The 141,543-nt window shown below is 40.1% G+C and overlaps 9 protein-coding genes across 9 annotated transcripts in view; 6 read left to right on the forward strand and 3 right to left on the reverse strand.

The window, feature by feature from the left end:
* LOC128744224 (uncharacterized) overlaps window positions 1-146 on the forward strand; it is a 956-nt gene extending 810 nt beyond the window's left edge. The window contains exon 4 of the mRNA XM_053841064.1: window positions 1-146. This exon is cut by the window's left edge and continues 150 nt beyond it. Coding sequence (XP_053697039.1) covers window positions 1-146 — 146 coding nt within the window.
* Window positions 147-13,880: 13,734 nt separating this feature from the next.
* LOC128742363 (clavesin-1-like) lies at window positions 13,881-24,880 on the forward strand. The gene is made up of 3 exons (XM_053838700.1): window positions 13,881-14,444; window positions 22,182-22,643; window positions 24,481-24,880. Exons 1-3 carry the CDS (start codon window positions 14,223-14,225, stop codon window positions 24,670-24,672), a joined length of 876 nt encoding a protein of 291 aa, XP_053694675.1. The 5' UTR covers window positions 13,881-14,222; the 3' UTR covers window positions 24,673-24,880.
* An 8,207-nt stretch (window positions 24,881-33,087) lies between these two features.
* Window positions 33,088-43,156, forward strand: LOC128742747 (clavesin-1-like). The gene is made up of 3 exons (XM_053839199.1): window positions 33,088-33,390; window positions 42,130-42,591; window positions 42,654-43,156. The coding sequence occupies exons 1-3, from the start codon at window positions 33,166-33,168 to the stop codon at window positions 42,837-42,839; spliced, it is 873 nt and encodes a 290-aa protein (XP_053695174.1). The 5' UTR covers window positions 33,088-33,165; the 3' UTR covers window positions 42,840-43,156.
* A 10,105-nt stretch (window positions 43,157-53,261) lies between these two features.
* On the reverse strand, window positions 53,262-66,833 carry LOC128743475 (alpha-tocopherol transfer protein-like). Its single transcript, XM_053840067.1, has 4 exons — window positions 66,335-66,833; window positions 53,914-54,218; window positions 53,701-53,851; window positions 53,262-53,563 (listed from the first exon to the last, which is right to left on the reverse strand). Exons 1-4 carry the CDS (start codon window positions 66,765-66,767, stop codon window positions 53,514-53,516), a joined length of 939 nt encoding a protein of 312 aa, XP_053696042.1. The 5' UTR covers window positions 66,768-66,833; the 3' UTR covers window positions 53,262-53,513.
* An 8,039-nt stretch (window positions 66,834-74,872) lies between these two features.
* LOC128741011 (alpha-tocopherol transfer protein-like) lies at window positions 74,873-75,861 on the reverse strand. Its single transcript, XM_053836586.1, has 3 exons — window positions 75,646-75,861; window positions 75,120-75,581; window positions 74,873-75,049 (listed from the first exon to the last, which is right to left on the reverse strand). Exons 1-3 carry the CDS (start codon window positions 75,859-75,861, stop codon window positions 74,873-74,875), a joined length of 855 nt encoding a protein of 284 aa, XP_053692561.1.
* Window positions 75,862-76,431: 570 nt separating this feature from the next.
* Window positions 76,432-77,412, reverse strand: LOC128744018 (retinaldehyde-binding protein 1-like). The gene is made up of 3 exons (XM_053840758.1): window positions 77,191-77,412; window positions 76,671-77,132; window positions 76,432-76,608 (listed from the first exon to the last, which is right to left on the reverse strand). Exons 1-3 carry the CDS (start codon window positions 77,410-77,412, stop codon window positions 76,432-76,434), a joined length of 861 nt encoding a protein of 286 aa, XP_053696733.1.
* Window positions 77,413-86,327: 8,915 nt separating this feature from the next.
* On the forward strand, window positions 86,328-87,603 carry LOC128741012 (retinaldehyde-binding protein 1-like). The gene is made up of 5 exons (XM_053836587.1): window positions 86,328-86,508; window positions 86,687-86,781; window positions 86,840-86,993; window positions 87,052-87,356; window positions 87,442-87,603. Exons 1-5 carry the CDS (start codon window positions 86,328-86,330, stop codon window positions 87,601-87,603), a joined length of 897 nt encoding a protein of 298 aa, XP_053692562.1.
* A 10,653-nt stretch (window positions 87,604-98,256) lies between these two features.
* LOC128744329 (alpha-tocopherol transfer protein-like) lies at window positions 98,257-135,964 on the forward strand. Its single transcript, XM_053841235.1, has 6 exons — window positions 98,257-98,857; window positions 108,127-108,221; window positions 108,407-108,560; window positions 135,011-135,315; window positions 135,377-135,527; window positions 135,590-135,964. The coding sequence occupies exons 1-6, from the start codon at window positions 98,674-98,676 to the stop codon at window positions 135,622-135,624; spliced, it is 924 nt and encodes a 307-aa protein (XP_053697210.1). The 5' UTR covers window positions 98,257-98,673; the 3' UTR covers window positions 135,625-135,964.
* Window positions 129,890-131,720, forward strand: LOC128744328 (cytochrome P450 9e2-like). The gene is made up of 2 exons (XM_053841233.1): window positions 129,890-130,484; window positions 130,545-131,720. Exons 1-2 carry the CDS (start codon window positions 129,934-129,936, stop codon window positions 131,608-131,610), a joined length of 1,617 nt encoding a protein of 538 aa, XP_053697208.1. The 5' UTR covers window positions 129,890-129,933; the 3' UTR covers window positions 131,611-131,720.
* Window positions 135,965-141,543: the final 5,579 nt, after the last annotated feature.

Here is a 141,543-nt window from a genome sequence, read left to right on the forward strand (position 1 = left end):
TGAATCGGCACTTCAACGACATTCCACGACCGGAATTCGTGAAACTGATCGAAAAAGACCTACGGATGCAGCTCAGTTCCCGATTGCAGCACATCGCCAACGAAGTGTTAGCATTAGCGCCATATGAAAAGCTGTTCCCTGTATGAAAATGAAAAAAAAAACTCTCCTAATAATAAAACTCAAAGATCTTCACTCACACAAGCACATTAGATATAAACTTTAAAATTCGTTCAGTCGGCAAGCGATCAATTGCCAATAAAAACAATGTATCACAAGCTCCTTTCGTCCACTTTGACCGTCATTCGCGCGCGGCAGATAGAGCACCGCCATCCAGCGTCCAGCTGCGAGATGCAATTCTCTGTCTCTTTCTTCCACTGCGAGGTCTGATTGGTTCAATCAAAATGGCATTGATGCAGTTCAAAAGCCTTCGCGCGCGCAGCAATGGAAATGCATCGGCCCCGTGCGGACATCGAATATTACGCCTCGACCTATCCGTTCGTTTGTAGGTAGGTACCAGATTCGATTTTGTCTCCTGGTCACCATGGCGATGGATGCCGGCGACGTGCACGTCGCATCGGGGGTCCAACGACCCTCGATGGGCCGCTGCGAGCGACTCAGGCTGGCTCGGAGTGCAATTAATTAATTGCGAGCTGCGACGTGCTCTTTTGCTGGCCAGATGAATTTTCGGCGCATCACTTGATTTTCTGGGTCGGCTGTTGAACCTTCCGATTAACCCCACCAGACGGAGGTGGAAAGAAAAGAACACAAAAAAAAACAACACCGAAATGTTGATCAAGGCGATAGCGCATAATTAGGTTGTTTGGGTGCGACAAATTATGATGATGATGTTCGACCTGTGCGACGGATAGAACATAGTTTCTTGGGTCGAGGAAAAACTAGAAATTTGCTATGAAAGGAGTATTTTCATTAAAATTTGAGGAAGCAAATCTTAAATACGTGGTTTGGAAACCAAGCAATTGTTTTACTATTTGATTTACGTGCTACGAGCATTTAGAAACTATTCATAGCACCTCAACAACCTCTAATTAACCGTAAAAAAATTGTTTTTGATATCAGTTGTACGCTTGAAAAATGGTCCTCCAGACTATTTCGATAGTCAAACAACTTACATCTAATGATATCAAAGTTTTAAAAGCAGTCGATTCTATAGCGGATGCCAGACTTGGAAATGTTTCTTATGGAGCATTGACTCTGTCAGACAAGTCAAGCAAAACGGAACGTCCGGGGAATCGAAAGTGACGTTCCAGAATACATTTTCCTAAATGAACCCGGATCGATTATCGATAACGAAGAAACTGCTTCCTTTGGTATCTGACAGGGACCTTCCACTACAGAGACTATTAGAGACTTATTAGAGCTTTTTTTTGTATTGTTTATGCAGGGAGAAAATCTTCATAGACAGCACCTTCGCGGTGCCGAATAGGATTCACATGGTGCCAACATGCGCCTACCTACTAAAAACTCTCCTGCTGCCCGTTCCTGAACCCCTCCCGGAACTACCGTTAGGTTTTACTTCAGGAGGGAGGACGTGCCGAAGCACTCCGACTTGTCCGTTGCGTGTGTGGGTCCACACAACACCCTTGCCATTTCATACCGCCACTACCCTTCACCTAGGGCCTGGGCTGCCCAATCAGCCCGTTACTGACCCTAGCAAGCTATGTCGGCCCTGTCGTTGCAAACGTTCTAGCCGTTGCAACTCCGTTATCACCGCGGTTGCCGCCCTATCGACGGCACCCCATGCACGCTGCTCAGCGCACATTCTCTGCACGATGTTGTCGGCGTTGGTGTCTTCTCCAACGACCGCAAGCATCACCTGCCGAGTGGACGTAAACCGCGGGCAGTGAAAAATCACATACTCCGCCGTTTCCTCGGCTACCGTGCAAACGGGGCAAAAGGGTGAATCTGCCCGCCCGCGCGTATGTAGATACTTCTTAAAGCATCCATGACCAGACAGAAACTGGGTAAGGAAAAAGTTTACCTCACCATGACCTCTGCCGATCCAGGACGATATGTTCTGGATCAGCCTATGGGTCCACCTACCATGGTCGGTGCGATCCCATTCCGCCTGCCAACGCCTAATAGAGTCCAGCCTAACTCTGTCCCTAGCGCCCCTGACGTTCCTCTGCCTATGGCACTCGATATCCTCCCCTAGGAGTATGCATATTGGAATCATGGCTGCAATAACCCCAATCGCATCCAACGATATGGTACGGTAGCCGCACGCAACGCGCAATGCTAACAGCCTGAACACCTTGTTCAGGCATGCCTGATTGCGCTTACTCTCCAAAGCCGGGGCCCACGCCGGTGCACCGTATCGTAGCACCGACATGGCAACGCTGGCCATCAGGCGTCTCTTACTGCTGCTAGGACCGTAGCCGTTCGGCATGATCTTAGACAGAGCAGTGACCGCCGTTGACGCTTTGCCACAAGCATAATCCACATGACTGGTGAAGTTCAGCCTGTTGTCTGTCATGACACCCAGGTACTTCACACTTCGTTTGGAGACAATCACCTGTCCCCGCACGATTATTTTTGCCTCTATGGCCGACTTTCGGTTGCTGACCATCACAGCTTCCGTCTTATGGTGGGCCAATCGCAGATTGACGCCCGCCATCCAACCCTCTATTATGCTTATGGCGTCTGATGCCAGCATTTCCACTTCCTCCAGAAACTCGCCTACCACTGTAAGGACGATATCATCGGCGAAGCCAGTGATATCGACCCCAGTGGGTAGTTCGAGCCTCAGCACCCCATCGTACATGGCATTCCAAAGCGTGGGGCCGAGAATCGAACCCTGTGGAACACCCGCTGTCACTTTGTACCTCTTCGCCCCGTCCGCCGTGTCGTACACTAGCGTCCGGTTCTCGAAGTAACTCTTAAGCAACCTGCATAGATGATCCGGTACCCTCATCCTATGCAGCGCTACCGCAATTGCACCCCAGTTAGCGCTGTTAAAGGCGTTTTTGACATCGATTGTGACTATGGCACAATACCTGTCGCCTCGCCTTTTCCGTTTCATAGGCTTCTCGGCCCTCTCCACTACGGACTTTATGGCATCTACAGTGGACTTCCCCTTACGGAAGCCAAACTGCGTGTTTGCCAGTCCGACATCACTTTCCACTACAGGCGTCAGCCTGTTTAGGATTACCCGCTCTAGCAATTTGCCTAGCGTGTCCAATAGGCAAATTGGCCTGTACGACGAGGGATCACCAGGCGTTGGCAGCAGTACCAATCTTTGGACTTTCCATTTGTCTGGAAATTCGCATACCTCTAGGCAACTCTGAAGCGTCTCTCTAAACATATCGGGATACGCTTGGATCGCCGCTTTGAGTGCCTCGTTCGGAATCCCGTCAGGACCGGGCGCTTTCTTCGATTTCAAACCCCTGGCAATTACGATGAGTTCCTCATTCGTGACCGGAGTGAGGACATCATTCGATTGACCGTACGGGGTCGGAGGCCACCAAACTGGATCGTGTTGCGGAAAGAGCCCTTCCACGATGACTTTCAGCTTTTGGGGGCAGGTTTCTTGCGGCGCAGATGTACCCTTCATCTTTTTCATTACCACCTGGTATGCACCACCCCAGGGGTTTGAATCCGCATCGCGACATAGCTCCTGGAAACAGGATTTCTTGCTACGCCTAACCTCCTTCTTAAGCGCCGACCTTGCCGCTCTAAGATCAACTCCCCGAGCTTCAGCATCTGCATCGGTCCGGGCCCTCTGCGCTAGCCTTCTCGCTCTATGGCACCTGGAACGGAGCTGGGCAATGGTATCACTCCACCAGTATACCGAGCGACGACCGTTCATTGGCTGCCCCGTCCTAGGCATAGTGGTATCACATGCCCGTACTAGGACGTTGGTCAGCTCACGAGCACTCAGGTTCGAGCGGGTTCTCTCTGCACTGAGTGCTTCAACGAACAGGTCTTTGTCGAAGGCCTTCACTTTCCACCTCCTCCCTGTCGACTTCGCCCCGCGTGGCCGTAGCGCCCGTCGTTCAATCGTGTACCGTATAGCTTGGTGGTCACTATGCGTGTACTCATCTGACACCCTCCAGCCCATGTTGGCAAGCAACGTTGGGCTGCAGAAGGTGATGTCGATGATCGATTGTTGTACCCCCCTACAAAAGGTACTGACGGATCCCACGTTAGCCAGACTTACATCTAGCTTGGACAGAGCTTCCAACAAGCTTTGTCCCCTCGGAGTAGTGCACCTGCTACCCCATTCGACAGCCCAAGCATTGAAGTCTCCTCCAATGACAACGGGCTTGCGGCCCGTGAGTTCGTCGGTGAGCACGTCTAGCATCCGGTCAAACTGCTCCGGCGACCACCTAGGTGGAGCGTAGCAGCTACAGATGCAGACGCCATCGACCACCGCGATCACGAACCCCTCTTGGTCGGACGACACCACCTCCTGGATCGGGTATCTACCCATCACGGCGATCGCTGCCATCCGACCCTTATCGATAACCCAGTTAGCGCCTCCACGGGGGACCCGGTAGGGATCCGCGATAATGGCAATATCGCACCCCGTCTCGGCTGCCGTTTGCCAAAGCAACTCCTGTGCCGTTTCACAGTGGTTTAGGTTAATCTGTATAACCTGCACCCTTATCGTTGCAATGCCCGCCTATAAGCCGCACACAGTGGGCCACCTGTGGCATGCTTATTTCCCGCATCGACTGTGCAGAGCATGCACCTGGGGGGTTTGCTACATCCCCTGGCGAAGTGGCCATCTTCGCCGCACCGCCTGCACAGCGTGGACCGATCGGGGGCCTTACACTTGGCCGCCCGATGGCCAAAGCCCATACACCTGAAACAGCGTTCGATACGCCGTTTCGACACCAGTGTACACACTGACCATCCTACCTTAATTTTGCCAGACGCCAACATCTTGTTGGCGATTGCCTCTGGCACGTTTAAGGTCGCAGTCTGCATATCACCGTATGCCTTCCTCAACCGGATGTCTGCGGGTGCCACACCAACCTTAAGCTGATCCCGCAGAGCATCACTCAGGTCCACTGTCGACGTAATCTCGTCGAGGTTTTTGCACTCGACCAGAACACGCTGCGACAGCGCCTTTACCTGGCCCGCTTCGCCCAGGGACTGCTCTACCAGTTTCTGGTAATTCGAACTCTGGACCGTTGGGTCCTTTTTGAGTTCGAAAAGCATATCCCCTGCCTGGGTTCGGCGGGTCTTTACTACGTTGGCCCCAAGCTCCTGCAACTTGGGGTCCACTCGAACCTTACGCAGTAGATCGGCGTACGACAGCTCACCTGTCAGCTTCACTACTAAGGCGTCGCCCTTATGGACGCGCCTTGGCTTTGGCTTTGCAGCCGCAGCCTCGCTCGGTTTCGGCCTCGGCGGTTTAGGCGGTTTACGCCTAACCACCTGCCATTCCTCATCCCCGGTCCCGGAAGCACCATCCGGGACCGCCTCCGCACGTTCGCTGGTAGAGGCGCGAGCCGAAGTCCGCTGCCTCTTGGCTACCAGCGTTGGTCCATGGTCGGGCGTAGCCGCCTTGCGCTTGGCAAGCGGCGTACGCGCCTGACTAGGCATGGCCACAGCCTTAGCGGCTATGACCTGAGCTTCGGCGATTTTGCATCGCTGCAGAAGCTCTTGCCTCTCCACCTCGGCAGCTATGACGGTAGAGCGGAGGCTCACCGCCAGCTTTTTAATGTCGAGGTGGACATTTGACCTTGAGTTGATGAACGAGTACAACTCGTCCACCAACTTTTTGGCTTCCTCCAGCTTGCTACTAGCTGGAAGATGCCCACCCTCAGGAGGGTGCACCCCGCCTTCCGTTGACATTTGCCTACCGCTGTCGCTCGCCTTCTTGGCTGAGCTGGCAGCGATGGCCACCGGCGTTCTAACTGGGGTGTTAGTCCTAGGTGGTGTCAACTTCCTCTTCGGTATCGCCCCCGTTTTCGGGGGGCTTCCCTGAATGGGCTGTGGCCCCGATTTCGGCGGGCTTCCCTTCTTGGGTCGCGCCCCCGATAACGGGGGGCTACCTGTCTTTGCTGTTGGTGACCTTGCCAACTTACTACTTTTGGCAAAGATATCATCTTTGCCACTAGTAGCACCCGTATTCGATCCCTCTTTTGAATTCAAATTTAGAAATTTGTCCATTCGAAAGGGTCCCAACTCTAGACCGCTATCTCCACTCGTAATTGTGTAGTCGCCTTAACGATCCCATGGTGATCTATGCAAGCAGGGAGGCCATGGCTAGGGACACTCCCCCCTACCCTTCATGGGGGCAGGGATGTCAGCATCCGATCGGCGTTAGTCAGGAATGTATCATCTGAGCCTACACCACCGCACTTTGACGTGAGTGACGAGCTTTGAACGTACCTAGAGACCAGCCACGGTTTTAACGGGACGGAAGGCAGCTGTACCATTAGCCTACTCGCCGTTTCAGGAAGGTACCACCCTTCCTTACATAAGGTAGTAGAATAGCACAGCCGTCAGCCCTGTAGCGCCAAATCCAAATGTTTATTCCCGCCCGTCCAGTACACCGTAATTAGGATCTTCCTGGAACCGATCCTAATGTGCCCATGGCACTCCTGACCCGGCTTTTTTGCTTAAAGTCCTGAGCTCTAACAGGACGTTACGGCGTCCGCAGCTGGCTTATAGGAATTGAGCCCCGCTCGCCTCTTTACACCACTACGCCACGCTACCCTCAGGCACGACGTGCCCCCCTTTCCCTGTTAGCACACAACTGAGGGTGCAACCAAAGACTGGTATTTGGTCGACCCTAGGCCCAGTTGCGTCCCGGCCGGTACCGCGTGGAGGTAGGGATAAGAGTTCCCGCTCCCATCGTAGTGGCTATTCGGAGTCGCGCAAAGTCGAATGCAACTTTGTTCGGCGCCTTAACCTCGCTGAGTTAGGGCCTTAACCGGCCAGACTTATTAGAGCTGGCAAGACTGATGATGGTGTGGGTAGCTGTAACTAAAGACGGCCAGCCTCCCACCTTGAATGTACTGGAGATCAACATCAGTGGCAAATGCTATTAGAGCATCGACGCCCTAAGGCCGCCGAAAATGGCAAAAACTATTAAAGGGAAACAGCAGGGCCTTCCAAGAGGTCACAAAGCTATAAATGACATGGATGAAATTATATACCCAGTAAAAGTATTAATTCAAAAGCTTATTTTATGTTCAATAGCATTCCGATGAATGAAATCTGGTCGGGTTAAAAAAGCTGACTGTTAATAATACGATGTTATTACGATATCAATTATCAATGCTAAACTTTGTATAGAGAAAACGACTCCTCGTTTTAGGATAGGTTCTATAAACAAACCAAAGGGACGTCTATGGGAAACCTCCTTTTACCCGTTGATGAATAAACATTGTGCACAAAAGAGTACCCACAAATGTCCCATGGATGCCTCTTTGGTTTAGTTACAAAAATTACCCAATGTACAGGGTTACACATAGCTCGAGCACGTTTCGATTCAAGGTTGTCACGTTTCAATCGAGTAGACAGAGTTACAGACGTGCGATCCTTCCGGGGACAAAAAGACAATCTCATGAGATCCGCGCCAGGGCTGTCATTCGCTCACACTATGCGCCCAATGTTCCAATATTATGCCTTGTCGCACAGAGCGATTCGGCAACACACCTCTACAGCTAATATGCACACAGCGTACGAGCGAAAGCGGAGTGGGAGCGAACAACAGCACTCGGTGAAAATCGCCCAGTGAGTGACAAACAGCACTTGGTGCTGCCCTTTGCCACACTCCGTGCGGAATTGCGCAAAAAAATTGTTTTGTATTTACAAATTTTCTGCCCTTTTAAAAGTGAAAATACACGCTGCACTGAACAACTAATATGGTCTATGTTAAGTTAGTACGGATCAGGCACCGCAACAGTAAAAATGCTTTTTTTTTTAATCACACCACTTCAACTGACCCAGCGCAGGGTGTACAATCCAGCCGCGCAGAGTGCGGCTCTTGGTGTGGTAAAGCACGCAGCAAATTTATCACTCTGCGTTTGCGGCTGCCTTTTCTTGGTGCGCGTAAAACACGAAAAAGCGTGTTTAGCAAAAGAGACACTGAAGGGAATTTGTGGGCGAACACACACCGCATGGCGAATGTTGCGTTGTTTAAGAATGTGTGTCTTTTGGTCTGCGCTGCGGTTTATGCCACCTCTGATCCGCGCCAAACTAATCAACGTACTAAACTAGATGTTAATCAAGGTCTTTTACTATTGAACTACGGAGTATTCGCGGAAAGATGATAAACGGATCGATGAGTAAAATGAAAGTCCGAAAAACCGGAACAAAGCTCGCGCTCTACGTGACGCTAATTCTTCCAAAGCGGCACTCTAAGGCCAGGGCGGACCGCTGGACCGGGGAGTTGTGTAATTTTGCAATATTCTCATGACAGCAAATGTCTAACAAATTTAGTCTGTTCAGTCTCCGCCACAGATATTCTGCCGACAATATCTATGTCATCGGCAGACGAGTAGATTAGATTGGTTTAAAATTATGTTCACGAGCTGATATCCGCTTGGCACCCTGTAGCATTAACTATGCTAAATATCATGATAAGAGATCAGTGATTGCCAAAGCCCTCTTTGAGATTGGAATGAACACGGCAATTCACTCGAAATCTACACACAGTACTGCTCACCATTCAACGCAGCTCTAATCAATTTGATCAGCTTGACGGAAAGCCAGTTCTCGATAGCTCAATAGCTTTCGGAGCGGTCGATGGTTTCATACGCAGCTTTAAAATCAACGTAAAATTGTGCGTGTAAACACTGCACTCACTGACTTTTCGGACGACAGCCACAGCGTGAATATTTAGTCCGCCACTGATCATCCTTCACAAAGCCGATAAATTTCCACACATCTGTTCACTATTGGTGAAAGTCGGCGAAAAATGATCGCATCGAACGATCAATAACCCAACGCCCCTGTATGGAGCACAAAATACAACAAATATATTGTACTAGCTGGCCCGACAAACTTCATATTGCTACAAATTAAAATGTGATGTACATAAATCGTAAATCTGTCACAATCTCGAGTTTAGCAAGTTTCTGAGGAGCTCAACCTTAGATAACTCATTTTGCCAGTTACGTCACTATGAAAGCATGGGTAGTTTAGTTTACAAATTTTACAAATTTTTCCTCGCAGTAAAGTAGAAAACAATCCCCCCGTTACTAAGCCAAATAAAATAAAACGGATAGGATTTAAACATTCGTCGTGATTGTATAACATTTCGCCGAATACCATTTCGCGAAAAACCTTAAGCGGAATCTACCATTTCACGGAAAACTTTTTCGTGGAAAGTACAATTTCGATCCTCGGGGTGATTCTCTGCTTACTCGTTGTCGCTCGTTCGGACCCAACTGAAAGAAAGTAATAGAGGTCAGTAAACCTATTGGAAAACAAATAAACCTAGACAGAGGTGATTTCTGGGTGGGGGGTACGTGAATGTCCACGCAAGTCCACGGAAGTGGGGAGGGGGTATAGAAAATGTCCACGTGAACAAGCAACATTTTTTGCAATAAATAGAACTTTCATTTGTGCCTGTTGATTTAATTAATCATATCAGCATAAACCATTGTTCAGTGTTTGTTTATAAGTTCAAACAAAGCTTATTCATCTTTTCATTTCATTTTTATCTTCTGAGATATATGTTGATTTCTCGTAAGAAGGACTAAGCCTGCGTTAGTACTCAATGATGTTGATTATCCAGCCTAAATGTTGCAGTAATGCAATTTATTACTATATTACAACTCTTTGCATCCTTTTGTAAATGACAAAGCTAACGAAAGTATACCACAAACATTCAATCTCACTCTAAGAGGCGTCGCATAGCATAAATATTTTCACGGAGAATCAAACCAACGAACTTTCATCATTCACGTGGCTCATTTATCTTTTAGATCATTTGAAAACCTTTCAAATATAGAAATAATAATAATCATTTAGGTCACGATTGCACAGAATGTGCATTGTATTTTGCCTTACAATCCAAAGGAGCTCGCCACGAAAAAGAAAATCCATAGACAAAGTTTTTGTAAAATATCTTGCCTTCTTAAAACTTTTCGAACCACAAGCTAAGCCAAGCTAAGATACTCTGGTTGGACAGGGGTTGAAGCAGATGAATCTTCGCGAAGTCCTTCATCTTTTTTTACAGTGGACAAGATTAGCTTGAATAGAAGGACTAGAACTAGATATTAACATGTCTAGTTTAGCTTTCTTTTACGTAAGCTTTTTTCTTATTTTTTTTTAATTACAGAATAACGTAAATTGAAAAACAGAATTGAGGTTAGAATTTCACATAAGAAAAAAAATGTCCACGTGGACAAACAAGGGAAGGGGTGGGGGTTCAGTCGATGTCCACGCTTGTCCACGGAGGGGGAGGGGGGTGTTGAAAATTGGCATTTTTGCGTCCGCGTGGTATCTGAATCTGAATATCCTTTGGGTTTGTTTATATGGGACATTTATTGTCAACGTTTTTTCCCAGTATTTTTAACCTCAAAGTTTGGAAACCTTTTTAACGACAAAGTCGTCAGAGTCCATTTATGGCAGTCAGCATGGCACAGAATATCACCCTTCCCTTCCCTTCTTCAGTGTACCAACATGCTCTCATAGACTCGGGAAACCATCACAAAAATATAAAATTAGTTCAACTAACCTGCTAGCCGTATTAAGATCTTGCAACTCGAAGCACTAAACATTGCATTCTATAAGTTCTATTACTTTTTCGGTCATTAATTACACTAAATACTGAGTTTAGTGACCAATTAATATTAATCACTATATTTTCATTTTTTTCGCCGTCGTTTTTTCATTAATTTTTTTCGGCCGTTCCATTCGTCACATCACTCGCGAAACTTAACTTGAGGCACCGAAAACTTCAATTTACCACCCGAACAGTTATTTAGTAAGATATTATAATGATTTCGCCCAAACATTCACTTGAATTGATAGGAAAAACTTCACTTCGTTTCGATTGCAATTCCGTGTCCGCGACCGTCGTTGTTGTACGTTGCCAAGGGAACAGACGTTTATATGGAGTGATGCCAACGTAAACGTTTGAGCATGAAATTGACCAATTATTTTCGCTATTAAATTTAAGGTCGTAGCACTCTACGATAATATACTTGAAAACTTATTTACTGTCGGATCTATTTTAACAGCAAAAATAGATACGCGATTCTACGTTTCATAATTGTTCATAACAGATTATTACCTACTACTAGCAACTCTATTCTCAACAAAACGATAGTGGCAACAGTTGTCAAAGAAAGTAACCTTCTAGTTACCATAATTGTGAAGATAAAAAACAACTTCTGTGGAAATTCCACAATATTCAACTTTTTGAACACAGTTCTTTCGATACTGTTTCAACAAAGCTGACATGTTTGACAATGATTTTCAAACAGTCAAATTACATACTTTTTTAGAATAACTTGTAACTTGCTATCGTGAATATTTGAGAAGAAAATGAAAATTTTCTCGTAAAAATTATGCAACTTTCAATAGCAATAACTCTCAAACATACAAAAACGTGCAAACCATTTATTACCCATGTGAGTGTACAACAAAAATATTACAAAATGCTAAACAAATTTGCCTGACGCTGCATGACCCTCTACCGAAACACTTGCATTGAAAGTTGTTACTCGGTGGACTTTAATATAGCGTAGTCCAAAAACAGTGTTATCCAGATTAAGTAAATGTCTTAAATAATTAATGAAAATGTGTAATTCAAGCAACATAGATTATTTCTAACAAACCTGGCCTTAACAAGCTGGTCTAACAAGCCAGTCTTCGTGTAATGTCTAATGACTGTTTACTTTTAGATTATTTTATTTATTTTATTTATTTAGATTTAGACTTTTAGATTATTTCTAGAGATTCAGAAAAAGATTTTCAAATATCCTTTTTGTAAGGAATCGAATTAGTTGCAGTTCAAGGTGTACAAGTTTCAAAATGTATTTGAAACTTCTTCATCATCACTATCGCTATTACTGTGCCTGTCATCTGTACTGATCAATTGCGTGTTTTGATACCTTTGGGGCCACTGTGCACAGTAATGCCGAATTGCAAAAACACGATCATAAGCTATTGTGTAAAAACTGCGTAATATTTTGATGGTGGTATCTTTGGGGAAGTTTATTAATAAAATACAGTGCATATTATAATTACTTTTCCAAAGATATCACCCTTAAACATTACGCATTTTTGTGTCAAAAAAAAAGACTTGAGTGTATTCCGCTTTCTTCCGAAATTTAACCCTCCGATTTTTTGTTCGACAGACTACGCTGCCAACCGTTAGCACAGTACAATTGCGAGGCTCGTAGCCTCTTAGTTACATGCTGCATATATTTTTATTATGCGTTTTCCAACACACCTCCTCACGTAGTACTAGTACTACAATGCACAACCCTTCCCTCCTCCTTTCCTAAAAGTCCAATTACTGCTACGCTACTCCACACTATACATCCTAAAAGCAGTAACATATGAAATCTAAGCAGAAAAGCAGTTCATTTCGACAAATCAAAAGCGTGACAAAATCGGGTAAAAAACGTGACAAAATTGGGTTAGAACTGTATTATTTGTGTTCCATTCCACGTTATGAATAAATATATCATGTTTCAAATCATCTTGAATCTGAGTCATCACTTTGCATAGATCTAATTTATTTTTATAAGCAAATATTGTTGGTTTTTGGCACCGTCTCCCCTCGTGGTCCAATGTCACCCCGGATGGCGGTATGCGTAACGCCGGACCAAAATACATAAATCACCCTAATTATAGATTTTGTATGAGCAATGTTTGAGAAAATCCGAAAATTCCCATTTTAGGAAAAAAGTATGTCTTTGAAATATTTTTGTTCACAAGTTGAACATTTGTACCCGAATACAAAATGTCATAAAATGCTGTCTGGGACTCTGTACATCGTCGACTTTGTACAATAAACTCATAAACTGGCAATAAATGTATGAACGAAATCGACCCCATTACCCATGGGAACATTAACTTGGCCAGTACAGTCGATAAGCAAATCAATATATAAATTAGTTACATACAAAATTAAATAAAAATTATTTATTTTCACAACCTGATGTTTGTTGATCGCAGCATTGCTTTTATGTGTACAAGAAGCGATAAGACACTGCTTCACGATCGCCGTACATTGAAGTTATTCCATACATTTGGTAAGGTTCACTACCTCATATTGGAGTAAAAAATACGAGTACACGGTCAAATTTCAATTCAGTTCATCTTGTCATCTCAATTAAAATGCCATACTCCGAAAGGAGTTACAAGCGAATATCGAACAGGTTTATTAGCGTCGAACTAATTAATGATGCGCAACTGATTACCGGCAAGGTGGTGGAACCCCTTCCGAACCGTCTGATGAATCAAGTTGACACAAAGCGATTGATAACTGGATCACCACTCATACGAATCAAATTAATAAAAACAACATATCGTAGATTGTTGTCGCTTGTTGTCACGTTATCCATGAATAAATCATCGTTTGATCGACAAGCTATTATTGTATGAAGAAAGTAAATCCGATTCCGATAATTCCATTTGCTCACTCGCCCGCGACATGATCGACAACAAAGGACAACAGTTGAGTATTTCGATCGATCGTGGTAACGCAAGGCAATGAGTTGGCTGCGTTCTTTGTTCTTCCCGAGGTTCCTACTTAGCGCCCGCATCATCATCCTCATCATCGACGCAGTAGAAGCAACAACAATGCGATGGCTTTGACCGTTCGATTCCTCATCAGTCGTGGTTATCGCGTTGCGCAGTTGAGGGAAAGGAGTAATCCAAAAGGCGGCTTGGGACGAGAACCAGATAAGCGTCGAAGCGTTCAATAGCTTGGCACGCTACGTACGGCGCGATAAGGATAGGAGCGCTTTCTTCGGCTGAGCCGAGGAAGTGGCACTGGCAGGCCGGCGCAGGAACTGATAAACCATGGACAGTTTGTGTGCTTAGCATCCAAGGGGCAACGGATTTCTGTGTTCAAAAGTGAGCACACAAATTGTTCTGAGTGAGAGGTGTCTGTTGTTTCCTCGTTTTAACGCGGATGCGATAGGGATTCAAAAGTGTCTTTGATTAGTAAGTGATTAACGGTCGGATTTGGAACGGCAGTAGCTCACGGAGCGTTTCCCTGAACGGATCTCAATTTAAATCTGGTGGTGGTTGGTGTAGTGAAAGTTTCAAAAAACATGTCGTTGAGGTTTGACATCGATACCGAACCGCCTACGGCGGAGCTGCTCGAGTTTGCCCGAAAGGAGCTTCGCGAAACGCCGGAAGTGCGTGAAGCAGCTATCAAGGAACTGCGCAGTCTACTCAAGGAAGCGACTGATCTGCACTATAAGGACGATGATGACTTTTTGCTGATTTTCCTACGACCATGCCACTTTTATCCGGAGAGTGCCATCAAAATGGTGAGTTTACATCTACAAACCCAGCGAGTTTATAACCTCTGCTAATCACCATTCCAATAGGTGATTGACTTGTGTTTCAAAAATAACGTTTCCCCTTATCAGGGCTAAGTCGCGATCCACTGAATGTGCAGCCCGGCTGGTCGCCGCCATCCGGTGAGAAATCACGTACAACAATCCGACCAGACAGCGCTGCTCGGATTTGCCGTACTTAATTCTTCTATCCCTCGGCAATAAGCAGTAAAATAATTCAAGTATTTCGAACGCACATGTGATGACGATGCAAATTGTGTGACCGATCGTGAGCGATAAGAAAACAATTTTTACTGCGATAGAAACTCTCCGTTTCATTGCCGTCTTCCGCGTGGAAACGAAAGTCTTCATGTGGACTTTGGCTTTAAAAATCAATCACACTGATTATTTCGCCGCAGCTGATTAGATTGTGACGTAAACGTCTCCTACAAGTGACTTGTTGAATGAGAATGTTTGCTTTTATAAATGTAGGGTTACGGACCCTCTTTGTCATGCGTAAGCACGATCCATATTTTATTGTGAGTTTTTATAAGAATTAATCCGCAAGTACTCAAGTTTTTTACACCAGATAATTCTGACACATCTTGCCTTGTTTCAGAACTTACATTTCTCAGTGGAACAATTTGCATGCTCCACTTCGTCATGAACAACATTTCTATCGTTTATCATGGACAGACAGCAATTATTTACAAAAATCTATGCACGTATTCTTTGACCCGTGTGCAAGAGCTACCCAACTATTATAAAAAAAAAGTGGAAATAGTTTGAATCACAGCTCAAAATTTCAAGTAGTTACTCTTCGTCATACTCAAAACTGGTAGAAAAATCAAGAGGACTTCTATTTTTTGAACAAATAGTGAGAAATAGTAATTTTCTAACATAATCTTTTCCGCGATAGCGAAGAGACAATCCATAAATATCAATACCAGGTTAGTTTGACTGTAATTCGCATCAAAGTTGGTTATAATGCTGGTTTCTTGTGTATATGTCTGGAAAGTAGACGAAGACCCGCCGTAGACGAACCCATCCAGCACCCTAGTGCTGTTTGACAATATTTGCTTTCGCTGCATTAAACCGTTCGAATATCTGTGAAGTAGATTTGGTTTGGAGTAATGTAACAGTTTTCTGTTGCATGAAACTTTATCGTGTTTATGTTGAAATAATTCTATGCCAAAACAGCTACGCCTTTTCTAGAATCGTTTGCTTATCGGCATTTCGCTGAAACATCATTAGAATTTCTTCTTTTCAAATTAATTCGTGTGATAATAGAACTGATCATCAATTTAAACAACAAAGGAATTATTTTTATGTTTATACACAGTACCATAGAATTTTTACGGTAAGTACAGCAATTCCCCCTATATGAACGTTAATATGGACCGTCTTAATCCGAATCACCTTAATGATGCCATACGACTTCATTTGACAAATTTTATACTTCGCGCTATAAAATTGAAACAAATTGCTTTGTCCATCATTTAGTAAAACTATTTTGAGACCAATAAATATAGGTGTGTTCACTAGCTAGCCCAGACATAAACAAAAGGAGAGGCACACGACGTTTCAGAGGAATATTTTGACCTGCAAAACGGAGAAATTACTTATCACAAAAGTACTGACCCATTAGGTTGAAAACTATGGACTTTCGGATGCATTTGCATTTAAAATCAAAGTGAAAATCAGGCTAAAAATTAGAATTAAAACTGGACTCGAAATCAGAGTCGAATTCAATTTGATTTTGAACTAATTTGGGCTTAAGTTTTTTTTATATTGAACTGAAAGTAATAATAAAAATTGGATTTGAAATTGAACTTATGTAAATTTAGAGCAATTCAGACTAGAAGCTTGAATTAAGACTAATTTGAACTTGAAGCTTGTCTTCAAACCGGACATGGACATGAAATTAGACACGAATTATTACTTGAAATTAAAATTGAATTTTTTCATTTTATTCTCTCACACTCTTTATCCCTTCTCTCGTTTTCCTTCATTCTGTTCCATGTTTCCTGGTTTATTGCTCCATTTTTCTTCGCTTACTGTTCGCTTTTTATTATTTTCAATCTTGTTCTTCCTCGTGCTTCTCACTCATTTGTAGTTATTTTCTTTCTCGTTTTTCGTCTTTTATGTCTCTTTTTCCCTTTTCCCTTTTCATTTCGATTTTTCGTCTTTTTCTCTCTCTTTTTATCTCCTTTCCATTACGTTTTTCGTCTTCGTCCATTTCGTTTTTTCTCTTTTTGATACCCTATTCACAACGCTTAGCTTCCATCGGCTCAACCGAACAACGTGCTCCTATCCTTATCGCGCCGTACGTAGCGTGCCCAGCTATTGAACACTTTGACGCTTATCTGGTTCGTCCCATACCGCCTTGGGATTACTCCCGTCTTTTCTTTTAATTCAGATTTTGGCTGCCTTTTTTCCTTTTCCTTCCAGTTTTTCCCTTTTCTATCCCGCTATTTGTCTTTTTTTTCCTTCCATTTTACATTTTTCTTTAATCCAACCACCAACCAATTGGCATTTGCCGTTTAAATGGCCTATTTTATTTTTTAATAATGGTATTTCAAACACTGTCGAATTGACTTAATTGACCAACATAGAACAACTCGCGATCTTGTAGAAGTTTGGTGTCTTCGACAAAGTTTTTTTTAAGGCCGTTTTATCATCATGCACAAAACACAATTTATTTATTGTTTATACCAATAGACATATTGTTGTCCTGATGATAATTTGGTCTAACTAGTACGTAAAATATTTAAAAATTTCTCACTAATAGTGAAAGTCTAACCCAGCTGACACTTGGCTAAAAACTCGTTGTAGCCCGACGATGGCCCCGTTTGCTGCATAAATTGTCCTTCGAAACGATACTTGGAGGAACATTCTGCAGCGAAGAGGTCGTGGTTGAGCTCGTAGACTGATATGGTTGAGAAGCCATGGACAATCGGCCCTCGCCATTAGGAGATCAGGCTATGAGGCTATGAGAGATGTTTTCTTCTGAACGATTATTCAACTTCATTCAACATTGAGGCCTTCCGAATAGTATGGAGAATAGTCTTTTTATTTACTTGTATATGACGCTTTCGGTTGGTACTCGAAAGTTTTATTAAATGAACTACTGTCGTATGTTCGAATCTCGGCTGGGAGAGGCTGTTAGAGTCAATAGGATCGTAGCACTGACCCCGCACTGTCCTGTATTCTAACAGCTGGTTGCGAAGTCTGTCGTATAAAAACAGAAGGTCAAATTTCAATAACGGAATTAGCACCCAGGCTTTGGCATCCATTTAGTACGTCACGCAAATTTTGACCAAAATTTACTACCACCCGCCCCCCCCCCTCCCCCCATTGTCCCATTGTCACATTTGGTCACACATTCATGATCCCCCTGAGAAAGTACGTCACGTCACGGCACCTCCCCCCCTTCACAACAAAAAAATTAAATATACATTCCAGCCTTTTAATTTCGAGCTATCAATTTAACTCATTTCTATCAACTCATCAAATAACAAAAATGAATTTCAGCAAATAAAAGAAGGAAAATGTTCGAGTTTATAAGTCATCGATTGACGGATTTTGAAGATGATCTCCAATTGCTGCGATCGGAAACGCTTCAGAAGTCGCTAGTGTGTCGTCGATTAATGTTTCGCGCATATCCACGTCCTTTACATCCATCCACTCAAATTCGTCTGATCTATAGAACTATAGTTGAAAGAATCAGGACTTCCTGCTGACGTCTTGCAGCAACACGCCTTGGAAGAACTTTTCTGACGGATTTTGTCATTTTGTGTATTTTTTTTGCAATCATTCAACATTACTTTAGATGCGAAATTTAACCCGCAAGTGGCACAAACTCTATCCTTCCGGAAGCTTTTGAGAGAGGGGCAGTATAGGTTGTACAGAAGAACCTTAAAACCAGCCGTGGAACTTCGGTATGAGTTTAGGTTCATCGATTGAGTTCAGCAACAATATCAAGAGGAAACATTGCCATTGGTCTCTGGTAGTACCCCTTAGCCCCTCAGGAGTTTATGCGACTACAATTTGCGGTTAAAAAAATTTTTTAGGCAGGACGGTACTCAAAGAGTTCTTCAGTAGTGTACAGCATATTCTGTAAAGCTTTAATGGAGAGTTCATACTACAAAAATAAATAACTCCTGTTTACACAAATATGTTAAAAAATCAGTGCGTTAATTTTATAGAAGCCTTCAATAGTTTTATCTCAAAATAAAGAAACCTCTTTATAAATCCCCGAATAAATTTTACATTTGAATATTTTTTTCTTGTGACGTCATATAACTTTATACCGCCACCCCCCCCTACGTCACAAATCGTCACGTTTAGGTCAGCCCCCCTCCCCCCTATAAGCGTGACGTACCTTATGGATGGCCCCTAATAAATCATTTTGTTTTATTCTCCAATTCTACATTCGCACCACACACTCCTCTTGCGACGATATTAATTATGTACAGCTCTTTGTTTCTTCCGCCGAGAAGATAAGTGGTTATCTACTCGATCAGTGCGATAGAAACATGCAGTGCGTTGCCGACGGTCGCTCCGGCAAGCCTTCGTGTAACTAGTAATTGCCCCAAAGATTATTATATTAACAATCATTAGTAATACCCCAAAACGGAAAACTGACATTTTGAATGCAACAGAGAATCCTGCTGGTACTACTAATAGTGTGGTTGTTATACCAAGCTATGAGAATTGAGGGAGTTAGAAGGAAAGGGGTGTAAGCAGGGCTTGAAAAGGGATCGCAAGTTGAATGTGACTGCCGTGAATGCGAACTTTCCGCATTCAAACTCCGCTTTTTGAACGATCATTTGACTGTTTTTTTTAATCCAGTCAATCTGCCGCTTGCGCTGCTGCCGTCTTACAATTCATGCGGCATCTCAGCAAAAGCAAACAGTCGATCTCCCGTTTTGCTTTGCGCTGTGAGAATATAAACTGCAAACTGACTGGAAGCATACGGTGACGTATTTTTTCGTTTCTCTTTTTGTCTTCAAATCGGCTGCTCACAGTAGTAGTTTGTCACCCGGACGTCGGTCGGACGCAAGCAAAATATTCGTTTGTATTGGACGGAGTCCGACCGACTTCTTCCATGCACATGTAGTGGTTGTTTTTTTGTAGTATTGAATCATACGATTGTGCGATTGCTTTTCCTTAGCGTGGTGATGCCAGTCATTTGACTGTTTTGCAGTCATTTGCTGCTCCAAACGGTAAAGGCAACTTGATCGCAACGAAAATGTCAAAAAGTTTTAGAACGCGGTCGTACTGCTGCGTGCAATCGGCGTTTGACTGAGCAAACTGCCAGTTGTGTTATGCATAGCGTTCGTATTCCACCTCTAAGCGGACGGTGTGAACTTGAATGCGCGTTGGTGTGACTGCGGTAGAAAAAAAGGATCGATCGAAGCCCTGGGTGTAAGTGACAAAATTGAAAAAATCGAGATAATGGTAGGAAACGATAGTTTGAGTATGGTTTTAGGCATGCCAGAAAATTCACGCCAAAATTTTACCGTTTAATGACTTTTTTAAAAACATGAAAAAACGAGCAAAATAAAAGTTGGTTTTTGTTTAGAAGGAAAGGGGTGTAAGTGCACTATTCAGATTGCAATTCTAGCACAACTAACAAAACGGTTTGTCTCGAATATTTTTTATGGAAATGAAATTTTGCTGATATGTTGGATGCCACGCAAGGATTCTTTTTCCACGAAACTTAATTATTTTCGTCAAGAGTAACCTTTCAAAAGGGCGTATTTATAAATGGGATTATTTTTTTTATATCGTATGTCGAAAACTACTTCTTTGTTAAAAATTACGTCAACGGAAAAGTTGTAGGAAATTAAGTATATTTTCGGAAAAAAATACACTGAAAGAAAAAACTTTTCAAAACCAAGACAAAAATCATTAAACTTGAATTATCTCAAAACATGTCCCCTCAGATTTGTCTCATTTTCATTAAAGATAGCTTAAAACATGTTCTAAAATCTCTTTTGGATTTTTTTTAATCTGATAAATTTTTCGAAAATTTCCAAATTTTACTTTTTTTTTAAACCAAAACAAAATCAAATGCTACGCATAATCAAATTATGTCACTTTAACTTTTGTTTAGGCCCAGCCGTTCTCAAGTTATGCCATTACTTATATTTTATGAAGTTTTTGTCCTTCCGATGTGAGGCCAGTGAAGGGGAGGGGGCTCCGTTTCCGAAAAGAGCAATTTCTTCGATTACTAAAATTATGGCAACTACAAGATGATGATACATAAACTAGTGCCGCCCGTTGAAAAAATTCAGAACTATTTTCTAAATCAGCTTAAACATGAATGCTTAGCTTAGCTTAGGTCTAAATCATCTTAACATGAATGTCACTTAAACAACATTTCCGAAGACGGCAACGTTCTAGAGAGTCAGCAGCGCAAGATTCAACCCACACAAGTATATTACATGTATGGTGGCTGCTATTACTGACACAAATTTCCCGAAGAAAGCAATATTTTTGGTTACTCGTATCATGATATATAAAGTATGCGAATATACGCTAGCGCCGACCGATGAGAAAATTCTGAAATATTTTCCATACCATCTTGAAGGTGACAGTCACTTGTATAAACTTCTCGAAGATCATCACTTTCTAAGTAATCAGTAGCGTAAATTACAGCCTATACAGTAATATTACACATACGGTAGCGCCACGTAGTGAGACAATTCTGCACTATTTTCTATACCATCAGCAAGGCTGCTATTACTTACCAACTTTCCCTAAGAAAGTAATATCTTAGGTTATACGGATTATAAGCTATAGCAAATAAAATGAGGTCGTATATACACTAGCGCCGCGCGTTGAGAAAATTCTGAACTATTTTCAGTGCCATCTCCGAGATGATCATCATTTGAACCATCTTTCCGAAGACCGCAACTTTCTAAATAAGTAGCGTAAGATACAGTCTATACAAGAATATTACAGATGCACTAGCGCCACGTAGCGAGAAAAACCTAAACTACTACTGCCTGCCCGCAAACCTACCTTTCAATGAAATTGATTGCAATATGATTCCCAAATATGCACTTGCACCCTTGTCACTCCAAGTAATAATTCTATTATAATCGCTTGGAATGAAAGGGGTACAAGTGCATCACTGAGAAGAAAAGGGGTGTAAGCTCAAATAACATTTTCAAAACAGTCTTATAAATCCCGTAAATCAAAATTCTTTTTCATGATTTCAATAGAATTTAATAAAGCAATGTTCGCCAAGGGTAGACAGGTTCTGTAAAGAAGAAGAACAGGGCTTTCAAACGGAGTAAAAAAATTTTGGCGGCCATCTTGGATTTGGTCGCCATATTGGATTTTATCAAACAATCGCCGTTTTCACCATGCGCCCCCCAACTGATTTTCATTTTAAAACCACCATTGAAAAGCTGAGGAAAAATGCTACAAGAAGCATTCAAAAAATTAGGTGCAAAAATGCATAGATTTAGAGCCTTGCACACTTGAAATCATTCAAAGAAATATAGGTGCATTCGCATAAAATCATAGCATAAAATTTGTGAATAATTAAATTACTTAATATTTTACAACGGTGGGATCCATTATTAAAATTTTTTTCAGTATTCCATTGCAATTTGCTGTAAATTTGGCATTTTAGCAAGTAATAATCAAGGAAAATCCATATTGCCATCCACAAAGCCTTCTCTAATCGTATCACTTCCTTCTCCCTTCCAGATGCGCCGCATAGCCGAATTCAAGAAAAGCTACCACAATCTGCTGCACAACCTGATGCCGGAGGACGAAAAGCGTGCCTTCACCGAGCACAACGTAGTGAACGTGCTTCCCAATCGTGACCAAAAAGGGCGCCGTGTGCTGCTGGTCAACTGTGGCGCCCTGTGGGACCCGAAACAGGTCAGCTCCGAGCAGTTGTTCCGTCTGTTCTATTTGATCCACCTGATCGCTCAACTCGAACCGGCCACCCAAATCAACGGGGCCGTCGTAGTGATGGACTTCGATGGGCTATCGCTGAAACAGGTCAAAGCCCTTTCGCCTTCCTTCTCGATGCTACTGTTGACGTTCATCCAGGAAGCGCTGCCGCTGCGTCTGAAGGAGGTTCACATCATCAAGCAGCCGTTCATTTTCAACATGGTCTGGACCCTGTTCAAGCCATTCATCAAGGAAAAGCTCAACAAAAGGGTGAGTCGAACCTCAATACAGCTAGGGAAAAACCACGTCTAATTACGGCGAACAAAGTTCGATTGGTTGGCAATGTTATCACTTATTTTAATCTGATTGTGTACTTTTGTCAATTCGGACTATCAACTCGGTGATGAGTTTAAAGTCCATTCGAGTTTATTGTCGGTGGAATGTTGAATGAAATGTAAACACGTAATGTGGCGTGATTGTTTAAGCTGTACTTCGAAACGGAAGTGCGTGTGCTCCTTTGTTACTGTTCCCAGTAGAGGATTTAATTTAATTTATCTCTGTTCAATTATTGACATAATTAATTTAACTACATTTTATTAACTTGACTTGAATATTTGACTCGATTTTGAAAAATTAAGCTTTTCGGTAATTCATTTCGTCCCATCGAGGACAAAATTCCAACTTCACAATCTTGGGCAAGTAGCAGAAGGACCATTACGGAACCGACCTAAAAGCTAAACCCTTCTTTTCTTCCATCCATTCATTCCTCCCGCCGAACCGAGCAGATTTTCTTCCATGGTGGAGACATGCGTAAGATTCACCGATTCATCGAGCCGGACTTCCTGCCCGCCAACTACGGAGGCAATCTGCCGGCCATGAACTACGGTGGCCGCGACTGGTACCCGTGTGTGTTCCGACACATCGATCACGTCAACGATTGGAATCGGTTCGGCTTTACCGATGATCCCGAGTTGCAGAAATATTTTCAACATAAATAGATTTGAATTGTCCCGTAAAAGAAGCATCTAGTGGAACTATATTTTAATGTTAGTAGTCAACCAAAAAGTAGTCAAAGTATTATAAATAGAATCTCAAAGTATTGTAATAAGAACAGAATTATGAATACATTAGTTGAATTCAATTATTAAGTATTCCTAATTGATCCTTCCATCAACGGGAATTTACGTGCTGATTTATCATTTCTGAATTTTTCACGCTTCTAGCTAAAGTTAGTATTCGTAGCATCGGAACACATCGTAAACAATAAAAACTCTGAATTGTGCAGGATTAGATTATCTCGAGAAGAAAACTGTGATAAGCATGTGAATGTTAGGAAATTATACGTAGGAAGTGAATAAAGTTAGCAGACACTGAGAATAAATTTTAAGTCTCTGCTTAAATTATTAGGTAATCTCAACTGTTCGAAAAAATATGAAAATATGAAATGATTTCAATTTCAAAGTTCAATTTGAATCAATCATATTGCTTCATATTAATCTTAATTTTCTTCAAACAAACATAGTACATATAGCATTTGATTTTACTATTAAAATATATTCTAATTTCTATTTACAAAAATAATCATGTGCTGGAATCATTTCACAGTTTCCTTGGAATTGAATTGATGCTGTTGAAACCACAAATAACGCCAAGTGCAATCCTACAACATGAGTTGCAGTGACAGTTTATATTTCTATTTTAAACCTGAAACAAAAAAACTCTTTCAAACTTCAAATAACAATCCAAAAATTAGGCTATAATTATTACTTACAATATGTTGTGTGAGATACGATTCTTCACCAGCAACTGAACGATTGCAAGCTCTGCCACTGCAGTTTTTATAGCACAATTGTACGCAAAAAAAAACTATTAATAACTCAATAACACTTCCTGATAAGTAGAACTTTAGCACGAATCCGTCAATCACCGATTAGTGGTGTTATCCGACTGTCAAAGTTGCACTGATTACCACCTCGGGTGAAAACATGAAGGGGTAGCACTATTAATGCAGACCATGCCACCAATCAACTTCCACAATGTCTATCAATTTATTTCTGGACTGTACTATTTTCAATCCAATCTGTTCCACTTTCTCTTTCCTTCTTAGATGTTCTTCCACGGGAGCGACATGAAGAAGTTCCACCAGTACCTGAGCCCTGAGGTGCTGCCGAAGAACTACGGCGGAGCGCTGCCCGAGATCGACTACGCCGGCAAGGATTGGTACCCTTGCGTTGATAAGTACATCGATCACATCCGGAAGTACAACGAGTGCGGCTTTGCGGCGAAGACTGAAAAATGAATTGCGCTAGAAATGAATAGAGCGAACCAAATATGCATCATTCCAAAGACTCAATACGAATAAGGCTTAGCTAAGGATGAAGAAAAAATTTCATTAGCTAGAAGCTTACAGCTTGTTACCTATTTTTTGTTACCATTTAAATATGAAGAGATGAATTTTATTATGAATTTTAAGTGTGCTTTTATGTCAAAAAAGTTAAACAATTAGTTCTCGCCATTATTCGATTATAAACATTTTCGATTTCGTATATTTTAATAAAATGTTATTTCTGAAACTCACGCTGAATCATAATTAATCGGTCACATAATAATAAATAGGTGAATTTTGATACCGTCGTTTGACGCCATCTGACTGCCAAGATAATAGAATCTTACAATTTTCTCCACAGATTGTCCTACTACTCTGAAGTTGGAGACATCATCCTGATTCCTATCCAACGATTTGGTCTTGATAAACGTATTGATAAACTTGATAAACGATTTGGACATAAAATAAAGGCCTTCTGCAAAAAGTGTATCTTTCGAAACAGTCGAGGTTGCAACGGTAAGAAAATACACTTCAGAACCGCGCAAGTGGTTAAATAGTACCAATGCGGAAACACTTATCATCCACTAGCTCACTAACGGGTATTTACCGCCGAAATGAGAATTTGTCGTCTTCATAAGAGTTAAAATTTATTTATTCGGCACTAAACGGTTGCTTGGAAAGAATAATTATTTTGATCTTGCTTTTTCGAGTAGGGCTTATCAAGTGGACGATGGCGATGATAGCGATCGAGCCCACAGTGAACAAAGGATTTGGACTGCATCGACGAATGGAAAAACTATCCATAGCAAACAGTTGGTAACTGTCCATAAGCGTCTCTCACAAACATCCTTGAATACATCCAATTTCCACTGAGGCTTCTTGAGATATGTAGCGGTGGCTGATAATGTCGTCAGATGGTCCGATTTTTTTCCTTCCCTTCATCGGCCAGAGAGTTCGCCCACACTCACTTGTCCCGTCAGCAAGAGCGTTTAACTCACTTGTCCAGAGCTGCTTCAAGTCGATTCTTAAGTTCTTCAGCGAACTATCTCTTCGCTGCAGCCTAGAGCTCTCCTCCCGCCTTCGGATCTCACCAATTGGAAGTTCCGAGCATCAAGAAGGATGCATCTTCATTTTCAGCCGATTTGATTGCCAGTATGTCCATCACGGGAGACCCACGTGACTTTTTGCACTGGTTGATGGGAAAAGAGCGATTCCCCATATCACCACCCTATTGTTACCACATAAGCTCACCGTTCTTACTCACTTCGCCAAGCTGATGTCCCAGCTTGTATAACGATCCTCTTTACCCAATCTAGGGGATTCGCGGATCAAACCAAGTTTTAAGGTTAAGGTTATAATTAAGGTTATCAAAAAAGGCTTGAGTAAAGAGGAAAGTTATACTAATTTAATATGCGTCGTTGCTCCAATGACCTAATGTTCCGTTCTACTCCCTTCACAGCTCATCTACCTTTCCCACCGCAATTGTAAAAACTACTGTCAAACGGGGTAACTTGCAACAGTTTTCAACTATTAGTGCAACTAAAAACTTATCTGTAGTACATTTGAGGACAATTAATTAATACAAAGTTATTAGGTCTAGGATAGAACAATTTCACATATTGAGAAAAAATATGCGATCAATATTGGCTGTTGTATAATTTTTTTACTAATTTGTTACTAGTAACCCCTTAAACGGGGTAACTTGCAACAAGCAATAGTTTTTGGAAATTGAACTAAATGAATTTAATGATTTGTATGAGTTTCTTTTGACTTGAATATGCAAATGATAATCCGACTTGCGATTTTTAATGCTTTTGCTATGAATATACGCATAAACGTCCTATGTCACGTTGGTGAAAATAATTTATGAGCCCCGTAACGGAAAATTAGGAATTAAACTTTTTATATTTTTCATGCAGTTTATATTCCTTGTCTGGATCCGATAGAACTGCCTTCTTTGAGGACCGTTCACATATTACGTAACGCACTTAGGGGAGCGGGAGTTGTGTAATAACTCATTACACGTCGTATATCCACTATGCAAAATCGCGTGGAGTGGGGGAATTGAATCATCAATATCTTGGTTACGTAATGTATGAATGTTCATTACGTTACGAGTGATCGTAATTAGACACTGTCATATTGCTGGTCGATTTCTCTCAGTGAGGATATTTTCTTTTTAGCCTCTATGGCCATTTTCGGTATATGCAGAGAAAAACTGGCATATTTTCGACTTACCGAAAGTATCTTACACTCTTCAGTTGTGCTTTAGTATTGCTTGATGCAAAATTAAATGATAACTTGCCTCGTGATGTTAACAGAACACAGATTTTTATTTCCACCAGCTGTTGCAAGTTACCCCGTTTAAGTGCTTGTTTTACGAATAATGTGGTAACAAGCAGGATAAACAAAACTAGTCATCATAAATCAATTATTTTGTTTCCTTATTATTCATTTCACTATAAAAAATGTATGTTAAGCTTCTTTTATTTGAAGTACTTGTGGGCGACACAAACGTTTTACAGACGAAAAATTGACGATGAATTTGACATCATCTTGTGCGATTTTTTACAAATAACCAAAACAGCAAAAAATCAACATAACAGTATCCAAGGCTTCTTAAATCTGTTAACTACAAGATTCAGGGACTGGTATAGATTAAAAATTGAAGTAACAGATCAAAAAGTACAACAAATTGGATCGATATACCGTTGTTGCAAGTTACCCCATTTGACGGTACCGTTATAAAAAAATATTTAATGCCTACAAACGGTGAATAAAGTATAGACGCGCAAAGAGCGTTGCAAAAAACACCAATCGAACCGTCAAATTGAGGCAAAGTAAACAAACTGGTTCGGTGTTTTTTTTTTCATGTAGACACGCTAGCCTTAGGCATAACTTGATGAACAAAGTTTCTCCAATCTCCTTGGTTGTGAGCTTGGACACCATGTGCTCGCCGCCAGATCTCGCTCCACCTGGTCTAACTAAGTAAGCTGCGAGTAAGGCAGCCGTCCTGATCGTCTCTAATTCCAATCGGATCTGAAGCGAACGCTATCTTTGCAGGGTAGTTGTTCGGCATTCTTGCAACATGCCCTGCACATCGTATCCGTCCAGCTTTTGAACACCGGGTTCGCCATAGAACTGTGCAAGTTCATAATAAATCCTTCGCCTCCATACTCCGTTCTCCTATACGCCGCCGAAGATCGTTCTTGGCAGTCATCTTTCGAAAACTCCGAGCACTCGCAGGTCCTCCTCGAGCATTGTCCACGTTTAATGCTTTTAGAGAACCCTGAGCTTAGTCTGTTCGACCGCAATTGCTTATCAAGCCATAGCTAGCACCATCGGCGTAGAAAGAGGGGGCGCCTAGGGTACCAGGCCCCCTCCGGAGTTCTACAGGTTCCCTCTAGGAATTTTTACCATTGGAATTTAAAAACGGAAAAAAAATCACTGTATATGTTCTTAAAAATAATTCCCTCCTTATGGCGAAGTTACAAAAGAAGGCAGAACGGAAGCTAACCTGGCTCAAGGAAGATACTAATGACCTTGCACATGATCTCCAATTAAGTCAAACGAAAAACCGGTATATTGAAGACCAATAAAGCCGCTAGTAAGGACCGTCTACCGGCAGAGCTTTATAAATATGGCCGAGAAACGATAGGAACGGCTCTATAATGAAATATTTCCAAGATTTAGGAGAAGGAGAAACACCCGAAGGAATTGATGGAAAGAGAGGCATAACGCTGGTAAAGTTGCCTGATAGCTGATAGCACATAGTTTCGTAGGGAATTACCAGGCAGGCTTCATAGGGGCTCGGGCAACTACGCACAATATTTTTACCATCCGACAGATCTTGCATAAATGTCGGGAATACAACTTGCTCACAAACTACATCTTTATCTTTTTTAAAGCAGCATATGAAACAGTCGATCGAAGCCAGCTTTACGGCAGATAATGCAAGAACACGGTTTTCCGCCGACTCCGGTTCCGGTTGACTCGATACAATAGCCAACAAAGAGATGATAGTCTTCGGTGAATATGATCTATAGGCTTCCCCAAGAAAGCGTAGGGTCTAAAACCAAGCCGAGATATTTGAAAGTTTGTACTTCGTCAATTGCTATCTGACCAACAGACGGATTTCTATGTGCGGAAATTTTATTCCTCGGCGAGCGGAACAACATATATTACAGTGACATACAGTGAAAAATGAGTTTTTTCGAATTTTGAGAAAAATGCAGAAGCGTCACTGTTAGGGGGATTGACCAATCCATACAAAACTTCGGGAAATTGAACGTAGGGTGAGAATGAGCAATTATACCAAATTTGGTTGAAATCGGAGGTGGTCGATTACTACGGATATGATCACTTGAGAGGGGATGATCCCTAAATAACCTTGAAAATTGAATTTCGTAAAAACCCAAGATAGAACATTTTAGAACCTTCTTTAAATTAATTGTTTTGAGCAATACTAATATCCTGTAAAAAGAAATCTGAGGTGCATGAAAGTTAAATAATAAGTACCTTCGAACACAGCGTGCCCCTGTCTCGCCGAAGGATCACCGAAGCTTTTGGTTTCCACCGAGGTTGGTTACCCGATCTCCACCAAGGGTGCTCGAGTCCCGGTATCACGAGGAGGTAGGGATAGGGTCTATTTTATGTTTAGAGGTACGTTAGGCACCGACGGTAGGCATTATTCAGCAATTTACCAGCCAAATTATAGCTATACGACCATTTGTAACCCAAATGACCGCTTGGTTGTAAGTTATGAAATTATCACGTCCTGAAATAAAATAACGCATTTGAGAACTATTCCATAAATTAGCTTTTGTACAAAAACCTGTTATTTTCATTCAAAAGCTGAGAAAATTTTGTATTCAAAAATTCTCAAAGAGTTTTTATTAAATATCTCCTAAAAAGGTGTGGTAAAACTGATCGCCTTTATTTACCAACTTACGTTAGAGAACGAATTATAGAACGGTACTAGAGCTTTAAATTGGTAAATAAAAGCAATCAATTTTATCACACCTTTTTGGGAGAAATGTGATAAAAATGCCTTGAGAACTTATTTCAAAGCTTTTTGTTTCCAAAAAGTTACAAAATTTCATAAAATAGAAGGTTTACGAGCAATTTTCAATACAAAATTTTCGCACATTTCAAATGAAAGTAACAAAATGAGCTGGCTAACACAGTTTTTGTACAAGAGCTAATTTAAGAGAAACAGAACCGGAAACTAAAAATGTTTAATAAATCTGAAACGATTGAGATTTGACCATATGCGTAGAAAGATTTTTTTCGTTCAATGTGGTCCTTTATCACTCCCTGCAATATCTGCACTAAGATACCTAACACCGTGTATATCCCATTTGAACTGTTAGGACCATAGTCATTTGGACGCGAAATCTGTCTCTTTCCTCTAACTGCGTAGCTAACCTCAGTGTTGCATTCACTATCCAGGATTTTCCTACTTGGTTTCTAAAACACCAAGAAAGTGCCGTCTCTGTTTGCGGTTAATGCGGATGTGACCGATTAAATTTTCAGTATAGCCATCACAGCAGACCCGCGTGACTTTATGCGTTGGTCTTTAGGGAAAGCTGTTGCCACATATCTTTGCAAACAGCAGGGCCTTTTTGCTCCTTTCTTCGAGATCATGATTCATGCTTTCAGAGTTGATCTTTCCATTGCAACCGCCGATGTACAGCTTGATGTATCCCATCAGAACCAGTAGCTCGACAGCATCATCGGTTGACGCATAACAATGGTTGACCCAGCAAACATTTTCGTACGTATATCAAAGTAACAAATATGATATATGTACCGATATGTATCTAGAAAAATCACATTCAATGCACGAAACCAGCATATGCGTACTGTTTTGGAGGCGATATACGTACTTCAAATTATATGAAAACATTCCACATTCATAAGTATACAAATACGATGAAATCGGACTCAACATGATTAGTTCCATAATGCTATACAATTCTGTGACGACAATCGTATGTGAATCAGTTACTATCATTTTGTACGAATAAATGTAAACTAGGGTGTGCTTTATCAAGCTTTATGTACGATTTCGAGTTTGTTTAGCGATATTTAAGATGATTTCCACACATTATTATACGATTTGTGGTTTGCTGGGGAGTGGTGTTCAGTAACAATTGGTAGATTCAAAGATAATACCCTAAGTGGCTAGCCTAAGATCTTCAATCACAGTAATGAGACTGTCATTTTAGATTAACGAGGAATAGACGGTGGAGTTAGAGACGGCTCTTGATGGCTGGTGCGCAAGTGCGCGGTTGTACCTCAGGTTATGAGCAGCTCACCACAGTGTCTGATCCGGAACGGACCGCTGAATTAAGGCGCTAGATAGGGGCCTGGTATGGCAAGAGCTACCAGAACGCTTCCGCATTTGCCTACCTCCCCATTTCATACCCTCCTCCCTCGGTAGAGAAGACAAAAATATCCAAAAAAAATTATTCAATTCCCCAAGTGTAGTGAGCTACAAGCATAGTCTACCACAATTGAAAAAAATACTGTCGAATCGTCTGTTTTGCATGCTACGCTTGAGACTGTAATATAGCCATGGTAAATAAGTCGCCTCCATCTTTTCCTATGAAACAGGAGACGCTGGATTGCTGTTAAATACTGCAGTTTAAAAAACTCCTAATGAGCTCCAAAATGTAGTCTATTGTTATTCCAAATTGGATTTCTACAATTTGCATAATAAATGGTTGTAGCCCTCGAGTTTCGATATTGGCAGAAAAAGTCGAACTTCAGCTAAAAGGAGTCTACTCAGAATCGACTGGAAACTTGCACAGATGCTCAGTTATCGTTAATGATCTCCTCAAGTCTTCTGATCGACGTCTGAAGAGACGTATAGTCATGAGTTTGCTGCGTACAACCTAATTCTGTAAGCTAAAATCGCAGAAAATTTTGTTATGTCCTCGTAAGTTTGAATCTCTAGCAACTGTTGGAGACAATCGGATCGTATCACAATAGTATTGTAATCTAACAACTGGATGCGAAGTTTGTCGAAAACAGAAGGTCAGGTTTCGACAACGAACATCGCTCTGCTTGCATAATTGTATGCATAATCTAAGATTAATTTGTGTAAATCAGATAGATCGGCATGATACAGAGCTGATAGTTATTGAACTATTTTATATACAAAACATTGGTAGGTCATAATATTATACACAATATCTATGCACTAGAGCTACGACTTTCTTCTTAATCTAACTATCAGCAAACTATCCTGAGACTGCTTTATTGAGTAACTGATTAAATCCTCAGTTGCTTCGCTGAGAGCAAAACTTTTAGATTAGGTACAATAATAACAAGCGGAATACAATACACAACTAGACCGGGGGGTCTCGCTCGAAGCACGACTTAAACTTAGCTGATTTCGTCTAGACACTTCATAATCTAATAACATAGCCGTAGTGTTGACACTATTTTCGTTTTATGCTGCGCATAAAACAAAACAAAAATATTTTGGAACTTACGCGAAACGGCCACTCTTATCAACATTGGCTGTGCCCTTGACGTGTACTAATCAATGTGCTGAATAAATAAACTCACTACTCAATACTTCGCAATGCTGACGTTTATAAAAATGAAAGAAAAAAAGTAAGAACAACCAATCCGGAATAGAATACAATGAACCGATCGCGAAACAATCACCTTTTTCTTGACTGATTATCAATCTGTAGCTGTACTGATAATGTGCTGCCTGTTGACAGCCGCAGAATCAACACCTTTGATAGGCCAACTTTGATCCTTTCAGGGTAATCACACCATCGCCGTCGGTGCGTTACTAAAACAGGCTCTGACGTAAATGTGCAACTCTTTTGATGATTTATTTAGCTGTAGGTAGATGTCGATACATCAATTAAAAATACATAGAGTCCGAAAACGCAAACCAACTCACAGCTGCTGATAAGAAGTAGGTACTTTCGCTTATTCCGAGACACTTCGGCTAAAAATCAGCCTATCAGCTGATTTCAGCGTACTGTTTTGAAATCTAAAAGCGTGTGTTTTCCACTTTTATGAGGTAACCAGATTTTCAAAACATTTCATTCAAGCTATTCTATTTTCGATTTTCATTTCAGAAGTCATTGTTTAGCAACCCTAGCTAGCTAGCGGGTTCCTATCACACTGATTCGCACCGGGCTTAAACACGTATGACGATTGCCCTAGCGAATCAGCTACCTATCATTATCAAAGAAGTATTTCTTCGACTGATAGGAACGCTTTGCGCCTGGTAAGATTTCCAAGTACCCACCAGCTCACTAATTGATACGGCTAGCTGGTAAGGTTGTCACAAATCAGTCTTACATTCGGCGTGTCGCGAAACGGTTCGATTTTTACGGACTCAGGACAGGACGGGAAGACTCCACTGCCCCTTTGGCACAAGTGATCTTTATTGTTCAATTCAAACGGAAAAAGGACTTTAGAAATTTTTTAAAAATGAATCTTGCACCCTATGATATTGATACGTCCCCACCGGGACCGGAGCTGCTGGAAGTTTCCCGTCGAGAGCTGCGCGAAACACCGCAAGTACGGGAGGCTGCTATCGTAGAGCTTCGTAAGTTGCTGCACAACGCCACGGATCTGCACTATCGGGACGACGACGATTTCCTGCTGGTGTTCCTGAGACCGTGTCACTTCTATCCGGAAAGTGCGCTGAAAATGGTATGTGGTTTTGTAATCAATTCCGTTCTGATTCACCCGGGGGTGGGAAGTACCGTCGTCGGGTCTGGAAGGTACTTTATGCTTTAGTAAGGTGCCAGCCAGTGTGTGCACAAGAATTCGATAAAAACCGCAATAACCGTGATCCAAGTTCAAATGACAAAAAAGAACCTTTTTTACGTAATTAGATAAGTCACAAAAAGAGCGCAAGTTTGGTAATAATTCGATTTGTGACGGGGAATATTTTATGGACACGGTACTGTGGGGCAAAACGGGAAAATTGAAAACCTTTGAAGTAATTTTGATTCTCTCTCGTGCAAAATGAAAAGACGAAAAATTTCTTTTTTATTAAATACACTTGAAAACTACTGCATATTCACTAATCGCCGTAAAATTACGTTTTGAGTTTTACATTTTCGAATAAAAAATAAAATTTGATGTCGAAGTTACAGCGTAATTCATTCATAAATAAGAGAATTGTGTATTTTTACCTTGAACAGTTTAAATAATTTTATAATTTAAAACTGTAATTTTTGGTAAAATTTATTTAAATAAACCTACGTGACGAATTGATTTTTGATTTGCTTGAAGTAAATTCGATAGAAAAATTCAATTCGAAACCAAATATACCACATTTATTGTATACAATATGAAACTTGACTTCGTACTAAAATCAAACAGTAACCAATTATTTATTATTTACCTCATTTTACCTCATGAAAATAATTAAACACAAACAAAGGCATTAAATTCTTCTTCTTTCCCTATTTCCTATCACCCGTTCATCAACCATCGTCGCTCGTGTGTAGATTTCTCCGTTCGGGGAAGAAAATGTCCTGGTAAATACTATGAATGGGTGTTACTATTTTAAGCCACCCGTGCGCTTATCGGAACTCACGCGTCGACGACGACGGCGAATCACGCCATTCAATTTGCGAATAAAAAATAATACGTACCTCGCAAATCGAGAGATTGACCACCAACACGGGTGGGCAAGCAATCAATAACATTCTGCGTTTTGCACGCCAAATTTCTCGCAGTCGGTGGACTTTGCCTCCATTCTTGATAGACTTTTGCAGACTCACTTTTGGGCTGCTTCTGATAACATAGCAGACTGGCTGAAAATATATAATTTTGTACTAATTAATATTTTTTTTGAAACGGTAGTTCTTTTACAATTGACGAAGGGACGGTAAAATAAAGTAATGAAAATTTTAGAGTGAAGGTGAAAGAGCGTAAAGGTGTGTGATAGGGGGAGGGGGGGTTATTAGTAGCTATGCTTAGCAAGTAGTCGTTGTGACTCCTACCTTTTGTTCAATGCTGGAAGGTACATGGGTCGAACCAGGTTATAATCAGGTATTATAACAGGATTCGAACCCACAACACCCACTCGCCACGGCATGTGACTCGTTGGTACCCATGTACCTTTGAACCATAAAGGCACTGGACTTTCTACTTGTGGTTATTCTTTTGGGTGGTTAAATTCTATGGACTTGATATGTTTTCATATGCAAATTCCACGTGGATAATACCGAGGAAGGCAATAATTTCTACCGGAGGAAACTGCAAAATCAAATGTAACCGCTACGAAACATGTAGGACAGGGGCGTAGCCAGAAATCTTAGAGGAGAGCTTTACAAAAAAAAATCTGACATAGCCTAACCTTAAAGAGATTATTCAAAAAATGGGGAATTATTTTCAATCATCAGAAGCTATTTTGGTTTATATTCAGGGTTCTTTATTTGACAAAAAACGAATTAATATAAAAGAAGGTAAATGTTGAAATTGCGCCTCCCAGTTGGCATCGTGGTACGTTGTATATTCAAATCTTGGTTGGGAGAGACTTTAGAGTCAATAGGAGTGAGTGGCGGCGCCACTCCAGGCGCGGCAGAAGTCTAAACAAATTGACAGCTTATCCTGCATGCTTTTCAATATCGCATTTGAGAAGATGATCCGGCGAGCTAAACCGAAACGAGAGACTCAATTTTCAGTGGATGTAGCAACCTTCTTAGCTACGGAGATGACTTTGATATTGTAGGCCGAAACTTCGCAACGGCAGAGGCCGACTGCGCTAGACTAAAAGCAAGGGCTAGTAAGATTGGGCTAAAAGTAAATGTGTCGCAGACCAAATACATGATTGGTAGGGGTTCAAAGAGACGAACGGGCACTTTTCGTGGACGATAATCGTTGACGGTGACGAACCGGAAGCGGAAGATGAGTTTGTGTATTTGTGATCGCTGGTGGCCGCAGATAACACAAATTGCAGCGCATTCAAGCAGAAAATCGAGTCTAGTTTGCCCTTCGCAAAACGCTTCCATCCGCTAGCAAACGGTAGCAACCGTACGATGCTGTCCGCGAAGAGCGGCGGAGGTACACTAGAATCTCTTTTTACGTCCATTCGTTCTAGGTGTTTTCTTTTTGCTTCAATATTTGTACGTCCGAAATTTGAATAAAAGTCGTCTCGTCTTACGTCTAAAATTTGAATAAAGTTTGATATGTCCGTACTAGAAGCCAGTTCGCTATTTGCTTTTTTCCCCTGACTACATTGTTATATCATAAATATCTTAATTAGATAAATCGTTCCGCTCAAACCGTTGTAGGGGATAAGGTGGGACCATCATCATCATCAATAAACGTCCACTCTTTTTACGACCGATTGTTTTTGTCCCACGGGCACCCAGACCCAACGTGCGAGCTGGCTCAACTTGGGTCTTGTGCCTTCTGAAACGCCTGGGAAATAGACGCCGAGTAACCCAAGAGTGAGTTGAATGCAGCCGACTAGTTGAAACAGGATAAGCCACCCTAGGTCTATGCAATTGACGACGACAACGAGGATCGTACAACTAGTTCCGTAAATTTTCCTGTGCTCTAAGCAGTTGGTAGCAGAAATTTTAAGCTTCAAAGCTTCAAGTGTTGAACCATATTTAGACACGATTTCTCTGGCGGAGGCGCAATTCGATGCATTATTAGCTACGTGACCGAAAGGGGAGCTGACTGGGAAGAAGCCGATAGGGGGGAGGAGACGAGAAGCTTGAATATGAATTTATGTTCCGCCATAACTCCGGAACGTCTGGACGGTTTTTCATCAAACGTCGTATTTTTTAACATAAGAGAATCAGCGCTAGGGGGTTGACAAAAAAGGTCTCTTACAAGAGGGGAGAAAAGTTCAAATGGATAAAGAGGTGCATTTCTCTTGAATTTGGAACGATAGCAGTTATATAAGTGGCGGGATTACTAAAAGGGGAGTAGGGTGGCTCCTATTAACAAGGAGGAGATTAAAAAACGTAAAAAAGGGTATGTGTCGATTTAGAGGGATTACCGAGAAGAAGACGGATTTAGAAGTGGTTTGGAGACAGCAGGAACAGAACTGTCAGACCCAGTACCCAGGAACAGGGGGTAGATATATTCAATTGAAGAAAAAGGGTTTTGTTTCTTGAATTATGAGAATTACAATAACTTATCTACAAGTGACTGAATAACAAACGGACCCCGAATAAGATCAGGCAATCAGCTAGGTTTTAATATTTGTTTATGCAAATGTAAATATATTTTCTTAGCAATCCAAGGAACATATTTCTACAATTTTCTACTTTCTAAACAAGTTCCAAAAGGAATATTGTTCTTAGTTTCCCAATTTTTCAATAAAAAAAAATTCACGATAGTTTGTTATGTTTCTAAGCCATGTTTGAAAAACTAAGGACAGCGCATCAATGGTTGATAATTCTAATTTTTATTACTGAACAATGATTTGACAAACAAGACTTGTCTCAAATTTTTCATGAGGTAGGAAACAGTTTTTCTGATATTCTTGCTGGTTGAAGTGCTGCAATTTTATAACAAACTTTTAGCAGATAATGTTTTCTATGAATTACTTGCTACAAGAGCTATGATTTCTTTTGAAAAAATCGATATTCGAGTATAATGAAAAACTTTCATTGCAAACATTGGCAGTCTCGAATTTTTAAAAATATTGTGTTCATATATACGTTACGAAGAAACCAACAAATGACATCACCTTTGTCGCCGTCGTCGTTGGGACGTTTTGTTCTGTGCCGGTGGTATTCTTACGACGTGTCTGGCTACCAACTTTCACCCGATGTACAAAAAGAATCTCTCCAAGCAGCGCTTGTAACTCACGTGTCATGCGACTCCGCCACTCTCCACTTTTAGTTTGTACTCCACCTCATCGTGTTGTACATCATACAAAAATTCTCATTAACCACTTCTAGTTCGTCGCCGTTAATAATTCCGTCCGTAAGAGGCACGTCTTCTTTGATGCATTTGCTATTTGTCGAATTTGTTTTAACCCCAATCCTCTAAGCTTCCGCTTTCAGTCGGAAGTATATTGCCTTCGCCGTCGTAAAGTTTTTGGGCGGAGTCTAGAATCTGCTGAAAGTCATGCCTCTCGATTCGATGCCCTCTTGCCGGATCAGCTCCATGAGAGCAATGTTGATAAGTAAGTAAGCAGGATAACCCGTAACCTTGTCTCAAGCCTCGCCGTGTCTCAAAAGGACTCGAAATGACTACGCATGAAACACATCCCTCGATCCAATCAAGTTCCAATTGAGTTCTGGAATGACACGTTTGTAATTTGAAGACCATGAACGTGGCTCTATCTGTCATAGCTGGTCTCGATTGTCTGTATCGTATGCTGCTTTGAAATCAATAAATCAATTGTAAATTTCTTTCTTCCAAATATTCGAAACAACCCAGCACTTTTCGGCCATGTTTGTGAAGATGGTCCTTCACAATCATTATTCTCCTTCTGGTGCTGCGTTTGTCTATTCTACCTTGGGGCAATGCTTAGATAGTTTTGACGTAGGACTACGTCTTAAGGCAAGTTTTGAGATAGGGTGTCATTCCAAAAAATCGAAAAATGCGAGCGTCACGAAAAATAATAGGTTTTGAGCGCTAATAGGGTAAACGCACCATTAGTGGTGGTAGTACCAGTAGTGGTGGAAACTCGAATTATTCCATTATTTTTGCAGATTTTGGTACAAGTTAGATACTTATCATATAATACTGTTACTGGTAGTTCGATACTTATCAAACTTGTACCAAAATATGCAAAAATAATGGAATAATTCAAGTTTCCACCACTACTGGTACTACCACCACTAATGGTGCGTCTACCCTAGCTCAGCGGTTTTCCGATCGATTTTCAATATTCTTACACCAATCGATCGGAAAATCTTCTAAGAATTGACCCAAATGAAGAAAAGTATGGATTCTTAATGTTGAACTATTGAAAAATTGAAAATAATGAACCTATGTTTTACCAGAATTCTCGCTTCGTGATTGGTTGTTGGAAATGACGTCATCAAAGTAGAAACGCGTTTTCACGCTTCGGCTTATAATTCAGCCAATTTTCAATAGATTTCCAAGATTTTTACACCAATTGATCGGAAAATCGATTTGGAAAATATTGAAAATACAGAAAACTATTGATTTTCAATGCGCGTCATTGAAAAATTGAATTATTATCATATTTTTGCCTTCCTTCGTCAGTGCTTCCCTAGCACGGATGGCAGAAATATATACAATATAAGCTATGGGTTAAGCTTCCTTATGATTGTATTTAATTCACGCCCTATAGAATCCGATCGAAAGTTGTTGAGCAGATGCTGAGCGTATGTTGGAGCTGGAGCACTCGTTTCGCTGCCGTGAAGGAATATCTGGCTGCTGAAGTTCTGGAAGTGGAAATATGCTGCTCGCGACAACGAAACGATCAGAATTATCATCACTTGCAGCTGGCCATCCGCAACAACGAAGAGTTGAACAAATTGCTGTCCCGTGTCACCACTGCTATGAGAAATGTCTTTCCGAACATCTAAACTGTTTTGTTGCTGCCCAAGCAGACGGAAAAGAAGGCTTCAATATCCAACCTATCACGTCGACAAAATGTTCTTTTAAGGGCAAAACATAATGTTCATAAAGATTTGAGGAATTTTCGTTCACTGATTTTAATTCTATTTACTTTAGACTGATTCTAATTGCTCGCTTCTTATCAAATAATTTTAACCGATCATCTCACGCGCTTCTGTTCGCCTGTTGCTGCTGGTTGAATTGGCCGTCTCGGAAGGTAAGAAACAGCCAACAAATATACCAGCTCCAAGTAAATGTATTCGGTCAAACGTCCAAATGCATAAAACCATGGGTTTAATAAAATGAAATAGTTTTAGCATCTTTTGCATCTTCATATAAGAATTTGTTCGTTCTTCAAAGAACGGTTTTCGGTAATTGATGGAACCTAGAAACTTAGGGCTTTTCACTCGGTTTTCTTTAGCAACACAAATTTATCCATCACCAGTAATAATACGTAGCGTATTTTTCTTTAGCAGCAAAAGGCGAACGGCTCACTGGTAACTTTGCTCTATTGTTCAGACTGAAATTGAAATGCTCTATTTAATTTAACGTAGATGATAGAATGAAGGACCATGAAAAATAGGTGTGGCCGATTCTTGTCGCTTGCTCTGGTACATAACACGTGGTAAGCCGGCGAACAGCATTATTCAAACGCTAGCTGAGCTACTGCCAACATCGTTTGCCAGGGCAAACGAAAGTCACGCTCGACTCGTGCACTTTCGCAGTTCCCGGTCGGTCGTGTTCATCGACTACTGAGCGTGTGTTGGAGCTGGAGTACTCATTTCTCTGCCGTGATGCAATATCTGGCTGCTGAAGTTCTGGAAGTGGCCAGAAATATGCTGCTCGCGTCAACAAAACGACCAGAAGCATCCCACGTCACTTGCAGCTGGCCACTTGGAGTGGTATTTCATCGTGATTCAGGACCATACACGAACGGCTTCGTTGATCGCATAGCTGCTGAGGCTTTCCGGCTGGGCCGTTGCAACAAGCCGTACCTGGTTAGCGGTAATCGGTACTCCAATTTACCGAACAGAGAATTACGTTAAGTGCGTTAGTGCAAGTTTATTGCAAGCTGGAGTTATGAAAATCTAATTCTCTTGCCCAGTTAATACCATAATAACACAGGCAACGAGGGAAAAGCTGAATTTTTCGCCATTGCGGACAACCTACAAATGACGGAAATAAGTTTTCTGGTCACGGGCCACATTTTCTGTGACTTCCAAAACGTCTGCAGGTTGTAAATGCTTTATCAGTGTTCTTTTGTAAGCCGCAGAAAAGTTGCGCAAAATTTTCAACATTTTGAAAACTCGCGCGTACCGTCTACCGATTACCAGAGGAAAAGCACTATTCAACGTAGAAACAGATCATAAAAATTTATTTACTGTTTGGTTTCGTTTTAATAAAATAGATTCAATCAATTTATGGATATAACTCTAAAAACGGTTGAGGATTGAATGTATACAATGTTACTATTTTGATAAACGTTGCGTATGTAACTTGTATACATGAAGAATCATAGTATTATATACATGCATACATCCTACTATCGCTACAAAGAGACTTGTGTGGTCCTACGTTACCTATGCAGTCGTTTCTTGTGCACAACCCCTCTGATTTTCTGATATTCTTGCTGCTTAGAGTGCTGCAATTCTGTTGATTCTTGCTAAGGAGTCTCCGCATTTTGACGGCGATAGAAAGCTAACAATATGGCGTTGGCGGCCGACACGAACGCGAACGGCCTTAAAAGCCGTTTCCAAATTATACGTTCATACTTAAATCATTCAGCTTCGATGGACCCTGTGGGGACTTTCGCAAAATTTGGTCAAAACTCTAGTGAATACTTTTTTCTTGTTTGCCACTCGACATTCTTGCTGCATATGCATTATAGTTTACCAAGCTGCTGGTCTTCGACTTGCTGGCTTCAAAACCGATGAATCCGCTAATCGAAAGCAAAATGCGTTTCTATCAGTACAATAAATCAAATTAGAATTTATTAGGTTTCAATTTACAAGTTCTGATACAGTACTTAACAAAGAAACATTCGTTAATATTTGGTAAATCCTCTAACTAATGCGTCTATGCTACGCTACAGCATCCAACTTGTCTTGTCGCTCAGAATTCATTGCAAGGTGCTAAATTCAAAAACGTCTAGTATTGGTCGCCGGTCGGCCTCCCTCAATATACAAACCATCGGAAAAGCATCTTGCAGTCTGGTAGAATTTTGAACAAATCTGTAAGCTAAAGGATGTCCGGTCTATTTCGAATATTCTGTTTCAATTACAAAATCAAATACCCGTGTGATCTTTCTCGAGCGGTTTGACATTAGTGAACGTATTATGAACGAGGTGTCATACATTTGTCATAGATGGACAATCAATAGACAATTTTCCGAAAACCGGAGCAACTCATACTACTAAATTGTCATTTGCCATCTCATAAACAATGACTATAATATATTATTATCACACAAATAACTTAGGTTTAGATTAAAAAAAGCTGTTTTATTATTTATTTTAAAATAAATTATTTTTTTCTCAAAATATGAGCTCACGGATTGTTCTAATTCTGGACAGTATTGACATAATGCCACGCCGTTGAAGAAATCATAGCGCTAAAACTCACCCGATTGGCTTATCAAAAGTCTATAAATTACCTTCGTATCCAGCACCCACGTCACGCGTCGTTAAAATCAGACGCTTGATCGATCGATTTCAGTCGATAAGCTTGCCTGAAATAAGTCAACCTCGATATTTCGTCAATCGAGTAAAAAGCGATAATTCACTACAATGGGTCCAAGGTGCTTCGCGCGATTACCAATCGTATGACTCTTCACTAAATCAAGTTTCTGCTTGTTGACGTTTTTCTCCCCCACAACAGATGCGACGCATCGCGGATTTCAAGAAGAACAACTACCCTCTGATGCATAACCTCTACCCGGAGGACGAGAAAATTTCCTTCGTCGAGCATGGCATCGTCAACGTGCTGACCAATCGGGACCGGAAGGGACGCCGAATTCTGCTGCTCAACGTAGGCAAAGTGTGGGATCCGAAGCAGGTCAACCCGGAGAAGCTGTTCCGCATGCTGTTTCTCATCCATCTGGTGGCGCAGCTGGAAGCATCCACCCAAATCAACGGAATCGTCATCATCATGGACTTCGAGGGTCTCTCGCTGAAACAGGTTCGCGCCCTGTCGCCCTCGTTCTCGCGACTTCTGCTGACCTTCATCCAGGAAGCGATTCCACTGCGGATGAAGGAAGTGCACATCATCAAGCAACCGTACATCTTCAACATGGTTTGGACCCTGTTCAAGCCGTTCATCGGAGAGAAGCTCCGCAATAGGGTGAGATGCCACCTTCTGTTAATTAATTTTATACTTTATTTAATTTTGATTTTCTTTTAAAGCTCGAATTCCACGGCAGCGATATGAAGAAGCTGCACAAGTTCATCGATCCGAGTGATCTGCCGAAGAACTATGGCGGATCGCGGCCTGCCCTGGACTACGGATCGCGCGATTGGTATCCTTGTATCGAGAAGTACGTCGACCATATCGCCCTGTGGAACACGTACGGTTACGCAAATGCTCCCTGATTTGTGCGTGGCTGTGTTTTGCGTCTCAACCGCACGGAATGAGAGTAAACAAGTACCTACATACCATACCCTAGCGCTGCGTTGTTGGGAGCAAAGCTAGACGACTTTAGTGATATTAGTCGAATTGATTTATTGGCAGCGATAAGCGCGTTCGGATCAAGAAGTGAACTTATTTGCGTAATCATTATGTGTGCTAGCGACAATTGTGAATTGTGAAGGTTTTAGTTTGTACAAATTTTATGATTTTTTGTGAGACCTACTTATTTATTGATTAAGTTGCATTTACTGCTGAAATCGATCATTTCATTGAATAAAATGCATTGAAAATTGATTAACTCATAACCTGTCGATCAAACAACAATTAACGATGACAAATTCAAGTGTAATCAAATGCGGATACGTCTACTGTTAATGAGAAAAATTTTATTATGCTCATTCCTAGGTGATTAAAAAGAAGGCTTGAAAAGTTTTACATCAAACCTATTTAGCATCACAATATGCATAAAAAATTGCTGTTATGTATGTATTGCTGCTGTATGATTCAAAAGCCTCCAAAAAAGGTCCCAGCGAAGTCACTCGCTGAGGATGCGTGGGTTTCTCGGCTGTTTTCCCTAGTCCAATCGTTATCGATTTAACATTGCATTAAAGCCCAAACTGAGAGGCGATAACGAAACCGATACTCGTGAAATTTCGTGAATCAATTGGACCTCGAAGGTGATTAATTTGTGGTACCTAGGTACATGTGCAACAATTCTCCTCAGCTCAATGTTGTGATATTGCGTTCGATGTCGAAATACCATTCCGTTTTCAGTATTTCCTAACGTCGTTAAACTTGAACCTAATAATTTTGATCGAAAGAATGTAAGGTACAGACTTTTTGTAATATGGGGAGTAAAAAATAGCTTTCAGTATCCTAATTAGTTATTTAAAAGTAAGCCAGCATATAAGTCGACCTTTACATGCCTTGGATAAAATAATATTCAGAGCGACAAGATTAGCTGTTTGAAAAAAGTATGAAGGTCTGTGAAAGGCACGGACGCGCTAACTACGAAAGTAAAAACAATTCGACAATACGTGGCATTTCACAAATCTCGAGGTTCTGCTTGTTAAGGCGATGCACATGAACGGATTAATTTTGCATGAAACGATTGCTGGCGTTATTAGCTAGCTATTTATGTCGCAGTGAAAATCGTGACAGCAAAGCAAAACATTGGTTTATAAGCGTCTTTAAGACTTGACCCTGCTTCGCGGTATTTGTTAACTGGCTTAAGGAACTTTCTTGAAATAACTACCTTATATTATACATTGAACGCACAACTTTTGGTTAAATAAGAATGATAAAAAATTAATGTGCGTCATCATTTACTTCATTGATTTGGATTCGTCACTTTCTTCGAGAATAGCTAAAACAACCTTTCATGACATTTTTGGAAAACTTTCCTGTCACAGCCTTTGATTTCGTGAACCAAAAGTATGCCCATTTACAAAAATCACCCAACAACCAGATCAACGCAGTCCTACATCAACCATGGGGCCATGTCTTGTGTCACAACACCTCTAATTTTTTTTTGTAAATCGATCTTCTTGTTTTGAAAAGCCGCCATTAAGGTGAAGGTCGTCAGAGCCCAACTGCTTTTTTACTGATTTCAGTACTTGTTGCAACTATCGTTTTGTTTATGCTACACTCAAAAAAATCCGCACGTCAAATTTACGTGAAAACATAGGTAATTGTCATCCATTAGACTTTTCATGTAACATTCACATGAATTATTGGCAATTCGTATTCACACCGTGACCGCACATAATTGTGATCAGCTCCTAATTCCGATCACTCAACCTAAATGTATGTATGGGGGGGAATCCACCATCAGTTCAAGGTCCTGCCAGTGTATGTGGATAGACTTGCAGTAGATGAAAACTCGATTGTCAAATGAATTTTACACTTAAACTGTTCTAGAGGAACCAAAAGGGATTGGGTGGACCCACAAGCAGAGACACTTGTGCGCATTCCGGGATTATAAGAATTTCCTTCCAGCATTAGGATCTTTAAAGGAAATTACCCAAGGAATTCGAAAAAATATTATTAGCACACCAGTGCTGCCAAATATTTTTAAACTCAATTTGAAAAGTAAATTTTCATTTTTCTCACAATGAAAACAATTTGATCTCAAAAATTCCAACTTCATCGCGTTTTGCAGATTTTTTTTACATAAGAATCACTTATCGCCCTGAGGTATCCTTTGCCAATCCCGAGATACAGCGTTTTAAATCAAGCAATATTCAATTTTTTTATGTAAAACTATAAGCAAAATAACTTTTTTTAAGCAGTACAATATATACAATATATAGCAAAGTTTTTCATAATAGTGTTGCCAGCTTTTCAGTTTTTAGTTTGATTTATAGCGCTAGATGAGGAAATGTTACTTCAAAAAGGCGTAAAATATACGTTAGTTGTTTGATCATAACCTTGTAAACTGTTTTTCATCTCGCTAATAGACATGAGCTCTTACCTTCCTTATTTATTGCGTTTATTGTTGCTAGGAGACTTATAATCCACTAATTAATGTAACTAATCATGCGGGAAACTGAAAAGTTGGCAACACGGGTAAGAAAAACCATTTTAAATACTGTATAAATGCTTTTCCGATATGCTAAAGATTTTTTACATTGCGTAGAGAATTACTGCTTCAAAAAAAAGTTATTTTGCTCTTAGTTTTACATTAACAATGGGAAATTGCTTGCTTTAAAACGCTGTATCTCGTCAAGAGATCGGCAAAGAATACCTCGGGGCGATGAGTGATTCTTATGTAAAAAAATCTGCGGAACACGATGAAGTTGAAATTTTTGAGATAAAATTGTCTTCATTGAGAGAAAAATGTGCTCAAAAATAATATCTCTCTCGAATTCCTTGGATGATTTTCTTTGAAAATGTGTAAATAGTGTCTTTCTAAACTTAATATTTCCGGAGATATAAGCAAAAGAAAAAAAGTGGTTTTGACTAAATCGGGTATTTTCCTTAAAAATGGAAGCGCTCCCTTTAATCGAGAGAATGTTCGATCCGTACCAAATTTTGGATTTTTACTTTCGGACCGAAAACGAACAATCTGGCAAAATTTGATTCAAATCCGCGAAGGTCGATTACACGTTTGAACTTTTTCTCGGTCACTTGGCATGGCATGGCATATGATAATGATTATGAAATAATAATCATGAATGAAATGAAATTATTTGGATATTAATAGAACGAGCTCACCAGCAGTGCTTTGAATCAGATATAGTTGCATCGTTTGAGCTTCCATCAGTCCTACAATTACATCAGCCCAACAATATCCATGTACATTATTAGTAAGTTCTATGGTCAATGTTTCCATTGTATAATAGGTGTTTGAAGAGCTAGAACGAAACAATTAATTAAAATATATGTTGGGACTTACCTACCAACGGAGCCGAGCAGATCGGCCGTCTGCCCAAAACCACAATTTTGATATCAGGCAGCCAGAATCTACGCAGCATCGCATCTCCTAGCTTAGCTACTCAATCTTAAGGAAAAAGCATTACCGGGTATGACCACGTGGAGGCGCTAGGTAGGAACTTGGGATGGCTAGAGCTATGTTGGACGCATCTTCATTACCTTCCCCCTTTCATACCCCATCCGATCGCTCAACCTAAATGGTCAAATTTTAGAAAATTGTGCCCAAAAACTGTAGTAAATGAGCATGCTCAGTTGTTGTGCTATGTGTTTACGTGTCAGTTGTTGAAAAATGACTGCCTTTGTGACACCATGCACTTCAAAATAAATTAAATTCGACAGGCAGTAGCAAAAAATGACAAGTTGCGAGTGTTATTTGCAACACTTTACTGAATTTGCGTTTTTTATGATTTTAAATTTATTTTGAGTGTGTTTGCAGTAAAACAAGAGATACTGGAGGTATGTTTTGCTTCCCAATTTCGTCTATCGCTTTTTTAAGGACATTCGGTGAAAATGCAGCATGTAGGCAAACTCCAAATTGCCGTTTCAAGGCACGTGGAATTTTTCACAATATTATTTTTTCTAGAAATAGCAGTAGACAAAATAACATCATACAGATGCAATCTTACTTTGTACATACTGTCTATTACGATAATTATCCTTTTTACAAGGGCTGCAAGCCGCGCCATATTGGAAGTAACAACACGAATTCATCGTTTCTTCTCCAAGTTCAAAATATAAACAAAGCTCATAGCTACTATTCGTTAGCTAATATGATGCACTGATTGTGTACAGGAACTAATCGACAGAAAATAATTTCATGTCAATGAACTTTGCACATCCATTTTTCCTACTCTGAAAGCGAAATTACTTTCCATTCGTATGAAAACAACCAAAATAATGATTTAATGGATTAAACTTAACTAAACAATAGGTGAACGTCCCTTCTTTAAAACGACATTGACTACAATTGGTTATGTTAACAAACAAATGCGTTAGAGCTATCAATAGCGCGATAGAAGTGTTGCAAGTATCCCCGGATGACGGTACAATTTGTTTTTTCTTACTTTACGCTATTTTACGCTACACATATATCAATATGATGTATGAAGTTTTCTTTAATGTTCGGGGTTTCTTCGCAAAAACCAGCCTAACGTAGTTCTACCCCAGCTACGCGGTCATGTCTGGAACACAATCGTTTTGATTTGATTTTTACTATTATTTATGATCAAAACTTTATGAAAACGTCGAATGCGGCCCAATTTTATTGCAATTGCAACAGTTGAACGAAGATAAAACAAGGAGAAAGTTTCATAATCCGCTTGTCGAGCTCTCCAGTACACATCTATATATAAGAGCCTTGTCTGTAGCCAAAACGAGGGGCGCGATATGTATTTTCGTGGTAATAATCGTCCACATTAAGCAACGACTCAAACCAATCATACCAGATTGCATTCAAGACGAGCAAAAATAACGTAGTTGCACCTCATAGCTTATAGCGTAGTTACAGCTAATATTTTATGAATATTAATCTATTGGTAATAATGATTATTAACGCAAGCAGAAGATGACTAGGTGGGATTATATAAACGCAAAACATTTCAGATCCATTTGGTACGAGTTGAAAATAGTTTTATACTTTAACAGCTCATCATGACGTGTTCGAAATTAAAATCACCCCTTAAAATTGATGATCGGAATTAGGTGCACTGATCGATCATACTTGCATGCATTTTTTGTAACTTTCGGTAAATAATTTAGGCATTTTAGTATTTTTCCATGAAACATAATTGAAAATACTTACTAAAGACACATACCATGTAAATATATGTCAAAGCTATATTTTTCAGTGGGGACTCAAAGATGAATCATGCCTTAGGTGATCGGAATTAGGTGCTTTCACGGTACTAACCAGTTTACGTGCCATTCCGGTGAATTTGACCAACTTTCCTATTAACTAGTACTTGAAGTTCATGTATGTTGCTGTACAGAAGTTCACATGATTTTTCACGTGGATGCGGACGTGTCGATTTTTTAGAGTGTATGGCACTTTTCAATGAGAACAGAGTTGCTAGCAGTAGATAATAATCTGTTATGAACAATTATGGAACGAAGAATAGCGTTTCTATTTTTGCTGTTGAACTAGATCCGACAGTAATTCTATCACATAAAATGTTGTTTACAGTTAATTTTATGATCAATGAATTTTATAAGTATGTTGTCGACACTCTACGGTGCTTAATTTAATAGCGAAAATGATTGGTCAATTTCATGTTTAAATGTTTACGTTGGCATCACTTCATATATATATATATATCCGTTTCCTTGGTAACGTACAGCTACGACGGTCGTGAGTTCGGAATTGCCAATCGAAATGAAGTAAAGTTTTTTTCTATCAATTCAAGTGAACAGTTTGGGCAAAATCATTGTAATATCTTACTAAATAACTGTTCGGGTGATAAATTAAAGTTTTCTGTGCCTCAAGTTAAGTTTCGCGAGTGATGTGACGAATGGAACAACCGAAATAAATTACTGAAAAATCGACGGCGAAGAAGTGCAAATATTGTGATGAATTTTAATTGGGCAGAAATTCTAGTATTTAGTGTAATTTATGCCCCAAAACGTAATAGAACCTATAAAATGCAATGTTTAGTGCCTCGAGCTGCAAGATCTTATTACGGCTAGCAGGTTAGTTGAACTAATTTTATTTTTTTGTGTTCGTTTCCCGAGTTTATGGAAGCATGTTGGTATACTGAAGAAGGGAAGCGAAGGGTGATATACGGCGCCGGTGTTATATACGGTGTTGTTTAGACCAATATGTTGGATTCTTGGATAACCCTTCAGGTACCTTCCACGACCATGCATTGTTGATCATATATTCCGGTGCAACTCCTCTTGAAATAAGATCGGCTGGATTTAGTTCCCCAGGGACATGATTCTAGTGACAGTTTTCAGTCAGCGATTGGAGCTTGACGGCGTAACCAACAGCCGCTGACAGTACTGTAGATAAGTCCTTCCAAAAGAAAGCTTCCATCGAACACCTAATTGACTCTTTCACCTTCAAATATAGTTTGGCTGTCATTAATGCACCGCACGCTATGTTCGAAGGTACTTATTATTTAACTTACATGCACCTCAGATTTCTCTTCAGAGGATGTTAGTATTAATCAAAACAATTAATTTAGAGAAGGCCTTAAAATATTCTACCCTGGGTTTTTTGAAAAATTCAATTTTCAAGGTTATTTAGGGGCATCCCCTCTCAAGATCATATCCGTTGTAATCGACCACCTCCGATTTCAACCAAATTTGGTATAATTGCCTATTCCGACTCCACATTTAATTTCTATAAGTTTTGTATGGATTGAACAATCTCCTTTACAGTGACATGCAGTGAAAAATGAGTATTTTCGAAAATCTGAGAAAAATGGAGAAGCGTCACTGCAAGGGGGATTGATCAATCCGTACAAAACTTTGGGAAAATGAATGTGGGGTCGGAGTGAGCAATTATACCAAATTTGGTTGAAATCGGAGGTGGTAAGACCTTCTCTTAATTAATTGTTTTGATCGATACTAACATCCAGTGAAGAGAAATCTGAGGTGCATGTAAGTTAAATAATAAGTACCTTCGGACATAGCGTACACCGGCGAAGTTCAAGTGTGGAGTCAGATTATGTTTTCAACGATGGAACAAAAGAGCCAGGTTAACCAAAATAGATAAATTACCCTGCAATCTCAACAGCAGGTAACTATGGTAACACGTTATTCCCCTAAAATGCTGCACCACAACGCACTTGTGATTCTAGAAACTGGTTGCATATGTGCTTGCGATTTACATTATGCGCTTGAAAGCTTCGAGCAGTAGAGTTGAGATGATAATGAGGAAGGATAATAGCCAAGTGACTTGAATAAGTGATATTGTATGAATTGTCTAGTTTTTACACATAAATAAAAAAATGTTCACAACATAATAGTGATATCACAAATATAAAAAATCGTTTTTTTTTTTTTTTTCATTTTCATTTTATTTTTGATAAGAGAAAAGCCCGCGGAAGTGGAGCAGTGTTCAACGCTCCTTCTTCCGTTGGCACAAAGCCAACATTTTTGCACCATTATTGGAACCAATTGAATACTTTTACCAACATTTATTTTTAATTATTTGTTAGCTCTACTCGGTAATTTTTTTTTCACAATTTAGAGCTAACGTGTTTTCGAGATATTCAACATGCAGGACAAAAGAAACTCAGGAGCTGGCGAGACTGAAAGATTGTCCTAAAAGAACTGTGGCGCGAGTGATTAAAAATCACAAGGAAAGTCTTGACGTTGTCCACAAAGCGGTGGAAGGTTATTCGGAAAGCCAAATCGTAGATTATGCTTTAGCGGAAAAATCTGAATACTGCCCGCTGTACGGCGAATCGGAAAGGTTACGAATATTACCGAGTAAGTAGAGCCCAACAAAGCCTTAAGCAATAAACAGTAATGGTTAGAATCCGGCCTCGTAAGCTGTCCGGCCAGGTGCTGAAGAAACGTGATGGATATGTTTAACGCGATGATGAATAAGTTTCAGAGAAAGCCAATTTTAACCAAACTCAGAGTTTAATTCTACAAGCTCTTGCTGGCGGTAAGGTTCGTAGCAGATTCGAGATTGTTTTTGGAAATAAGTTCGTGAAAAAAAGGTCATGACTTGGCAAGGGATCTGTTCATTTGGCATTAGTGTGAAAACCAGTGTTTTGTGACGGATAACAAATATATAAAAGTAAGTGCCTCACCAAACGGATTTTACCCTTCATCAAGTCCCATAATATAATATCCTGCTGCAATGCTACAGCGACAATAGACTTCAATTAATCTCGAATGAGTTGAATGTACTAAATTGCCCCCGGCTCAGTCCAATATTGAAACACTGGGAAATAATCAGGCGAAAGCTGAAGATGAAGAGAGCATTCACCAGCGAAATTGATCAGATGAAGAATTCGAGGTACCGTCTGGCCAAAACCGTGACTGAAGAAAATTTGCGCCGGCTGATGAGCGCTATCAACAAAAAAGTGAAAAAATTTGTTCGAAATATCGATGAGAGAAATGTTTCAGTTTTCGTTTTATCGTTAAAAAGTGTTTCGATTGAAAAATTAATCAATGCGGGCGCTTAGTAATGCGGGACAAGTCATCCAAATCCGGGACAGTCCCGCATAGACCGGAACGCCTGGTCAGCCTAACATATAGTCATACCTGCTTATTATAGTGCAAATTGTTTAAATGAATACTTAGGTCGATTGATTACGTTAATTTGAAGGAAGGAAGCTGTACAGAAGGTGGCTTACAAAACATTTCTACATTGTGATGGGCGACGAAACCTACCTCAAGGCCGACAACAGTCAAATGCCAGGACCTCTAAACTTGAAGTTTCAAAAAGTGAGCAGAAGAAGAAGTTATCAAAATTCGCTAAAAATACCTTTTCTTAAAGTGCCTAAATAGCAAAAGATCGTGTAGTAAGCGAACTACGGATGTGGTAAAAAGAGTCAGCCATTCAACACATCAGGGAGCGTCAACGGACAATTTCAGACACGACCCGATGAAGTCTCTTGATCGTGTAAAATTCACTCTTATAGTTAACAATACTGATGTTTTAATAAGCGATCCAGTTAGTTGGCTGGCAGTTCAACGATCATATCACTGCAACTTCACCTTACAAGTTTGTTCTATGACAACAATGCTAACGGAGGTTTGCAAAGAATTGACAACGGTTAACTGATGCAAGAAATTAAATGAAACCTTCATAATCAATTTTGTCATAAAACCGCTAGTATAGCTCGAGTGTGATTCCTTACTTACTGTGTTGCGTTAGCGTTACTCGAACTATTAAGATAAATGCGGTAATATGCACAAATTTTATATCCCACCACCTACGTTTTCGCACGAGACTTCAATTTTCTTCAGGTTCCAATAGAACATCGATGCAAACGATCGAATGCAAGGATTGGTTTTACGAACACCTTGTAACCCTATATTCGGCGTCAACATCAGCCACATTGTATGTTTCTGCCTGTCAGCATACAATGTGCGATCAGTGCATCATACTTTCTTTCAAACGGTGCTATGAGTTTCATAAATGCAAGATTTAGCCGTTAGTTCTAATTCTCGTCGAAAGATTTACTTAAAACCGTTCTAGAACAGTAGCGAAAAAATCTTCAATCAACGAAGTAATCGATCACTTGTAGGCAAACAGTCGCTACCTTGTTTTTGAAACGATTTTTACCATGAATTAGTCCCATCAAAGGAATAATATTTTCAACAAACGTATTGTTTTTGCAGCGCTGCTAACTAAGGCTCTTCTGGAACAACTATTTTTCAAGTATCTGTTTCGTTAATAGAAATAATCTAATTTGATTGACTAGTGTTACTTTCTTTTACATTCAAATATTACCACGGAACTCAGCAATTGGTCCGACAACGCACCTGCCAACTAACTTAAGGAAAAGTCATTTTAATAACGGTAATACAGGTAAATATAGGCATTTCTCTCCAAAATGCAAACAGAATCCTAATTCCACCACTAGCGCACACGTCAATCCTTCGTCATTGAGACGTGCTGTTGAACTGTTGCCGATGGCTGGATTGATGCTACCCAGCGCATCCATCAGAATGCTAATTATGTATTCAAACAGCACCACCGAGCCTGCGCGGTGACAACGTCAACGACAACAATTTATCAGCGTCATTTGGTCAAATCCATCGCACAGAGCAGAGCACAGCAGAGGCCCAGCCTCGAGAGGTTATAAATTTTAATAGTCTACACGCACTCGTGCAACCATTACGGCTAATACCGATTCGATTTCGCAAATGTCTTCTCGGCTTGCACACGTTTGGCAATGCAAGTAGGTAATTACCTGCTCAACATCACTGGCTGCACTGCTGGGGTATTCTTTTTTCCAATTGATTAGTGCTAAGTCTATGCCTTCAACTATATGTAATGCCTGACTAAACCAACCTAAGAACAAGTTTCGATATATATTAATGTACATATTAAATCACTATTTTTTCAACACACATACTAAACAAACAGCTGGTAAGGCCGTTTGTTTGAACTGAACCATTCTTCGCCCGCAGCACGTCGACGGCGACATTGCGCGAGGGTCACTGGATGGATGGGCGTCGAAGTAGGCGCTGCTGCACAGATCCGCACCGTTTATGACAGCTTGGCTTGGCTTGGCTCACTTTGACCTCCGCTTAGTACATTCTTCGTAGCCGTACATGTCTAGAGCTGTAACGAAATGGAAAAGAACGAAATGGTCTTCTCTTAGTGGCTTAGTGTAAGCTCAGCAGGGGATGGAAAGACTTCTTTGCAGAAACCGGTTCGGTAATAACTCAACGGTAATAGCAAATACGAGTGTGGCTTACAATCAAAATATTTGTCGTACAGCTGCAGGAAATCTCCGAGCAGGCGGCCTTCGTACTCCGGTGCGCCAAGTGTTCCGCCGTACTTAGGCCGCAAGCAAGCCGGATTGATCATCTTGGTAAGTGAGTTCCACTCCTTGTTGTGGAAAAATATCTAGAAATTGCGAAATAAATTAATTACTTGAATGATTTCACCACGAGCGCAGGAAAACTAACCTTTTCGCGTAGTTCCTTCGAGATGAATGGTTTAAAAATGGCAAACAGTATGTTAAAGATCATCGAATTGTTCACGACGTGGATGCTGCGCAACCGGAAGGGGCACGCCTTCTGTACCCAGTCGAGAATCATACCGGCATGCCGGGGGCTGTTCTGAGCGATTTGCGACATCGAGAGGCCTTCGGTGTCGAAGATGACCTTGATACCGTGCAGCTGCGTTTCCGGATCCAGCAGGGACGCCTCGACGCATATCCGAATGGCGGCGATCAGTTCGACTATCGACACCTTGCTCGTGTCCCATTTTTCTGGGTGGAAGAAGCAAAGAGAGGACAGGTGTGAATACGTAGAAACAGCTAAACGCTCAAATGTATGATTCGACTCGCGTATTAATGACGGAAGACGTGTAAAACTCGCAAACGTGAATTCCTGTTTTTGATTTTTCGCTAATTCAATTATGATTTGTTGTCGAAACAAATAAGTCGAAAGAAACTCTGATTCACAACCAGCCAGCCAGCCAGCCAACGCCAGGGGAATAAAGTCAAATTCTAGGAAGCACAAATCGTTTGTCCCTATGTTTGTTTCCATCCAGTTTACCTTGAAATCATGACAAACATTTGCAGAATAATTAGTTGATTTGTTGAAAGATCACTGCTGAAGATTGTTTAGAAGACTAACTTTATGGTTGGATGAGAAGTTTTCGAAATTTTCCAAAGCTTCAATTGGTTGGTACAGAATAGTGACATAAAAAAAATTGATTTGTGCCGTAAATTTTAGGTCATTGAACTAGGTAAAGGGGACCTACTCAAATTAAAACCATCGATTTGTATTGTGTTAATTATAAAAGAAGACACAAACGGGTTTTTTTTGGCCTAGCGGTTATTTACAACTACGTTTTAATTGAGCAGCTTTGGATATGAAAAACTGAAGCAACTTACACATTCCTGTTCGAGAATAGAAGCACAAATTTTCAAAACAGTGAACCCCAAAAAAATTATTTAGATGTTTCAGTTAGAAACTATCACGTCATCATCAGGGTCACATCCAGCTGATCACATTTCGAGATAATCATCTACGTTTGTTTGCATGCGTCACTATCCTGATCAAAAAAAAAACAACAAAGCGATTGACCGGAATCAACTTCCACCAAAAACCTGTCCTGTGATGCAGTTGTGTTGCAAGTTTAAAACTGTATTCTATTTTCGGCTTAAGGGGGGCTAAGTCTAGACTTCAAACTTTACAACTAATTTTGGTTACGCTGCGACCTTCCGGGCATCAACTATAGATTCCGGTTTGAACAGATGCTTGTTCTGCGCTGCATATTCCAACTGACAGATTTATGAACCATTTGATGAATTGTTGTCCAAGGCATCTCATTTATACTAATATAATGATATTCGATACTGAAAATAAACTTGTTTATTTATCCATTTACATTAGAATTGTCTTACGATTAATCGATTCTATGAACAAATTGAAATTAAAACCCTTTGCAACTCTATTAAATACCCTCAAAACTCCAACGGTCAGAGAAGTCTACCTTACGTTCCGGAATTCGTCAATTTGACGAGCAACGCTGGAAACTGTGTTGTGCTGGGCACTTGGCAGCGAGTTTCGTAGCACGGCAGCCGAAAGGGATAGCGATGAAAGGCGTCGAACAACAGAGATGGACGCACTTATGAGCACTTATAAGCATAAAGAATTTATAATTGATATAAAGACTGCAGGCAATAGATGCTATTGACATCCTTTCCGATTTGTAATATGAAGCCAAGATTTCTAGAGACCATTCTGCCAATGAATGAAATGTAATGCTGAGACGATAATTTGCTAATTAGTAGCACGCCTAAAACTCTGATACAATAAGGTTTTACAATACTAGTTCTCAAAGCTAAAACGAAAGAGATAGGTTCTTTATTTATTGAAAAAGAGACGGTGGAAGCTGGTGTTTCATAATTCTTCAAAGTTATCAATGTTTTTCGCTGCGATCGTTCCTCTCGTAACAGTGACAAGCGCAACTTCGGAGGAGTACTAATTGCTGTCGCCCGGCAACACACCTTGCGTTGTCCTCACTTCAGTGCATGCAAGTAGCCTAGAGCAGGTTAGTGTTACTGCGAACATTCGCGGTCTGAAAATTTTATTAGGCGCTGTGTACATCCCTCCCGACAAGAGCCAAGATCCGGCTGTGATCGAGATGCTCGTGTCTTCTATTCGTGAATTATGTGAAGAAAAAAAAACAGTACAATCGACGGTATTTTGATTTACGGCGGCTATAATCAACCACGCATTGGTTGGGACTACAATGACGGCATGATCCACCACACTAACACATCGCAACTTAGTGCAGCGAGTGCTGCTTTAATCGACGGTATGGATTTTCTCAACCTCCAACAAGCCAACTTGAAGCGTAATCAGCTTGGTAGAGTCCTAGATTTGGTTTTTCATTCGGTTGAGTATGTGGTATCTGTTGAAATGTGTGTTGCCCCATTGCTCTCTGTTGACAATCAACAGCGTTTTCGCAACGCTGGGAGAAAATGGGTTAATGACCTCGGCATCTTACTCAACTCTAAACTTACGTTCAATGCTCAACGCTCTAATATTATTTCCAAAGCATCCCGGAAGCTCGGATTCATTGATAAAATTGGAAGAGATTTAAAGGATCCATATTGCCTAAAATCCTTGTATTGCGCATTAATCCGTCCTGTACTTGAAAATTCAAGTGTAATTTGGCTACCTCATCAGCTCACGTGGACGCTAAGAATCGAACGCATCCAGAGAAGGTTCATTCGTATGGCTCTTAGAGATTTGCCTTGGCGAGATCCAGAGAATCTTCCACCGTATCCTGCACGTTGTCGTTTACTGGGCCTGGAGACTCTGGAACGGCGCCGCAAAGTTCAGCAGGCAACGCTAGTGGCAAAAATTTTAAACAACGACATCGATTCACCGACGTTTTACTTGCAAAAGTCAATTTCCGTGCTTCGCAAAGACCTTTACGCACTGCATCGTTGCTGCATGCCATTTTTCATCGTACCACATTTGGATTCCACGAACCGATGACTGCATGTGTCCGGACTTTCACTCGGGTTGAAGTCGGACGCTTCGAGTTTGGAGAGCCAAGTGGAAAATTCACGCAGCGACTATGGAGGACAGATTTAATATAATTTTTATTTGTGGACCTATAAATTCATTAAGTCTTTGTCAAAGGGATATATTAAATAAATATTAAATAATGTTTAATTTAATTCAGATTTCAACTCCGATTTCAAGCTCAGTTGCGAGTCCATTTGTAAGTCTAATCCCATGTCCAATTGCGTGTCAAATTTAATTACCCATTTTGAGTAGAATTTTGAGGGTGATTTAATTCCAGTTTCATCTCCGATCTAAAGTCCAATTTTAAATTCAGTTTCCAGTTCAAGTCCTATTTAACATCCCATTTTAAGGACAAATTCAAATCTAATTTTTACCTTTGTTATACTATATAACAAAGGTTTAGAAATTGGTCGAAAAACACGAAATTGATCCGAGGCCCGTAGGGCCGAATCACATATACCAATCGATAGAGCTCGACGAACTGAGCAATGTCTGTGTGTGTGTGTATGTGTGTATGTGTGTATGTGTGTATGTGTGTATGTGCAGCTCATTTTCTATCGCCTGTTTCTCGAAGATGGCTGAACCGATTTGATCGCTTTTACTTTTGTTTGAAAGGTATTATTGTCTAGTATATCACTATTGAATTGCTTTGCGGTCCGACGTTTCGTTTAAAAGTTATGAGCGAAAATGTGAAAACTACGTGACACGCGTTTCTCCTAAACTACGCTACCAATTTTAACGATCTTACTACTAAACGAAAGCTCTTGCTGTTACTAAACTTTTTACCAAGTTTTATTGAAAACGGACAAGCAGTTTAAAAGTTAGCCTTAAAAAACTATTTTTGATAAGGTTCAAATGATCGCCTGTTTCTCAGAGATGGCCAAACCGATTTAGGCGCTATTAGTTTTATTTGGCAGGTAATATAACCGGATAGATCACTATTGAATGGTTTTTGGATTGGACGTTTAATTTGAAAGTTATGAGCAACCGTATACACCACACCAAAATTAACAATAATTTATAATGATTTTAACCAAGATAATTTACCTAATTTCAATTATTTTAATATCAAACGAGAGGTTTTGATACTACGAATATATATGCAAAATTTCATAAGAATTGGTTTTACCGGTCAAAAGATATCAATCCTCGAACGCTCGCGCCAACTTTTGCAACACAGTTACTCGCGCGCACAATAGCCCGAAACCAAAGAAAACGTGTGCACTAGAGTTTTGGCTAGGAAAACTTGGTTTTAAGTTTATCGAACCTTTGAAAGAGTTTCTTGAAATTGAACGCTCTATCATCTGGTAGAATTTAAATTTGGATTAATCCCCCTAAAAGTGAAAAAAAATATTTTTCTTCAGTTTCAATATAACACATTGATGTGTTCTGCAAAGTTTTAGAGCCTATTATTACAAGAAATTTTGCTGAAGACTGTAACCTTCTATCTCTTCAGCGAAGACAGAGAAATCTTATTTATTGTTTCTGTATTTGTAAAATCAGTTTTTCTATTTTAGCTCTTTTTGTAATTGTTGTATGATTTTTTCAAGTGTTACAAAGTTATGCAAGTAGTAAAAATACACAACTTTGCTGAAAATAGTATACCTCTATGTTTGCTTGTTTAGGAACTGTAGAACTTTGATTATAAAAATACCCTGATTTTAACCCCGAATTACTCGACTACCAACTGACGGATACATTTTAATCATTTTACATTTGCTGATAGTTTTGCCACATACAGACACCATTTTTCCATATGAAGTAACGTGAAAAAATTCCAGTTGGGGCCAATAGCGGTACACCTCACATGCTGCTTGCTTCGTTTCTGTGCTGTCGGTTTATGCTGATCTATTTTCCTAACAATTTAAAGTATTATTGCATTGAATAATTCAGACATTTTGCTCATAACAAGTTTATTGAAAAATATACGTTAGTTAAACAACGATTGGTAAATATGGCATTCATAAAACTACACATGTTGTTCAGAGTACAACAGCGTGAGTAGCCGAAGGTTAATAAAAATTGACGAAATTTTTTCAAGAAAACTTTATTGATGCATAGTTATGCATAGTTCAAAAACCTATAAACTAGACCTTTACTACGCAATGTATATGTTAAAGAATAATATTTCTTCTTACAACTTACTTTTACTTGCACTTACCAGCAATTTCATGAGAAAAAGAACTATCAAAATTTGTAAGTGCTTCTATTTTGTTCAAATTTTATAAGCTTATTCACTTTCCAAAATTTTTATGTAAACCAACGCACAATGCAACGTTAACTAATAGATGAATTATGTTCCGAAGACGTGTCGATTTCTATCTCAAATAGCAAATAATACCGTATAACAAAGGTTCTTTTCACCAATAGGTGAATTAAATCAGGTTTTTACCTTTTTCATTTGGCGTTTGGGGTGCCCCTTTCATCGTTTTGCCAAACTTTTTTTTCCCAAAATCATAACTATTGAACGACTGAACCGATTTTCATGATTTCGATACCAAATGAAAGGTATTATTATTCGCAGTATCTGTAAGCAGAAGTGCCGTTCTGATTCAAATTTAGAACAGACTTCGAACAATTAGAATAAAATGCTCGTTAGTATCGCTAATAAGATAAAATATTGTGCTTATTGTATACCACAGTGTTCGTTACAATGTTCTCTATCCGGTGGCATACAATAACCATAATATTTTATCATATTAGCAGGCTGGTACTGAATAGCCGAAACGTAAACTACCGAATCACGAATGACCGATATCCAAATGGCCGAATTTCAGCAACAGTCACAAAAAGCCGAATCACGAAAGGCCGACTTTTTTTGGGAAATGCCTAAATAACTATTCAATAAAAAACATGAATTGGCAAGTAGTTAACTAATAACTTTAATCAAGCAAAAAATAAAATAAGCAACACAACTATTTACTATAGAGTATAGATGATAGTTCTTTTCCCCTAAGCGCCACTGCGGTAGGGGCAGCCCCCCTGCAGAAACCACTTCTATTTAGGTGCATGCATTTTCCAAAGCTTACTAACTAGTAGGGATTATCCCTTAGTTAAGTCCGAACAAGTGACAGCGGGCGTCTGTAGCCGCAAGGTTACCGAGTCTTCCTTGACAAGCGAGTGGTCGTGGGTTCGAATCTTAGTAGAATCAGGCCATTCGATGTTAAGTGACTTTAGCATGGATTTATTCTCAGGCCCCTTCACATACTTCCTACTGCATTCTGCATTTTACTACCAATGAAAGCCTCTTGCCAGGGCAAGTTACAAGAGTGGTACTTGCTCGAGGTGCGAATGAAGCCGCTTGTCCAAGGACAAATTATAACTAATCTCCGCACTTCCTGGCTCTAGAGCTAGATTGGTTGAAAAGTAGTAAGAAGCGTAGAGAGGAAAAAGGGTTGAAAGCACACCGACACTTTAAGCACGGATAATAAGCAGTTCGCTCACTCTATAGCGATACTGCAATAACAACGAAGTGCGGTACAACTCCTGGATAAGATCACAATAGATCAAAATGCTGGTCGTAGTGATAATGTCCACACACAAAAATATGGACAGCATGTACCCAACGTTTTTGCAGGTTTCAAGGCCGTGAATATTTTCGGTCGAATATGACGTTCGGCTATTTGTGGGTATGAAATGGGGAAGGCAAATGAGGAAGCGTCCAACATAGCTCCAGCCATCCCAAGCCCCTACCTAGCGCCTCCACGTGGCCTTACCCGGTAATGCTCTATAGAGTAGCCAAGCTAGGAGGTGCGGTGATGGGTGGTTCCCGGCTGCCTGATCTCAAAACTGCGGGTTTGGATGACGGCTGAGCCACACGACCTTGTTAGTAGGTAAGATTAACATTATTTTAATTATTTGTTTCGTTTTAACTCATGGAGCAAGCACCTCCTACTGTACAGTGAAAACTCGGGCCGAAGAAAGTTTAAACAATGCTCATGGATACCAGAAGAAAAACTAAATTAATAATGAAAGCACTCATGTAAACTCAAATGATACAACTCTATTCCATTCGAAGGACTGCTGGTGAGATTGTTCTATTTTTGTCCATATATCTTCATATAATGTATATTCATATAACACATATCTTATTACATTGCCATATACTATCATTATAGTAAAGGGGAAGGAGCATCAGGGTATCGAATGAATCGAAGACTGGATGAGGGATGTGGTAACCAGCCCAAGTTATATAAGGTCGGAGAGGATTTTGACGCGTCCTTCTAGCACACAAATCATCACGCAAGAGAAGTCGGCACGGCGAAGTTATGTTTCTAGAAACCGGAAGTCTATGCTGGAAGCAGTGTCTTATATTCCCGTGGTATCATATAAGCGACATTGCTTATAGATCCACCCAACCCCTTTTGGTCCTTCACGAACAGCATTGATATGAAAGTTGCTAGGTAGATAAATTCGATTCTGCAGTAATGCTACTTGCATACAATGGGAAACCCTTGAGGTGATGGTGACTAACCCCATACATACATACATACATACAATATGACGTTCGGCGATTTGTGTTTCGGCCATTCGTATGTAATCCATATTAACGTTACTGACGAGCATTTTATTCTAAGTGTTCTAAGTTTGAATCAGAATATGAACCAACTACACTAGAATCTCTTTTTACGTCCATTCATTTTACGTGATTTCGTTTTACGCCCAAAATTTGAAATAATGTCCTCTCGTTTTACGACCAAACCTTGAATTAACATCATCGTCAAAAATCATGAGATGATTTCAGGAAATTCGAAATAACATCTTTTCTTTGCACGTCCAAAATTCGTATTAACGTCCACTTTTTTTTATGTCCAAAGTTTGAATTAGCGTCCCCCCAATAGTGGACGAAAAACGAGATTTGAGTGAATCAAAACGCTAACTAACAGTTGAATTATGTTCCGACAAGTAAGATGGTATAACAAAGGTTTCTTATAACACCTGGTGGATTAAATCGGGTTGTTGACTGCGATGTCAAGTTCAACTGCAACGACGACGACGACGATTAAACCTAGTCCAATTTGATATCAGTGCTTGGGGAGTACGCCAGAGTGCCAAACCACCCTCAGGATGTGCCTCTTCCTCCATCTACTGTAGAAACCGCCGATTGAGAAGTTTAATCTAGCTCGTTTTACTAACAGGACGTTGACACTATGCAGCCGCTTGCGACTTACGCTGTTCGTCTGTCAGCGTGTTAGCCGCGAATCTCAACGCGGTTGTTTGGGGAAGGGCTCCGTTCCTATGGAATAGACCAACCTCGTTATTTTTATGTCTTGACCTTGAATGAGGTCAGGCATACGATTAAGTTCTTATAACGGTAGATTTATAATTGACGGAGAGAACGATAGAAGACAGTAATGAAACAAGGAGTCGGTAATATCTAACAGACTAATACCAGGCGTGAAGAGAAAAGAGCGGAATTTGTTTATGTAGGTGTACTGACCTCTAGTACTTTCCTAATATGAGCTGTAAATGCGGCTCGAAAATCATAATAGTTCGAAGTCTGTCAAATTCATTGTCATCATATCTTTTCAAAAACATGAAATACCGTAAATTTGGCGGTTTACATGTGAAAACAGCAATACTCATGGTAACTTCAGTGCAAATTTTACAAAGATTTTCACTGTTTCAATGTGGTTTTTCGATGTTTTGTAACAGTGATATTCAATGTTTTTTTTTGCTGTACATTTTTATTCGGGATATTCAATGTTTTTCAATGTTGCTTCTGAGCATACGAATAACATACTTCTGTGCCGAGTTTAGGACTGTTCCCACAGCCCTCCAAAGTGAGTGAGATCCCTTTGACGGATTGAAATGCTACCTGACTCTGTTTTCGTTGCATTCAATCGACAATTTTTCTTTCTTTGATCTTAATAAACCGACGCAGTACATTATAGTGTACCTAGCAAATTGCGCCTATTATTAGTATTAACGTCGGAGTAAAGTTCTCGTCGTGAAACAAATCGTCGAAACGCTTGCAAAAACTTTGACGAGATCCAAATGAAACGTCTTCGATACAAAACATACGAATATAGTTACCAGTGCCACAGGAAGTTCTACCATTAATTGTTATCTGTTTTAATCGAACACGTGCCACAAGTGCCATACTTGCGATACAGTTGAACGGACGACGAAAAATGGTCAAAAAGTGGCGAAAAAAGCCATACAAAAACAGGGAAAAAGACGACAAATTGACGATGGAAAACCCCAAAACAGTAACATAAAACATGACAAAAAGCCGCCAAAAAACAATACCAGAAATAGACGTCAAAAGACGAAGAATGGCATCAATACGATGACAAGATAGGAAAAAGAACATGAAAATATTACAAAACTGCAACCAATAAATACGAAGAAAAAACAACAAAAAATGACAAAAAGACAGCAAAACGGCGTCCAAACGACAGCAATAAATCGGCAGGTAAGACTACCAAAGAACGACAAAAAGACAGCACATTACAAAAATACAGCGAAATGTTAACAAGCAGGCAAAAAGACTGTGACTGTGAAATTCGATAAAAATACCCAAATACAATATAAATATCTAAGATGGGTTGGAGAGACGGTAAAAAGACGGCAAAACAGCAACAAGGAAAACCAAAACAGGCTACAACTGAAGACAAAAAGACGCCATCAAGAGCAACCAACAACGCCAAAAAGACGATAAAAAAGCCGAAAAAAATTGCTTGAAAAAATTCTCTGACCAGCCACCAGGGAAAACTTGGTCTACTACCGACGAGCAAGAAACCAGTTGACTACAATCCTGAGGACTAAAAAGCGCCATAAGGGGGACAGAGATCGTGAAGAATTAAAACAACTATTCCGGACTAATGACACGGTGAAGTTTTGCGAGAACTTGAATCAAGCTCATAAGGGCTACAAAACACACCGAAACCGGACATGAGAGGGTGGGATTCTAATCCCAAACGAGTGCGAGGTGCGCGACAGGTGGAAGCAGTCGATGAACACGACAATGGCGAAGCTGACTTAGGAGTGCCCAAGGATGATAGTAATGTCCCAGCACCTGAGCTGCAAAAAGTCAATGGGTTGCTGAAGAAAAGTCAAAGCCGCTGATATGGACCGCTTACCGGCAGAGCTTTATAAATATGTCCGAGAAACGCTGGCTTCGGCTCTACACTACACAGATTCGGTAGTAGCAGAAGCTACCGGACGAATGAATGCAACGAGTGGTTTGTCTCGAAAAAGGATAATCGCCTTGACTGCTGTAACCATCGCGGCATAACGCTGGTAAACGTCGCCCACAAAGTACTATCCCAGATTCTGTTACGCCAGATGTCACCATCATAGGGCCCGCGCCATTACGTACAAAAATTTTCACCATCCGATCATCATGCAGAAATGTCAAGAGAACAACGTGCCTTCGCATCACACCTTTATTGATTTCAAAGCAGCATACGATACAGTAGGTCGAGCATGAACACGGTTTCCGGAAATAAACTGACGCGAATGCGGCTTATCCTGCGTGCTATTCTACATCGCTCTTGTGGCATAATTTTCACCAAGCGAACTCCTAAGCTCGGCAGATGACTTTGATTTTATAGCCAGGAGCTTTGCGACGGCGGAGGCAATCTACGCCAGACTGAAAGCGGAGTTTAGCTTAAAAAAACAAACGCGTGCCTCCCAAGCACGGAAACCGTTGACGGTGACGAACTAGAAATAGTACATGAATTTGTGTATTCGGGATCGCTGGTGACCGTGGACAACAACACTAGTAAGAAGATCCAGCGGCGCATTCAAGCGGGAAATCGAGCCTATTTTGTCCTTCGAAAAATGCTACGATTAAAAAGCATACACCACCGTACAAAACTGACAATGTACAGAACCCTTATCAGGCCGGTACTTTTTAATGGACTTGTAGCTCTGACGGTGCTCAAGGAGGACATACGCGCTCTTGCCGTGTTCGAGCGGAAGTTGCTGCGGATGATATTTGGCAAACTGAAAGGAAAGCGGCGGAGGCGTATGGATCTACAGGCACTGCTTGGAAAGATTCCTATCGTACATCTGGCGAAAGCCGGTAGGCTACTGTGGGCCGGACACGTCGCGTAAGGCTGCCGAAAACAGTTCTGTTCAACAACCCTGCCGGTACCAGGAACAGAGAGGGGCTGAACGTACAAGATGGTCAAATCAAATAACGACTGACGACAATGAATAGTCACCTTTTTAACTTTGTCCATGAGTTTTACACTTTAAGTAAAAAGCCTTGTAAAATATTCTTCATTTGCTATCAAGATCATCAGAATTGGTACAGCAATCAATCAGTTGTTGGAAGATCTTTTATATTTCTTATATTTTTCTTGTTTATCACACTCGGCAACGCTTATCATCTTAACTGATGATCGATAATGGAACTCACTCTCACTGGTTATCGATCTGATAAATTGATTATCATATTCAGTCATTCTCTCCAACATTCGGAGATAGGAGGATTAGAATATCAGTTATCTTAATCGGATAGCTATGATAGCGGATATTAAAAAGCATTATCTGTGCATCAAATCCCGAGAACCGACGGTCAGGTTGAGATAGGCTCACCGTAACCAATAGAATGACTGCGCGAATCGCGATCGAAAAGGGGAAATTACAGTTGTATTTTTTTACGTGAGAATTTTTTTAACACCCGAAGTCGTTGACTCAAGAAAATGCAATGTAGAAAACTACGCGAAGGAAGAGATTTATGTTTTTTTGAGATGTTTGAGATGAAAGTTAGAGAAGTTGCTCTTGTACCGACAAATTGATATGTTATTAATTATACAGAAAATCTTCTCGCCGTTTATATTGACGAATTTAAGAATCCAATAAACTTATTCAAAATTACAGTTTGTAAATTTTGGGAGGATTCTGAACCTGATTTCAACCAAGTTCAGATAAACTCCACCGATATTTAGTTAAGTATTTTGGAAACCATACTGTCCGTAAGGAACTAAAAATTTACCTTGCCGACAATAGGGCAAAAAATAAATGTCTAAATTGGTATTTCGTCGGCTATATGATTTAGAGATCACAGGTCAAGTTGAACCTAATTCCACGAAGCGAAAATCGTGCGTCATGGTAATTTAAAACAACTGTTGCAAGAGATGAAAAAGTTATCCCTATGTGTAATTAAACCGTGCGCAAATCGCATTGAACAGATCACTCATCGCACTGACGCTTTCAACACTAAACGTGTAATTCCTTTCATGAATAGCAGTGCAATCAGTTAGCCTCTGTTGGGCACGATCGACTGCCGGAGAACTCTAATTATCCTAGGAATAATGTTCTTTCCGGTATACTTCGGATGTCTTTTCGAGAGTTCTAGTAGTGAAAAATATCAACTCACTTCCAACTTCTATCACACACAGGGCGGCTCCATCGGCGTCCCGATCGGGCATGAACCAGACCATTCCCTGGTCGAACACATGCCGCACCGAGGACGGGGTCGATGTGTTTTCGTAATACTCCCGACTGCGGGTCTTCATCCGATAGGCAAACTGAATCATCTGGAATGCCTTCTGGGCATCGTAGTGGCACGGCCGCAGAAACTTCACCAGAAAAGCATCACTTTCGGTTGGCACAAACAACGTCGTTTCCGTCTTCAGCAGCTCACGCAACTGCTGGAGTGCTTTTTCCACATTTTCCGGTGTTTCGTTCAGTTCCCGTGCCGCTTTCGCCTTCAGAACCGGATCGGTGTACTCGTCCGCTTGAATACAAATGGTGTATCCATTGCCCAAATCGATGTAAGGGTAATCTCTTTCGTTGCGTTTTATAGACATTGTTTTTTTTTTGCCCAAAATTTCACCACTCAGAACTTTTTCCACTTCGCGATTCACCACAAAACGATTCAATCACTGAACCGCACTCACTAGCTGCTAGCGGCAGAATAAAGCAAGCCGCGATCGTGTTTGTCTGCTTTATACAGTACGCTTGCTAATTTTTCGTTTGTGTACATTATCCAACACCGCGCGAGTTCCTTTCGTCATCGCCGCTGCTGCCGCGCACGGGTCGCCGATGCTTTCTCAGTTTTTAGCTTCCATACTCGTGTGAGCCATCACGAGCTACGGGGATGTTGACCGGGCGCCCGCCCATCCGCCCTATGCGCTTGGGGCGCTATTCGATGCTATTGTTGTTGTTGCTGTTGTTATCACCCGATCGGCCTTGCACTACGGGATAGTTTTTACCGCCTGCTGCATTGTTCTATGCAACTATTATTATTGGGAGCAAATTTGCGCTTTCCAACTTGCACTAGTAATTTGAAAAAGTGATTCCCGTTTCTGACTAAGTAGGCAATCATGACATGACGTGGTGCAATAACATTTTAACGATCTTTTCGTTCTAACCTTTTTTTTATCGAATCTCTGATTCGCTGTACCGTAAAACCGGATCCAATCAAAAAATAGCGGTGCGTGACTCGACAGATTTGCATGACGAACTTCTCATGTTCGGCTGCAATGACAATTAGTAAAATGATAATTGAATTTCGGGAAGTTAGAAGTTCGAAGTTCTCCTCACTCGGAAGTTATTATCATGGTTAGCAGATTCAAATTTCAAGTATAAATTCATCAACCATGCACTTCCGAAAATTTCCTAAAATCAGTTGGTCACATCAGAACTAAATTGTTCCAAGTTCAAATAGAATGATTATGCGACTGGTCACCGCCCGTGAGTGCCGCCACTATCAAACAGTCTCATTGAAGATAGTCTCACTTGCCTTCGAAGCGGCAATAAAACAACAAGGCTCAAAGAAGTCCCATTGTTGCAATGATGATTTTTCTATGCCATCCATCGTCGTCGTCGTCGTCGTCGTCGTCGTCGGTCACATTGCTGTAATGAGCGTAGCCGGACGAGAATTCTTGTGTGCGCACAAACAAACTAACAAGTTTGTGCTGCCCTCCCGCAGACTGAGTCACGCGACGCGAAATCTTAAGCAACGAACAGCACACACGCTAATGCGTGGTTATTCTAATGTTGGTAAACATGATAGGGTAGAAGATAGATTTTAACTTCAACTTGGTACAAAAGATGGTATTAATCATAAATATACGAGGCTTATGTCTGTCGCCAAAACGAGGGGCGCGATATGTATTTTCGTGGTAATAATCGCCCACATTAAGCGAAGACTCAATCTCATACCAGATTACATTCAAGACGAGCAAAAGTAACGTAGTTGCACTTCATAGAGTTACATAGCGTTAGCGTAACATAGCGTACCTCCAATTTGTTCTCAATTAGACGCGAGGCGACGCGCAGGGAATGCAGCTAGTTCTTCAATAAAAGGTAAAAGTAATAAGATAAAAGGGTAAAGTAAAAAGTAAAGGTTAAAAAATAAAAAATAAAAAGTAACACAGAAAATTCGAAAGGGGAACTTAAAAATAGAAAACAGAATGTAGAAAGGTTCATACAGAGGTTAGACAAAATGATCAGGACAGGTAAAATTTTGACGAGACGGCCATAACTTCTACAAAACAAGGCGTTTCTAGATAAAACCAATTGCATCTGACGCGGAAATTTTCTAGTTTTTTCCAAAATATTATAACATTCGCAGTAGTCAGTGGGCCCCGGAGATATTCCAGATATTCAAGTGATTTTTTCATCGCTTGTATCTTTTTCTATAACGAAAATTTTATAATATTCATATTTTATCCCAAAACTAGATTTCATTTCCAGTCGATTGGTGACAAGAGAACGGAGATCCGTCGAAAAACAACCGAGATATGGCCATTTCAGTGAAATCAGCTCTGGAAATGTTGCCAATAACGTCTTACCTTTATAGCCATTTTAAGGGGACATAAACGACTAATTTTTTTAAAAGTCATAAGCCGCTTATTTTGCTACTAATTTTGTAATGATCCGACCACGGGAAGTGGCCGGAAAACGATCGAACACATAGGCATTCCAGTGCGATGTGGAACAACCTCGTCGGAATGAAACGCTGCTCCTGTAAGACCATGATTTTCAAACTTGATGTACCTTTTTCTCAGAAACTACTCAACGTATCGGAACAAACTTTTTTTGTTTTGTTGGTAGAAGCTTGGCAAAGACTTTTATAACTTTTAGGCTTTGTAAACGCCAGAGAAAAAGGAAAAAAAGCCAAATTTTAATTTTTCAGTCATCTTTTTCTTTTTTCTCAAGTTGTGTGTAGTTTACAAAGCTTAAAAGTTATAAAAGTCTTTGCCAAGCTTCTACCAACAAAACAAAAAAAAGTTTGTTCCAGTACGTTATGTAGTTTTTGAGAAAAAGGTACACAAAGTTTGAAAATCGTGGTTTTACAGGAGCGGCGTTTTATTCCGGCGAGGTTGTTCCACATCGCACTGGAATGCCTATGTGTTCGATCGTTTTCCGGCCACTTCCCGTGGTCGGATCATTACAAAATTAGTAGCAAAATAAGCGGAAAAGACTGCAGAATCAAAATCTGAAATAAAAAATTTACGATTTTTTCAAAAGATTTAGTCGTTTATGTCCCCTTAAAATGGCTATAAAGGTAGGACGTTATTGGCAACATTTCCAGAGTTGATTTCACTGAAATGGCCATGTCTCGGTTGTTTTTCAACGGATCTCCGTTCTCTTGTCACCAATCGACTGGAAATGAAATCTAGTTTTGGGATAAAATATGAATATTATTAAATTTTCATTATAGAAAAAGATACAAGCGATGAAACTGCGATGAAACGTAGTTCTACGTCAAAAATAGAAAATAGAAAACAGAAATAGTAAACAAAGAACAGAGGAAGGTAATACAGAACAAAGAACAAAGAACAAAGAACAAAGAACAAAGAACAAAGAACAAAGAACAAAGAACAAAGAACAAAGAACAAAGAACAAAGAACAAAGAACAAAGAACAAAGAACAAAGAACAAAGAACAAAGAACAAAGAACAAAGAACAAAGAACAAAGAACAAAGAACAAAGAACAAAGAACAAAGAACAAAGAACAAAGAACAAAGAACAAAGAACAAAGAACAAAGAACAAAGAACAAAGAACAAAGAACAAAGAACAAAGAACAAAGAACAAAGAACAAAGAACAAAGAACAAAGAACAAAGAACAAAGAACAAAGAACAAAGAACAAAGAACAAAGAACAAAGAACAAAGAACAAAGAACAAAGAACAAAGAACAAAGAACAAAGAACAAAGAACAAAGAACAAAGAACAAAGAACAAAGAACAAAGAACAAAGAACAAAGAACAAAGAACAAAGAACAAAGAACAAAGAACAAAGAACAAAGAACAAAGAACAAAGAACAAAGAACAAAGAACAAAGAACAAAGAATACAGTGAGCAGAGAACGAATACTATAGATCAGAGAATAGAGAACAAAAATCAGAGAGCAGAGAACAAGAAACAGGAAACAAAAAACGGAACACAGAAAACAGCGAAAAGAAAATGGAAAACTGCAAATAAAAAACAGAAAATGGAAAACAGAAACAAACGAAGAGCGAAAAAACGTAAAACACGGAATAGAAAACAAAAAAAGAGCGGAAAACGGAAAACAGAAAGCAGACAACGGAAAACAAAACACAACAAGTAAATCAAAAAAGTAAAAATTAAGACATTGAATAAGGAAACCTGCAAAGTGCAAACACAAGACGAAAACAGAAAACAGTAAACAGTGAAAAGAAAACAGAAATTGTGAAATGGAAACAAAAAAATATAATACAAAAAAGAGAAAATATAAAATAAAAAACAGGAAGCAGAAAATAGAAAACAGAAAACAGAAATTAAAAATTAGAATTACAAATTGTAAGTTGAAAATCAAAATGAAAATGTAAGTTCAAAATTTAAAATTGAAAACTGAAAATAAAATGTAGAAAATAGGAAATAGAAAATAAAAAATAAAATATGAAAAATAAATATAGATCTCAAAATCGAGAAGAGAAAGTAGAAAATTGAAAATAAAAAATAGAAAATAAAATATGAAAAATGGAAAAATGAAAAATTAAAATGGAAAATGGAAATTAGAAAATAGAAAACACAAATTCAAAATAGACAACAGAAAGTAGAAAACGGAAAATTAAAATCAAATTGGCAAATGGGAAATAAAAACTGGAAAAATAGAAAATAAAAAGCTAAAAATTGAAAATTCTCGCATAACTTTTCAAAAGGACCTAAGTAACATTGAGAAAATCTCTGTAACCTCCCTCTCTTCCGCTTATCACGCCGGCCTAAATGTATTTCAATGAAATTTTTCTTAACGTTTAGCTAAATAGTGACGCTAGCAACCAATTCATGCAAAGCTTGTGTTTTAAAGTGCATTCGCAACGTCGCAAGTATTCCTATCTCTTTTAGTTATAAGTTCAAAATCCGGATTACAAAACCCTCTGAACTCCGAAATTTAAAATCAGGATATCGAAATTCGAAATTTTAAATGCGAAATCCACAATCAAAATATTCAAAATCCTAATTTCGGAATTTGAAATTCGAAATCCGAAAGTCAAAATCCTAAATGCGAAATCCGAAATACGAAGTTCAAAATCCAAGACTTTCCAAAATTCCAAACTTTTAAGATTCAAAACTCTTAAAATTTTAAATTCAAAATCCGAAATTCAACATCCAACATTCAGAATCCGAAATTCAAGTATCAAAACCTTAAATTCGGTATTCAAAATCCCAAATTCAAAATCCCGAATTCAAAATCTAAAACTCAAAAGCGGAAATACAAAATCCATCATTCAAAAACAAAAATTCTAAATCCGAAATTCAAAAATCGAAATTCGCTTAGCTTAGCTTAGGCCCGTAGTTGCACTCCGTGATTGGCCGAATCAATAAGATTGCACTAAGAACCAATTGAATGGTGCTTGGGAGTAGCATGACATTCTCATTGTGCAACTTCTACTGATTCAATACTTTGAAAATTGACCAATAACGACGCCGGCCACTATCAAAAGGCTGTATTACATGGAAAAAGGAAGGAATATTAGTCCGATACTTGTTGTCATCAGAGACCGCGGGTATCACTGCATCTCCACAAGTATCACGTGTTAGATTTGTGTTAGTACGGGAAGGTATAGATCAGGGTTCATCTTGGTAGATGATATGATCCATCGAAACAACGCGCATGGGCGATTACATTTCATATATTACAAAAACTTTCCGCGATCACCATTATAGACTGTCGTTTAGAAAGCGCGTGCGACGTATTTGGGCCGAATTCGATGCGATGATATGTCTAGTCCCGCGCGAATCCACTGCACTATGATCCAGAAAACCCAATTAAGCGAATAAATTGTTTACTCAGTAGTCGTTGATTTTAGGCTATTTACGTGCAATAAAATCTTAATTTAGGATGCCGCCTTTTTTTTGGTATTTTAGGGTGAACCTTAAATTTACCAAAATCCAGAAATTATCTTCAAAACGAAACAAGATAGAGCGATAGTCACTTCAACAATTTTATAGCTAGAAGTATTTTGCGTAATATTGCAGAAGGCGGAATCCCTCTATCTCAAACCGTTTCTCTATTTGGGCGTTTTTCCTGAATCAAGTTAGGGTGACTCTGCTATTTTGCGATTTTTCTCCATAACTTTTTATTTTGCATTTCTCGCAAAACACTTCGTTAGATGACTTTTGAGGCTCAATAAGACGCAATTTTTGGTGAAAAAAGAAACTAGCTATCTACTTTACTTGTACACTTATATCAAATTTTGTGTTCAAAATAAGCCGTTTTCAAATGTTAGTATCTTAGAAAGATGCAAGTAGCATTAAAATCGGTTGATTGCGTTTGAAAGAACGTAGTTTGCTGTGCATAATATCAAAAAATTGGAGAGGGGATTTGTGTCTATCTCAAATAAATCAACTTTTAAATGTGTGGTTATAATATATTTAAGTATATAAAAGTTAACGAGTTTCGCATAATTGCCGAACGTCTTGACTGTTCTTCAGCAAACTTTATGTTTCTTGACATAAGTGAATCAGCACCGGGGTTGACAAAGGGGGGGGGGGGGGGGGTGAGGTCCATATAAGTAAAAGTGGCTGCGATTGTCTAATTTGGGTCGTTAAAAGTTGTACAAGGAGCTGGGAGATAAGAGAAAGAGCGTGTGAACAGATGAATGGGTCATAACTAGAGGGTAGAACAATATAAGGAATTAAGGCTTTTTTCTCTTTCATTACCTTCGGAGAGACGTACAAGTTGCTGTATACAAAAGGGGTACTGACCGAGGAGAGCTCGGAAATTCAAAATCAGACACAAAATACGAAATTCAAAATTCAAAATACTAATTTCAGAATCCGAAATTCAAAATACAATCTTCAGAATCAGAAATTCTTTACAGAAAAGGAGGTGTCTAACTAATTGGATGAATTGGAAAATTTCGATATAGACAAAAATATATCGGGTGGTGTAATGGCGGGTGGGCTCGCACCCACGCACTTTCGGTTGGTACCCGCATGTTTTACTCACTAAACTACTGCCGCCCGTTATATTAGATAGTGTAATACCTACTTTTGCTTTATTCTCTCAATTCCATCATGCATGCGATAGATGCGACGATATTATTTTTGTATGACGGCTCATTGTTTCTACCGTCGAGAAGATAGACTGTAATCTACTCGATCAGGGCGATAGAAACAAGCAGTGCGTTGTCGGCAGTCGCTTCGGCAAGCCTCGCAAATAAACCACTGCATGGGGTGTTTTTTAATCCAAACTCTAAATTCGAAATTCAAAATCCAAAATTCTAAATCCGAAATTCTGAATCCAAAATTCAGAATCCGAAATTCCAGATCCAAAATCCCGAATCCCAATATTCAAAATCCGACGTTCTAAATCCGAAACTGAAAAGATCCAAAACTTAAAATCCAACATTCTAAATCTGAAACTGAAAATGCGAAATTCAAACGAAATCCGAAATTCCTTCTTTACAACGCTGCATGCAAAGCTGATTGTGAAGTGCATTGTTGTCGTCATTACACTCATTAATTGATGCTATCAGTACCACGGCGATCGAAATAAACAAATCAGATACATTAGGTTGAACCCCTTCAAATCCATGATGGTTGCCTTCGTCACCTACTGCATTACGTAAACAAACTAGAACCTGGAATTCGCGAATGAATTCGATTTGAATCAAAGTTTTATCTATCATTTTAATGATGACCAACATAGGAGAAGGATGTTGCAACGATTATTTATCTGCGATCTTCTGGAAAATATCGTGGATAGCCCGGAGTTACTTGGTCAGATTCGGTTCAACGTACCTCCTAGGCTTACACTTTTTTATGTCAAGTAAACTTTGTACAGTGCATCGACGAAGCAAAGCGTTGAATGTAAATATTTTACGAATTGACAATGGAATCTTAACAGAAATTCATGGCACAGATTGCAATGTAACTAAAACACAATGTTTAATACTTTTGGTTGCCAAATCTGGAAGAAGATTGGTTGCAAGTTGATTGCTGTAATTCCTTTTATTTTTGATTATTTAATAGGTAAAGAAGGGAAAATATTTGGGCCAATGAAACACGGAATAAAGTAGAAGTAGTAGACGCTATCTTTAGTGTATTCTAGCGACCTTGACGTTAAAAACATTTGGTAAGATTGCCCAAACGACAACAATTTGAAAGATTTGTCATCAAACACAAATGATGAAGTTCGCTTGAAACGTAAACATTTCCTTACAAGTACATAATCGTTAATTTATCGATAAAAATCAAAAATCCGCAACAAATATTTAGTATCCCAGCCAGTAAAAAGTGACCCAATAATCAATGAGTTAAATTACTTATTTATTTGAAAAGTGATGAAACCATTATCAGCACCAACCTGTGTATGACACCGATTGGAACACAAAATGCACAGCATTGTGTTTTATTATTAGTGAACGATTAGATAACAATTTAATCTATACTGCATTGATGTTTTAGAATGGTGGTGATGATGATAATAATGATGCTCCTACTTGAATCCAGCTGTGTTGAACTTCTTGATAAAGTCGGTGTGCTTTTCCATCGTCGGGTACCAATCCTTCGAACCGTAGTCCAGTGTCGGAAGTGTTCCTCCGTAGTTGGCAGGCAGACAGCCGGGGTCAACATGTTTGTGCAGTTTCTTCATGTCGTCACCGTGGAAGTACATCTAGTGTTTTTTCAAATCAAACCGCGAATTAGATCAGTCGTCCGTTCTATGGTTTGAGACCAACACTTACCCGTCCCTTCAGCTTTTCCTTGACGAACGGTTTCATCAGCGTCCAGACCATGTTGAACAGCATCGGTTCCTTAACGAAGTGGACCGCTTTCATGCGCAGCGGAGCTGCCTCCTGTATGAAGGTAAGCAGCCGCTTAGCGGCGCTGGGCGACATTCCTTTGACCTGCTTCATGCCAAGACCTTCGAAATCGTAAATCACAACCGCTCCGCTGATCTGGGTGCTCTGCTCCATAACGGCCAGCTTTTGTACGGTGTACAGGATGGCAAAAACCTTATCCTCGCTGATCGATTTTGGATCCCAAACGTCACCCATGCGGACGATCATCATTCGGCGTCCCTTCTGGTCGCGTTCCTTCAACACCGACACGACGTTGTTGTTGATGATGTCGTTCTTCAAATCCTCCGGAAGAAGATCTTTCAGCAGATCGGAATGTGCCTTCTTGAATTCGGCCATGTTGCGCATCTGAAAAGCACTTGAATGTTGAGAAGACTTCTACGGTTCACCATTCAGTATCAGGAAAACTCACCAGTTTGATTGCACTCTCTGGATAGAAATGTGTTGGCCGCAGGAAAATCAGCAGAAAATCGTCATCACTTGGGAAGTACAAATCCGTGGCAGCTTCGAGTAGTTTTCTTAGCTCGACTATGGCTGCGGCTCGCACTTCGGGAGTTTCGCGAAGTTCCTGACGGGCCACCTCAAGCAGCTCCGCACTTGGCGGACTCAGATCAAGATCGAACGACATTGTTTTGGCTACTGCTGCTGCTGGGCTGTCTACTACGGTACGTGAGCTTCTTCTAACTAAACGTCGAACTTGCTCATCGTATCGTATAAGTAGCGACGACTTAGCACGGTAGCTTATCTTACCGGATTGGATAGCTTTGGAACCAAACAGAGTGTATTGATTACATAATTGTATTTTATTGTACTTAGTCTTAAGGGGGTTCTGACGGGCTATGGTTGGTGTTTATTTGTAAAGTTTATTTACGGCGCCCTTATCGATTTTGATGGCGATGATGGACAAAAGCCACTCTCACCGGGTGAGCTTCAATTTCTTATCGATTGTGCATTTGAACGTACATTCAGCATATTTTTGAAACAGTGTACTTTGAACGTTTTGAAGATAACGATGAGCTCCGAAGATGGCTTTCGCCAGCACACCGTCGTTTGATATGATAACTCTTTGGTTTGTGTTCTCTGGACTTTACTCAAATAATGCATTAATCACGTCGACGACAAAGAGTCTCAGCTGTGACGAAGTCACAGATAAAGTTTATTTTTGTGGTAAAAGAAATTAACAACTTCGTTGTTTAATTTATTTGAACCCAGCCGAGTTGAACTTCTTGATGAAATCGCTGTGTTTTTCCAAAGCCGGGTACCATTCCTTCGAAGCATAAGTTAAAGCAGGCATATTTCCTCCGTAATTAGCCGGCAGGTAGTTGGGATCAATATGCTTGTGAAGTTTCTTCATATCGTCACCGTGGAAGAACATCTGCGAATCAAATGAGAGGTTTAAAAATGCATCATTCTAAAACACCTTCAACAACCAATTACCCGGGCCTTTAACTTCTCCTTAACCAGTGGTTTCATCAGGGCCCAAACCATACTGAACAGCGTCGGTTCCTTAACGAAATGAACCGCCTTCATGCGCAGCGGAGCCGATTCCTGAATGAAAGTCAACAACCGTTTGACCCCACTGACCGATATTCCGTTGATTTGTTTCATGCCGAGTCCTTCAAAGTCATAAATCACCACCGCTCCGCAGATCTGTGTGATGGGTTCCAAAGCTGCCAACTTGTGGACGGTGTACAAAATACCAAAGATTTTATCTTCGTTGATGGCCTTTGGATCCCAAGCTTCTCCCTGTTTGACGATAACCACCCGACGACCGAACTGATCACGATTCGTCAACACCGTGATTAGATCAAAATTGGTGATCTCATTCTTCAAATCAGATGGCATCAAGTTCTTCAGCAGGTCGGCATTGTTCTTTTGGAACTGTGCTACGTTTCGCATCTGAATTCAATTGGCCTAATTAGAACTTCCCCAAATTTGTCAACTATTCCACACTCACCAGTTTGATGGCACTCTCCGGATAGAAGTGAGTCGGACGCAGATACAGCAGCAAAAAGTCATCATCATCGGGGAAGTTGAGATCCGCTGCAGCTTTCAACAGATTCCTCAGCTCGACAATAGCAGCAGCCCTGACTTCCGGCGTCTCGCGAAGTTCCTGCCGAGCGATTTCCATCACCTCCGCACTTGGTGCGCTAACATCAACGTCGAATAGAGCGGACATTTTTACCACGGATCAAATCAATCAATTCACAGAACAAAACACTTCAAATTGACTGCATTTTGGTTGCACTGCGCGCTCTGTATAAGTAGCAAATTTTGGTCAGGACTTATCGCACCGGCCGGGCAGTTGATTGACTGCGCTTACGTAATATAAATTGTAGGTATATTTATAAACGGTTTATCGTCAACAAAGCCCCGAAATCAACTAACAGTCATTGTTTTTTCTTGCTTCCAAAATATCCTTTGAAGTTATTATTATTGAGATATAGTTGCTTAAATGTTGTCTTGAATATAATTTCTGATGCACTTTGGCTTTGTGTCATAAAATTAAGTGATTTAAAACTAACCATATTCAATTACTTTCATTTCAGTTTTTAATTAAGGCCATTCCATACAAAAATTCAAGTTCAAAAAACAATGCTCCAAGTTTAGTATAACGACAAAAAGAGGATACTCAAAGTATATTGCTGGTTACATTGTTTCCCCATCCTTTGGCCAATGTTGGAATAAAATTATTGCTTATTCAGCGCGTATCATTTCTTGAGCCAGCTTTTCACTTTAACGACAAGGTTGTCAGAGTAATTATGGCAGTCAGTATGGCACCGAATATCACCGAGAGGAAGGGTTCTTCAGTGTACCACCATGCTCCCATAGACTGGGAAAACCATCACAAAAAAATCAAATTAGTTCAACTAACCTGCTAGCCGTAATAAGATCTTGTAACTCGAGGCACTAAACATTGCATTCTACAGCTTCTATTACTATTTGGGGCATAAATTACACTAAATACTGTGATTTCTGACCAATTAAAAATCATCACTACATTTTCACTTTTACGCCGTCGATTTTTCATTAATTTTTTTCGACCGTTCCATTCGTCACGTCACTCGCAAAACTTAACTTGAGGCACAGAAAACTTTAATTTACCACCCGTTCAGCAATTGAGTAAGATATTATAATGATTTTGCCCGAACTGTTTACTTGAATTGATGGGAAAAACTTCACTTTGTTTCGATTGCAATTCCGAATTCACGACCGTCGCTGTTGTACGTTACCAAGGAAACGGGCGTATATATGGAGTGATGTCAACGTAAACATTTGAGCATGAAATTGACCAATTATTTATGCTATTAAGTCAATAATATACCTACTTATAAAATTCACTGATGATAAAATTCACCGTAAACAACATTTTATGTGATAGAATTACTGTCGGATCTAGTTCAACAGCAAAAACAGATACGCGATTCTACGTTTCACAATTGTTCATAACAGATCATTACCTACTACTAGCAACTCTGTTCTTCTGGAAAAAGTACTGAAATAAGTAAAAAATGCAGTTGGACTCTGACGACCTTCACCTTAAACGAATCAATTTACGAAGTATTGTCATAGAGAAAAATAATCTTGTTTTTTCCCGTTGGATACCGTATTACGGCACAAAGCAGCAAACTGATGTTCCCCAAAGTCAGCCACTATTCAAAATATGAAACAAAAGGCTATTGTTCTACGCTCTATATAACCATACCGAATAAAGAAACAAATCGACAGTGGACACGTACAGTGTACTTGGTTTTATCAAGTTTTCGATTGCACACAAGATAAATAGAGAAAGCTCAAAATCTTATAGATTATTTACCATGCACTAGATTTCCAGCCGACCATCTTACAAAAAGGCTTTACATCTCATTTCTATCAAACTTGCATCTGCGATTAACAATACCTCTAAGATGTTGCTAAAAATACTTCCCGTCGGGCTAAATGACCGCCGATTTTTTACCAGACCTTTTTATTCTTATTTTCCAGATTTTCGCGTAAACCTTATTGGTAACTTCGCTCACAACTGAAACAGTGGAAACCCAGACGTCGATTAACAAGTAGCGCTATCAACTCAGATCACCTAGTTGATTCTGCGGAAGGATGCACTTCATCAAGGAAAGATGTTGTTGTGATGACAGATATCGTGACACGGGACGGGAAGGGCATTGCGTATAGTTTTCGTCGACAAAAACGCAGACTTTTTTTTCCACTGCAGTTGGATATCGGGTTGACCATATCCATCATTTCAATTCAGTTGTGGGTCGAATTTGGTCATTGAAAAGTACATCCAGCATTTTGTCAAAACAAACAGTGCGGGACCCTTGAGGTAAAATGTGACATGGGACACAAAGCATGCAGACGTGTAATGGACATGACGAATGATGGATGAAAAGCATACTGCCAAAATGCATAATGGACACTAGGCCGAATAAACATGAGATCGAATGTGAGATCAAGTGATTGATTGAACTATTTCCTATTTCTTTGTGCTTACTAGTCACTTCTCGCTACTCCTTTCTCATTTCTTACTACTCGTTTCTCACTACGTATTTCTCACTACATACTTTTCCCTACTCACTTCCCATTACACGCGTTTCCCTTCTCACTTTCCACTTTTCATTATCATAAGCTAGCTGATAGCCCGATCTTACTCGGGCCCCTGTGTTTCTCAGCCACTTGAACATCTGCTATTGTAACGAAATTTTCATAATACAACAAACAACATCCTACTTCAACATTTGAAAGCGAGTGCTCCTGTTTCAGATTTACCCCTTGTTGTCGCCCAGGCACTTGTAAATCTGTAATCTTTTCGATAATCCCTATAAAGCGAAACAGTATTTTCTATGTTTTTTAACCTTCCCGTTGGTAATGGCCACCTTACCCCCCCCCCCCCTCTCCCCCTTTCAGAAACCCAGTCCAGCCACTTTTACAACTGCTACGGTTCAAATGCAAGAGATTCACTCTGATTCTTTTATGTCAAAGAACATGTGTGCCAAGTTTGATGAAGAATCGTTCAGGCGTTTCGAAGTTGGGGATGATTTTTTTAAAAAACACCAAAACAGCAAAAAAAACACACAACAGCATTTATGGCTTGATTGATCTGTTATCAACAAGATACACTAACTAATATAGATTAAAAATTGAAGTAACAGACAACAAATACAATAAATTCGACCGATATTGCGTTGTTTCAAGTTACCCCGCTATTGCAAGTTACCCCGTTTGACGGTACCTCATTATTGTTTTACAATTATCTCATTCATATCTATAATCAAAAATTTTGCTAGGGTGAGACGGTACTGTCAAATGAATCAAACTTGAGTCATCGGACTTGCTTCACTTGCTGGGTATTCATCCAGAAGAAGAGACATTCGATTCACACAGTGGGCAGGGTTGCCAAGTTATCTTAGTACAAATATTTCAAAGGGTGATAGAAGACCACATTTGACGAAAATAAAATCTTTTTACGCACATAGTCACTCGCATCTCTATCGTTACCGAGTTATTAAACATTAGTTTTCGGTTCTGTTTCCCTGTTATTACCTCTAGTACAAAAAGTATGCTAGTTAAATCTCTGATAGGATAAAAGGCGAATCAATTTTCCCTACCAGCAGCTTTCCCATAAAAACTTCTCTGCAAATGTCTCTTCTTCTAGATGAATACCCAGCAAGTGAAGCAAGTCCGATGACTCAAGTTTGATTCATTTGACAGTACCGTCTCACCCTAGCAAAATTTTTGATTATAGATATGAATGAGATAATTGTAAAACAATAATGAGGTACCGTCAAACGGGGTAACTTCAAACAACGCAATATCGGTCGAATTTATTGTATGTGTTGTCTATTACTTCAATTTTTAATCTATATTAGTCACTGTATCTTGTTGATAACAGATCAAACAAGGCATAAATGCTGTTGGGTTGTTTTTTTGCTGTTTTAGTGTTTTTTAAAAAATCTTACAACATGGTGTTGAATTCATTGCCATTTTTTTGTCTGTAAAACGTTTGTTTCGCTCTCAAGCAATTCAAATAATAGAAGTCCAACATACATTTTTTACAGTAAAGTGAATAATAAAAAAAAAATTATGATGACTAATTTTGTTTATCCTGGTAACAACCAGGTAACAAGTAAAACAAGTACTTTAACGGAGTAACTCGCAACAGGTAACTTGCAAATTTTGGAAATATCACAATAATTATTATATGAAAATTGTGAACCTTGCTACAAATAACTGATTGGATTATTCAGTTAATGCAATTGCCCACCTAATTTTATGAATATTTCTTATAGCATTTTTTCTCAGCTTTTCAATGGTTGTCTTAAAATGAAAATTGGTTGGGGGACTCATGGTGAAAACGACCATTTTTTGTTAAAATCCAACATGGCGACCAAATCCAAGATGGCCGTCAAAAAATTTTTACTCCATTTGAAAGACCTGTTCTTCTTCTTTACAGAACCGGGCCATTTGTTAGTTGTTTTATGGCAAATTTATGAAATATCACATGATATAGATCTCAAGGTTTGCACAAAATTCAACTTTTTTTGGAACTGTTAGGCCCCTTGGCAAATGAGGGGTTCACTATTTCGAGGTATCAAAAGTGTAATTCTTATTTTTCAACCATTTTCAACTAATTAAGCACAAAAGTTCCAATATTTGAAGACCTCGTGTCAGTAGTGGCCCCGTTCCAGCGAGAATTACTCAATACTAAAAGCGCAGCTGGAGAGTAAGATGCCAGCGGTGAATCAGGAATGTGTAATTTTTTCACGAGTATACTGAAAATGTCCATAGAAGAGGCAAAAAGAAAATATCACTGAGAGAGATAAGCCAGCAATATGATAGTGTCTAATTACGATCAGTCGTAATGTAATGAACATTCATATATTACGAAACCAAGATATCGATGATTTTTAACACTCCCGCTCCCCTTCGTAACACGATTTTGTATAGTGGATTAACGACATGTAATGCATTATTCACAACCCCCTCTCTCTTAAGTGCGTTACGTAATATGTGAAAGGTACCTAAAAAGAGCAGCTCTATCGCATCCAGACACGAAATATCAACTGCATGAATAACATAAAAACTTAAATTGTAGTTGCCGTTACGGGGCTCATAAATTATTTTCACAAACGTAACATAGGACATTTACGCGTTTCATATTTATGTTATTTATAGCAAACGCATTAAAAATCGTAGGTCCGATTAACATTTGCATATTACAGTCAACAGAAACTTATACAAATCGTTAAACTCATTCAATATCCAAAAAATGTTACTTGTTGCAAGTTACCCCGGCGAAGGGATTACTAGCAAAAAACCAGTATAAAATTTCTACAACAGCCAATATTGATCACATATTTCTTCTCAATAAGTGAAATTATTCTATCCTAGGTCTAATATATAACTTCGGGGTAATTAAATGTCCTCAAATGTGCTGCAGATAAGTTTTTACCTGCACTCATAGTTGAGAAGTGTTGCAAGTTACCCCGTTTGACGGTACTAGCATTGTAGCACCGTAACTATAAAAGATACAGCTCAAAGCAAAGTCATTCAAATGCAGCTGTAGTTCGATGCAATCTGCTTGAGAACATTGGCAAAAAATTAGTAATCGGCCTGATGCTATAACATGGTAGACGTTGTTGAAGAATAATGAAAAAAGTAGTGGCCCAAAGTTACTCCCTTGAGATACGGCCGAGCAGTTTGTGAAACATTCCGATTCATGACTTCCTATTTTACAGATAGAGTTCGACCAATAAGGTATGATTTAAACCATTCTACCATGTTGGGCGACACCACAACAATTTTACAAATCATTCAGGGCAAAATGGTCACAAACCACGAACGTTACTGGGGACCCGCGCAACGGTACGATACAAAACATGAGGACAAAGCTTTTTGGTACTGCTTTCTATGTGATTTCTTGCATTGGGTCAGTACTCGAATGTACATTCAACCGCAACATTTTGTTCGCTTCCGATATTTCGTTTATAAAATTCCTTTTTTCTCATCTTACAAGCAATAATTGCTAGATTGTGTCAACAAATCGGATACCAATACTAGTAACTTGAAGTCCGGATGAAGAGAAAGTGTAGTGCGAAATTCTAGGCATGGAGTCCACTAGCGCACACTCGAAAGTCGTTTCTTCCTGAAATCACAAATAGACCGTGGCGACGTAGCAGCTTTTGCTCGCATCGATGAATATACGGAGCTGGATTCTGTTATCGTCGCTTTGTATAGTTGATAGCAATGAGACATTTCGAGGGCAGTTATTCTTTGGAGCGTTGAACATCACGTTTTTCACTTTTCGATCAATTCAACTCAACCGATATGATCTTCTGAGAAAGTTTCTATGTGGATATGAAAATATCCAATGAGGCTTAACGGGTCGAATGCCATTAGCGGCTAGCAGGATTTGCAGAATCTGCCATTTGGTTGGTCGACGTCATCTGGACAGAAGACGCTTATCTATATCTATCTTGTATGTGATATGATCTGAGGAGCTATTCCACTACAGGTCGACTCAATTCTCACTACTGAGGGTTTTCTCCTCTATCAGTGATACAAGCATTATTTTCTTCTATATCCAATTGCAAATCTCAAATCCCGCTGATGCGTGTAACTTTTTTATTTTCCTAGCTAGTTGGACTATTTGTGTTCCCAATTCTTCGCTCAATAGTATATCTTCGACACAGTGCCACTTAACAAGCGTCGAAACGACAGGATGTTACTTGAATCTTGTTTACATGATCTCGAATTATCTTGAATATAGGTGTTACACATAGTGCGGTTCGCTATAAACAATAGGTTGCAGTGGGTTCGAATCAGGTTATAAATGGCTCCGATTGTGGCTTGGTTCGATCCGCGGTTCCTCCCACCTGGGTAAAGAGGAACGGTCACAAACTTACTAAGCGTTGCTTCAATGATCTTCTCTTATCTAATTTTCCGCACTTTTCCCTTCACTCCTTGCGGTTTGCCCACGCCCTGAGCAACTATAAACACCTTTGTTTCATTAGTTTCGTCTACCGTCCCCTTCGTCGATTGAAAAAACTACTGTTGTAAAAAATTAATCAACACAAAATGTTTTACTTACAAAAATATGCCTAAACATCAATCGCATGTTTCGCATGCTTTTTACTTCTAGCAGCATAGAGCCGGGGTGGCCCTTGATGTATCAAGAATTCCTCTCCACTGTACTCGACTCCGAGCTACTCGCCGCCAATTCGTTGAGCGTCTCGACACACATACACAAGTCGGCTTCAACCTGGTCGAATTTAACACGTTAGGTCCCTCTATTTCTTGAAGAAAACAGCCTTGATGTTCTTGAAGAAAACAGATTTCACTGCACAGCCGTCCGGCATCCTTGCAACGTAGCCGATCCACTATAAAGTCCGTAGAGGACCAGCGCGCTGCAGCGGTCTGACTGGTACACTCCTCGATCGAGGCGTTTGGCGGAGAGAAAAGAAAGCCCGACTTCCTGCTTGATTGCGTCGTTAAATCTCCCTCGTATCATTGTCGGCGGTGGCCAGAGAACTCAAATATATGAACTCACCGACTTCAGGTTCATCGCCGGTCACAGTCGCTGTTTGTGGTAGGCGACCGTCGTTTTCTCTGGAGTCTCTTCCTAGCATATACACTCAAATCGCTTTTTACGCGAAGGATACGTTCCGCGTAAATCAAAACCGCGTAAATTCCGAAATTCGCGTAAAAAAACCGCATAAATTCCGAAAACCGCGTAAAAAACCGCGCAAATTCCGAAATTCGCGTGAAAATAGTCGCGTAAAAAGCGACTTCAGTGTATTTGGTTTTTGACACATTGGTTTGTAGCCCAATCTCATTCAACTCATTAGTGTAGCCTTCGTTATTAGTCTAATGTAGATCACCTAGGCCGTCCCGAAATTTAAGTGATTAAGTAAAGATGCATGTCATCAGCAAAGGCTGGGAGTTGGCTACTTGACCCGACCACACCTTCCATGTAATCCTTCAGTAGTTTCTTCTCCTCCCAAATTTTTAGTAAAGTGCCGCCGCTAGTGGTTCTTTGCCATTCTTGTAGAGTTCTGCCGGAAGTCAGTCCTTTCCGGCGGCTCTATTATTCTTCAGCTGAGCGCTTTTTCGCCGGTTGTCTTCAAGACCGGGAGCCGGGACGCTGTTATCGCATTAATAGATTAACTTCCGTCTCGTGTTCTTCTGTTATACTGATATTGAGATATTGATCGAAGAACTGCTTTCAGCGGTCGACCACCTCGCGGTCGTTTGTGACCAGGCTTCCCACCTCGTCGCTACACATGTCAGCCCTCAGTTTGTATCCTTTATGACATTGGTTCACCACCTCACCTTCTCATAGAACTAGCGCATGTCATTAGCCAATAGTAATTGTTCTAGTTTTTCAGGATTTCTATCCTCCTTCTAGCGTTTTTTCTTGATCAGGATTGTGGTTCACTCATCTATACTTGGTCAAACTCCTCTAAACCTGGCCAAATTTTCTCGGTGCAATGCTTAGATAGTTTTTTCAAGCACTTTTTTCCTCTGCATCGTTTACTGGCATTCAATGAAGTCATTGTCATTGCGACTTCATTGACGGTCGAGCATATCCTGCTTCATCTATCTCCGAGGGTCGAAGTCGAAGCATCTTCACTCCACATAGAATTCATTCAGTAGGCGTACGTAGTTCTCGGCAACTTTCATTAAAATTATTAAACATCAAGTATTAAATTCTTCATATGCACTTTAACAAAATGAGAACCCGAAAACGTGTAGTTGAACCATTTTTCGCGTGGCGTGGAACGATCAAGTCTCAACTCGCTCCCATTTCATCGCCCCAAATGTCAAACAACATAAAACCAGGGGCTCCAATTGCGCCATCCATTCGATGCTACCCTGATCGTGTTTCCAAATTCTCTTATTCGGCGTCTTTCTTCGCACGGCGCGAGGTCCACGTACGAACGACGCGATCGATCAGTCCTACTGGTTCAACTACATTCTCCTATAGGCGGTCAACAACACGGGCTGTCGCTGGCTCTAGTTTCCCTACGACAACCACCCGGTAAAGAAGGAGTTTGTTTACCGATCAAGAAAATAGTTACTTTTTTGTAAGAGAATATGGCACTTAAGTTCGATGAAAGTAAAGTTCCCTTCATTGATTTGGGAAATGATCTTCGAATTTCGTTGGACTTTACTGAGTACAGTGACGAACAATCGCTTGATAAAGGCAGAAAAGAGCTGCGAGAATCTCCGGAAATTGTTGATAATGCTCTCAAAGATTTGAGACAGCTGCTGAAAAGTAAGTTACTTATGCTCCGCATAGTTTGGTATTTTCATTCATTGCAATTCCGTTGCCGGTGTGTTTTGTGTTAGTGATAGTGAGTGTTGCTTCGCTAATTGTTTACCACACTCACGATGTGTTACAGTGTCTGCTCAATTTTTAAGTTGATAGGCCAATCAATTTTTCAAATTTTCAGGTGAAGAAAAGCTTGATATTCCAATTAACGACGATGCCTTCCTAATTAGATTCCTACGACCTCGAAAGTATCAGGCCGATACTGCATTCGAAATGGTAATTTTAAGATCGAAATCAACTAGCGGATAATTTTCACTTTTTTACGATCATTCAGATTAAAGGATATTACAAAATGAAGGCCAAAAAGGATTTCGTGTTGGATAACATCTCTGCGAAAGCCATTAGTGTGGCCCTCGAGGAACGTGTCATAAAACTTTATCCAAACCGCGACCAGCACGGACGAAGGATCGTCTACATGGAAGCAGGAGGTAATCAAATAAAATTATCACTATGTTCGGGAACCACATTTACAAACCACTTTTTCAGCAAGCTGGAACTGTTCCAAGGTCCCATTTCCGGAGGTAATTCGAGCATCACACGCCCTACTGACGCTGCTGTCGCTGGAACCGCGCACCCAGCTGAACGGAATCGTCTTCATCGTAAACTTCGACCGATTGAGCTTCTCCCATCTTGGCCAATTCACGCCAAAATTTATGAAGAACGTCCTCGACTACGGCCAGCGGTACGCTCCGATGCGCATCAAATCGATCAATCTCATCAACAATGCAAAACTGTTCAACGTACTGTTCAAGATTTGCAAGCCCTTCCTCGGCCAGAAGTGGGGTCAACGGGTAAGTCAGCTGCAACTAATCAATGCCGTTCAATTGAATTGCCAATTAGATCGATCGATCGCTCGCCGTTCAACTGATTTTGCAGATTCACTTTCACGGTAGCAGCAGCGAGGCGCTGCATAAGCAAATCGAACCGCACTGCCTGCCCGAGAAGTTGGGCGGAGCTTTGAATGTGCCAGAATACGACGGTAGAGTACTGGTGGAATTTTTGGAACAATTTCAGGACAAATTTGATGGTAATATCTGATTATATTGTTATTATGGTTGTTTGTACAGTAATCTTTTTTTTTTTGTTGTAGAACTTAACTCTTATGGATACAGACAAAAAGATGAGTAAGGATTTGAAGCAATTGAAACGTTTCAGTATTTGACGATATTGCCATAAATTAAACATTGAAATTGCTGTAAATTTTTTATTCAAAATATTTCTCAATAAATAGTGTTTAAAAATTGAACTATTACTTTTGAACCGCAGACAACGAATTAGATAGTATAAACAAAGGCGCTAAAGCATTAATTTTTTTTCCGGCGGGCTTCAGTACGAGTGGTCAAGCTTGATCGCTTGTCGACTGAACAGAAAAGATAAAGACAGATATGAATAGATCCATTTTCCAATCCGAACAGTTTGTATCAGTTTTCGATTTAACTTCTGTTTGACGCGGTTTTGTAGTTTGTTTAAAAGATAAAAATTATGCGGCTTTAAGGGGCCATGACAAAGCTACCTTAACGGGGTGAACAAAGCTCAAAAGCCATAAAAAATTTCAAAAAAAAATTTTGAAATTATTGTTTCAATATGTTGATTAGTTTCCGAGAAAAAGCTACATAAAGTATGAAAATAGTGTTTTACAGAAGAAGCGTTTTATTACGAGTTTGTTGCACGCCGCACTGGAATACTTATGTGTATGATAATTTTTTATCTACTTCCCGCGGTTGAATTATTACAAAATTAGTATCATAATAAGCCGAAAAGTCTGCAGAATCGAAATCTACTACTAAGCCTTTCAATAAAGGAACTTTAGATACACCCCCATAACAGGTAGGTGACAAGCAGGCTTGTTATTTCCTCACTCATTGTGCAAAAAGTGCAACTTTTTTTGTTCCACACAATGAGCAGAACTGCTTTCAGAAATGAGAAGTAAATCCACACAATGAGAAACAGACTAAACACAATGAGAAAAACTGACGTGCAGAAAAATTTCTTAATGCGCTCTTTAAATGAGCAACTTTCGGTTTTGCTCCCGGTCCTCTCGGTAGCTACAGCAGTAAACCTGGAAACAAAACAACCGGTGCGCGTACAGCAGCTATAGACTCAGAGGCGTCAAGACAATCAAAAGTCGTTATATTTTGAATCTTAGCGGAGAATTGCCTTTGTTTATAACGGGACTTTCCTGTTGGTACGCGTCAAGAAGCAAATGTATGGGAATTCAAATGTTGCCATATCTAAATAACATTTTTCGCACTGTTGCCGTTGTGATATGCCTAACCATATGATGCAGTTGCGTTCACGGGCAGCCAAACTCAACTGAATATACTAAATGTAAGAATCATGATTCAACTGCATTAATGGATTAATATTTTTCTGATGGCAATGACCGCTACTGACAATCGTCGTTTTTTCTCAATGCACTACCCATGTTAAAACTACCCGTAGTTGTCATACGTCAGCGCATCGCATCAACTTATTCAAAGTGTATTAACATTCTCCTCAATGAGTAGCACAGTGTGCGGTTGCTCATACAACTGCGTTCAGCAAGAAAGAGCACAGTTAAAATGAAACGGAGCAGAATAAATCGCGTTGAAGACTGAGCACAGTTTGAATTTTTCTCTTCTCTTTTTTTCTTCTGAGGAGGTGCCATCCCTGGTGACAAGACAAGACCTTTTTTATTGGATGCATTCCTGAAAACTTCGCGAATCGAGAAATCTGTGTATTTCTAGAATTCTGCATATTTCTAAAAACGAATATTTAAGATCAGAGAGCGTCCTTACCCTGCTTACTTCAAAGGTTTGAATTCAACTTTGACCCATTGCTACTATATGTCAGCAGTTTAGAAGCGTATAGATGCTTCCATTGTTAGGCATTATTGATGAAGCACGGTGAGAAAGTCTAGTCATAACAGACAATGATCATTAATGCCTTCAACATTAATACAATGTGCACAATTCACACCCATTAACAGCAGCAGTTGTATGGAATGGTAAGACTTTTCCATCTGTTTCCATCTAACTATCTATAAATAATCAGGTTTGTCTTAATATTTTGAAATTCAAATGATCATCATCAAAATGACCAAAGGGTATTCGTGAAACCGAAATTTCACAATAATCACACAAACATTGTGCTTGAATCAGAGTTGCACTGTTTCCACATAATACGCCATATTCAGGGATGGAAAATCAGAGATTTTGATCAAATCGGAGAAAATAACTTACCCATGTTGCTTGTATTGAAAACTACGTACTAAACATAATCGATCGTCTGAATCTTTTATATTTTTCAACGCGATCAAGCAATGAACATGATCTGTTATAAGGTTTAGCTCCGTGCTCGATTTTTCCGTCAATTTGCCAAAAGATGAGCTTAGGAACGAATACAACTTGCGCTGCTTTACGCCTCTTCTCGAGCGTTTCAATGCCCAACAACTTACATCGTTTGTAGATAAGTCCGACGAGTTTCTCCAGGATGGTACCCGAAGGATATTACGTATAAACTTATAAGCAGCGCATCGATCCTTAAAATCCAGTTTTTTTTTAAACAGACACCAGACTCAACTGATGAGCTTACTAAAGTGCAAAACCGCAATAAACGTGCCACTTTCTGGGAGGACAAATACGAAAGATATCAATTCACGCACGTTTTGGTAGTAAACCAGTAGGTTCTCCTTAAGTGCGCTTTGAGTGAATAAAGCTTGAACGGTAGAGAACAGCGAACGCCACGGGAAGGTGAAAAAACTTTAGACGTGAGAAGATACATTTATCGGCCCTGACCGCAGGACCGGGACAACTGTGAAGAACGCAGGCTGTGAAAGGCCGACTGTGTACATTGTGTTCCGATAATCATGCGAATATAGCATGAAAATCGCTAGCACTTTTAGAGTAATCCAACAGTTTTGCCAGCTCCCGAATTGACGCTGATGGTTTTTGGAGACAACTGTAGACAATTAAATCTTCTTTTCTCTTCCTGCATGACGAATATCTCAGAGCTACGTTAGTTTTAAGCAGACCGTGCAGAACTGTTTACAAGCAACAAAATGCTATCAAAAGCTTGCATGTCTGATCACTGGCAGCGTCGCTAGCGCTAATATGAATGATCTGAAGATCTGAGGTTTAAACTCTAAACCTTGGGACTGCTCAGTATTAGCATGATCCATTCATTTTTACGATAATGCGGTTGAGTGGCAAGACTTTTGATAAGTTAAGAGGCTTCCGTTACAATATGGAATTCTTGCAAATATTTTTGGAGCGAAATTTTGATTTCTGGCCCCTAGTGCCAGGTGAAAGGAGTACTTACAGATTTTGCATCCTACTGTAGCCTACCATCAAAGTCGTCCCCGTCTTGTGGTCGGAATCGAGGCAGGGGTCTCTCAACCTATACCTCCCGGCAGGTACACATCAATATGCCGGATCGTTTCGGCTCTGACCCAATCGTGACCCTCAGGAGGAATCGCAACACCCGTACTATGTCGTGCCATCAATCTCATTCCGGTCCCGCAGTCGGAGTCGCAGCAGGGGTCTCTAAATCTGCATCTGCAGGCAAGTACGCGTGAATATTTTCGGAATTGGGTCCTAAAATTTGTGATAAAAAGATGATTTTTTTAGAAGGAACGATAAAGCTTCCCATTATGACTACCAGAGTATAGTTTTTTCTTTTTTAAAAAGATGCAGAGCATTAAAAATTAAAAAACAAAAATATTGTAATTTATTCTCCCTTGACATTAGAGATCTTCCTTGACATAACGAAAATAACACGTTTCTGGCAACAATGATAACTTTTTGTCACTGGCAACTCTGGTTTGACATTAGAGCAGTTGATCGTTTTGACAGTTACAGCTTCGCAGTTGTCTCTTGTGCTTGTCTGCGTTTTGCTGGTCGTGAGGAAGTGGAACATCAAATTTGTACTAGTTATCGGATACAAGTTTTGATTCGGGCAATGTATTCCAATCCATCGATTCACGGTGCTAGACTTTGTCCAAATCTAGTTTGCGCTAAAAACGACTAAACGATGTCAAACTGATGGCCAACAGTATAATCTCGGTACAATTGACCCCGCAGAACAGTATGAAAAAAAAAAAACGCCAGCCGAAACTGACACCGTATAATCAATCAGATTGGTATGTTCTGCTACTCCGACGTGAATCAGCAGTAGGGCGAACGGCTGACCAAAAATTTCTGTGCGTTTCTAACCAAACACGGTCGCATCTTGATGGCGGGTGTTGCATCCGAAAACTGACTTTTTGCAACTTTTGACTTTTTGATACACTATCACATGAACGTGAAGGTAAACAAAAAGTTTTCCGTGACATTTCAAGACATACTATGGTTTCTTTTTATAATTCGTGTTGTCTAGACATCGCTTGACACAACCATGCACAACTATAGTTTGTCTATATAAGGTTGCCCAAATGTTTATTTTTTGTTCAAAATTTTACAAAATTAAAAAATAAAGGTTTTTAACGGCAATAGCCTAAAAATATAAAATTGAATATCAAAATATGTGTTCCTAACCCTAACCTCATCGATTCAAGCTAAAAATGACATAGGCCTTTAGGACCCAATTCCCTGAAATGTCTTTTCTCCGCAGCGACGTGTACTCCGTCCTCCAGCCTAGTAGACCAAGTTCATCGATCAGCTGTCGGATTTCAACTCGAATGAACACAATGCCCTATGAAAGCCCTAGTTGGCTGTAATAACATTTCTGTTAGATATGCATAATTGAATAGCAATTGTTATTTCTTTATATGAGTTCATCATGCACTTCCTTAAAAGAGTTTCTAACTCACTGGAAGTGCAATCCTTTGTCATACATAAAGGAAGGTTTTATGCCTGTAGGAGAAGAGGCTAAGTAGCTTCACTCCCAGGGGTTTTCCTTCTCCTAGTGAATAAATAAAAAAAACTGTGGTGGTCAAGCTGTGAAACCACCAACACAAGAAGACGCTAAAAAGGCAATTAGTGAGCTGAAAAATAGCAAGGCTGATGGGAAGGACGGTATTCCGACTGAACTTTTAGAAGTGGGGAACGAGTGACTGTACGTAGCAATACACCGGATCATTATCAGGATCAGGGAGGAAGAACAAGTGCCGGAAGAGTGGTTGGATAGGCTCATTTGCCCTAAAAAAGGACATCGACAACGCGTAAAAATTATAGAGGCATTATATTACCTAATTCTTCCTATAAGGTGCTTTCCCGTATCCTATTCTGTAGACTGAGGCCGTTGGCGGAGTCCCTCGTCGGTGAGTACTAAGCTAGTTTTCATAAGAGTCACTCCACGACGGATCAGATGTTTACCCTGCGTCAGTTGCTAGACAAGTTGCGAGAGTACAACTTGCAGACTCACCATCTGTTTGTGGATTTCAAGGCGGTATAGAATTCAATCAAACAATGAACTGTGGCAGATAATGCTAGAATATGGTTTTTCGACGAAACTAATTACGCTGATTCGTGCGATGCTGAATGAGTTAAAATCATGCATCCCCAAGGAACAATTTTTGCTTATTAAACGTTTAACCGACAGCTTTTATTCAGCACATGCTGTATAGCTGCTTTTCAAGTATGTCTAAACACCCTTGTTCAATGCTTATACAATTGGTTTTGGAGAATTTAAACAGCACAGTGCTGAATACGGGCGTGGAAGATGCGTTTGTATGACTGTTATGCAACGTATAGTAAAACGTTTATTCAGTACATATAGATATGTTTATTAAACTTCTGCTGATGACACTAAAGCTACGTTTATTCCACAGCAATTCAACATTTAGACAAGCAAAAAGAGAAAAAAATATGCAGGAAGTATTTTTATTTTATTTTGTGGGTTTCGTTATTTTTATGGTCATTTTTGAATACATATATTATAATTTAATAAGAGATTTAGTAGGAAATCATTGGTTGACTCAAAATTCATCAAGCCTGCCATATACTTTTTTCATTCACCCGGATTTGAACTTACACCCTGTCGGTCGGAAGCCGTCAACGAACACATCTGAGATAATCTGACATATGACAGGCGCCGAGTTTTCAGCCGATGTAGATTTACCAGCATAAGTTTGTCAAGCGTGGAACAAAAATGGACTAAAATACATTTAAGCGCAGAAGAGTAGTTTCTTAAATCATGTTTGGCATCTGCTGTACAAGATTACTTTAGAAGTATTTATTCCGCACGTTTTAAACATTTAATCAACTATTTGTACTAAAATAAAGCATCTCGCTTGTACCACCAGCATTACCAGCAACATAACACAGTCACAACGCAGAGCAATTTTTTCTCTTGAATATTGACGACGGTGAGCGGTGCTACTGAATGAAATTCACTGGAAACTAGAAATCCAGAATTTTCGTTTAGCATTTGTTCATTTAGTTAGCAGTGATGTGATTAGTTAGCAGCAGCAGTTATTTGTTAACAGCAGGAGTGATTCGTGCTAGTACCGCAGAGGAGGAGTACTTTTGTCACCCCGTCATTAGTTTACGCAGATAGTCCTGAGCTGATCCTGATTGCTGCTTTAAGTCGCTCGCTGTCTGGGCACATCTATTTGTCATCGGCGCGGATTTAGTTTTTTTCATCCAAAAAACAAAAAAGAGCAGCGGATGGCACGAGAAGCAGTGGTGTTTTCGCTCACCGGCAGCGGGAGCTGGTCAAACGATTACGGCGCTACCAGCAGTGGTGGTATCGCCACTATGCCACCCGATCATAACAATTCTGGCGGTTTTAGCCCGACGGAATTCATCTCGCTGAGCAAATCCATTGTGAGTAACTTGCAAAGCGTCAAGCAGCCAGCTGTCTTTGGATATAAGTTTGATAAATTTATCGGTACGACGAGGGATAACGACATGACCAGCAAAGATTTGCGGCGGCTAAAAGTGGTTATGCAAATGTTTTCTATTCTTAATGCATCAAAAAAATAAAATAAAAATAAAGTGTACCTAATATAAATTTAAAGCATAAATTATAAAGTGTAAAGTATAAAGTATCATTCAAGTTATTGTTGTTATTGGCTGCCATCATGCACCTTTGGTGCTGCTACTGATACGTTTGTACGACGATTATTCGACACATATTCCACAATTCCTCTTAGCAAAGCAGCTAATGCGTTTGGGCAACTTTTATTCCACTCTTATTCCACACTCGCTCTCAGCAATGGTACTGATACGTTTGTGCAACGGTCATTCCACACTTATTCCACTTTTATTCCACACTTTCTCGCAGCAATGCTGCGCAACATTTATTCCACTGTTATTCCACACTTGCTCTCAGCAATGCTGCGAATTCGTTTGTACAACATTTATTCCACTGTTATTCCACTTTTATTATGCACTTGCTCTCAGCAATGCTGCGCAACATTTATTCCACTGTTATTCCACACTTGCAATCAGCAATGCTGCAAATTCGTTTGTTCAACATTTATTCCACTGTTATTCGACTTCTATTCTGCACTTTCTCTCAGTAATGCTGCTGATACGTTTGCGCAACGCTCATTCCACACTTATTCCACTTTTACTCCACAATTGCTATTGACTGACACGTTTGCACAACGTCTGTTCGACATGGATTTTCATGGTAGTTTTAAAGCGACCATTATTCCACACCTGCTCTTAGCCGTACTACCGATACGTTTGCATAACGTTTATTCGACTCTTATTCCGCACTTATATAACAACGTATAGATGTTGATTAGAAGCTAGAAAAAATGTAAGATATGACGTTTAAACAACAGACAATTCAGCAAATTCGCTTATTCAGCACCGAATGCTCCCACACAACTCTTATTCCACACCTGCTTGTTTAGGTGCTGCCGTTTTGTTCCTTGGGTCATAATAGCGGGTGAGACCTCAACGGTTTTCGTGACGTTGGACGGACTGAAGCAAGGGGATGCACTCTCTAACCTCTTAAATATTCAACATTGCCTAGAAAGGTGGCAATTCGAAGAGCAAACGTGCAATGGAATGGGACTATCATCACGTAGTCTCACATGCTACTCTGGTTTGCGGATGACGTCGATATCATCGGAATCGACCGTAGAACAATGGAAGAAAATTTTGCGATCAATAGGACTTGGTGGCAAAATGGAAAACTGAGTGCGGCGCAGACGCATGAACCACGAGCTGTATCAAGTACACAAATAAGCTGATATAGTGAAGATAGTACAACGTGGCAGGCTGCAAACGGCTTGGCACGTGACCAGAATTCCCGACGAAAAAGTAGCCAAAAATATTTTCAACACAGAACAGGTAAGAGGTCGTAGACTTCGGGGCAGACTTCGGCAGCCGATGGATGTACGCTTTCGAAGACGATGCACAGCAGGTGTTCGAGGGGATTGGAGAACCGTCGCCAATTAAGTAAATAAAGTAAAGTAAGTAAGTTAGAAACGCCAAAATTTTTAGAAATTAAGAAAGAATTTTTTGAACAAATGATTTCTTGGTAATGCAATTTTTATCACAAGGAAGTGGATTGGTAAAATAATTGTCTGAAAACCTAGAAATATTCGCTATTCGTATGGTCGTCGCAGCTCTGTGGTTGCAATTGTCGGCCGGCCAACCCTTCCGGTAGTTTTTTAAGTTTTTCTTTTTTAATTTTAACGACACGCACTCTTTTACTTTTACTGAAACTGGGACCGGACTGCGTGCCGCTACATACTTCTTATCTCTACATTCACGCGATGAGAGGTCAACAGATAGACCGGTCATAAACGCATCTCGGCGGGCATGTATTCATGGTTGAGTCCTAAATAAACAATGTCGAGATGATAGTGATTGGCCGTTCTGCCACAACAGTAACATCGCGTTCCATGCCCGACCAGATCCGATTTTTTTTCGTGCTGAAAATTTTCACAATTAGCCACTAAGGCAAGATGTATCGTGATACTTTTCACACACATACCAAAATGTACCGATAAATGGTATCGAAATGCTATCAACTGTTTGATTTAGTTGATCAAAACACCTTAATAAACGATATTACAGTAATTTTCCGATTTTATCTACCCCCGATTTTATCAGCTTTTTATCCCGATTTTGTCAGCCTATAAGTTTTGCTTAACTTTCGTGCTTTTAAACATGATTTATAATACTTTTCAGCCTGCTTGAAACTATTCTGATTCTCTGAGGAGAGTTTTGAAATAAAGTGATGCCTTCTTGCGAGTTATTCGAGGTCAAAACTAAAGGTATTTTAATAGTAAAAGTTCCTAAACAAGCAAAGATAGAGGTATACTATATTCAACAATGTTGTGTATTTTTACTATTTGCACAACTTTGTAAAACAGGAAAAAGTCATACAACTACAAAAACAGCTAAAATAAAAAAAAACTGATTTTAACGATTTTTCATTTATGAGAAACAGGATTTTTTTTATCTTTGCTGAAGAGATAGAAGGTTGCTGGCTTCAGCAAAATTTCTTGTAATAATATGCTGTAAAACTTTGCAGAACACGTCAATGTGTTATACTGAAACTGAAGAAAAATAAATTCTTTATTGCACTTTAAGGGGGATTAATTAAAATTTGAATTCCGCTGGACGATAGAACTTTTGATTTTAAGAAACTCTTCCAAAGGTACCATAAACCTAAAACTAAGTTTTCTCGCTCAAAGCTAATGCGCACCAAAAATGATTCTGGACCAGTGAGCTGTTTCCGGTTCATTGAGCTTTCGGTTGACCAATTGGGGGTTAAAATTTAATTTTTATTAGAAGTCTTCGATATTGTCGAATATCGATAAGTCGATAAGTCTTGAATTTTGAAAAAAAAAAATCGAAAATTTTTTTCCCTATTTTGTCAGTTTCCCCATTTTGTCAGCCCAAAATTCAACATGAGGCTGACAAAATCGGAACATTACTGTATTAGTATTAAACCATCCTAAAGCAACAAAAAAAATGACACAGCGGATAACATTGATGCTTTAGATCCAAGAGGATAAGCTACTTTAGAATTAAAATTGCCATTTCGAAAAGATTCTAATAAAAATAACATTTATTTTATTCTTTCCCCACAAGATAAAAATAAACCTTAAGTTTGAATTTTACTACCATCTGTTTGAAGATGAAGTTTGAAGTTTGAATATCTACTTCAACATTATCAACCGACAATTTTTGAGTACATACCTACCATGCTGGCATTACCTACTTTATAAGAGACTGATCTTCTCTCACAGCCTCAGCAATCATCAAGGTTGGATAGTAAAAATTGCTAATCAAGATCAGCATCGTCACCTTCACCGTGACGCAAGGCACGCAGACAGGGTTAGTTTCACAGCGAAGACACATCGATAACCTGTCGATCGGACGAAGCTTCGCCCGCGGCGCGGTGAATCGCTCATTTCGTTTTCATGTCAGCTCTACTAACTACTACCAGTCGTTAGTAGAACCATTTTGAACAACTCACCAATTTTAATAGTTCCGCATCCAATCGGCGGCCCTTCTATTTTTTTTTTCTCTCGATTGTACACGCAAGCATTCTGTGTCGAGCGAGCCGGCTCAGCTGGCATGCAATTTCTCGCAGGCACAACGACTACAGAACAACAGCTGAGCCGAGTACCGACGATTCCTCATTATACACTTGCCACAGCATTTTTCGAACAATTGACTAGACAAACAACAAACAGCAGCAACTCTCACGCGGTTACTGTTACGAAAATCTCGGTTCACGACAACGAACCAACCAACCAACCGCCACCAATCGGCCTGAGTGAGGCTCATCGGCGAATCATTTCACGTTAGTTCTCCATCGCGAACGGGTGAGCACGCGGTTTTTGCTAACAGACAGACTAGCTTGTGAACCAGTGAACCAGTCGGTGAAGTGGCAGAAGAACAATCGTGTGGTCGGTCGCGACGGCGTACGGTTTGCCCCTGAGAAGACAAACACCCACGTCAAATCCGTCTGTCTTCGAGGAGCATCGAGTCAACATACAAATAGAACGAACGACCTCTTTCTGGTAGTAACTGAAGCGGGCGACAAGAGGCGAGTGTGTGAATACCAACAACAAAATTATACCATTTTACGGCCAACTCCGATCGATTTAGCGCATCTGCTGAGTGTCAGAAAGTGTGTTTGTTTACTTCGAAAAAAGGGGGGCTTCAGTAGTGTTGTGTTAGTGTACTAAAGTTACAAGAAAAAAATACGATGGGTAGCATAAAGTTTGACGAAAACAATGCTCCCTACATCCACCTTACCGAGGACTACTGCATCCGACTGGAAAGCGATGAATTCACCGATGCCAAGTCCAAGGAAAAAGCCGCACGTGAGCTACGTGAGACGCCTGAAGTGGTAGCCGAAGCGTTTAAGGTTCTGAGGGCTCGATTGCAAGGTCAGTATAAAAGGGCGGGGAGCGGGTGAGGTGGGTGATTGATTGAATTCCACTTGCACTGCACTGGTTCGAGTACTCACGTACAGCAGCACAACGTAGGTATAAATGATCGACAGAAAAAAAATGTTGTTACACGCGGCCTGACTGCAGCAAAAGGTTTTATCGTTCCGAGGCAGGTGCACGGTGTAATGCAAGGCCACTTGAGTGAGAAAAATGTGCCAGTTCGAGTTCGAGAACTGACTTAGTGATTTAAATTCTGGTGAGGAGCCGAGCGCGCGTCCGATAAACAGCCAACCCGCGGGGAAAGATTTCAAGGTTAAACGCGGAACCACGAGAAACGAGTTAGATTAAATTAAGCATTTTTTGCACGTAACTTGAGCTTCGCTCAAATGTTCAAAACAATCAATGTGTGTTTGTACAACTTGAAACTAATTTGTCTTGCAAAATATGTTGGCCAAAGGCCGTTTAGATCTGCTAAACCGGTATGGTTGGGAGAACAACAAAACGATTCAAAAGTCAGCAGTAAATTTACCGAGCTAGATTAAGCTCGGCACGTCGAACCTTAAAAAGTATGCTTATGTGTGTGTGTTTATATTTTTTCGCAAGTGCCGAAGCGACTATGCAAAATGGTCTTGACTGCAATCGCCAACACTAATTTGAGAAATTGTATTGCAGATGCTGTTATTAAAAAATTATTCAAAGCGAAATCACTCGAGCATATGTTCCATTAGCCTTGTACTAAAATTAACCATTCACCACAATCATATTTTGCATATTTTTGTATATTTGTATCCTAAATTTAGTAGTTGGCTGCTTCACTTACAATGTTGCACTTGTTCGCCGCGTTTAGGACGAGAAGCGTTTAGCAGTTGAATGATAATGTAATATACTTACCGTGAGTCTTCATCGACAAGTGTGTTTGCCAACTCCAGTAGAGTAACGTACTGTTAACTGACTCATTGTCTGGAACCGTATCGGAAATTCTAAGTAACAGACAAATAGTAGAATGACAAGTGGAAAAACCGAACCGCAAATTGATAAATATTTATGATACGATTGTAGTCTGTTAGTATACAACCAGGAACTAAATCAATCAGTCGATCGCTGCAAAAGGTTCTTAAGCAAGCCGTAAAAAATACTGAAAACTAAAGTGGTACACAGTGCGTCGTTTCACACAATAAGCAAACTTATGGTATACTTAAAAAACAGTTTTTGGCAGACATCCCAAGTAACAATTTGGGTTTTATTATACTCTTATGATGGCATTTAAGACCAACATTGGTCTTGAAGACCACCATAAGAATACAATAAAACTTACATTGTTGCCTGGGATGAACTCAAACCAAACCAACCATAATAACCGGCTCACTCCACGCGTTCTATTCACTCGATTTTGGGATTTTATGATTTTAAGATTTTGAAATTTCAGGATTTTAGGACTTTGTAATTTTAGGAAGTTTTGACTTTGTGATTTAATGACTTTTATGATTTTGGGATTTTAGAATTTCAGGATTCTAGGATTTTATAATTTTGAGATTTTACGATAGTAATATCGCAGGATTTAAGGATTTTGGGATGTAAGTATCTTAGGATTTCTAGGATTTCAGGATTTCTGAATTTAGGGGTCTGAAGATTTTGGAATTGTAGAATTTTAGGATTTTGGCAATTTAAGATTTTGGGCCTTTAGGATTTGCGGATTAAAAGATTTTGGGGTTTTAGGATTTTACTATTCTAGAAAACAAAGATTTTTCAGCTCTAAAGATAGGATTGTAGAATTTTAGCGTTCAATAATTGTAGGATTTCAGGATCATGGGATTTCATTATTTTAGGTTTTAAATATTTTAGGATTTTGGAGTCTGAAGGATTTTTGGAATATGATTTTAGGATATTTAGAATTTAGGTTTTAACCTTTACGTCCCTGACATAAAAAATTATGGTACTTGCAATTACGCTTTTGGCTCTATCACCACTTATTTTCTTTTCATTTTTATGCAATTAGTCTTAACGCAACCACATTAGATTGATCTTTAATGAAAAAATAAGTTGGTAAACTATGGGGATATTCCAGATCGCAGTGGAATTTTTTTGACGTCATAAGCAGCAAATAAAATAAAACTAGAAATCTGCTTAACAGAGTGCGCAAAGGTTAGCCATTTCATTTGTGGTCAATAAGAATAAATCTTACACTAGCCTGTAAAGCGCAGGTTCATGTTCCACAGTCCGGAACATCCGTTATCGGTTCTACTGGAACTAAAAATTGGTTATTTTGTATTTTCTTCAGTAATATGGCAAATGGGGTATAAAATCAATGAATTTTTCAACGCGAGTTTTTGGGTGGACTTTCGGGTGTATTTTGGACCGATCTGAACATCCCGGAATATCCGCTATCTTTGTATTTCATCTGCTATTACGTCAAAAAAATCCCACTGCGATCTGGAATATATCCGGGAAAATGGAACCATAATTCACTAACTTATTTTTTTATTAAAAGCCAATCTAATGTGATTCTTTTAAGACTAATTGCATCAAAATTGAATGAAAATAAGTGGAGAAAGAGCCAAAAGTATAATTGCAAGTACCGTCATTTTTTATGTAGGGGACGTAAAGGTTAATGATTTGAAGATTTTAGAATTTAATGACTATTGGATTTTAGGATTTTGAGATTTCAGGAAATTAGTATTTTAGGATTTCTGGACTTTAGATTTTCCAGACCTAAGAATTTTAGAAATAAAGACTTTTGGTTGTCAAGATCTTAGGAATTTAGAATTTCAAGATTTATGGATTTTGTAATCTTATAATTTCAGTATTTTGGGATTTTAAGATTTTAGAATTCTGGGATTTCAGGATTGCCGGATTTTAGGGTTCTAGAATTTTAAGAAATTAAGATTCTAGGATTTTAGGACTCTAGAATTTCAGGATTCTAAACTTTTAGGATTTCAGGATATTGGGATTTTAGGATTCAGATTTTGGAATTTTAGGATTTTAGGTTAGGCTATTGCAAATCATTTTCAAAGTTTTTGAAAAACTTGAAAAATGAGTGTACGAGTTGAATTAACGCTTCTAGCATGAAATAGAAATGGAAATTCAAACAGCGGAATTTCCGAAAATGGACCAAAAAAAATTTCTTTCGTTTTTGTCATTTTTCGTAGATTTTTGCATGGAAAATAACAACGTATATATTAAAAGCAAGAATAGATTTGATTTTCACGTTTAAACTTTAATAAAAATGCCTAAAATTCATATTTTTTTTGCTCGATTAAAAAATTCTCTTTGTATTTTTTCGTCCCCCCCCATCAGTGGCCCAACACCGGAGGGACAAAAACTTTTCAAAATATTTGTAATGGCCTTATAAAATTTTTACAATTTGGGATTTCTGGACTTTAGGTTTTAAGGACTTGAGAATTTTAAGACTTTCGAATGTGAAGATCTTGGGAATTTAGGATTTTAAGATTTAACTCAGATTATAAGAGTATTTATGCATTTTAGGCCTTTAGGATTTTAAAATATTACGATTTTTGAATTACAGGATTTTAGCATTTTATGGTTTTAGGATTTTAGGACTTAAGAATTCCAGGATTTTAAAATTCTATGATATTACTATTTTGAAATTTCACGAATATGGAATTTTATGATTCTAGGATTTTAGAACTCTAGCATTTTAGGATCTCAGGATATTGGGATTTTAGTGTATTTTGGGTTTTGGGGATTTCGGAGTTCAAGGATTTTGGAATTTCAGCAATTTTAGGTTTTAAAGATTTTAAACTTTGGGATTTTCAGATTTTGTGATTCACTCGAATACTAATGCCACTTGGTGAAAAACTTCTAAAACTTTTCTCGGGTTTGAAAGATATTAGTCTGCGGATCAACTTTGCTGAAAACAGTAATTTTCTTTATTGTTGGAATCCCGAGATATACCGAGACAAAGTTAACGGTTCACAGGCGTTGTACAAAATACAACAGCGCGAGTAACGGAGGGTAAGACTTTTGGATTAAGATTTTGGCAATTTAGGATTTAAGGATTTTATAATTTTAGGATTTTGACATTTTGAGATTTTAGGATTTTTTTGAATTCAGAACTCTGGGATTTTAGGATATTGGGATCTCAGGATCTTGGAGTTTTGAGATTTTAGGATTTTAAGTTTTAAAAATTTTAGGATGTTAGTATATTTTAGGATTTTAGGTTTTGAGGATTTTAGGATTTTCGAACTTTGAGCTTTTATGATTTGAGAATTTCTGGATCCTAGATTCTAAGGATTTGGGTATTTTAAACTTTGAGGACTTTTGGACTTTGGGATTTTAAGATTTTAAGATTTAAGGGTTTTGCGATTTTAGGATTCCAGAATTTTATGATTTTTGCATTTGATGTTTTTCAAATTTACAAGTTAAAACAATGGAGAAATTCCGGCTCAGGTCACTTACTATAAAGTAGAATTAAAGGAATCTTTCCTATTATTTCTTGCTTATACATCAATTCTATTAAGACAAAAATAATTTAGTATTTTGGCGATTTAGGATGTCGTGAAGATTTTATGATCTTATTATAAAATTTTAATTTGCTTTTTAAATTTTGAGATTTCAGTATTTTTGAATTGAAATATTGTAAGTTTATGGCACGTTATAACTTTAGGCAAGGGTGATTCCTCCTCAAAGCAAAAAAAAGGACAGAAATATTTGCACTTTGCTCACCTTTAAATACGAAGCGTTCTTCTTCGTTAAATTTATCCTTCGTTCTTTCTTACTTCAGATGACTTTGTAAGCAACCTGCTTAACAAATGCTTAGAATACAACATTCGCTTAGATGCAACATTTTAGGGTTTCGGGATTTTTGGATTTAAAGTTTTCATGATCTCAGGATTCCAAAGCTTTAGGATTTTAAATTCCAGCAATAATATGTTGGAATTTCACGATTTTAGAATTTAAGATGTTTTTAATTTTGGAAAGGTATTGGAATGACCGTATTCGGATCCAGGACAGCAGTTTCCAATTTCAATTTGTCCGCGAACCCTCTGATATTTCTCAATAAATGTACCCGCTGCAATAAAGAGCATTCTGTGTTTCAACGTTTACTTAAAATGTAAGCAGCTGCTTCCGTTTAAATTCTTGTTCGTTTTTCTCCTCGAGGTATGTCCAATCTGCTTCCATTTATTTTCCCGAACCCTCTATGTACCGTAGAAGTCGCGCTTAAGTTATATTCCAAGTTTCGTTCACTTTCGCTGCATTAGTATTACATAAGATTGGACGTTGTATACAACAGAACCAGTCGGGAATATTTTAGATTCAAACACCTGCAGAGAATTCAGCTCAACTTCTGAAGTTGAAACCGAAAACCGTTTCTGGAAGTATGTCAGTGATCGGCGTAAGGAATCGGGCCTTCCTGCAACCATCGAACCTTCCTTGTCCCTGGCTGCGGATTCTCAGTATATCTGCCAACTGTTTGCTGATAAATTCGGGCAAACATTTTACGATGAAGTTATCCCAGACGACCAAGTTGTTCGGCCTGCTAATAATATTCCGTTGGGATAACTGCGAATATACGCTGGGTACTCTTAACATCGACGAAGCAATAAACCGCCGTAACGATAAAATCCTAAACTAAACCCGGTCTAAGTTTTTGAAAACCTGATTATTCCATTTCGGCTCGTGTTTAGCCTGTCCGTCTCATCTATTTCCTGTTCATAGAAAAGGGTATCGGAAAGATATCGATAACCGCCGAGGAATCTCATTATTTTGTGCCACTTACAAGTTATTCGAGCTTGTAATCATGACTCCGCTGATGTTACACTGCAGCTAAGTGATGATCAACATGGATTCATCGCAGGTAGATGAGCCACTACGAATCTCCCATGTCTCACATCATAAAATGCTATCGCACTTGCTAAATCGGAAAGACTCGGTATAGGCGGAAGTGCGTTGCGTTGGTTTAATTCCTAGCCCACAGGTCGTACATTGATTGTCACGGTTGAAAGTTTCCAATCTAATGCGTTTTTGGCCTCGTCTGAAATTCCACAAGGCAGATATTTGGGACCGTTAATCTTCCTGCTGTATTTAAATGATGTCAACCACGTTCTTAAATGGCCTATTTAACGCCGATGACCTGAAGATTTACCTGAGGATTCGCGACTATTATATTAATAAACCAGGAAAACAAAAAAAACGGACTGGTTTTTTTCACACAGATACAAATTCATAATGGTTTATACCAGCTACCAGCATGACTACGAAGAAATTAAACTCTCAAGTTTTCAACTACCTAGAATGCCCAGTACAAATCATTACACAACTTTTAGCTAACTAGGGATTTACAACATTTACATTAAGCTAACATCCAGTGTAATCTGTTGCTGAATCAAGCAGTCCAGACGAAGCATGCCCAACTGAAGGTAATGAATTCGGAACATACATTTACGATAGCTTACAGCCATGCGTGTTTCCTCCCAATTGCAGGTGTTTTAAATACACTTATTAAAACTCGCTGCAAAGGTTGGTGAACGACTGAATAGGGCGGACCGCCAATGTACAAATAAAAAAGACCCCATAGTAATCCTCAGCCTCTTAGAAAGCCGGAATACGAGCAACCTTAATAGAAATCTAAGGTATACCCTATACCGACAGAGAAGGAGGCACTCATTGTTCCGCCGAATGTAGTAACGAGGATGTCTTGTCAGGGGCGGCTATTGACGCCTAGAAGCCTCCTCAACATAATAAGCGCGTGCACTCGTGTACGTGTACGGAGCCGCTCACGACAGCGTTTGACCCGCAGCGAACGGCTGAACTAACAAGCGTGTTTTCCTCGGCACTATAGCTAGGATAGCAGCGCCATCACGAAACTCGGTAGCATGGGCTTAGTAAGGCAACCTACCCAAACAAACTTTAGGCAAAGGTGACGAAAAATTTATTTATTTATTTATACAAATGATTATGTCTATGAGCCTTCTATGAGTTCAAATAGAGATGGAATAGACTTGGAACAGCATGAACAGTTAGAACACCGAAAGGTCGGCATTGTGACACTGCAGGAGATCAGTCGCAAGGTGTGGAGGAACCGCGGCAGCAAGGCCAAATCTATGCAGATCTGTGGTGAAGCGACCAACTAGCAAGGAACGGGTTCTGTAGTAATGGGCAAAAGACAGGATCGCGTTATGGACGGGAAGACGATCAACAAGAGAATATGTATGTTGAGGATAAAAGGTTAACATAGTACAACACGAGTTTATAAGATAAGACCGTTAATGAGAGAGTTTATTGGAAACCGACAACAGCATTACTCGATTTGGCGATAAGTGGTATAATCCCATTGGTGAACCCTTAGACCAATTCTTGGGACAATTTGAGTATCGCAATGCCCTGACGATGCATGGCAATCTCTCGAGAAAAAAAACAAAACAAATCTCTCTCAATGCATCTAAAACTTCTTACTGTTTACTATCAAAACGTCTGAGGATCGCAAACGAAAACAAATTGTCTTTGTCTTGCACCTTCAACCCTTAGAATACAATTTCTGTAGATGTGATCGTAATAGTTCGACCAGCACTCATTACATAAAAAAGATACTACATATAACAATTTGAGCAATTTGAAAAACAACCTAAAAGTATTTCTGTATCACTGCTGCATTCCATTCTGTATCAACTATGCACCTTTAAATGGTGCGTGCAGAATTTGGCACGCAACAAAGATCTTGAGATCCTTGAGATGAATAGAAATCATGGCAATTGTTTGATACAACTGTCAATAAAACGTTCTATGTGCAGCCATTGGAAAATCCAATAATAATTCAAGCTCGAAAGGTTGCAATAGAAATTTGGCGGCATCGTGGCAGTATAGCAATGATGGCAGTCACGATTAGAAACGGTAATGACACGCTACAATCAAACACGAAACCGTAGCCCTAATGCTGATCATGTGCCATGTTTGGTCTGGCCTTCAGTAACGTTTGCAACGATTTTAAGCTTAAGTTAGAATCATTTTTCGCTTTCTTTGCCCTTTAGGAGCGTTTTTCAGTTTAAATAATAAGTTTGGATAGTTTACTTCTTTCGTTTTTTGTAGTCTTTATGAAGAGCATTTCTTAGTGTTTCGTCTTTTTCAATATTATTTGAAATTTAAGAAATAGGCCTACACCAAAAGAGATGGAGTAGAACTACCATACCGCCAAAACTCAATTCTATTTTGGAGCATACTAATTTTAGTTTGTGCCCATATCCAAAGCAGTGTAGAACCAGTTTTCGATACACAGGCTTGGTCTCTCCTTTTTGCGTAGAGGACTTTCCCCTGATTTTCAAAGCTAATTTGCATTAAAAATGACGCAACGAGTGAAGATTCCAACCTAAGAATTCCAACGTTTCTTCACAGCACAGCCCGAGCAAACGAAAACTAATCGTGTTCTTGATAAAACATTCAGACTGCCATTGCGAGGCAAAGCTTCCGCTTTCAGGTTCGAAATTATCACCATTGAACTTGACCGGGTGTTGTTGCGACGCATTAATAAACTCGTCTAGCATCACAACCAGCGCCGCCGGTTGTTAACAAATGCATTTGTTTGACAACTTCATATAAACGCGAATGGACAAATTTTTACGATACACAAGACGGTGGCGGTGAACGGCGCCGCCAAAGCCATTACTTTTGTACTCGGTCAAGGGTAGCGCAGTGTGACAGCAGCTAGCAGCGAAAGGAGTGTGGCGGCGGCGAATGGCGTCGTTGCCATCGCAATCGTACAGTGATTTGATTGTGCTTTCGACGAGCTTTTCTGTTTATTGTGTGGGTGTTTATGTTTAGAGCAGTTTAGCTTATAGATACTTTAATAGTTCATTTTCATGAAAAGTCATAACTCATTTTCCAAATTTCTAATACATTCGAATAGCCAGTAATATTGCATAACAATCAGCTCGTCAATCAAGAGATTTACATAAAATTCTATTAATTTTTCTCACGTTCCGTAAACATTGGATTTAATCGAAGTAATTATACGAATTATGTAATATAAGTTTCCCGCAAGCTCGTGTTGATCGCGTCAGCAGATTTTGATTGCAATTAATTCCATTGCCGTTATCGTTAACCTGCTTGTAATGAAAACAGCTAACTATAGCTTCACTGCTAATTAAGCTATAACTAAGATACACGAGCGCACCGTAAATCAAAACAAAGAAAGTCGGGCTATCGTCGAGCAGGCACGAGCAGGGTCATAAAGGTCAACTCAACAACATTACCTAATGAATAGGCGCAATTCATATCCACGATCTAACTTTTTCTTCTCATTCCCCTATTTGCAGAGGAAAAATCACTTTACGTGCCCATCGAAGACGATGCATTCCTTGTCAAGTTCCTGCGACCGTGCAAATACTATCCGGAAAGCGCCTTTGCCCTGGTGAGTAAGCCTCGAACGTCACGAGGCTCATCTAACTTAGCCGCTAATATGCACACATATAGTTAGCGTAATAAGTCACTTCCTGTGACGAGTTGTAAATTAACCACTGAAGCGTTTCGTTATTTGTTTTGCGCGTGTTTTATTTTTGTTCATTTTTTTTTGGTTTCTTTTTGGTTTAAAAACAGATTCAGCGCTACTACCGGTTTAAACTGAAACATCCAGAAATTTGCAAGGATCTGCTTCCGGCGACGGTGAAGCACGTCTACGAGGAAGGGTTGGTGTTTTTTCAACCTCTGCGCGATCAGAACGGCAGTCGGATACTGGTGCTGGAGGTGGGCAGTAAGTACAGCTCGTAACTTAAACTACGATAGACAAACGTAAGATCAGGAAACGAAATCAAGTATTAGTTTGTGGGATTTTACGAACAATGCATGAAAACTTGGTTTCGTTTGCAATCGGAAATGAGGCAGCAGTCTGATTCAGACTGTAATTCAGACTGTAATAGCTATTTGAGATCCTCTGGGCGATTCTTAATATTACTGAGCAAAACACAAAACGTGTGATGGTGTGCCGCAAGGCAATAGCTAGGACCACTTTTGTTCATTTTATTCTTTAACGACGCTACCTCTGCCTGTGAAAGGGGCTGCCGACTGCTTTAGGCTGACGATTTTAAAATCTAGTTGATGATTCATTGCGTCGAGGATTGCCATAGCCTTCAACTTCTTTTGAATACGTTTATGAAGTGAATAACTTGACTGTCAGCGTCTCTAAATGCGAGGTTGTGGCGTTCCATCGAATCAACTCGCCTATAGTTTTCGACTACAAAATTGACGGCCAAGTACTGAAAAGGGTTGTGCATGTGAACGACCTTGGTGTGATTCTTGATCCGAAACTGATTTTCGATCGTCACAGTATAACCACAGACAAACAGACATAACTCTTGCAAAAATGATCGTACCTCACATTTAGCCTGAACATTAGCACCATTTATGATCGACATTCCCAAATATCAAATAGCAACAGGAGTATCCCTCGAAGTAGCAAGTATTTTTTATGGGGAATTCCCCTTCTTTCGTCAAAAAGCGCCACTTTGACCAAAACGGAGACATTCCCAACTAAGCCCAAATTTGAAATGACGGTTTAATCGGTACGAAGAATGGAAAACGAGTGTTATGTCTGTTTGTCTGTGGTATAACGATAGTCTCAAAAACGACACGCCAGTGGGTATTTATCTCAAAAATTGGACGACATTTTAAGTACGTGCATTGCCTTACAGTCCTACATTACACCTTAATTCGTCCCCTTCTCGAAAATGCGTAACTTATTTGGACTCCGCATCTATTGGATTCTATTGGAACCTCCTAATATGCAGACGAGGTTCATAAGATTGACCCCACGTAGTTTGTCATCATCTTCCCCAGTGAAATAAAATCAAAGAAAGGAATTTTCTAACTTTAGGGTAAATTATTCAATAATGGAAAACGTTTATGATGCCTAAAAGTAAAAAAAAACATGACATACAAAAAAAAATTTACACCAAAAATAAAATTCATCAGTGAAAAATCGTAAGAAAGGAATTTTCTAACTTTAGGGGAAATTAATCAATAAAAAAAATACATTTATGACTCCTAAAAGTCAAAAACCATGATACTCAAAAAAATTAGTACCAAAAATATGATTCGATTATCCGGGAGATTCAATCAACCGGGCTTAAAATGAAAGTGAACACCCGGATAATCGAGTCCGGGCTGTATTGCCATTAACGATAGACACACAAAAAACTTAAATGCACGAGAGTGGTGTTGCCACGCTAAGTAAATGTATTGTGGTGCAAAATTGGGTAGTTTTTAATATGTACAATAGGCGTACAATACCAAGTAGCGACATCTGTTATATTTAACAGGGAAACATTGATGGTTTTAAGCATACTCTCACGCATGGCGTATAATGAAACACTAGTACCAACTTCTGTTTTTTATTATCAGAAACTAGAGGCGGTGTACTATTACTTTTGTTGGCGCGCGAAAATGCAATACTAAGGACCCTGCGACCATCCTCACTGCTGACCGATTTCACCGCACTGAATTTGGCCATAATGAATCGACCAACCTCGTGTTTTAGCCGTAGTTTATTTTACAATTGACGAAGGAACGGTAGAAGAAAGTAATGAAATTTTAGAGTGAAGGAGATAAAGCGGAAAGGTGAGAGGAGGGGGGGGGGGGGTTATTAGTAGCTACGCTAAACAAGTAGTCGTTGTGACGCCTACCTTGTGTCCAATGCTGAAAGGTGCATAGGTCGAACCAAGCTATAATCTGAGATTATAACCGAATTCGGACCCATAACACTCGCCAGACAAAAGGAAACTGCACAACCCCGTTATTAAGCGCGCGACGTATCTTCAAACTCCACCATCTAGTGTGTTGAGTTATTTATAGACACAAATTGTGCCTCTTCCTCGATCTATTGTAAACGAATCACCGTGTTGAGAAGTTTTAATCTAACTCGTTTTACTCACGGGACGACAAAACTGTACACGCACTTGCGTCTTACAAGGCACCGGACTGCACGTGACGTTATTCGTCCGTTAGCGTGTTAGCCGCGATTCTCAGCGCGGATCTTCGGGTTGAAGGCTCTGTTCCTCCCATCACTCTAAAATTTTATTACTTTCTTCTACCGTCCCTTCGTCAATTGTAAAAGAACTACCGTTTCAAAAAATATTATATAATGAATCGATTGCATCGTGTACTAGAACGTTTAATCGTGTTGAACACTATTTTGAATTTGGTGAAACACACAACTTATTATTCACTACTTAATTTTCCCTGCTCACTAATTATCACTTACTTCTCACAACTCACTTCGCCACTCATATCTCACTTCTCAGTACTGATTGGCTTTGGTGGAGAACGTCAACAAGCGATGGAAAGAAAAAAAATGACTTGAGTTTATTTTAAAAAAAATATCTGAGCATTGCCACTAGGGAGAACTTGGCCAAATACCGACGGGCACAGGTCCTGAGGAGGACAGAGATCGTGAAGAATTAGAAAGTGAACAAGGTGAACACATCGTAACCTGACATATGTAAGAACAAGGGAGGGTATGTGACTACAAACGAGGGCGAGTTAGTCAACATGTAGTCGAGGCAGTTCTTCGATGAACACATTGATCACCACGAGGACAATGGTGAAGTTGCAGAAAAAAGCGGAACAGAAGTTAACCTAGAGCTGCCCATGAAAGATAGTAATGTCACGGTTTTCTGATCTGCGGCAAGTAAACGAGAAATTGAGCTGATGAAGACCAACAAAGCCGCTGGTAAGGACCGCCTATCGGCAGAGCTTTTTAACCATGGCCGAGAAATGTTCCCATGGCTGGGTTATTTCCAAGATTTGGGAGGAAGAGAAGCTACCTCAAGGTAATCCGGATATCAACGACAACCGACAACAGATCTTGCGGAAATGTTGCGCTCACGTAACACATCTTTATTGATTTTAAAGCAGCATATGATACAATCGATCGAGACTGGCAGCTATGACAAATTACGAATACGGTTTTCTGGCTAAAGTGACGCGACTGATAAGAGCTACATTGGATCGAGTGATCGTGTTTCGTGCGCAACTCGGGGACACTCGCGAGTCCTTTCGAGACGCGGCGAGGTTTGAGACAAGGTGACGGCGTAATCCGAGGAGTATCGAAAGGCATCGAAACGAGAAGCACGATTTTTACCAGGAACGTAGCAAACTCCTAAGCTTTGCAAATGACAAATGTTATGCAAATGTTAATATCATAGCCAGAAACTTTGCGACGGCGGAGACAATCTACGCCAGATTGAAACCGGAGTCTAGGAAGATTGGACATCGGGGATCAAATGTATGAAAGAAAGAGGCTCAAAGAGGTAACCTTTTTCGGCGGTGAACTAGAAGTGGTAGATGAGTTCGTATATTTGGGATCACAACAATAGTAAGTAGATTCAGTGGAGCATTCAAGCGGGAAACCGGGCCTACTTTACCCTTCGCAAAATGTTACGATCTAGAAGCATACGCTGACATCCCTTATTAAACCGGTAGTTTTTTATGGACTTTAAGCGGTGATGCTGCTCACGGAAGACATACGCGCCTTTGTCGTGTTCGAGCGGAGGGTGTTGCGGACGACAATTGGCGGAGTGCAAACAGAAAGCGGAGAGTGGCGAAGACGTATGAATCACAAGCTACATGCACTGTTTGGAGAGAATTCATCAAACATCTGGCGAAAGTCAGAAGTGCTACAGGAGGACTTCCAGTATGGAATGAACAAGGGCAAAATACAGTGCTCGTAAACAATATGGGTCAGTAAATCCTTTGGCAAGTCCAATAATAAAACCCAAGTTTCTTTTCGCTTGACCAATTATGTGAGTATACTGATCTCTAAAGGTCATTTGAGTGTCGAAGAGTACGCCGAAGTCTCTAACTACGGTTACCCTGTTGACTGCCTCTTCAGATATAGAGTAATTCCATTGGATTGGATTTTTTCTACGTGAAAATGAGATCACTGCGCACTTAGCCACACTCAGGATTAGCACATTTTGAGCACACCAGTTGGGGAAATCGTTGAGATGTTGCTGTAGTTCGATACAATCAACTGTCGAGCGTACACCACAGCAAAGTTTAAGATTGTCAGCATAAACAAGAAACCGACCTGATGGTATTACATAGCAGACGTAAAAAAATAATGAAAATAGTAATGGCCCCAGATTACTCCCTTGCGGTGCACCCGTGCGGTTGGTAAAACTTTGTGATTCATGGCTTTCAATTTTTACAGATAGGGTTCGACCAATAAGGTAGGATTTTAACCATTGTACTATAGCGGGTGATGCACCAGGCCGCTCAATTTTTGCCAATAGAATAGAGTGGTCTACTCTATCAAATGCCGCTTTTATATATGTGTACACGGTATCTACTTGAGCTACTGTTTCCATGAACCTAATGCAATGCGATGTGAATTGTGACTCACTGCGACAGTGAATGATACAAAATTAGTTTCAGTGGAGCACATAAGGCATCCGCACATCTTTTTAGCACAATAGGCGAAATTCCATCAGGCCCAGCCGATGTTAAAGACTTTAGCTTCCACAATGCAGCAAGAATATCTTCGTTTGAGAAGCTGAAATTACCTATGTTTAACAAATTGCTGGGTATGCCACGGACAGCATTTTCAATTTGAGCCGGATTAGCTGCCAAGGTTGAAAATGCACTTGAAAAATGTTTGGCAAAAAGATTGCAGGTATCGCTCATTGTGCTTGAAGAGTCTTCTCCCAAAAATATGCTGCAAGGGAGGCCGTTCTCTTTGCGCTTCTCATTTACAAAGAACCAGAAACGTTTCGGGTTTCGCTTTAAATTCGATTGGGTACGTAATTAATTGGGGTACGTATCAATTTGATTGGGTACATGTCTGGAATAAAGGTATCGATTATAAGCCCTATAGTTATTACTGGCAAAAACAAACTCTCGCTTTGTCAAGGGGCGCGCCGATTAGTATAATTGCGAAGCGCTGCTGCTCTCAGTCGCTTTAGTTCTCTCAAACGACTATTCGACCAAGGAGGTTTAGGTCGGGGACGAGGTGTGGGAACTAACATCCTGAATTGCTGGATTAGAATGTTCGAAAAGATGTCTACTGCTGCGTTTACGTCGGTTGCATTGTTTAATAAATCGTTCCAGTCAACGGTTGAGAGAAACGCTTGAAGCTCAGAAAAATCCATCTTTGAGAAATTGAACTCGGTAACATTCAAGATATCTTCAAAAGATACTTGCTGGGGACAGCTAATGAGAACGCCTCCACCTTGCGCTTTTCTTCTACTGGGGTCCCGATCTTTTCGGTAGACAGTATACATTGCGTTAAATAACTGAAGTGAAGTGATTTCCCCATTCAGCCAGGTTTCAGTTAGGATGACAACATCATATTCTGCGTCAGAGACAGCAACGAAAACCTCGTCGATCTTTGTACGTAAACCTCTGACGTTCTGGTAGTATATACTGAGCTGTCTGCCGGTGGCCGGTACACTAGACGATACTTGACTACCAGCCAGAGTTTCGTTAGAGGGATGCGCTGCGGTGGTAGGTGATGGCTGCGAATGAAGATCCCTATGAGAGCGAGCAGTATCTGGCATAACTTCGGGAGGACATATACCCTCTTTAGCTTTATCTGACCGAAAAAAGAGCGGTGCTTCCACTAGTTCTATTTGTTACCGTTATGGGCGCTGGTTGCTAGGCTGAGTAGTCATTCCTGAGAATTGGCTTCTGCATTCGTTTTTGGTACATCGGGAACTTTGAACTTCAGGAGGCGTGATCCGTTTTTAGTTGGTCAGCGGTTGGTAATTTCTGTTTGTTGCTGAGGTTCAGGCAGTTGATACACTTCTCAATTGTTGACTGGCATTCGTTGATTGGATGTTTTTGGGCACTTTCGGCAGGACACTTCTTTGCTGTACTTGCCTGCTTTTGTGGCCATATTCGGAGCACCTATAACAGCGTAAAACGTCGTCAACTATTTCAAATACTCGATAGCGCGCCCAGCCTATGTTTGCCCGCTGTTCTTTCATCAAGCATTTGAATGATGATGCGTCGGTTTCAAGAATTACAACTGAAGTGTTTTCAGTGCGACTTGCTTTCTTCTAAACACGGATAACTTTCAGATATGCGTTTTCTGGCAGATTTTCCATTTGTTTTGTTTTTTTCAGTTTTTCAGTTACGGTGGAATATACAAACATACTCACGCTCATTTTTATGTATATAGACTACTGCCTCACTGACTTCATTTCTTCGAGAATTTTCTTTGTTCGAGAGCTCTTTTTGACGGTCTTTAACGAGAATTAACGAGAATTCAACGAGATAGTACATACAGTCTAGGAAGGTAATCGTTCATTGGAGGTAATAAACAAACCTGCATTTATTTTGTCACTTACATCTCACCTAGTTAAGTCTCTTTAATCAACAAAAAAATATTACATCAGTATGGTGGTGAAACTTTTTTCCACCGATTATTGGAACAAAAACAATGGTTCGTCACCGGTTGATGAAAAATTTGATTTATGTTGTAGTTTAATTGTGTCTCTCATTGTTTGTACAGTAGCAAAGCGAGCAGTGTTTTTTTTACCAACGATGATTCACGGTTTAATGATGGCACTTTGGACTTTGGTTAACTATAATCGTACCTTGTTTGAAGTGTACGTATTCAGGAAACGCCCGAATACATAAAAATCATCCAACCGTACGAGAACCAATTTAAAATGTTTTTGTTTTGAAGACGAGCAAACATAAGAGTGAAACGACGAACCAAACAAATAGCGAAATCCTGTCAAATTCTCCATTACTTTAACAATTTGAAAGGTTCAACGCGTGTTTTGTAATGTGGTTCTATCGATATAATATATTAACAATTCAACTGTTCAAAGCAACTACAGACTATTAAAATAACATTGAATTTTACTGTATGAAAATAGTAACTATTTTTGACTTCGTGAAATTGTAAAACATGGTGTAGACGATTACTACACATTAGCAATCGTTTAGTACGATTTTATAATAGGAAGAAGGAAGTACCCCAAGTAAAAGTTTCACTCCGAACTCTGCCTCGGCCGCGGAATCAACTGAAACCAAAAACCATTCTTGGCGTTCATTCCAATCGCGCGTTTATCCAGCTTCATTGGCACATCGGTACGAGCGGAAAGCTCCACACTAAAATGCAGTAGCAAATAGTAGAGAAAGCACTTGGCCTGCATCAGTGCCAGCCTCGAACCGATACAGTTCCTGGGCCCACTGCCGAACGGTAGAAAAGCATCCGCCTGTAGAAGGTGTCGATTGGTCTCGGAGAATCGTTCCGGATCGAACCGCAGTGGATCCACGTAGTAGCGTTTGTCACGATGAATCGCCTGGATGGAGTAGGTAACGATTTGACCCTTCCTAACGGTGATCCGGGTGCCGTCGGTGTTTTTCATCGCGAAGTCTTTAGTGCACTTTCGATTTAGGATACCGAATGGAGGCCATTTCCGGAGGGTTTCACTGATGACCATATCTAGATATTTCATCTTCTGTATGCACTCGTAGGTTAGTGTTTGGTTGTTCAATTCTTTGTGGATTGAATCAATTTCTGCTCGTAATTTTGTTTGAATTTCTACGTTAAGGGACAGTTCGTAGAGGGCAAAACACAGTAGAGTTGTGGTGGTTTCAATGCCACCGAAAAAGAAGGACGATGCTGCTGCCGTGATGTCTAAGTCACTCCATTTTTGTTCGCCATTAGGGGATGTTTGAAAGTGTTCTTCCACAGTGGAGAAGCCGGCACTGTTCAGGTTTTCATCGGATGATTCTTTACTGAGCTCATTCTTTCTGGCCAACATCAGTAAATGGATGAAGTCCGGTCTGTGAATTCGGTTCTCTTCACGATGTTTGATGGTCTCGGATACAATCCGCCGATAGAAGTTAGTCACATCTTTGGGCATGATTGTAACACCGAGCGTTGACAGCAACTTCGATGGTAGCAAGGTCAAAACAAACAGCTTAAAACCCTGCAGTCCGCTGGTTGTGCTTAAGCATTTACCTTTCAGTAGGAATTCGTTGTCCGGATTGTGAACAGAATCGATTTCGACACCGAAGGAAATTGATGTCATTACATCATTGCCGAATCTAGAAAAGGTGAAGTGTTGGTAATTATGGTTCGACAATTGAACAAAAACAACTACCTCTGAAACAGGTCTCGCATCTCTCGCTCAAGCCGGCCGCCATCAGCATCATCCACCAGTTTCTGCATGGCACTAGCAGCATAGTTGGAGAGTAAAGTGAACATATTACGCATTTTGCTACCGGTAAAAGCCGGACTCAGTGCCATCCGTCCTGGTTTCCAGTGGGGATTGTTCGTGAATACCAACGCTCGTCCCAAGAGGGGATCCACCTCCGGTGTGATGTTGTTGGCGCGATCCGTAAAATGATCGAAATCCGCGACCGTGATTTGTTTAACTAATTTTGGATCATGAATCAAGTAACCAGGCACGTGAAAAGTGAAGTGTCCTGAAAACCTCTCCTCCGGAAATTGGTAGTACCCTTGCGAAATGGCATCAGAGATGTGCATTTTTCCCGTTAAGAAAGGCCACAACACGCCAAACACGGGATACGGTTCAACGAAGGGCACGCCGTGCCGTCGGAAATAGCCATATACGGACACCGTCCACCACCGGTAGATAAGATAAGCCGCGATTACCGGTAATCCGTAGACGAAACCAGACGCTAGGAGACCTTGAAAATCCATTTGCCACAAGCAACGGAGTCACGCGCGCGCGCCGCCCGCCAGACGATCAATTATTGCCAAAAAAAAAAACAAGTCAAGAGAACTCCCCACCAAAATGTGCGACCACCACCAGCTCACTGACCTAATCGAACTGAACTGAGACAGAAGTCGACTGAGAGACCCCACCGGCCGTCGTCATTCTTTGCAGTCGTTAGGTAATTTTGGTAATTTCATCATCAGGCTTGAGAGTTTCATTTGAACAACAAATTTTGGCGATGTTTTGATCTTTTTTAGGACACGATAAATTTGGGGGCCACGAAAATGGTTTTTTAAGAATTTTTTTTTTGGAAATTATTTCTAATGTAAAAAGGAAGACTAAAGCGACTGTAAATAATATATACGGCAGGCATAAAAGTTTGAGGCGAGGCAACAAAGTTTGCTTGGCGAGCAATTGTAAATGAATGTGCATGTCATTTATTTAATAGCCATTCAGCAGAGAAATGAAGGTGCAAACAAATTAAGTGTAGAATGCAGATAACACCCAGATATTACTACAATTTATCAAAGTAGTGGACGCGATCGTAGAACTGGAATAGTACATCCATAAAAAGATTTGAATAATTTTATAACAATTCACCGAAAGTCGTTGGAGGTGACAATGCAAATTCGATCCACCCTGGCAGCTCCCCTGAAAATGATTCAGCATATTGTCGTCGCTGCAGCAAAGCAATGATATCATCGAACCTCATCAATTCACATTCTGCGTGGTTCGCTCAGCTCAGCTCAGCTGAGCTCAGTTATGTTTTGACCGCGGCAGTCGTTGGTTGTAAACACGATTTTTCAATGGATTTACTGGACTGGATGCTGGTGCAGGCCCTGCTGGTGGCCATCGGTTACGGTTTCTACCGCTGGAGCGTTGCCACCTTCGATTACTTCGAACGACGCCGTGTTCCGTACGGGAAACCATATCCCCTGTTCGGAGGACTGTGGCCTTTCTTCACCGGAAAAGTACATTCGACCGACGCCATCTCGGAGGGCTACCATCTGTTTCGGGATTCCCGATTTTCCGGTGTGTTTGCATTTCGACGACCCGGCTATTTGATTCATGATCCGGAGCTGATTAAACAAATTACCATTAAGGATTTCGATCACTTTACCGATCATGCCAACAATGTGACGGAGGATGTTGATCCGCTCGTTGGGCGAGCGTTATTCTTCATCGAAGGAAATCGCTGGCGGCGAGGAAGGGCGGACTTAAGTCCAGCATTTACCGGCAGCAAGATGAGAAACATGTTTGGATTGATTTCGAATTACTCAGAACTTGTTCTAAGCAAACTGGCTAAAGATTCGAAAGGAGAAAAACTAGAGCGGGAAATGAAAGATTTCATTCAAAGGTACGTTCCAATCATTAAGACAATCGATATTCATTCCAATTTGATGTTTTAGATTCGGTACGGATGTCATTTCCTCCACCTCACTGGGCGTCGAAGTGGACTCGATTCACAATCCAGAAAACGACTTTTTCACCTACGCTATGCGATTGATCTCGATGAAGGGCATTCAGGGCTTTAAACTATTCATCATGTCACTGCTCCCACCGAAAATTTTCACCACCCTCGGCATTACGATTGTTCCACAGGACGTGGCCGACTTTTACAAGCATGCCGTAACCACAACCATTGCCCAACGGGAACGGAACAAAATTGTCCGTCCAGACTTCATACATCTGCTGATGTTGGCGCGAAAAAATGAACTCAAAACGGATCAACAAACCGACGAGCAACAATCCAGTCATGCTGAATTTTCAGTCGCCAAAGAGTACTCACAAGCCACATCCGGAAGCAATCAATCCCAATGGACGGATATGGACATCGCCGCAGCGGTGGCCTCATTCTTCGTCGGGGGAATCGACAGCACATCGACTATGCTGTGTTTCGCCCTCTACGAGATAGCCCTGAATCCAGAAATTCAGCAGAAACTCCGCTCCGAAATCGATGGCGTACGCGAAAAACTCGGAAGCCAAACCCTCTCCTACGAGGTGATCCAACAAATGAAATACTTAGACATGATTCTGTCGGAAACCCTTCGCAAGTGGCCACCATTCGGAGTGACCAACCGAAAGTGCATCAAACCGTACGTAATGGAAAACAGCGACGGTACAAGCGTTACCGTCGAAAAGGACCAGCTGATTCAGATCCCGATACAGGCTATACATTTGGATGAAAGGTTTTATCCCGATCCGACACGCTTCGATCCGGACCGGTTTGCCGACCGGAATCGGGCGAAAATTAATCAGAATGCATATTTACCCTTCGGAAGTGGACCACGGAACTGCATCGGTTCGCGGTTGGCACTGATGCAGGGCAAGTGTTTCCTGTATCATCTGTTGAGTTACTTTGTGGTTGAACTGTCCGAACGGAGCGACGTTCCGATCCGGCTCGATAAGCGATCGTTCGGGGTTGATGCGTTGAATGGGTTCTGGTTTTATCTGGTACCACGAGAGGATAAGCTGAAGTTAGGAGATTAAACAGGATTGACGTTTGACGACAAGTGCTTAAAAATTATTTAAAAATCGAATTTAATTAGCTTATGGAATAAATGTTAAAAGTTTCTAAAACAAATACTAAGCTAATTCTGTATTTTATTTATGAAAAATAAATAGTATTTACAACATCATAACTCTTGATACCGTGCCGTGGCCGGGAGGTAAACTTATTCTAAATAATCTTTATTCTTATTAGACCATTACAAATATTTAAAAAAAAGTTTTTGTCCTCCGGTGCTGGCCAACTGAAGAGGGGGGGGGGCGAAAAAAACAGAGAGATTTTTTTAATCGAGCAAAAAAAAACTATGTTTTTAGCATTTTTACTTAAAGTTTAAACTTGAAAACTAAATCTATTCTTGCTTCTTATATATCCGTTATTATTTTCCATGCAAAAAATACGAAATGAAAGACAAAATCGAATGAAATTTTTTTTTGCCGATAATCGGAAATTCCGTTGTCCGAAATTTCCATTTCTGTTCCGTGTTAGAAGCGCTAATACTTTTTGAGTTTTTTAGGCTATATAGCCCACATACAATTGATTTTAAAAAAATACTAGAGGACCCGGCAAACTTCGTACTGCCACAAATTAGACTGAATATTTCAGATTATAAAATTCAGTCGAACTGCAAGGGCCGCTGGTTTAAAGAAAAAGGAGTGTACTAACGGTATAAGTAGAATTTCGTAATTTTTTGAGGATTCCAACGTTTGATGTAGTCGCTAAACACCGGATTTTCAGAGAACGTGTATATCTAACAACCGTATTAAGCCATTAGCAAGAAATGAAAATTTGACAAAATCTCAAAAATTATTATTGGAAACATGTCGGTGTAAAAGTTGGTTTGTCAGTTCCCAATACCCAACGGTAGTGTTGGTAGAAGTTACGTCGTGTCTTGTCTTATAAACCCTACTGATTGTTAACTTATTTTTTGTAAAAGTGAATTCGATGGCTTAAACAGCGGCAAATTGCGTCTGCTGCAGTTGATTTTCTAATTTATAGGGAATGTTTAGTTAAAACCTTCCTGAGAACATAATCGTTACACCACCAACTATATTTTGCTGATGCAATGATGCTGAAATATATCATTGTTCCATTTAATGCTCTCAAACCTTTTTTTTACTTTAGGAATTCGTCCCATTATCATCTTGTTCTTAAGTTAACCAACAATTTTTGGACACTCAAGCATATTTCCTTCATCACAATCAGTGTTTCATTTGAGATTCCTTGACAATTTAAATTCAATTCAATATTCTGATAGGTATTCGATGTCAATAGGCATATGATTTTTGTTTTTAATAGATTTGTAAATTGATGGGTAAGAATTAGCCGAAATAATTGCACTGCCGAATCTAGATAGCTGTAATTTGCAAACTGCTTTAGTAATAATTTACGGATCAAGATAACTTCATTATTCCACCAAATGAATTGAATTTTTAATTTTATTTCTAACCGTCTCGTCAAATATGTGAAAATGCTAATAAAAGTACATACACATTTGCTTTAAATCCATTTTTGCTCTCTTTGTTCCTTTGGTATTTCACGCGCTAATTTAACACAAAACCATAATATTGTAAGATTTTGTACACTTTTAAGGGGTGCAATACGAAATAAAACGGGCAATTAGTTATGAACTGTAGTAAAATTTTCATTTACATCAGTACTTTCACAATAGATTTGTTGCTGAATTGCTGGAAACTTTATTTTACTACATATGTGACATGTATTCTTAATTTGAAGACCGGGAACTGGCAATTTAGTCAATTTAGTACTTAAACCATTTCTGGATAAGCATACGATGTAAAAAGGCATATTGTGTTTGTTTCATAAATTCGATAAACGAATGCACGAATTAATTAAATGAGCGAAATTTTCTATTGACGTTTTAAACTTGTGCTTAGGTTTATCAATAAGCTGTAACTTAATGATGTTATGTTATTTATTTGTTAATAAGTTGTAAATTAATGATGAGAAATTGCAAGAGCACAAAAATTGTTAATAGGGTAATCGCACCATTAGTGGTGGTAGTACCAGTAGTGGTGGAAACTCAAATTATTCCATTATTTTTGCAGATTTTAGTACAAGTTAGATACTTATCAAATAATACTGTTACTGGTAGTTCGATACTTATCAAACTTGTACCAAAATATGCAAAAATAATGGAATAATTCAAGTTTCCACCACTACTGGTACTACCACCACTAATGGTGCGTTTACCCTAGCATTGTTGCATGTGGCGATTTCAATGAAGGCAACCACGTGTTTATTTACCAGACGACGAACACGGTAACGGTGCTGCTAAAAATCAAACGATGATCGCAGCAAACAGTGTCATGGCGTTTGCAATGCGTTGTGGATTTTATATGGAAAACCAATTTTCTGAATTTTTTAATCTTTCAAGTAAATTTTCCGATTTTTCTCGCCGTAAAAACATAGCGGTGGTGGAAACGAACACAATAAAGAAAAGACGGCTCAAATCGGACGCTCCGTTCTCAAGTGATGCGCGGTCGAACTTTTTCACTTCCATTTTTATATATAAGATTTTGACTTATATCCGACAAATTATTTTTTTGCCCCCCGAGTTTTCATGCCAATTTCAAAGGGAGGGGGGGGGGGTTAACAAAAAACTTTAAAAATAATTTGCAATGGCCTCATTTATTTTTACATTCATCGCTAATTGCGAAACGGGCCATAAGGCCAGCTCTCCAGCGGAAATCACTATTCATGGAGCACCTAAAAAGAACTATGAATTTGGCATTGCAGAATACTCCCTCAGTAATCTTTTCCTCTAACTGCAATGGTATATTAAAATGACATTTTTCAAAATATTTCTGTGATTTAAAATTTCCTTCCAGATATAAATCTGATTCGGGCAACTTCGAAAACATGGTTTCAATTCCTTTCCAAAGTAGTGCGCATGGCCCATTCCCATTCCCAAATCCTGCAAAAAAGCTTATGTCCGAATTTTATTTCGCCCATAATGTCCTTGCGTATGAAATAAAATGTGTAATTTCAATGTCATAATGGATTATGCTCTTTGGCATCAAAAAAAAAATTCTGAGAGGTTTATGCTTAAAGTAAAAATCAATCTTGGGCGTAACTGTTTTGACATAGTCAAATTTCAAACGCATTCATGTCAGTCACAATAACGGGATGAAACGAACAACGAATTTTATTCCATCGTCCTCTGGAAATAAGATACAGCAGCTTAACACAATAAATAGTCATTGTTTTTTACAGAATGTGATTGAATGAATGTGATGTTTCAAATAAATTAAAATTCAACGTAGGAAAATTTGGCATAAAAATACAGTTAGTAAATTATTTGCGCAGAATAAATTTAACTTTCGAGTGACCAGTACAAAAAACGAAATTGACAAGTCACGACAAAAGTGACTTGCTATAAGCCCTGCATGCATTCTCCTTAACAATGGATTTAACTTTATCGAACATTAATCTAAACCGCTCCCACCCGATAACGATGTTTACTACCTACTCACCACATATGATGCTTACAAATTCGCCGTTAAAGATAAAAGAAATTAGAGGTGCAGAAAAGCTACTTACAGTGAAAGGCACAACACAGAGAAATGCGTTGACTTAAGTTACTCTGCTAATCATTTTAGAATAATCTGAAAATAGAGAAAGAAAAAACTACAAGGTATACAGCTCTAAGGGTTGTACGAAAAGGTGACGTAGGACTATATAAGATCATCAGATCAAAGACTAATGTAAACTGCATTTCTGGCATATGTAAGTGTAAGAATCTGTAAGTGCCATTGTTTAAGTGAATGTTTAAAAGAGAAGAGCGAAATACTCAGATTCAATTCTTCATTTAATGCAATGGTGGCTTTGAAAATACGTGGACGGGGGTTCATAAGTACAATGCCTGCAACCTTTGAGACATAGAGATTTCTTTTAACAATCACTTGTGTACATTATAAAGGTTGAATTGGCAATGAATGACCAATTTCTGTTTTATTTGTATGAGAGTTCATATCCTCCTACCACAGGGGTGAGTGGTCTCAACCCATCATGAAATGAATAACTTCAATATAAATTCATGCCTCCAAAACCCCTTACATGCCAAAATTGGTTCCATTTGCTTGATTAGTTCTAGAGTTATGAGGATATTTGTATTTCATTTGTATTGGAGCCGCCTAAATATTGAAGGGGGAGGGGTCATAATTCCCCTCCTAAAGAGGGAGGGGTCTCAATTCACCATAGAAAAAAAATTGCCTATAAAAACACCCACATGCTAAATATGGTTCCATTTGATTGATTAGTTCTCGAATTATGAAGAAATTTGTATTTCATTTGTATAGACGCCCTCCCCCGCTCCTAAAGTGGGGAGGGGTCTCAATTCATCATAGAAAAAAATTGTTGTCTCCAGAAACACCCACATGTCAAATTTTGTTCCATTTACTTGATTAGTTCTCGAGTTATGCAGAAATTTGTGTTTCATTTGTACGGGAGCCCCCCCTCTTAGTGGGGGGACTATCATAAGAACCTTCCTTGGCCCCAAAAACCTCTATATACAAATTTTCACGCCGATCGATTCAGCAGTTTTCGATTCTATAAGGAACATACGGACAGACAGAAATCCATTTTTATAGGTATAGATATGTAATCGAATTTTCTCAACCTGCAAGCATATCCTGTAATATGGTATAAAGGATACCACATCCTCCCCCACCGTAAAATGAACTGTAGCTATATGGAGCTGTAGGGCACTCTCTCTCTCTCGTCTCATTTTCTCTCTCCTTCATTATCTTTCTCTTCTCATTTTCTCTCTCTTCTCATTATCTTTCTTTCTCCTCTCATTCTCTCTGTTTCCGTCTCTCATTCTCTTTCTATTTCCCTCTTTCATGCTCTCTCTGTTTAGCACCTACAAAAAAATGATGTATAAAACTAACTTTAAGAAAATTTTCTGAATTTTCAATAAAAAAACTGAAAAAAATCAAAATCACTTCCTACACTGAAAACAAAGCATTCCAAAAATTAAAAATCGATTTCCAAAAAAACGCCATCTCAGAAATTGATGAAAATTTTTTTAAAGATAGATAATTATATGGCCTACAAATCTTCCACATACTGCAAAATGGTGAAATTGAAGAGAAAAAGGTTTTCCCAACAAAAACTTTTTTAAGTCCTTACCGGGAAAAAAAGATATTTCAGTATTTCCAAAATTATAGCACATACAAAAAAATGATGTATGAGTGACCTTCATCAAATTTTCTGAATTTTCATAAACAAAATACTGAAAAAAAAATAAAAATTATTTCCTACACTGAAAAAAAGCATTTCAAAAATTAAAACTCGATTTCCCAAAAAACGCCAACTCAGAAATTGATGAATTTTTTTCTAAAGATAGTTAATTATGTGGTCTACAATTCTTCCATACATTGCAAAATGGTCATGTTTGAGAGAAAAAAAATTTTCTAACAAAAACTTACAGCTGTTTATATCTTTTTTTCAGTATGTATATGAAAAAGTTTTTGTTAGGAAAATTATTTTCTCTTCAATTTGACCATTTTGTGATGTATGGAAGACTTCTAGGCCATATAATTATCTGTCCAGAAAAAATTCATCAATTTTTGAGATGGCGTTTTTTTGGGAAATCGAGTTTTAATTTTTGAAATGCTTTCTTTTTTCACTGTAGGAAATAATTTTAATTTTTTGCAGTACTTTTTTTATGAAAATTCAGAAAATTTTATGCAGGTCACACATGCATCATTTTTTTATAGGTGCTATAACTTTGGAAATACTGAAATATCTTTTTTTCCCGGTACGGACTTAAAAAAGTTTTTGTTAGGAAAACTTCTTTTCTCTTAAATTTCACCATTTTGCAGTATATGGAATACGAATCTTCCATATAATTATCTATCTTTAAAAAAATTTCATCAATTTCTGATGGCGTTTTTTTTTTGGAAATCGATTTTTAATTTTTGAAATGCTTTTTTTTCAGTGTAGAAATTAATTTTTAAATTTTTCTGTATTTTTTTATGAGAATTCAGAACAGTTTCTAAAAGTCACCCATAGATCATTTTTTTTGTAGGTCCTATAGTTTTCGAGTTAAATTTTTTATTAAAAACAAGTGAAAAAAATTGCGCCCTTTCCAAAAGTTAGTCTAGAGCAATTTTGGAAAAACTAAGTATGCAAAGTTGCTTATTTACATGAACTCTTTACACATACAAAATTTCATTGAATTTTGAGAGAGTCGTGTCAACCTTTGGTCGAGTTGGCGTGAAATCCGTCACAGGTAAAACTTGAACCGACATTAAATTGATTCAGGAAATCCAAGAAACATTTCTAAAACCGCTTGGTTGTTTTATTTGAATTTTAAAAAGGTTTTATTGCGGTATTTGTCAGCTCTGGTTTTGTTATGGAATTGGGCAAAATTTCTCGGAAGAATATTAAATTTCAACACCAAAAATAATTTTTTATGCGAGGCCATACTGACATATTCTAGCATTTTTTATCCTGCAAACCAAATTCCATTTAAGCAAAGTGTGAGTTGCAGAAACAAAGCTATTATTAAGTGGTTTTCATATCACAGGGAGATACTAGAATGTTTTTGCTAGAGGTTGAGATTGACTAACTGAATATAATTATTTTGTTCAATTCTGGGTTTTAAAAGTTGCAAGATTACGATGACGCGTTGATTTTAGCCCGCTGCCATTTTAATATGCACGATGAAATTTAATGCGCACATGCTACACAACTACGGAAACTACGAAAGATTTCGTAACAATTTAATTTGAGTGTAAAACTGTCCAAAGCAGCCCAGCAAGACGGTACCCAAATTCACATGAACTTGCTCATTGTTTGCTGTGAGCTGTTCACATATTTTCACGAAAAGGTGTTCCGAAAGGATGACGAATCCAGAAGTAGTGTAATATGATTTCTACAAGATTTGGCGAAATTACAGAAGATTAAATTTTAATACCCTAATCAAACAGATCGAAAAAATATTCTTGCCATAAAAACTTCCAATGTGACATAAGAGTTCTATTTTCAGGATTTATTTTCAAATGACCGGTGCATGTTCAAAGCTTTCCGATCGTTTGACACGTGGTAATTGTTATGGAAAAATCACATCCTTTGTGCCACATTAATTCACTTTTTTTTCTAGAAATCTCAATTCCCCGAGCTCTCAACAAGCAATGAAAATTAAAAAACAATTACTTCTATAATTCCTAATTTTGTGCTTGATGGCAACATCCTTTATGGCCAGTGCACATACTGAAGTGATAAGGTACAACACGACCTACTACTAGCATGCTAGAACTTGTAAGAGCGTGTCCAATCATTATTGCAGCTTCTAATGTTACTACGCTACAAATTGATGAAAAACCCGTCCAGACAAGATAAAGCAATGTAAACAAACAACCGCGTACCGGTAGATATGAATCGAATTGACTTTTCTAAACAGAAGAAAAGTTACTGATTCCGCCCCTTTTGCAGAGAAATAATATTCAAAATATTTTGACGACGTTGAATTAAAATAATAAAACATAGTCACATTCCACATATTATGCAATTTCATGAAAATTTCCTAAATTCCGAGCATCTGACCGACCACCAAGTGACTGCGGTATCGTTCTAATGAAATGCATCAGTAAAGACCGGTGGAATCCGATAAGATAACACCGTGACACTGTCTAGTGGTTGCTCTCCATTTCATCATCGCATACTCCCGTTAATCGCACAAATCGAAATTCGGTTCTCTATAAATATTTGACTTCTTATGTTCACCGTGGTAGTCATCCCTTTGCCTTTGCATTGAACAAATTCGGAACAAATCAAAATGGTTTTTCTGATGCTGATAGCGTTTGTAATTTACCTCATTTACCGGTGGAGCGTCGCGACATTCGATTATTTTGTCAAACGTGGAGTGCCTTTCGTGAAACCTCTGCCTCTTGTCGGAAATCTATGGCCGGTGATAAGAAGAAAGCAACATCCGGCGGATGCTGCCGTACTTGGGTACGACCTGTACTCGCAGAATCGCTTATCGGGGATGTTTCAATTTCGACGACCCGGCTATCTGATACACGATCCGGAGCTGGTGAAGCAGATAACAATCAAGGAATTCGATCACTTTACTGACCACTCGAATGTGATACCGGTCGATGTGGATCCATTTTTGGGACGGTCACTTTTCTTCATGGATGGGCAACGATGGAAAACGGCCCGGTCGGGATTGAGTCCGGCCTTTACCGGCAGTAGGATGCGGAACATGTGTACCTTGCTGTCCAAATATGCGAGCGGGGCGATGCAGCGTTTGCTGAAAGATGCTGGTGGGAGACCTTTGGAGAAAGAGGTTCGAGAATTGTCTCAAAAGTGAGTTACGGATGAAGTTTGAACTAGCTGCAGGAATTCTAATAATTTATATTTAGGTTTGGCAGTGACGTGATCACTTCCATCTCATTCGGTATTGAAGTGGATTCGGTTCACGATCCAAATGACATGTTCTATCGCATGGGCCAGCGATTGACTCGGACCGGCGGTCTTCAAGGCATTAAATTCTTCCTTAGCTTCATACTTCCATCGTGGATTTTTAAAGCTCTAAAAATCCGTTTCCATCCGAAGGACACAGTAGATTTCTATCTAAATTCGACGGTTGAAGGTATTCGGCAAAGAGAACAACAGAAAATTATTCGCCCAGATTTCATACATCTGCTTATGCAAGCACGAAAGAACCAACTGAAGGAGGACCAATCTGATACGCAATATAGCAGTACGGGATTTAGTACCGTAGAGGAGCATCTAAAATCGTCAACGGAAAGTAGCGATTACACCGATATGGACATCGCTGCAGCAACTGCTACATTCTATTTTGGAGGGATTGAAACTACGACGGTTCTGCTCAGCTTTGCCATCTACGAATTAGCACTAAATCCGTCGATTCAGGAAAAACTTCGCGCTGAAATTGACAACGTTCAAAAGGAGTTGGAAAATGGAGAACTGACGTACGAAGGTATTCAAGGAATGAAATACCTAGACATGGTAGTATCGGAAACGCTCCGTAAATGGCCCCCACTAGGGGTAACGAACCGTCGCTGCATCAAGCCGTACACGGTTGAAGACTACAACGGCAATAAGATTGTCATAGAACAGGGAACACTGATTCAAATTCCAATTGTGGCATTTCATCGTGATTCGAAGTATTTCCCGGAACCAATGCGCTTTGATCCGGAACGATTTTCCGATCAGAACCGAGCTCATATCAATCGGGACACATTTATGCCGTTCGGGACGGGGCCGAGAAACTGTATCGCCTCGCGGTTGGCGCTCATGCAGGCCAAATGTTTTCTGTACTACATTTTGGGTAGTTTTACGGTTGAACTCTCCAGCCGAATGAAGCTTCCCATCGAGATTGATAAGACTTCCCTCGGTTTGAAACCGGTAGGAGGATTCTGGTTCAATCTGATACCGAGAAACGGAGCGGATACTTTGGGTGACGGTGGCTTTGTTTAGCACATAGTAAGAAGACTTGTATGATACGGTTAAGTTTAGTTTAAAATAAATAAATAATATGGATTTTATGGAACAATCGGAGAACTCTGATTTTGTAAATATTTCTTGTACCTTCATAAATGCATTAACTACAAAGTAAAATTATGGGCCTTCTGCGTTTCAATTTGGACAATTATTTCGATTATTACCCATTTTACCCTTTTATCAAAACGGCCTGTTAATTAATCTAGCCAAAAGAGGCTAGAAACATCATATTCTCGTCTTTCTTCACTAAACATACATTGTGGACGTTGACGCTGACGACGCCGTGCGTCGTCGCTGGTTAGCATTCGCTATTACTTACTCGCTCCCGCTCGCTCGCAGTTCTGAACGTGCCGTCGCCGTAGGAGGAAGTTAGTGCCGGGTGCTGTCGCGTAAACAAACCCCACCCAGCGCAGTTGTTTACAATGGAGTTGATCCACGGCTGCGCTTTATCTGCTGCTGCTCTTGTTGTGGTTTATCTTTTCTATCGTTGGATCGTCGCCACCCACGACTATTTCAAGAAGCGGAATGTTCCGGCCCCAAAACCGTACCCGGTGTTTGGCGGATTGTGGCCAATGTTCGCCGGGAAAATGCATGCCATCGATGCGGCATCCGAGGGTTACCGACTGTTTCCGGATGCACGGTTTTCCGGATTCTGGACCTTTCGAAATCCTGGTTATTTGATTCATGATCCGGCACTGGTGAAGCAGATTGCTATTAAAGATTTTGACCATTTCACGGATCACGGTAACAATGTTTCACCGGAGGTGGATCCAATTTTGGGACGGTCTTTGTTCTTTATGAGTGGCCAACGATGGAAGCATGGACGATCTGCACTCAGTCCGGCATTCACCGGTAGCAAAATGAAAAATATGTTCAGCTTAGTATCTAACTACGTAGAGAATGCGATGTTGAAACTGGTTAACGATGCCAACGGGGAGAAGATGGAGAAGGAGATGAAAGATCTATTCCAGCGGTAGGTGTAATTAATACTAAATATACTCAATTGCGCACTACTAATGAAGCGTTGTTACAGGCTAGGAAGTGATGTCACCACATCGATCTCGTTCGGTGTGGAGACTGACTCGATTCACAACCCTGATAATGATTTTTTCATCAATGGAAAGAAAATGACTACCACCAGCGGATTCCAGGGATTGAAGTTCCTTTTGATGTCGCTTTTGCCTGCAACTTGTTTCACGACATTCGGATTTCAGATTACCCCTCGAAGTGTAACAGAGTTTTTCGTAAACATCGTGTCCAAAACGATTGAAAATAGAGAGAGGAACAACATCAAGCGGCCGGATTTCATTCATCTGCTTACGTTAGCTCGGAAAAACGAACTCAAAACGGATGCGATTTCGGATACCCCGCTGGAGAGTGCCGGATTTTCAACCGTAGAGGAACATTTAGCAGCTTCGAGTGGAACTGTACAATGGACCGACCTGGATATTACAGCAGCTGTGGCATCATTCTTTTTCGGTGGCTTGGAAACTACTACCACACTTCTTTGCTTCGCAGTTTATGAACTGACAGTGAATCCCGATATTCAGAAAAAGCTAAGAACAGAAATTGATGATACCCAAAGAAGTATGGAAGATCGGAAGTTGACCTACGAGACTTTGCAGAAAATGCAGTATTTGGATATGGTGGTTTCGGAGGCGCTTCGTCGCTGGTCTCCTGCTGGACTGTTAAACCGCAAGTGTATCAAGGAATATACCATGGAGGATTTCAACGGAAATAGGGTGACGGTCGAACGAGATCAGGTCATACAGTTTCCGGTCAAGGCAATCCATTTGGATCCCCGTTACTATCCGGATCCGTTGCGGTTCGATCCGGAACGGTTCAGTAAGGAGCGGGTGCGCAACATCAGACAGGATGCGTTCTTGCCCTTTGGCAGTGGTCCGAGAAATTGTATCGGCTCGAGGTTGGCACTGATGCAGTGCAAGTGTTTTCTGTACTTTTTGTTCGCGAATTTTGTGGTGGAACTTTCCGAACGAACCGATGTGCCCATTAAGCTCGACTTGAGGGCACTGGGTATGCAGACCAAGAGTGGATTTTGGTTTCAACTGATTCCGAGAAGGGATACGGGAGACATTTGAAGTTTAAGCCCACTATAAACTGTATTTTGAAATTAAATAAATGAGTGCCTATCATTTTACGTGCTGCAGAAATCCTGCAAACCATTTTATCTTATGAATTTATTAACCAAAGCAAAATGTGTTATTTAACAAAATAATTGATTGTGTATTTTCATTGTGTTTACTAAAGCACTGAATATTTTAGTGATTGTTTTTTAATAAAAAAAAATTATTCCTCGCTGACAATTCATCCATTTTTCGACTTTTTGAATGTATAAAGTGATGAAAAATTGACAAGAATAGTCAATATATAATCGTGAAAGCTAAGGACATTGTGCATGCACTTTATCGAAGCTCTAATCGACTGATTTTGAGCTAATTTAGTTTTAAACTGTTTTTCCTAAAAAAACATGAACATAAGCAAAATGTGCTCTAGAAAAATACGTTTTGTGATAAGGAGCAGATGAAGATTACAACACGGATGAACCGACGAACATTACGAAGTTTGTGGTAATGACGTTGCGGTCGCCTGCGAAGGCTAGGACTTGGCTACTTTTGCCGAAAATCGTTTATTCCGTTTCGATGCCCGCTCGCCAGATCACACCTTCAATAGTGATGTTAAATAACACACAGGGCAGTCTATCCGCTTGCCGCAACTCTCTGCGCGATTCGAGAGGACTTGAAAGTGTCCCCGAAACACGCACGCAGCTCATCACTCGCTCCAAGGTAGCTTCGACCAGCCGCGTCAGTTTGTTCGGAAAACCATTCTCGTGCATTATCTAGCGGTTTGCGCTCGACTGTATCGTATGCTGCCCTAAAATCTACGAAAATATACTGCGTGAACAGGTTGTACTCCCGACCTTCACGGAGGATTTGTCGGAGAGTAAAAATTTGATTTGTACAGGCCCTCATAAAACCAGCCTGATACTGCTCTATAAAATCTCTTGCTACTGGGGATAGATGCCGTGGTAATTACAGCGATCGGGTCGATCACCCATTTTTGTGAATGGGATTCCAAATCCTTAAAATTATCCCCCTCTCTCTCGTTCTCTCTCCATTTGCATATCAATGATAGTTACCTTGGTTATGTGTCAGCAAACGACTACCGTGGATTCGCGATAGTTTATTTGTTACAATCATCTACCTAACTTATAAAATCATAATAAATGCACGTCAAATTTATAAAACCGTTGAACTCTTTAGTTTCAGCATATTTTTTGGCGTTGGTTCGTTGAAGCCCACCCGGCACGAATCCATGTTAAGAGGTAGAGATCTTATTCTTTGTACGTGAGAGGATGACTCCACTTACTACAATCTCGAATAGCTTAGAACCCGACAAGCTAGTGATGCCACGGTAATTTCTAACATTCTGTCGGTGGTCTCCAGATTTGAACACTGGAAACATGAAAGACTGCTTACATATTTCGGGACCCGCCCAGTTAGCTTCGAGGTACGATGCTGGTCTAACAAGCTAGTCGTCGTATGTTCGAATCTCGGCTAGGTGGTGCTTGCTAGTTAGAGTCAATAGGATCGTTGCACTGGCCCCGTAATTTTCCTGTACTCTTACAGCCGGCTGCGAAGTCTGCCGATAAAGAAGGGTAATGTCTAAAGACGGTATAAACCCATGGCTTTGCCTTTTACATATTTTGGGAAATTTCGCTTGCGCAAAAGATAGCATAGCAGGACTAGAAGCATCTTAGCACATTTACTAAAAACAACAGCTGAGATTCCATCGGGACCCGCTGAATAGAATCGTTTTAGTTTCTTTGCTGCAGCCAAAATCATATCGGCGGTGAATTCAAAAATTGTTAAACCGTCTAGACTGGCTTGGACATTATTAGAAAATATTATCAATTTATACTCATTATTAGACGAAACCTTGTGTTTTTTGTCTTGACCTTGAAAAGCGGTCAGGCATATATTAATATATTTTTTTTGAAACGGTGGTTCTACAATTGATGAAGGGACGGTAGGGGAAAGTGATGAAGAATTTTTGAATGGAAGGGAAAGAGTGAACAGATGTGGGGGTGGGGTTATTGGTAGCTACGCTTAATAAGTTGTCGTTTTGACTCCTACCTTTTGTCAAATGCTGGAAGGTGCATGGATCGAACCAAGCTATAAACTGAGATCATAACCGGATTCGAACCCACAACACCCGCTAGGGCATGTGACTCGCTGGTACTTGTACCTTTGAACCATAGAGGCGCTGGACAAAAGGAGACTGCGCAACCCCCCAAGGTTAGATAAAACTTCTCGGTCGGTGGTTTCTACAGTAGACGGAGGAAGAGGCACAAATTATGTCTAATAATACAACCCATGTCGCTGGCTTAATAAGGGGGGTATATCGAGGAGTACACTATGGAGGATTCCAACGGAAATAGGATGACGGTCGATCTTCTACGATTCGATCCGGAACGGTTCAGTAAGGAGAATGCTCAGAATATTAAAAGGGAAGCGCTTCTGCCGTTTGGCAGTGAACCGAGAAACTGTATCGGTTCGAGATTAGCATTGATGCAGTTCAAGTGTTTCCTGTACTTTTTGATCGCTAATTTTGAGGTGAAACTTTCCGAGCGAACCGACGTACCTGTAATCGTTGCACAGTACCATTGGTCCAAACAGCGAAATACGTGAAGTTTTTCACATGTAGTGTCTTGAGGAACGTCTCTTGGTATACCAAGCCCCTTCTTGTGAGAAAAATCTTTGGGTGATTAATTCCCTTACAAGTAAGATACGAAATTTATTTTCTCGTATATTCGAGATACATGTTTGGTACTTTCGGCAAAGTTATAGTAAATATCACTACAAACAACTTTGTCGAAGACACCATATTTATATCTCTTCATTATCTATGAAGCGTTATTCGTGGTCAAACCCTTTAAAACAGTTTTTAAACCCTGACTTATTCTGGTCAATTTTAACGTGTTCATAGTGTTCTAGAAAGTTGTTTATTTTGCTAAAGTCAACGCTTTTGTAGAACATTATTATATGTTATTTTCTGAAGTTTCGGAGATATTGAGCTCTTTTGGTGAAAAACAGTACTTCTTTGAGCTTAAATATTTCCCAAGATGGCAAATGGTGGTAGATCAAACAACCCCTACTTAAAAGTATAACAAAAAACCTGTAAAAGCAAGTGTCAATTGTCTGTATCTGGTTGTATCCTCAAAAGTTATAGTGGCTTCAAAAATCCCTCTCAGTCATGTTTAGAGAACAATTAAACTGTACTTCGGATGCAATAAACGCCATTTTGTTTACGTTGACAATTTTTAACAAGTTAAGTTACCAGCAATTTTTTCGCCTATTTCCGATTCGAAAATGAATGTAGACTTAAAATTATTTGATGCAATTAATAAGAGAAAAGCTTCCAAATAACTAACTTAAGTCTATTTCAAACTTTTTTTCCATCAAACCTTTTTGATTGCAGAAAAATGGAAACCATCGAAGGTGCCACTGAACGATCTGTTCCGTGCGATGCAGGTCGCCCTGGAAGCGGGCATGACCGAACCGCGCACCCAGCTGAACGGTGCCATCGTCATCCTGGACATGGACGGTCTGTCGTTGTCGCAGATCATCCAGTTTTCACCGCGTTTCGCGGCCATGGCCGTCGAGTGGGTCCAGGAGTGCACGGCAATGCGCCTGAAGGCGATCCACGTCGTCAACAATTCGTACCTGTTCAATATGCTGTTTACCATCTTCAAGCCGTTTTTGTCCGATAAGTTGAAGAAACGGGTATGGAATGATGGGATCCATTTCTGTTGTGATTCGTTGCAATTTTGCTTCGTATTTTTAGATAACCTTCCACAACCGGGATTGGGCTTCGCTGTCGGCTCAGATCGATCCGGGCTGCCTGCGACCACGCTATGGCGGAACATTGGAAACCCCTGAATTCGAAGGACGGCTCATCGGTGAATTGCTTACACTCTATCAGAAGGATTACGAAAGTAAGTTGAAACGGACTGTAAGCATAACCCCTGAAGCTAATTTGGTTTTTTTTTCGTTTCAGTCGCCAATTCTTACGGCTATACCAAAAAAGTTTAACAATTAAAGCATCAATCTGTTTACCAGGTTATATCAACAACGTTAAATTATGTCATAATTTATGGTTATTTGTGATAAATCAGTGTCAGGCTTAAGGATATTATTAATTGCGAATAATTTTAAACAGGGTCGTCCGCTGGTTTTAAACTGTAACAAAGTAAGTATTTAATTAACAAAACAAAACGGAAACATCTTACATCAATTATAATTAATAAGAATTATAAGAATGTAAAATATTTATTGCGATCAACAATATCAATTAATTGGAAATATTCAATGAATGACAATAATAAAGTCTCTCGTTGATTAGCACACAAGCGAAAAACTGTCACAGCACAGAGTTAGTACGAATTTGCGTTTCAATAAAATTCATTTTAAAATTGTGATAAGCAAACCCATTGTCTGGAACTGAGCTAGAATAAATTGACGGTTTGAATAGTATGGATGACAAACCATTCTGAACTCTAAGAGAGACTTTTTTCCTTCGGGAAACAAAAACGCTACCCACATAAACCACCGGTTTTAACGGTGACGGTGACGAGGAAAGGTGCGTCATGCCTGTTGAACGTAACTCTGCCAGCCATCCACATCTGCCCAGTGGAACCGTACCCGTAGATGTTAGGCAATTGAGAATGCAAAACAAAATTAACAAAAAAAAAAACTAAAAACTACAAGCCACTTCTCTTCTAGAGAAGAAAGGTACACAACAAAAAGGAACTGCGTACCACGTGCCTTGTTCGAAATACAGCAATAAAACAAAAACTATAGCGCACACCCGGACGGACGGTGGAAAGGTGTTATCAGTTACTGCCACCGCCGACCTGAACCGGTGCTGCTCTATTATAGCCGGCCCTACCAGCAGGTTTCAACCGGCACGATGATATCGTCCGTCAGTCAGTTGAGCTCGAGAATCCTTTATTAGCTTGTTGTGTTAATTTGAATTCGAAGGCGGAAACCGCACGAGTCAAAACTAAACTAAACGGTCTCAGCGATCGTTACTGTAATGCTGATTGTCGTCGTGAGTGGATGCGTCCTGCCAATCCTAGCAAGCGTCTTCTGTCGGATTACAATGCAAGAACTGTACAAGTGCTATTTCCATGACTACCGAGAAGCAGAGGATCGTCCGCAGTGTCACAATCAAACCGCAAGCGAGGAGCAAATTTTTTCACAGAATGATGCCGACTGGAGTGAAAGTGCGGAAGATTTGTTGTGTTGTGAAGAAGTAATTGAACTGTACCAAGCGTCGACGGCAACAACGGCAGATAGTGACCAAGATTATTGTTTTGGCATACAAGAGTTTCCGGTGGTGTGCAGAAAACAACACTCGTTTATGTTTGAGTATGCTGCAGACAATGGTAAGTAGGTTTGCAACTTGTCGGCCCAAGCATCTTTACAAAGGACACGGTTTAGTGGATGAGCCTAGTTATATTTTCCAAAATATATCTACAGTTCGCAAATTTTGGTCAATTTATAAATTTATTTTATGAATAGAATAACGCTTTTTAAGAAACTGTCGCTGACATTTTTCCAATACATTTTCTGTCACAGACTTGTGAACAAAAGTAAGCCCATATACAAACAGTATGCAACAACCAGACCAACGTCGAATCCTATCATAAACCATGCGGTCGTTTAGTTTTTCAACGCCAGAGCGAAAAAAAGTCATACCTATGCCGAATTTCCACACATGTTTTCAAAAGCCATTCGTCAAGCGAAGACCCCATCATCCGTTTTTGCTAAATTATTTAACTCATGTAAATTGCTATCGTTTTCGATAGGAAATTTCACTTTTTCGTTTGTAGCACGTTGCTGTCCTGGTGCTAAAATCGTTTGTTTCAGTTCTTTTACAGTTTTGTTCTAATTTGGCTTTTTATGTTTGCCTGAAAACACATTTTAAGGTCAATCATTTTGTTCTAGATGTGCTTTTTCATCAAAAGTAAAAAAGGAAATATTCGCGCAATAATTATTTTCGAAATTTTTGAAAAATGATAACTTTTGAATGCATAATCAGAATGTTGTGATATTAATATCAAAATGTCAAGAAATCTGTTCTGAACACATTTTGCATATTGTCGAATCAAAACAAATTTCCTTACCCGTTAGAGGGTTAATAAATATCTGCAGCTTTTGCACTGTATCCGCTGAGACGCATCACGTTTTGAAGGCGTACAACAATACGGATTTAACGGTTGAATTGAAAATTCGGCAGTGGCAAAACTGCTTTGCACACATACCGCTCTTAAATATCAATCTGCCGCTTAGACAGTTTTCTGCAGACAAAGTTTCGAAAACCTCAGAAGATCTCGACTCAACGAAAGGGCACGGAACGCTTGCGTTACCGATTGCCGCCCTTTTTAATCCCAAGGCAGCGTACTTGGCCCTCTCATCTTTATCATCTACATCAATGACTTGCTACTGGAGCTACTTTCATCATCGATACTTTCTTTTGCCGACGATTTAAACAAAATTCATGTGATTACCGCTCCTGTCGACTACGTCGCATCACAAGCAGATAATAACCGACTGCTTATTCGGGGTAGTGACAACCAGATGCGTATTAACACCAAAACATGCAAGGTAACTTCCTACAGTCGCTGAAATATTGTGCAATGCTGTCTATTCCTATACGTTCCGTGAGATATGGATTTCTTCTAGCTGGCCACAATGAAACTTGCTTCCGTTGTTTTAGTAGTAGAACAGCAGCAGCTTTAGAAAAATCGGCGTGCACGTGTATCTTCGTCTTAGGAACAAATCTAAACTTACAAATTTAGTTTTAAGTAGGTTATCTAATTATTTTAGCTCACAAAATATAACTGAACTGTTCAACGTTTGCTTTATGTATGAAACAGGAAGTTGCTAATGCCAACCTCCAGTTGACAATTTCGATTACGGGTCAATGCCCACACTCAAAAAAATCAGCACGTCAAGTTTACGTGAAAACACAGGTAATTCTCATCCATCACATTTTTTATGTAACATTCACGTGAATTGTTGGTAACTCGCACTCATACTAACCAGTTTACGTGCAATCCCGGTAAATTTTATCAATTTTCCCATTAACTAGTACATGAAGTTCACGTAAGTTGCTGTACAGAGTTTTACATGATTTTTCACGTGGATGCGACGTGTCGATTTTTTTGAGTGCACCGTTACAGTAGCGTGACCAGAAGTGCTGCCACTATTAACAGTCCGCAATCTACGTGATATAATCAACTCGAAGCTGAGGTTCAACGAGCATATAAGCCCAATTACTGTCAAAGCTAACTTTGCTTGGTTTTGTGCGGCGTCATGCTTCTTGATACACCGACGTTTATTGCTACAAGACGCTGTATTGCTCACTTATCCGAAGCATTGTGGAGTATGCACCGTCGGTGTCTTGTGCACCTGTAGGCATAAAATAGACCCCACAGTGGTTTGTGGTTTATAGCCTCTTATTCAGCAACTCGGGTAACGGGGTCTCCGGTCTCCAGCAACTCGGGTCGGGTAACCAACTCCGGTGTAAGCCAAACTCGTATGCCGATAGGGAAGGAGGGCTCTTTCTAGTTTCGTTGGCCCTCCGGCAAAACAGGGGGTTGGTGTAGCAAGCTTCGCAAGCCACCACCACGAAAAATACTACAGCACGGAACGAAGAACAAGGAAATTCGGACTGGAACAATCGGAATAGACCCACGCGACGAAAAAGGACTATGGCTTGAAAACTCGGGACGTGGAAATGCTCGATCAACTTCCAAGGGAGCACTCAAGTGCTCCCCGATGTATTGAAGAGCCGTAAGTTCGACGTCGTAGCGCTGCAGGAGGTGTACTTTTTTTTTGTATTGTTTATGCAGGGAGAAAATCTTCATAGACAGCACCTTCACGGTGCCGAATAGGATTCACATGGTGCCAACATGCGCCTACCTACTAAAAACTATCCTGCTGCCCGTTCCTGAACCCCTCCCGGAACTACCGTTAGGTTTTACTTCAGGAGGGAGGACGTGCCGAAGCACTCCGACTTGTCCGTTGCGTGTGTGGGTTCACACAACACCCTTGCCATTACATACCGCCACTACCCTTCACCTAGGGCCTGGGCTGCCCAATCAGCCCATTACTGACCCTAGCAAGCTATGTCAGGCCCTGTCGTTGCAAACGTTCTAGCCGTTGCAATTCCGTTAGCACCGACGTTGCCGCCCTATCGACGGCACCACATGCGCGCTGCTCAGCGCACATTCTCTGCACAATGTTGTCGGCGTTGGTGTCTTCCCCAACGACCGTAAGCATCACCCGCCGAGTGGACGTAAACCGCGGGCAGTGAAAAATCACATGCTCCGCCGTTTCCTCGGCTATCGTGCAAACGGGGCAAAAGTGTGAATCTACCCGCCCGCGCGTATGTAGATACTTCTTAAAGCATCCATGTCCCGACAGAAACTGGGTAAGGAAAAAGTTTACCTCACCATGACCTCTGCCGATCCAGGACGATATGTTCTGGATCAGCCTATGGGTCCACCTACCATGGTCGGTGCGATCCCATTCCGCCTGCCAACACCTAATAGAGTCCAGCCTAACTCTGTCCCTAGCGCCCCTGACGTTCCTCTGCCTATGGCACTCGATATCCTCACCTAGGAGTATGCATATTGGAATCATGGCTGCAATAACCCCGATCGCGTCCAACGATATGGTACGGTAGCCGCACGCAACGCGCAATGCTAACAGCCTGAACACCTTGTTCAGACATGCCTGATTGCGCTTACTCTCCAAAGCCGGGGCCCACGCCGGTGCACCGTATCGTAGCACCGACATGGCAACGCTGGCCATCAGGCGTCTCTTACTGCTGCTAGGACCGTAGCCGTTCGGCATGATCTTAGACGGCGCAGTGACCGCCGTTGACGCTTTACCACAAGCATAATCCACATGGCTGGTGAAGTTCAGCCTGTTGTCTGTCATGACACCCAGGTACTTCACACTTCGTTTGGAGACAATCACCTGTCCCCCCACGATTATTTTTGCCTCTAGGGCCGACTTTCGGTTGCTGACCATCACAGCTTCCGTCTTATGGTGGGCCAATCGCAGATTGACGCCCGCCATCCAACCCTCTATTATGCTTATGGCGTCTGATGCCAGCATTTCCACCTCCTCCTGCAGGAGGTGTACTGGAAGAACTCAACGGTACGTACGTTCAGAGATGGATATACCATCTACCAGTGATGGGTGATTGGGAGCCAATCAATCCTCGAATGTGCCGGTTGAGAATCAAGGGCCTGTTCTTCAAAATGAGTATCATAAAAGTTCACAGCCCTCACCTCAAAAGTACCGATGAGGAGAAGGAGGAATTCTATGCGCAGTTAGAGCGTGAATACGACCGCTGCCCAAAACATGATATCAAGATCGTCATCGGGGATTTCAATACTCAAGTCGGCCAGAAGAAGGAATACAAACCGGTGGTTGAAGGGTTCAGCGCTGAACCTAAGACTTATCGACGATGCCGCCTCCAAGAACATGACCGTACGTAGTACCTTCTTCCAGCAAGCACAGGCTCCTACACAAGTACACCTGGAGCTCAAAATCAGATAGAATCACAGATCGATCATGTTTTGATAGACTGTCGGCACTTCTCAGACATTATCAACGTCAGATCCTATCGAAGCGCTAACCCTGACTCGGACCACAACCTAGTGATGGTTAAGATGCGTCCAAAACTCCGTTGTGAACAACATTCGGTACCGAGGCCAGCTTTCGTTGGATCTCACGCGGCTGAAGCAGCCAAACGATGCTGCAAACTACGCGCACTCACTTCAAGCTGCGCTGCCGGAAGAGGACGAGCTGGATGAAGTCCCTCTCGAGGATTGTTAGAACACCATCAAAACAGCCATCAGCAGTGTAGCGGAGAGCTTCATCGGGCATGTGGCCCAGAATCGGCGGAACTACCTGGAAGAGCAGGAGTAT

Source organism: Sabethes cyaneus, chromosome 3 (genome assembly GCF_943734655.1).
Source record: "Sabethes cyaneus chromosome 3, idSabCyanKW18_F2, whole genome shotgun sequence".
NCBI classification, from domain to species: domain Eukaryota; kingdom Metazoa; phylum Arthropoda; class Insecta; order Diptera; family Culicidae; genus Sabethes; species Sabethes cyaneus.

Excerpts from the sequence above, each read along its gene's own strand:
- LOC128742363 (XM_053838700.1), top strand. The coding sequence starts at position 14,223 with ATGTCGTTGAGGTTTGACATCGATACCGAACCGCCTACGGCGGAGCTG. Across the intron at positions 14,445-22,181 it reads CGGAGAGTGCCATCAAAATG|ATGCGCCGCATAGCCGAATT; the intron begins GTGAGTTTACAT and ends TCTCCCTTCCAG. Across the intron at positions 22,644-24,480 it reads AGGAAAAGCTCAACAAAAGG|ATGTTCTTCCACGGGAGCGA; the intron begins GTGAGTCGAACC and ends TTTCCTTCTTAG.
- LOC128742747 (XM_053839199.1), top strand. The coding sequence starts at position 33,166 with ATGAATCTTGCACCCTATGATATTGATACGTCCCCACCGGGACCGGAG. Across the intron at positions 33,391-42,129 it reads CGGAAAGTGCGCTGAAAATG|ATGCGACGCATCGCGGATTT; the intron begins GTATGTGGTTTT and ends CCCCCACAACAG. Across the intron at positions 42,592-42,653 it reads GAGAGAAGCTCCGCAATAGG|CTCGAATTCCACGGCAGCGA; the intron begins GTGAGATGCCAC and ends TTTCTTTTAAAG.
- LOC128743475 (XM_053840067.1), bottom strand. The coding sequence starts at position 66,767 with ATGTCTATAAAACGCAACGAAAGAGATTACCCTTACATCGATTTGGGC. Across the intron at positions 54,219-66,334 it reads GTGTGTGATAGAAGTTGGAA|AAAAATGGGACACGAGCAAG; the intron begins GTGAGTTGATAT and ends TCTTCCACCCAG. Across the intron at positions 53,852-53,913 it reads CGAAGGAACTACGCGAAAAG|ATATTTTTCCACAACAAGGA; the intron begins GTTAGTTTTCCT and ends CGCAATTTCTAG.
- LOC128741011 (XM_053836586.1), bottom strand. The coding sequence starts at position 75,861 with ATGTCGTTCGATCTTGATCTGAGTCCGCCAAGTGCGGAGCTGCTTGAG. Across the intron at positions 75,582-75,645 it reads CAGAGAGTGCAATCAAACTG|ATGCGCAACATGGCCGAATT; the intron begins GTGAGTTTTCCT and ends AGTGCTTTTCAG. Across the intron at positions 75,050-75,119 it reads AGGAAAAGCTGAAGGGACGG|ATGTACTTCCACGGTGACGA; the intron begins GTAAGTGTTGGT and ends AAAAAACACTAG.
- LOC128744018 (XM_053840758.1), bottom strand. The coding sequence starts at position 77,412 with ATGTCCGCTCTATTCGACGTTGATGTTAGCGCACCAAGTGCGGAGGTG. Across the intron at positions 77,133-77,190 it reads CGGAGAGTGCCATCAAACTG|ATGCGAAACGTAGCACAGTT; the intron begins GTGAGTGTGGAA and ends AATTGAATTCAG. Across the intron at positions 76,609-76,670 it reads AGGAGAAGTTAAAGGCCCGG|ATGTTCTTCCACGGTGACGA; the intron begins GTAATTGGTTGT and ends TTTGATTCGCAG.
- LOC128741012 (XM_053836587.1), top strand. The coding sequence starts at position 86,328 with ATGGCACTTAAGTTCGATGAAAGTAAAGTTCCCTTCATTGATTTGGGA. Across the intron at positions 86,782-86,839 it reads CCGATACTGCATTCGAAATG|ATTAAAGGATATTACAAAAT; the intron begins GTAATTTTAAGA and ends ACGATCATTCAG. Across the intron at positions 87,357-87,441 it reads GCCAGAAGTGGGGTCAACGG|ATTCACTTTCACGGTAGCAG; the intron begins GTAAGTCAGCTG and ends CTGATTTTGCAG.
- LOC128744329 (XM_053841235.1), top strand. The coding sequence starts at position 98,674 with ATGGGTAGCATAAAGTTTGACGAAAACAATGCTCCCTACATCCACCTT. Across the intron at positions 98,858-108,126 it reads TCTGAGGGCTCGATTGCAAG|AGGAAAAATCACTTTACGTG; the intron begins GTCAGTATAAAA and ends CCCTATTTGCAG. Across the intron at positions 108,561-135,010 it reads ACTGGTGCTGGAGGTGGGCA|AAAAATGGAAACCATCGAAG; the intron begins GTAAGTACAGCT and ends TTTTGATTGCAG.
- LOC128744328 (XM_053841233.1), top strand. The coding sequence starts at position 129,934 with ATGGAGTTGATCCACGGCTGCGCTTTATCTGCTGCTGCTCTTGTTGTG. Across the intron at positions 130,485-130,544 it reads ATGAAAGATCTATTCCAGCG|GCTAGGAAGTGATGTCACCA; the intron begins GTAGGTGTAATT and ends GCGTTGTTACAG.